Source organism: Myotis lucifugus, unplaced genomic scaffold (assembly GCF_000147115.1).
Source record: "Myotis lucifugus unplaced genomic scaffold, Myoluc2.0 scaffold_52, whole genome shotgun sequence".
NCBI lineage: Eukaryota > Metazoa > Chordata > Mammalia > Chiroptera > Vespertilionidae > Myotis > Myotis lucifugus.
The window spans coordinates 2,215,661-2,359,839 of record NW_005871100.1 but is presented as its reverse complement, the minus strand read 5'-3'; the positions used below and the strand labels follow the sequence as shown (position 1 = coordinate 2,359,839).

The 144,179-nt window shown below is 44.2% G+C and overlaps 2 protein-coding genes and 1 non-coding gene across 4 annotated transcripts in view; 1 reads left to right on the top strand and 2 right to left on the bottom strand.

Moving 5' to 3' along the window:
- Positions 1–22,611, bottom strand: part of TRIL (TLR4 interactor with leucine rich repeats) — a 30,456-nt gene extending 7,845 nt beyond the window's left edge. Inside the window, 1 exon segment of the mRNA XM_014455871.2 lies at positions 22,542–22,611. Within this exon segment, the coding sequence (XP_014311357.2) occupies positions 22,542–22,611 (70 nt within the window).
- Positions 22,612–25,955: 3,344 nt separating this feature from the next.
- CPVL (carboxypeptidase, vitellogenic like) lies at positions 25,956–127,319 on the bottom strand. 2 transcript variants are annotated; one of them, XM_023753827.1, is made up of 13 exons: positions 127,188–127,319; positions 110,782–110,970; positions 104,258–104,379; positions 89,194–89,308; positions 87,487–87,545; positions 86,093–86,172; positions 81,119–81,185; positions 68,580–68,702; positions 67,864–67,995; positions 64,933–65,031; positions 63,230–63,403; positions 47,453–47,635; positions 25,956–26,205 (listed from the first exon to the last, which is right to left on the bottom strand). In XM_023753827.1, the coding sequence occupies exons 2-13, from the start codon at positions 110,945–110,947 to the stop codon at positions 26,101–26,103; spliced, it is 1,425 nt and encodes a 474-aa protein (XP_023609595.1). In that variant the 5' UTR covers positions 110,948–110,970; positions 127,188–127,319; the 3' UTR covers positions 25,956–26,100. The 2 variants fall into 2 exon arrangements, with proteins under 2 accessions (XP_023609595.1, XP_023609596.1); XM_023753828.1 differs by lacking the exon at positions 127,188–127,319 and adding an exon at positions 113,414–113,478.
- On the top strand, positions 110,345–110,417 carry TRNAH-GUG. The gene has a single exon. It is a non-coding gene; the product is annotated as a tRNA-His (tRNA).
- Positions 127,320–144,179: the final 16,860 nt, after the last annotated feature.

The window sequence follows — 144,179 nt, the reverse complement described above, 5'->3', positions numbered from 1 at the left end:
TTTTTGACAGCATCACACAACCTTTGCTCATACAATGACTTCCAAATAAATATTCCCTGGCCCCCTTTGAAGATTTCAGCAAGCAGTTGGCATACTAGTACTTGTACGATAACCTCAAGCGGCATCTCTGCCTACATAAACTAGGTGCTGGACAAACAAAATGTTCTCTATCTAGTTCTTGCCGTCCAGAACCTTGAAACCTGTGACAGTGGTTTGGCGGGACATGTATTCACTCTGTAAAATGTGTTATATATATTGTGTAGAGATACTGTATATATACTAGTATACAGCACCGCTCTTAGAATAGGGCAGCCTGCGTTCCTATCTTGAACCCTGTGCTGTCCAGGCCGTGTTACGGTCCTCCCTGGTTGTGCTCCTCCCCAAAAGACCGGGATTTGGGGCTTCCAAAGGGATGTGCTCACCCAAAGCCCACACACACCCCACTCTTGCTCAGGGTTCCTGGTGAAACCAAAATGTGGGGACCCTGGAATTCCCCACTCAACTGCCTAAGTCTGCGCAGGCCTTTTTCCCATCTGTTCTCCTGGGGGCCAGTCATGTCATAGGTGGATTTACCCCTGGGGCCAAGAGAAGGCCAAAGGGCAGCTGTGCAAAAAGAATCTGAAGGCGTGAGCTGGGGTTTCCACTGGTAACGCTGGAGTCAGGGCTGAGAGGGGGCATCTCAGGCCAGGGGTCTTCTCTCACCCTGGGCTGCTCGAGTATTGGAGACAGCCCTGCCCGTACGTAGCATTTTAGGAGGAGAAAGTTAATGGACTTGTATTTAGAAAGAACAGGGGAAAATTACAGGAGTCCAAAGGAAAACATTTTTGAAAATGTTTAATTCCACTTTATTATAACATAGCCTATACCTAATTTTCTATAAAAAGCAACACTTTTTAGTAAAAGCAAGGATGCAGTTGTCTCTATTTAAATGCCTCTTAACTACATAATGTGTTTATGGATGGATCCAGGCTGGGTCAGGTTCCAGGAGTTAAGGATTAATTACCTTTAAATGTATAATTTGCATAATCACAAGTAGACATCGAGGAAAGAATCAGAGGAGCAAGAGCCTTGTCATCTCACTTTTAGAAGGCTCGCCCTTTCAATCTCAAGTTCCAGAGGTCAGAACACGAGCAAGTTGGGGCTGGTTCCATGGCACACAAATGTGGTGTCAGGGTTCTCGGCGTTCTTGCCCGGGCATGGAAGCTTTGTGGGCTTGCCAGGGATGTGCACTGTCTTCTTCCCAGGCAATCTGGGGTTTCGTTGAACTGCAGCTGGAGAGGCGGGAAGGATTCCAGGCCAGGTCTTCCGCGGCCCCTGGAGCTGGCCTGAGTTGGCCCAGGCTGGCCTGGTGCAGGGCAGGTTAGAGGGAAGAGAGCTGGCCAAGCCCCCACTGTGGGAGAGGTGGGCCTGCCAAGCCCGTGAGCAGCTTCCTGGAGCTCACTCAGGGCAGCCTGCAGACAGCATCTGTTTCCTCACCCCGTGAGCCAACCCCGGACAGGCAGTGTGGACCCTGCCACCGATGAAGTGGGAGCTGAGAGTCCCCCGTGGTCCTTTGGCTGTTATCAAACAGCTCCCACAACTCTCTCTGTCTGAACGGGCTTCATCTTTGCCCCGGTCTGAGAGGCAAGTTTCTTTGCCTTGGGGATTAGGAATGGGAAAAGGAAAAGCCCTGCTTTGCAGTCTTTCTGCGGAGGCTCCATTTCCCCCTTAAGGAAACACAGGCATGCAGATTCCCAGCTACGTACCCATCTTATTAAATCGGCATCTCAGGGGACGAAGCCCCGGCACCTGCATCTAGAAACCCCCAGATGATTTCTATGCACACTTAATTTTAATACCCATAGACAGTATTTCCAAAACGCCTGCTCACCATCATGTTAGAATAACAACAATAATAATGATGGGCACCCATACAGAGCTGAGTGCCCAGCCGAGGTCCAAGCGCTCTACATAAACTAACTCATTCACTTCCACAGCTACCTGGTGAGGTAGGAACTATTGTTACCCCCACTTTACAGAGGAGGAAACTGGAGAGCTTATTAGAAATACAGGACCCCAGCGCCCCCCCCCCCCCCCACCTCTGGAGAGCCTGATAGGGAACCTCCAGAATAGGGCCTAGAAATCTTTCTTTAGCACCTTCCCAGGTCCTATTGTCTCAGGTACTGTCACTGAAGGAGAATTCTTAAGGGTTTATTCAGACAGGCAATGTCTCCTTTGCTAGGAGCCCAGGGACAGGAAGAGGAGTGAGGCAGACTGATCCTGGCCGAGAGTTGAATGTTCCTAAGATGGTAATCTAGGAGGATGGTGCCATCCTGGAGAGATGCGATGAGTACCATTTGCTGAAATAGCAATTATCTTTTGAGAAGAAAATAATAAAGAGCTAAAAACTTTGTGGGAGAATCAGCCCACATCTATGTGCTTAAAGCCATTGGCAAGGTGACTGCTCCTAGCACCTTAGATTTTATGTCCAAGGAAAATCCTTATCCATGAGTGCGAAGATGCCTGGTTATTTGAAACCAATATGTATAAACAGATGGTGTATCTGCAAGAACTACAATGAATTGCAGGCACGCCTGGCAAGCTAAAACAGGAAATGCAGTTGTTGGCGGAGCATAATGGCTTAGGAAATAAGGCAAATCTGGTCACAGGATCCAGTTTGTCTTTGTGTAACTGACATTTTATAGCAGTTATACAATGACATCTTCCCTTAGAATAGAATTGAGTCAGTAGCCTAAGGAAATCCTTTGGGTATCAGTGTCTCTATTTTTCTAAATAAATATTTTAAATTATTTGTCATCTTTAGGAGCCAGACCTGTAATTGTATTTTATGGTACAACTTCCCACTGTTCTTTTATATGGATTTCTTCATGCTACAGTAATAACGTTCATTTTTCTGTTCACATCCCCACCCAGCCGGAAGGACAGCAGCGTGGCTTATCCCATTTCTGTTGTACTCAGCAGCTGTTGTTGAATTGTCAGAGTTTTTATAGGAAGCTGGAAGAAATTGTTAAAAAATATTAACAGTTGTCTTTACGTAGTGAGAACATGAATAATTATTTACACTCTTTTTGGCATTTCCTAAATGATATACAATTATTATGTATTTCTTTGAAATTAATGAAAAACTTTATTCAAAAAAATGCTTTCCTATCTACTATCTGGTTTGAACCTCAACATAAGTCTCATGAGGCAGTTAGGTGAGGGTTAATCACATTTCCAACTTGGAGGAGAAGATACTAAGAACTAGAGAAGTTAGCTGCCTTCTAGAATGATCTGCCGCTGTAATGATAGAGTGTAGACCGGAATCTAAACAGTTGGCTCCTGACCCCAGGTGTTTATAGTTGGACTTTGCTCGACTCCCTGTTGATACTCATCTATATGTACAACCAATGAGGCCAGTTCAGGGTGATGTGCACAATATTCAACAACGGGTACAGTAAGAACACGGGCCAATCAGGCTTGGCACTGCCCGGTCAGGACGGAGGAGGCTGTGAACAACTAGCCCAGGTGTGCCAGTGCCCACCAGCTGAAAGTGGACTCGCCTGTACTGGATTAAACTTTTTGAATGATCCTTCAGATGTCTCTCTCCTTTTTCCGAATAACCACATTATTAAAAACAATTTGTTCAAGGCATGGGTCCCATCATCAGGCACCATGAGATACAACACACAAAGCCTTCCTGGGACCAAGTTTTCCCAAGTTGCAAACTTGCCCGGGACCTGTTTTTCTGGACAGAGGTGCGTTGTAGTTCCTCCAGTTTACCAACAGAGCCTTCATAAGAGGGCAAAGGTGACCAATCCGGACAAAACACGAGTTTTGCTTTTAATTTCTAGTTCAGAAATTGTCTCCCACTCTCTTCGGTGGGCTGACAGATACATCTGAAAGGAATTTAATTCTTAAAAAATTACTATTTTTCTCACAACTTGATCTGAGTTTATTATAATTAATAGTTTGAAAATGTTTGTAGGGGGCACCTCTTTTGATGAGTATCAACTTTAAGGATTAGCAACTCATCCTGTAAATTTCTAATGACATTATCAAAACCTGGATGTACATGTGTCAGCCACCCACCCCCACCTTGTCACCTTTCCCCCTGAGCTGAAGATGTCTCCTTAGTCTAATGCCACTGTATACACTGTATAGGGAGGCAATTCCATACCCATGTCGTTGGAAACTATGGCTCTGCCCTGGCAAGAAACAGTCTGTCCATCACAGTAATGGAAATAATCTCGGACAGTCCAATAATTGACTATATACAGTGTAAATGCCCTCAAAGTGCTTGCAGATTTCATCAAAAGTCCAAATGTTTTTCACTTAAGACCAGGAACCTGGCAGGAAGGAAATTAGAGGAAGGAAGCCTCCATCCCCTTTTCAGAGTCTCTGTAATTTTCTATAAAGATTTGCACTTTGATTATGCTTAGCAGCGCCATATGCTGGAGTGGGATTCAAGATCAAAGGTCCTGGCCACAGCACTGGCTCTGGCTGTGGGCAGGAGCAGATATGTCTGTTGGAGGAGCGCTAATGGATGCGTAAGGACACTCCTCCAGCCCCCTGTGTGTTCCCATTTAATTTCCAAAATACAATTGATATGTCTCACGTGTGAATGCTTTTAGTTTTGTTTTTTTTTGTTGGTGGCTATTGTATGTTGTAGGTTGGAAAAAAGTGGTAATTACCCCTTAAAGATAGTTGGAACTGAAGAATGAACCTCGGGCAGATCTAAAGTCTAAGCCTCCTGAAGGATATCCATGAAATTACCTTTCATTTCTCCCGGTCTCCTCATTGACACCCCAAAGCACACTGTGTTGTTTTGCACCCTCTCAGGGTAATGGGCACATTAGTAGAGTCTCTGGAACAATCTGCTGTGAGGGAAAGCCAGGAGGGTATGAGAGCCCATGAGTGAGCTTCTAGTCCAGGTCAGAACCCTCATTGCTCAGGAGAGTACCATCCATAGCTGCCTGTCCCTATGGTCCTTTGGGAACCTGGGAAGCTGGGGCTGTGTCTGGGAGCACCTTGTTTCACCTCCTGCCTTTGTAAGCGGACAAACAATGGGTCCGTGCTGCCTGTCACAACTTGAGCCAATTAAACAGAGACAGGGTTGAATCATATATGAGTGTTTATTCCGATATTACCTGCAGTATAGGAGAGCAGCAGGTTAGCCACAAAAATCTGCTTTGCAGCCATAAGCCAGCTGCTTGTATAGCAAAGGGGCAGTTTACAGATATGCAATAGGACTAGGGGTCTTCACAGGGCTTAATGATATGCAAGGGCTGGGTTACTTGGGGGAAATTGCCAAAGGGAGTGCCAAAATTAACCCATAAGCAGGCTGGATATTTGAAAAGGCCTGAAGGTGTGCAAAAAGAGCTGGGGGTCTTCAAAGGGCTGGTGATTCTGGTTTCTCTAACAAATCTCTGTTAATCTTTCCATGATAATAGGCAGCTCCAAATGGGGAGGAAGGGCTGCATCCCCAGGACAGCTCCAGCCACAGTAGAAGTGCCTTCTTTAATCAGAATAAAACAATCACGGTTAACAGAACATGATTAATATTTCTTACAATACTAGCTGGTTCCCCAACATTCTACTTCTGCCCCCTTTCACCTTCTCTATGGAGATGTGACCATCTCTGTTTCTACATCATTTGCCATGTACATTGAACATGCAGGTTTTAGAATTCAATGACAAAGCAACCTGCTTTGTATTTCCCAGTATTTTTTAGAATCCACTCCATGGGAAATTCCTTCACCATCACCTGAACGGGAACTCAGGCAGACACCTGAGTTCTCTGGTCACTCTTAACTATTACAGAGGAACCTCCAGTAACTATTACAGATGGACCTCTAATCATAAAACACACTCTGATTTTAGTAATTAAAATGCATGTAATAACCAAAGCATTGCTTTGCAGATAAGCCTCCTTCTAGTCTCCTAAGCAGGTGAGAAGCCTGCAGTAGGGGTGAGGTTGTGATCAGCTTCTTCTCTCTTTGCCCACTCAGTCTACTCATATTACCCTGTCATGCTACCCACAATTTCTGTCCCTCCAGGATGGGGATTTGGGGAGACAGAGTAGTAAGAAACATGGGAAGGTCTTTCCTGATTGATATTGTTGTGGTCAGCCTCCTCCAGACCTGGCAGATGTTTCAAGCTAAGTGTCTTATCCGAGAGTTCTTAAGGGACCCACTGATGAAAGAAAAGACACCTTCATTAAAAGAGACTTCTTGATTCCAGCAGATGACAGGCTCCTGGAGGGGCAGAGCCAAGTGGCAGCCCTTCACAGCCAGAAGCACGGTGGATGCAGTGACTGTGATGGGCAGAGTGCCTGGAGCAGCAAGAGGAATATTTTAGCACAATATCTTTTATGTTGGCCAATGGCTCATGGTAGCACCAAAATAGATGGACAGTCTACGAAGAATTACTTGCTTTATGTAATTGAAAATCCCTAGGTCTAGTGAACAGAAACCTTTGTTCGATGGCTGGTGATAGCTAGCCTGTCACCCAAGTCTCAGATCTGAATCGGTTCAAAGACATGGAAATCCTCAGATCAGATTCTCAAACTGTGTCCAGGGAGTAGCAGCAGCAGCATCACCTGAGAATTTGTTAGAAATGCAAATTTTCAGGTCCTCCCCCAGTCCTGCGGGGCACAGACACTCTTAGTTTAAGCAAGCACTTCCGCTGAATCAATGTATGCTAAGGTTTGAGACCACCAACCTTAGATGAAAGAACCCTATAACATTGCTGTACGTGTCTGCCATAAATCTTCCTTTAAGTCTTCCCCGAAAGATCTGTAGCCATTCACCAGGGTGACTGTGCACGGAGGAAAGAGGACCTGGATCTTTTGGAGATCTATGGACATTGATTCTGAGTCCTTATTAATCTCTCAAGCCCCAAATTCCCCCTGGACCACCTGAGTGGGGGAGGGGTGTCATTTGTGGAAATCAGGTGATAAATGAAATGTGGCTCCTGGCCGTCTCATGGAGTCTAATAACAGTGTGTTATTTTCCCGTTCTTGAACAGAGTTGTCATAGGTCATCCTCAACAACTAAAAGAACCCCTCTATTGATTCCCTAACCCGTGTAGTGAGCTGTATTATGGTAGACAGGGCCACACAGTAACTCCCTGGAATCTCCTCTTCCTGTGGGAGAACAAACTGAAAGTAATACCATAGCCCTGGGGGAATTGCAGAGATTCTCATTTCCATCTAACGCTTGCAGAATTCAGGGGTTACTCTTCCATGTCTGCATTTGATTCATCTGTTTGGCATGTGCAGAAGGAAGATAGTTATTGGAGAATGACTGCAGAGTCTTGTAAAATTATTCAGGTATTGGACCAGATGTAGTCTCTTTAGTGGATGACACAACAGAGCTCCAGGCACTTTGTATGCAGCTATTGATCTGGCAGATGCTTTTTTTTTTCTCAATACCAAATTAGGAAAGATCACCAGATGGAGTTTGCTTTCAACTAGAAGGATCGCAAAACACAGTCACTGTCTTAACCTCAGGCCTATGTTGACTCTTCTGCTCTCTGACAAGGGCTTGATCATCTTGATATTCCTCAGAACATCATGCTGATATGTTATGTTATTGACGTGGTGCATAGGAAATGGCCTAGATGCCTAATAAGACATATGTGTGCCAGAGGGAGAGAAACCCCAAGAAAAATCAAAGGCCAACTACCTCAATGAAGATTCTAGGGGTCCAGTAGTCTGGGAAAATACTGGCATTTCCTCTTGAAGGTGAAATGAAATTGGCTGTACTTGGTCCCACCTCCCACTAAGAATGAGCTACAATGTTTTTGACCATCTCTTGATTTGGGGGGTAACATAGACTCTTTTGAGTGTATTCTTCCTGGCACTGTTTTGAGTAATCCACAAGGCTGTCAGTTTTGTGTGAGGACCAGAACAAAAGAAGGCTCACTAGCAGGATTTCTCAGCTTTGGCACTGTTTTCATTCTGGGGACAAATAATTATTCGATGTGGGAGGCTATCCCAAGAACTGTAGGATGTTTAGCAGCATCCCTGGCTTTTACCCACTAGATTCCAGCAGCAGCACTACTCCCCAGGTGTGACAGCTAACATCTCTACAGACATTGCCAAATATCCTCAGGGGAGAAAATTGTGCCCATTTGAGGACCACTGGTCTGCAGCATGTCTACTTAAGCCTCTAGGTGAGTAATGCACTGGCTGACAGCTTGACTGCAACCTTGTGAGAGACGCTGAGCCAGATCCTTCCATCTAAGCTGTTCCCAGATTCCTGACTCTCAGAAACCACATGAGATAATAAATGCTGGTTGCTAAGTTTGGGGATAATTTGTTAAGCAGCCATGGATGACTAATACTGCCGGGGCTGACCAGTAGCCCCTGAATGACAGATGAACAGATTACTCCAACACAGTTTCACTGTGAAAGAGAGGGCTAAGGGACGGCCTGACCAAAGGGACCAGGCAGCCTCTATTGCCTGCCTCCTTAGTCTTTTATTGTAACAGCAGTTTGAGATAAAATTTATCTTTAGATACAATCAGCAGGGTGAGTAATCTTGGGAGGACATATGTGTTTACATTGTCCTCTAGGCAAGGGCATCCAGGGATTAAGCATAGGGATTCCAGTAAACACCCAGGGGTCTGCACATGCACAGGCTTCTTTGGAAAGGTCAAGGAATAATTAGGGGCGCTGCCTTCAACACTCCCCTAAGTCTCCCCTAAGTTGGAATTCCAATAAACAAGGCAGGTAGCCTTCCACATGCTTCCCTTTTCTCAGAATGTCCTCCTTACAAACTTTCCAACCAAGTCTCATGTACTCCCCAACATAATACAGGTTGGGCATACACAGCAACAGTCCATCATCCAGAGTAAACAGTGTATGCAAGAATAGGATTGAGTAGGTCCTGAATACACAAGTAAGTTTCATGAGCAGGTGGCTCTGACTCCCATAGCACCTCCACTGGCTGCATTTTAATTCTACCTCAACCCACACCTATGGTCTTTGGGAATTGACAGTTGACCAGAGGAAAACATCATTTGGGCCAAGTTCACAGATGGTCCTTTATCACTGGAAGACACCAGGTTGATATGGATTGCTGAAACATTGCAGCCCAAATCAGGAATGTGGTAAGGGAAGTTCTCTCAAGGCTGACCAATGAGTAGTTGTCCACTTTGTCTAGATGGAGAGATGGCCAGAGGTAGAGGGATTTATATCAATTCATGGGTAGCTAGTGGTTTGACTGGCATACTAGTGACAAAGGAGTTTGAAGAATAGGTTTGCAGATGGACCACTTTGTATGGGCATTGTCCTATGTGATTGCTTCCCATAGGGCACCCACTGATGCAGGTCTCAATAATTGATTGGAAAGGAAGGGACATTCTGTGAATATCAGTCAACCCTCTTCCCAGCCATCCACATAGAGTGAGTCCATTATGGCAAGGATAGAAGCTATGCATAGGACTTAGCAATAGGGATTTCCCCTCACCAGGGCTGATCTGGCAACTGTCATTGCTGAATGCCTAATCTGCTGACAGCAGAGACCAGCCAGCTGTCACTCCCTGATGTGGCATCATGCCCAGGGGCACCAGCCAACCACCTGATAGCAAATTTATACATTGAACTGGCTCCATTATGAAAAAAGTCATTGAAATAGTCAGAAACGAAGGTTTAAGCCTTCCTCCCAGGAAAGAACCCCAAACCACCAAGATTTTGGTTAAAGGCAAATGGAACATAGAATGGACATGGGAAGAAACTCATTTTCAATTATTGTTCAACTGTTATCATTATCAGTCAGCTAGGTTTTGGTACCAGTTATGAAAACAAGAACTTTAGTAGCTGTGAATATTTTCTTCTTTGCTTGTTATGTATAATACTGAGTGTGGTTGGTGGTTAACTTTACAATTTAGCCTTCAGTTTCCAGAATATCCAAGGTTCAATGGCAACTAAAAGAGAAGAGGAATTATAGTAAATAATATTGTAATAACTATGTATGGTGCCAGGTGGGCACTGGAAATAAAGGGAGGGGGACCACTTTGTAAAAGTATATGATTATCTAACCACTATGCTGTACACCTGAAACTAATACATAATAATATTGAATGCCCACTGCAATTGAAAATAGAATTAAAAGATAAAAAGAGAGAAGAGGAATTGACATCACCCAGAGGTGAACACAATGGCTGAGACAGCGTCCTCATAGTGGTCCCACTGTGTTCCCCACTTTTGGGGAGAGAGTGAGCCTGCATTCCTCTGTGGGAGGAATATAGTTGCACTCTGTTAGTGGGAGGAGGATGCTGATGGATGGGTACAATGGAATGTATCATTGGATCTGAATGGTGAAAGGGTGGATGTACCCGATTGTTTCTCTTGGCTGTTAGATCCAAATTCATCTTTCTAGATTCTCTCCGTCCCCCTTTCTAAACTCAATCATCCAGCCGATTCCATGGTAGATTCTTCCAATGGGAGGCACAGGTGGTAGGTTCCAATGTGGGAGGAGGAGACGAACCATTTCCTGGCTACAGGCACCAGCAGGGACAGACGGGGCAGCTTCCCAACCTTTAGGTAAGACCCCCCACCCCCACCCCCTTTGTGTTCCTCAGCGACTTCCAGCCATTTTTAACTTGCTCCCTACATTGCATTATTCTCTGCTTGAAATATATAGAGTGTTTTTTACTTTCCTGCTTGGACACTGTGTGATACAGAGATCTCTCCATATTCGTGCAAAGTGAGCTTCCTCATTCTCTAGTTTTAAAAAAAGGAATGCATCATGTGTATATACTAGTAAGACCCGGATAATGGATATCTACGTTGCTCTCAATCATCTCTTTTTAGTAAGAGCAATAAGGACACTTCTGTTTTAGGAAAGTATTGTCAACACATACATTTGGCAACACTTGTGTCTTCCCTAGTTTGGAATTACACCTACCAAAACTCTTGTGCAAGGATCTAAATGCCGAAATGGGATTAAACTAGACTCTGGAATCCAGAGCGTGTCCGTCTGCAGCTAGTTATTTATTGCTTACTAGGTTTTCTAAAATATTGCCCTCCCACGTGCTAGTCTTATCTCTTGCAAATGAATGGCAAGCTCCTTAAGGCTTGATATGAGGTCACCTTTTGAATGTGTAAACGTGGTGTGTGGCGGGTGGTCAGTGGGACCGCTCCCCTCCATGCTTACTATCATCTGAATCCATCACCTGCCTGGCGGTTGGGAAGAGCCCATGTTCCTTCATGTGCATGGGGCTCGGGCTTTCTCATGAAGGAGCCGATGACACAGCTCACACTGCCACGTAGGGTAGTGGCTCAGATGGAGGTCCAGTTACTTTTATTATTGGTCTTTTTCCAAGTCCCTTTCATGGAGGCAGTGCTTGTTAAAAAAACGTTTTTCCTTAATTATAAAATATTTTATTGTTATACATTTTATTACTATTATATATTTTTTCCAATTATAGTTTACATTCAATATTATTTTGTATTATTTCAGATGCACAGCATAGTGGTTAGACAACCTAATGGTTGCCTGAAGGGAGAGGGGTTGACAGATTGGGTGAAAAGGGTGAAGGGATTGAGAAGTACAGATTGGAAGTTACACAATAGTCATGGGGATGTAAATTAATGTAATAATAATGCTGTATGTTGTCTAATTGCTATGCTGTACACTCGAAACTAACGCAAAATAATATTGCATGTAAACTGTCATTGAAAATAAATTTTAAAATGAAACAAAATTTGAGCTACTTTAAATGACTTGTGGGCAGTGCTCTTGTTCAGCCTGTGCGGTTAGTCACCTTGGTCCACCTTGGGGCTGGCGAGCTGCCCGGACCAGCACAATGGCCTTGGCCGCGCGAGGCTGCCTCCGTCCCCATCTCAGCCATCTGATATTCTTCTTCCGCTGGACTAAAGAATGAAGGCCTGGCCCGCTCTTTCCTACCACCACCCTACAATTGTTTTCTGATTTTATCTTCTTTAATTAATTAAACAGCACTTTTGCTATCTTCTCATCTTTTAGGCATTCAGACCATTCCGGCATTCTGCTTCCAGCCCCTAGACTTGTTTGAACTTTCTAAAATGGGAAAGGTAGGGTCTTGTTTACAGTTGCCATGCCAACCCCCGGCCAGCCTTTTCCTTAAGAGAATTTTTCTGTGGTGCTCCACACTTTCACGGCAACGTAGGCTGTGACAGGAATCCGCAAGCATTCCCCAGCGTCTCAGCCAGCGGGCAACGGGGCTGCATCCCTGAAGCAACTATCCAGCCGTGTGCCACGAGGGTTCCACTTCTATAATCTCCAACATAATCCCTTTAAGGCACAAAACCCCCCATCCGACCCAAGCTGCGAGGTTATGACAATTCTAAAGAAGAGCAAAAAACAAAGCTGCTTTTGGTACTCATGCTGTTATACTGTAACCTCATTGTCAGCCATATTAACAAAATCCATTTCTAATAACCCAGCTAATGCTGGTAAGACATCAACAGCCAAATCCGGTTAACCCTCAGAAGCATCAATACTAGCCAATCACATTTCCTGTTTGTGGGGCTGAATCCTAGAAGCTATGCATGGGTTATACTTCTAAATACTCAAAAAAAAAAAAATGAGAAGGCATGAAAAGGAATTTTTTTTGCTTCTCGTATTTCAGAAATAATCACACAACATTTATGATAACTTTTACTACAATTAACACACTAGTTTACACTGAACATTTAATACATTAAGCAGCAGTGACCTAAGATAAGTGATGCATTGATTTGCTCATTTTCTAGATAGCCACGGGCATAGGTTCAGCCCACAGCTGGATCATACACACACTTTATGGTCATTGCTTTTATTTATTTATTTATTTTTAAATATATTTTTTATTAATTTCAGAGAGAGAGGGAGAGAGAGATAGAAACATCAATGATGAGAGAGAATCATTGATCGGCTGCCTCCTGCACGCCCCCACGGGTGATGGAGCCCGCAACCCGGGCATGTGCCCTGATGGGGAATTCGAACCCTGACGTCCTGGTCCATAGGTCAGCACTCAACCACTGAGCCACACTGGCCAGGCTGGTCATTGCTTTTAAAAGGATGGAAACAGGATGAACATGGAAAGCCCACATCCTCAATGGCTCCTTGGAGGTTAGTGCTTATGCTCTTCCGTCCCTGGAATTCCACTTGTCAGTTGTGAAGCAGACGCAGGGCTTAGGAGAAGCTCCAGGTCTGACATCGTCACAAATTAGTTTTCCCTCTTGCTGGTGCATATTCCCTGTGCTCCGGTTCAAAGAAAACCCAGACCCCTTAGGTCTCCATCGGACTTGCAGTCTAAGGACTCCTTCTTCCTCTTTCATCCCGGCCCGGTTAGAGGGGGGGAATCACAGGCCGTCTCGTTAGCTGTCAGCACTTTCGGAAACAGACTTGCCTCTCTGGGAAAAGCCGGTACAGCAGTCTGGATTTTAATTTATAATTTCATTATGACTAAGAGAGACTTAAAAAAAAGTCACTCAAGAATCACTGCACGCTTCCTCTGGGATTTGGCCAACAGCTGCTGGAGTTCTATGAACTCAGCTTTTTCTAACTATGAAAAGCAGAGGTTGAAATTTTATATTTTCTCAAATCCTCAGCCACTGGATCAAGTAGCTAAAAATGATGAAAAATAAAACAATATGGAGTATGTTTTAGAATTATACATGCACTTCAGCTTTGCTTGCCCCAAATGAAGAGAAAGGAGAACATTTCTTCGCAGCCTCTCTAATTAGAAGTACATCCCTTTCACTGGGGTCTGGAATCCTCTCGGCATTACGTAGGGGAACAATCTGTTTGTAGTTGCTGGCAGGCTCAGCCACGACCCGAAATGAAATGCAGTTTGTGTCTGGAATGGAAGAAAGGGTTGCCTTTCGAAATCTCTAGTGGTAGTTTGCACATCTAAAGCCAGCTAGATAAAAATCTATTTTAAGAGTCTCACTGCTCCTGAGTAAAACTAGGTCAAATTTTTCCTCTTAACTCTGAGATAGACAACTCTGTTTCGCATCAATCACCACAAAAGATAGCCAGACTCTCGGTTGCCATTAGAAAACATCCCACTCCATTCAACAATAAGTATTAATGAACACTTCGGAAGCGCCGGGTACTCAGGGAGGAGCTGTGGATACGGGGCTGAACACAACAGACCAAGGCCCCTGTCTTCATGCAGCTCCGGTAGCTTCTCTAAGGGCTCGGGAATGAATGGAAACATTAACACAGTGTGGATCTGATGAACAAGGTGCTGTCCTTCACTAACCGGGCGAAGTCACAAATGTGATAAAAGCGTAAGGAAAAAAAGACTCCACAAAGAACTCCTGTGATTGCCTTTCTTCCCGCAGCACCAAGACCCGGAATCCCTCGCTGTGGTGCTGAGGGTGATAAACGGAACTCTCCCTCGTATTTGCCCCGCGGAGAGGGTTGTTTTCTGAAAACCATCTTACCAAGACGGGGGTGGGGGGGGGGCGTATCTTTCTGGGGCGGTTCAGACCTAGCGCTGTGAATGACTCTGGCAGGATGAGTGCTAAAGGGAGAGGATATTAGCAATTAGAAACTGGCTTTGCTGCCAGAGGCTGCATCTGTCTGCATTAGCAGCCACGGAGGGAATTGGACCAGGACATGCGCAGGTCTGGTTAAGCTCAAAGCCTCCATAGGCCGCCGGGAAATGACTGTGGGACCGCCAGCCAGGCAGCCGGTGCACCTTTTACTGTCTCCTGAATGGAGCCCTATTATGAAATGCAGAGTCTGGGGAGAGGGATGAGAAATCGTGCCAACCCGGCTGCAGTCTTGGTCCCCAGCCCCATCACACCAGGCCTTCTCATCTGGAAAAGTTCCAACTAGAAAGTTCCCAGCGCTGCAGGGGAAGAGGGGAAAAGGAGAAGCGGCAGGAGGGGAAAGAGGAAGAAAGGAGCGATTCCGCTGCTTGGCCAGTGATTGGAGGTGTGGACTGTGCTGGCCAAGGGGCACTGCTTCTGTCCGCAGACACGTCCCACCCACCTGGGCACCTGGGCTCCCTGTCCATCTGGCCCTAATTATCTCAGCCAAACTGAGGCTTGTTTGTTGGTGGGGGTGGGTTCCCCCCCTTCAATTTCCCATTCATTTTTTTTCTGCCTCAGGTTTGTTTTCCTTTCAATAACACAAATCTTGAATAAATTTGTGGGCAAAAGCAGCTTCAACAACCAGCCGCAAACATCATCAGGTGATAACAAGGTTAGTTCACTTAGAAAATCTGCATTTACTCCAAAAACACTTAAGGAGGGGCCTTCCCTTTTGGCCATGAACATGCCCTTCTACTTCTTAGGGGGCTAAGCAGACACCTCAGCACAGACTCTTCCAGAAAGAGCCGTCCGCCGTCCCCGAAGCAGATGGAAGGGCAGAGGCTGCCTGGTTTGATTTCTATGAAGTCATTTCTGATTTCTTTAAAAACCCAGGTCCGTATTTATTTTCATAGTTGAAGAGTTTATAAACCTGGACATTGAAAATAAATGTGCTTTCTATTTTCTAACTTGAAGTTGTGCGCTTAGCTGTTTCATTGTTAAAAATGGCCTGGCTCCTTGAAGAAGCCACACGTTGCAGACATTGAATCAAACTGAGTCATCCACCCAGAGAGAGAATGAGGAGGAGCTGGAGCAGCTCCGAGAGCTGAAAGCAGGGGCCCGAGAGGAACACAATGCCTCTCTAGGGAGTGTCCCCACACCTCAAGCCCCCACGGAGAGGCGAGAGTGTCAGAGGCACCATTTGTTACTGAGGACAAACGCCTGGGCACCATGGAACAAGGGCATCTCCCTGTGTTAGAGGATGGACATTGGCCTCCTGGAGCCAGGGGCCAGCAGGGGCGGCTGGGTCAGCATGCTGTTACTCTGTCTCCATCGACAGGGTTTGGTGTCCTGTGAAGCCCTTCTTCATAAAATTCAGGGGCTGCTGGGCACCTCCTGTGGTCCTTGAAGGCATCGATTGCCTTGTGACCACTTTGCTGATGATGCTGAAACCAGTTAGAGATACAGAGCATCTCAGGGAGTCAAGGATGATGTTAAAGATTGCAATGCGGTTAAGTGCAGAAAATAGGACACGGCATTGTCTCAAATGTGGAAAAAAGGAGAATCTGCCAATCATAAAGGGCTAGACACATTTGTACCAAAAGATTAGAATTGGTTGTATCTGTGGGCCACCTTGGCTTCCGGGTCACCTTGTGTTTGAAATATTTATGTTTGTACATGTTAACTCTTATGTCTCAGTGTGGCATAACTATCCAAGTACGGCCCCTCCTTTATTCCAGAAATACTTTCTGAGCACATATTGTGTGTGTGTTACCCTATGAGGAAGCGAAGCTGAGCTGGTCCCCAGGCTGTACCTTGAGATTCTGCCTCCCTTGGCTGGGTCATCACCAGCCCCTCCTCCCTGTCAGATCATGAGCTGGGTCAGGGCCCTTGCTGGGCCTGCAGGTCCTGTATTCTCTCAAGCACAGGCGAGTTTTTCCTCAGACCCTGCTCAGAGGTCAGCCCTCTGGAAGGCCGTCCCTGACCACCTTCCATCAAGCCCTCACCTCCCATCATGCTTGATTCTCCTCACGGCTGTGATTTTCTTTAGGGCACTTGTCCACACGTATTATAACTATTGTTCATTTTGTGGGCGGCAGCAAAGGTTATACTCAGAGACTGATTCTGTCTTTGCCAGCAATTTACTTAGCATAGGTTCACTGTGGGAATGATCATTTCACAAGTCAATAGCATACAGGATAATGTCTCTTAATAAAGCAAATAAAGAAATACTCCAAATAAATGACAGGTTAATCACATTATTGTTCCCATGTAAGGCGAGATGAAGGGATAAAGTCCAAATTTAATACCAGGTGTACCTCTTTATACCAGGAGGCACTCCAAAGAGTCAGCATCCAACCAGAGCTGATTTCCAGCTGCCAGTGCAAAAGTAAAAGTCCCCTGTTGCTACAGCATGTTGCTAGGGAACAAAGCACCAGTGTTAGTGGGAGGACTGAGCTGCTCCTGAGACCACATCACAGTTTAACAGCACTACTGACCAAAGAAACACCTTGGCCACAGTAGGAGCCAATGTCTCAAGATTCTTCAGAGGGTTTTTAAGTTAGTGAAGAGTCACCTCACTCAAAACAAAACTTTCCAATAGTCCTCCCAAACTGCCAGTATTTATAGTCTAAATGTCCCTTATCAGAGTTGCTTCTCTACATGCTCTTATCCATAAGCCCCCATCCCTGCCAGTGGGGTCCCTCAGCAGCTGTGGAATGATGACATCCAGACACAAACTTACTTCATACCTATATCAAAACCATTTTTTTTGTCCTTGTGATAGACAAGTGGATTAAAACAACTTCACTTAAGTCATAAACAAGCGGATTTGCAATCCCAGTAAACCAATACACAAAAGGCACATATGTAGTTGAACACCAACTTTCCATTGGAATGTGGCATCTTGGAGGCAGGGTCTTCAGTCTTGCTCATTGCTGTATCTCTACGATCTAGAACAATGCCTGGCACATAGTAGGCACTCAATGAAAACTGTTGACTTGAAGTCAGGTTTTCTTCCTCCAGGGAAAAGCAATCTGTCTATTTAAATATTTCAAGAATGAATATCAACCCACAAATTCAGATGACAAGAAATATAGTGTCTATTTTCTACAATTGTTTTATTTTTCACGTCACCCTACTGGGCCAGTGAGAGATTTCATCTCAGTTATGCTCTGCGCTCCATCCCCCCACCCAGCCTGGCCAGAGGGCTGTGTCAAGGTTCCAAGAGTCTTATGCAGTGACAGGAGCTTTGGAGAAGGTCCTCTGCTGACCAGCCCATCACATTGTGACTGTCCCCCTGTCCCTTCACTCCTGGTGGCCATCTGTTGCTTCTGAGTAAGGCGGGTATGTCAGTGCTTATGGCCTCAGCTCCCCAGATCTCCACACCAGAGGTCTTCCTCTCTGGGGTCTTACCCCCACATGGCCCCTGTCAGGAAGTGGAACCTGAAGAACTTGCTTCTTCCTCCAAACTGGTGTTTCTCCCCTGTTTTCCCAAGCTACTAAGTAAGCTCTCCTCCAACCCTATTCTTCCCCTGGGCTCTGGCTTTCAGAAAAGAAAAGCCAGACTCCTTCTGCTTCTTATCCTCTCACGTACCTCCCTGTCGCAAGTGATGTGGGGTCAGCTACCTGCTCAGATAGGGAACAAACAAGGAAAACTTCAAATAACTCTGATACGAGGCAGAAATGTGTGCTTTTTTTCTTTTCTGAAAGCCAGAGCCCAAGGGAAGAACGGGGTTTGGAGGAGAGCAGAAGTGAGACAGAACATGCAGATAAGTCAGGGATTCTATTGAGGCAGGGGTGAGAGAGAGAAACCATGGTAGAGGAAGGCTTACGGCATCTTGCATTTTGAATGAGCCTGGAAGGCTAGGCCATCTTTCATTTCATCACGTGAGATGGATGGAAAGAGAGGCAGGAGCAAAGAGAAACTGGAGATGGTATATGACTGAGGGCAAATCATCTCCTCTGACTGGATATATTTGAGCAGTGGGAAAAGAAGTCCCCCCAAAGTAGGTTGGAGTCAGTTTGTGACAAGCCTTCGAAGCCAGCATGTTTAGATGTTAACTTGGCAGCCAGTGCTTCATAGAGTGAATAGATTTGAGTTGTGTATTAGAAAATGAAACAGCAACATGGTCTAGCGTGGATTAATGGTTTGGGATTGGTGATGGGAAGGCTAGAAGCGGGGAGAAGTTTCCGCAGGCCACGCATTGTCTGGAAATAGGAAGGGACAGAAGAGAGATGCGAAAGATATTGCTGAAGCAGAACAAACAGGATCTGACCCCTGGTTGATCATGAGAAGGGCAAGAGAAAGATGAGGGTGGTGAGAATGGGGTGTTCTCAGAAGGCAAGGGAAAACCAAGAGAAGCGGCTGGTTTGGGGGAAAGGTGACCAATCTAGTCACGATGAATTTGAATTTCCATCAGCAAGGTTGGAGCTGTGAGCAGGAGGCTCAGAAGAGAGGTCATAACCTTCCCGTGATAGGAAGAAATATGGGTAATGATGCCGCCTCAGTATATTGGTGTGCAGGAGGAAAACCAAGGAATCTAGTGTCAGATTGCTTTGTCTCAGTAAGTAGGAAACAAGGCCACTTGCTGAGATTAAGGGGAGCAGTCAGTGTGTCCTATTGGAGCTTGCGAGTGGACACAATTTGAAACAGCTGGACTGGGGAACATGAAAAGACTCAATTCCTGGGGAACATGAAAAGAGTCAATTCCCGAGGAACAAAATAGCAGACCCATGCAACCTCAAGTTTTCTCTCCAATAAATACAGAATCCTTTGATGGTGGTTTTCTGAAATCTGTCCAGACAGATGTAAGAAGAAATAGCCTTTACATTATATATCTAGTTTGAGGCATATCTGATTTTATCATTCTCTCTGGTTTCTGCTAGTAAATTCTCTCTTCCTTACCTATTGTTAGGCCATTCATTTGGGATTTTGCTTTTTTGGGAATTTATTAAGAGGCCAGAATCAATTCAACATAGTAAACGTAGGAAAGCAGCAACTTTTCATTGACAACGTTCCCGACTCCCAAGCTGTCTTCCTGATGTTGAACTTCCGTTCCCAGAGAAAGAAGTTCATTACCTGCTCTCTACTCCCAATGTCAAGTGGTTTTTTACTCAGTGGCTTCCGGCACAGGGGGAGAAACAGCTCATCAAACATCTCATCGCAAAGACCTATGGCACCCAGGACTTCAAGGCTGTTGTTGCATCTGCGGCTGGAGCTGGAGAGATGGATGGGCACCTGAAACCCACACACTCTCTGGCGTGGGCACATGACATCCACACACTGTCTGGGATGGGCACCTGAAGTCCACCACACTGTTTGGGGGGTGCACCATGCGCTGCCCTCTGGTGATTCAGGAACCCATCTCTATTTTCCGCCTTTGGGTCTTTTTCAAGTTTCCCCACTCCTCTCCTGTCTCTGGATCTGATCTCTTTATTTGAAAGTACCTCTGTTGGGCACTTAGGGGTTTGTGTGGAGTGAGAAGCAGAGAACACAAACCTCTGCATCCTTAGCCTTCTCTAAAAGACCATTCTGTGGGAATTGTTGGTGCAGGTACTTTTATACCACCTGACATCAGTTTTCATAACTGGCTGTATCCTACTAACACTGGATTCTTAAATTCTTTTTCTTGACCTTGTAATGTTTCTGTATTGAATATGTGACTATCAACTCTTTTTGCTTCACTCCAGCCCAAGGAGAGAAAAGATGTTTTCCACCCAAGAGTTGGAAATCACAGAACACTTGGAATTGGACTTCAGAATCTCGTGCTCCTGGAGTAGTATGTCTTTCCCTTCTCTCTGACCAGCCAGCAAGGGAAGAATATGTTCTAGAAGCAAAGCTACATGGAACTTGGTTACGTTTGAGGCCAAAAGAGAAGTCCATTTCTCATTCGGTAAGAAACTAGAGTTCTTTAAGGCCTGTTCTTAGGCTTTAGACTAATATGTACGAAGGCCTTTTGGGGCCATACGGGGCTCAGTTGCGGGAGCCGTGTCTTGCTAGAGATCCCTTGTCCTCCGTCCCTCACGCCTCTACCAAGGAAAATACATTCAAGTGGAATTTCACCTGAATAAACTACCTCATTTGACTAAACAAAATCCCTCCCCGCTATTCCCTCCATCCTGTCCAAGATCAGCCTCCATTTCCAGTGTACTCACTCCGAGTCTTTTTAAAAAAAATAAATCAACATATTTTTTCACTTTTGTTTGTTTTTGCCCAGAAGCCTTTGACATTTCCCTCCAGTGAGTCATACTATGGAAGCATTTCAAAGTGACCTCCTTAATAAATGTTTCTTTTCTTGGGGCAGATGGGCCATTGGTAAATGACAGCTGTCCCAATATGTCGCTGCATAGGGTGTGGGGAATTTAATAAAGGAACGCCATGGCACGTGCCACCAAAGCCATGTGGCGGATGAACGTACAGAAACATAGCCTTCTGCATCCTTCCCTGACTCCTCTGAGACAAGATGGGAAAACTAAGCATGGTCCTTAGGGGTTTATTCAAATCAGATGGATGTGGGAGTGTTGATCCTCACTACAGAAGTTTCCGGCAATCATTTGAGAATTCAGATTTTGCAACAAAATAATTGAACAGTCAGCGGTAAGAGGAGAGGAGGCAGACGCAGGAGTGCCCAGAGCCTTGCTGTCCCCCCAGCACACTGCCGCTCACGATCCAGGCCTTGGTCATGCTAGTCTTTGCCTCTGCAAAGTCTCCAGCCTTCTTCCCTCCTCCTGGGAGTAACATTCTCAGCTCTCAAATTGCTTTGTCCCTTCCTTCCTGCAAACAGGTGGCACTCTGGGATTACAGTTATCACCGTGGCCACCCACCTTCCCGTCACACAGCCCCCTCCTCCCACTAGACTCCCACCAGAGAGTCTTGGGGGCAGGGAGTGGACTAAATTTGTCTCTGTGTCTTTAGCACCAAGAACAGATCCTGTCACACAGGAGGGTTAATGTAGCCCATCCTCATGGAAGATGGTGACCAGGGGCCAGGGACCCAGGGGACTTTCTGTTCATCTGAGTTTTCTATTCTCTTTACACAACACCCTCCACCCACTCCTCAATTCTTTCAGACGCTTACTTCCTTTATCCCCTTTTATTCATGTAAGAAAACTTAAAGGAGCAGTGAAAATTACTAGATGTACAAGTGAGTTTTGGTTATAAATATTCGTTGGGGAATGAGGGAAGTTACCAATGTGGATTCCTGCTGCACGTCGTCTAAATGTGGAGGCTGCTTTGGTCTTTACTGAGCCTGGACTTCCTCACATGGTGAATGTGTGTTGACTGCCCAGTGGCATCCAGGCCCCCTTTCCTCTAGTCACACACCCTGGGGCACTTACCGGGAGGGTAATTGTCTCTCTCCATTGAGTGCAGTCTTGGTGGTGCTGAGTTCAAAGGTCACCCACCCTCCCTTAGTCTGGCATGAGTTATCAGTGGTCACCACTGGGTACGGTATGGGGTTGGTGGGGGCGGGGGGAAGGTTCACTTAATTTTTGCAATGTACAATTTGCAAATTAAAGATTTAAGAAAAAGATTGAGATTTACCCCAAAGATCTGGCTGGATACAATGAATTTTCCTGTGAAATCCATTTGAACAGCAGCCAGAGGCCGGGCCTCTCCAGTGCACAGAGCCCGGGGGAATGCAGAAGGCCCCACGTCACACTCCCGAACTTGCCAAAAATCCCTTTAAAATGATTGAACAGATGTCTTTCCTTGGGATCAAGCGGATATAAACCATCACGGCCTGCTTTCAATTCCTAGGTTTCGGTGTCTTCGGGGCAACAAAATCCATCACTTTCAGGTTGGCTTTCTGAATGTTTTTTAAATCTTCACAATGATTACAGCAATGACCGCTACAGTGTGCAGGAAAACGTAAGCACATCTGTGCTGGGAGCCGCATTTCATCCCAGGGCACAAACTTCCCGTGAGGCTGAAGTGGAACCAGCCTCCAGTCATCTTTGCAGCCAGCCTGGCCGGCCTGCAGTCAGCCCCCAGAGGCTCCTCATGGAGCATGAACTAGTTTCTGCGCTTAGAACCAGAGGCTTACCTGGCATAAAGACCGACACCGCCATGGCCCACGTGTCAGCAGCAGTACCGGTAGGTGGGGATCCTGCCATTCCCACGAAGAAAGAGAATGCCGGACTTTCCAAAGTAAATTGGGGGCACGTCAAGCCGTTGGTCACCGGACCTCAGGTCTTGGTTTCTGGCCTTGTGGATCAGGTTTTGGGTGGCATGAGAAAAGACAACTTTGGAGCTTCACATCAATCAGTAATTAAATGAAAGCTCTCGGTACTTTCCAGAGAGTCACACTTCCAATTTAAATGAGCTCCTCTGGGGTGGGGCAGATACTGCGTCTAGAAGTTTCTAAGAATCTGCTTTACACAACTTTCAAAATGAAGCACATTTTTCATGATGGTGCACACCCAAGCCCCAGGTGGGGGTCACCGATACTGACCCCTGGATGTCATCAGGTGAGAGAGAGCTTCAGGGTGGGGAGGCAGTGTCCTTCTCCTCCGTGGGAAGAGGATGGGGTTTGAGGAGAGACGCCTGCTTTTGCATGGGAACTGGCTCTGCCATTGGCTGTAGAAACCCAGGCAAGTGTCCTTGTATCTGTGAAGTTCCAGGACCTCATCTGTGAAATGGGGAAACCATCTACCTGGTAATGTTTGGTGGACATGTGGCACGTTTTAGGGAAATTGAAAGGAGAGCTGATATTATTACCTTTGATTTCACAGAATCAGGTATTTATACCTGAAACGAACCCTGAGGGAAGGCTGGTTTCACCCTGTGGGAGCAGCCTCCCAGGTCAAGGCTGAGCCTTCTAGACCTTCCCCAGGGGCCTCCCAGCAGACAGCCCATTGCAGTAGAAGCACTTTTCTGCCTCTTTGCCATTGCGATCCCAAGGTAAGATCAGCTCCCTGGGCCTGGCCTCCACACAATTCAGACAGCATTCAGCTTACTGCCCTGCTTACTGCGTAGTGGCATTGGGAGACCAGTGCTGACCTTGCTTCTAATCCCAGATTCCACAGAATTCTAAATTTCTCTGGTCACAGCCAACATGTGGTCAGACTCTCCCTCTCTTACCTCCTCTAACCCCTCCTTTCCTCAAACTTCTGGCATCCTCACCTCTACTGCTCAGCTGCTCAGGGACCCAAGCACTCTCCTTCGGGCATTCTGCCAAGCAGACAGTCCCTCAGGGCCTGTCCTCAGGGCTCCGCTTCCACACACAGTGAGCCAGAGGGAAGTTCTTTCTCTGAGATTCTGGGGCCAGATTTCATTTAGTTACATATGTATATGTATACATATACTCGTATAAAATATAAACACAAAACTATGAACATCAAAATAGACTTTGCCAATAAAGTCTCCTTTCCACCCATGCCTGTAATACCCAATCCCTTCTCTCTTATTGTTATTAGTTTTTATTTATCTTTCTAAAGACACATTATTCTTGTCCAAGCCGGCATGTCTCAGGACCTGTGAACCAGGAGGACATAGTTCGATTCCATTCCTGATCAGGGCACATGTCCAGGTTGCAGGCTCAATCCCTAGTGTAGGACGTGTAAGGAGGCAGAAGATTAATGATTGTCTCTCATCGCTGATGTTTCTGTCTCTCCCTTTCCCTTCTCTCTCTGAAATAAATAAAAATATATTTTAAAAAAGACACTCTATTCTTTACAAATCCTTTGTGTCTCCCTCCCTCCCTTCCTTCAGCCCTACTTTTCTCCCTTCCTTCTAAATGAAAGCATACTATATTGTTAGCACAAATTTTAAGGCCACTTAAATTCAGCGCTATGCTTAGGAGCCTTTCAAACAGCAAAATCACCAACAAAAAGCAAAAACGTGAAAATGTGGCACTAAATGTACCAAAAAAAAGGCTATGTTCCCAGTAGGAGAGCTGCCATGAGAAGGCAGAGTGTGACCTCACTTGACCTCAGCTGACAACATGCATATGGATGACTCAAAGTTTTTGTCATTCTACACATGTTTCTGGATGACACCAAGTATTGATTTGGGTATTACAAGTACATTTTCAGCGAATAGGTGAGTACACATATGGAATCCATGAATAATGAAGATTGACTATATCATGTCGTGGCATCCTTTTAAAATAGGTCCTATTACAATGGCATGCGAACCCCAGCAATCTCCTCTCCTGGCTACCTTCTCGGGGACTCTGGGAGGCTAGTACTGCAAAGGCCTTATCCAAAAACATCAGTGCATGTGTGACATCAGAGCTAAATCCCAGGTCTCTCAGGCACAGCTGGTACCCTTTCTACCACATATTTGTGGGACCAAATACAACTGTTTTAACTTGCTGATGGGGCTCTATGTAAACGTTTTTGCACACTCCTCCATCCCACTCCAGTGTTTTTTTCCCTTGCAATAATTAAAGCTGCTTTTGATCACAATGTTTGACTTGATGATTTGTAGTAGATGGGACCAATGAAATATGTGTATAAAAAAAAAAACCCAAAGGAAGATCAAAACCTGAATGAAATAAGGCACAAAATGAAATATTAAAACAACTCAATAAAGTATCTGCAGCAAGAACAAGCTTTGACTTTTTAAATTTAGTTCTCCAGAGAGCCAAATCGTAGATGGGTAATATGAGAGGGTAACGATGTGGAAAAAGCTAAACACGCTGTAGAATTTCAAAGATATGAGCACATGCTGCGTAAGTAGGAAAGATGGGCCCAGATGTGATATTTTAGTTGGAAAATTACTAATGTATGCTATTTATAAATATATTGTGATGCCAGATTATCTCAATTTTTTTTGGTATTTCAACAATTATACAAAATTAGGTCATTGTTTATTTGCCTAACAGACATACAGACTTTACCACCCAAATTAGAAATGGCTCATAAGTAACGTGGCTGGCCTGCTGGTAAAGGTGTACACCTCAAACAAATCAACAAATTAAAGAGAAAAAAGGGAAAGGCAAAGATTCAGTATGACCTCTAAGATCCTTTGCTTATCATCAGTTGGTACATCATTACTTTGATATCTGAGATTTCCGTTTCAAGGAATTCCAAGCTACCTTTCATGCTAAGACTTTCTACATTCCAGAATCTCTTCCCCACCACTGTTTTAATTTCACCTGTTCCTTTGGGGTAATAATTCAGCTACTCTTATCCAATAATATTCACCAAACCCCTGCATATGTGTGATCTGAGGAAACTCTATTATTTATAGAACAAGATGTTGTTACAGCTCTATTCATTTATTGTACTTTTAACATACTCTTAGGAGAAATTAAAAACTCCTTTTCAAGGTCCCATCATCCCATTTATACATATGTATCTGAATCAGTGCCTGATTTAAATTTAAAAAGTCAAAGCTTGTTCTTGCTGCAGATTCTTTCCACCTTTTAAGTTAAAAGATATAATTCGCACTCATCCACAGCATTTCCTGAAAGTTAATTTTGTAATGAAACATAACAGAACCTCACTTATCATTTCAAGGGTAATTTTTATTGATGAGAAACATTTTGCAGATAGAAAAAGATAGTTTTCTTATTTGTATGACATTTTCCATTTTGAAAATTTTCTTATTAAAGATTCCAACCCTTGACATACTCTTTGAGAAAAGCAGCTTATCCATCAATAAGGATCCCACCCTTTATCAAAAATGAATCGATTGATCATGTCGAAAGATCTCAGAGGCTGGTCATAGGGTAAAATGTGTCCTCCGCCTCGAACAATGACCTGAAAGGAGAAAAAGAAAAGAAAAATTGAAATATTGAGAAATGCATAGTCTAAGTAAATGGAAAGTTTGATTCAGACTGAAGTATTCTGAAAGCCTACATGAACACAGAACATATTCTAGAAATCCATGCCTTGGGCTATGCCAATGTCTTGCTTTTGACAGCTTCAATAATAGGTACTTTAAGGTGGGAAAGTTTTGAAGTTGTGTAGTTATTTAACTTTACACAAAGTTGGGTTCATCATTACCTTGTATAAAACTGGAAAATTTCTCCTTGTCTTTCTCCACTTGGGAGGGAGCTAAGAGCTGTCTGCTCTCCCCGACCCTCTGCTGTGCTATCATTCTTACCTGGTTAGGCCCTGTCGTGGGGAGACACACCCAGGTCAGCTCTGTCTGCAACTGGGGGAGAAATGTACCCAATTCCACCCTTCAGTTATCTGGTCCGCTTCACCCTCACACTGAGCTGCACCTTCCCATTAGCTTTACCATTAATAAAGGGGACGGTGTCATTATCCAAAAAAAGTAAAGAAAAAGCCTTGCCATCTGAAATTTTAAAAGGCCATTTTTTGAGCAGCATAGAGTTAGAACATTCTTTCCCCCCAACATTTGATTATGAAAAATTTTTTAAACATACACAAATTTGAAAGATTTCCACATATGCACCATTTAGATTCTCTCATTAACATCCACGTTACTCATTTTCTCGCATAAGGATCCCACTATTTATGTATGAATCTACCTTATTTTTTAAAAATATATTTCTTTATTTATTTCAGAGAGGAAGGGAGAAGGAGAGAGAGAAACATCAATGATGAGAGAGAATCATTGATCAGCTGCCTCCTGCACACCCCTACTGGGGATGGAGCCAGCAACCCAGGTATATGCCCTTGGCCGGAATCGAACCTGGGACCCCTCAGTCCGCAGGCTGACACTCTATCCACTGAGCCAAGCCGGCTAGGGCTCTACCTTATTTTCTGACACATTTCAAAGTCAAGTGGAGGTATCAGTACACTTTCTCCCAAATTGTGTGCAATATAAACACACAATAGCATGCACTAGTCTTAAGTGTAGACTTACCAGTTTGGATAACAATGGACATCTGTAAGCCCTCTCAGGATGTAAAAAACATTCTTAAAACATCTAGTTGAGGTGAACTCAGACCCACACATGGACCTACAAAGGATCCACCCTTGTGCTAGGCTCCCCATTGACAAAAGGGGGACCAGTTTCTGCACTCAGAAAGCCTCGAGGTTCAGCAAATGTCCCAAATAGAGGACAGGGAGGCCTTCATGATTCAAGTCCCAACAGGAAAGAGCTGACACTGAGTGTCAGGAGGCCACATGCAGGAGAGACCGACCTGGCCTGTGCTGTCCTATGGCACATGGAGAACACAGGGTTAGTAGTGGAGGGAGGGAGTGAACACACGCAGTACAAGCATCACATTAGTAACTTCTAGCTGTTGAATCACACCCAGGATTAAAAATCACTTTGACAAAGCCCTTCCAAAGATGCCGGGCTCATTTTACCTGCTCCAGCCTGGAGGGAACTGAGGCAGAAAAAGTACACATATATTACATAGTGCATTTATGAGATGAACCCCCAACCCACCACCTACACGCACCCTTGCTGTGAGGTAAGAGGGATCAACGTGGCTGGATGAATTATATGTTGCAGCTCTGCAAGCTGTGCACCCACAAATGATGAGAGTGCATTCACACCGGCATTCACACCGGCTCATTCAAGGTGGCTGAGCTACTTGGAGCTATTAGGTGGTTTGTCCAATTGCAAGTGAGAGAATTAGCTAGAACCCTTGCTTCTGATGCAAACACCAGTGTTTTAAATCAAATCATTGTACTGGTACCATAATTCCTTACTCTTGGGCCAAACTTTACAGCTTAGTCACAGAACATTTCACCTACTTCTCAACAGCCCGCTGAGGCAGGTGAGGGAAGGAGACCACCACTACCGACAGGAGATTGCACCTACTCCTCCTATGCAATTGGAAACACCTGCTTTGTGTTACACTCCATCGGGGGCCCGCTGTGCCCTGCCGCAGCGAAAGCGGGGCTCACCTATCATGTGTGTTCAGGCTTGCGTCTGGAAACCCACCATGCCCCACTCTGTCACAGACGGAAAGTAAACAGATGTGTGACAAGGGCCCCTGCAGATGACTCTAAAGTAAAATTCGCTGTCCCCACACTCTCAGGGTACAATTCTCTTCCTGTACATTCCCCTCCAAATCTCTGGCCTTGGCAGGAATCCGATGAGGGATTTTTATGCAACTTCAGCTCAGCAGAGGACACTTAATGAAGTCATGTTTGTGACAAAACCCAGCTGCTTCAACTGGAAATGAGTTTGGCAGCCGTGGTCCAGAACAGCAATAAACCGACTACCCCAGAGCTAAGGTCATCCTCTGTCCAGGGCCAGCCTGCAGCCAATGGGGACAGCACAGTGTGGTAAGGCCAGGGCTCGGGGGAATGAGGGCATAGGAACGTGACTCCAGGCAGGGCAAGCTGTGACTTTGGCTAAATAACTGACCCCCCCCCCCCCGCAAGCCTCAGTTTCTTTGTACGACAGGGAAAGAAGTATCACCACTGGGGACAGCTGTGAACTGTGTGAGAAATTAATGGAATCATGTCCATGGGACACTGAGCACACTGTGTGACCTGGGGAGATACTCAGGAAATATTAGTCACTGTCATTGTTCTCCTAACAACTATCCTTATTCAAAATGCAGCATCAAAATGCTTGTATCAGCTACCCTCAGATATTGTCTTCCCATGTTAGCATCAACAATCTTGGTTGAAGGAAGTTGTTTCAAACTTGAACGTGCATAAAAACACCTGAGTTGGTTGAGTGGACTTCTTGGCCCTGCCCATCCAATTCTGAAGGGCGGGGGCGAGGCCTAAGTATGTGCATCTCCAACAATTCCAAGGGAATGCTGATGCTGTTGGTCCAGAGACTCCTCTGTGAAGAACCGTGTCTATCCTGTGACAGATCCGGCAATTCTCTATTTACTTCGTGGGAGACTACAAACAGACTACGCATGACCTCACCTTATTTCTTCCTGATGGTCTGCTCTCCTGGTACTAACACACACACACACACACAGTCACACACACCATGTCCATGATAATCATGTGGTCAGGAAGGGACGACACAGCTGGGTATTATAATTCTTATTCTCAGAGACCTGCCTGACCCCAGTCCAATGCTGAGCTGCCACGTGGAATGACCAAACACCATAAAAAAGGGTGTCGTTAAGATGGGAAAGGAAAGCTCTTGCAGGAACAAAGGCTTTTTCACTCGCCACAGGTTCTCAGAGGATGCTCTCCAGCAGACTCACAGCCAGCATGCTGCCGATGTTAGCCTCAGGAATAAATGTATGCGTGCTGACAAATAGCCCCTCTGTTGTTTCCGCCACGCTGCTCCCCCTTACAGATCGAGGGCACAGGCCACGCCACAGTCTTTAAGGTGTGCAATTAGATGTGACAGGACTGCGATCACCTGTTTAAATGTGACAAGATTAATCTCAAGGCTCCCTGGATGGAAAGGGCCTCATCACCAGAAACTGTATGTCTGGGCCGTTTCCACACTGGAGCCAAAACCGCCGGACTCATGTGTTCCAGATGTTCCAGGGGTCACAAACATGTCATGGATTTTAAAAGGGTTCTATAAAACACGTTAAAACCTCAATTCACTTTGTGTTTTAGAGAACTGTACAATTCTGCCTGGAACTGGAAACATGGACTCGGCAGTAAAGGATTTCCCAGTCGTGCCTTTTCAGGGGACAAAATATAGAGGAGAATTCCCATTGGGCGTGTGGATGTGGATGGCCGGGGCGTGCATGGGAGTCTTGGAGGAAACAGGTCACTGGACAGATTGTGGAGGGTGGGTGAGGGGTGGGTCGAATCGCAGACAGAGGAAACTGTGTGTGTGTGAGCATTGGGGCATGGAACTCATGGCACGTGCCCATGCCTTAACCTGCCAATTGGGGCTCAGGAAAGCAGAGGGAGGGTGAACAGGTAACCCTGAGAGACATGCTGCTGAGATGCATCGACCTTATCTGATAGGATGTGTGTGTGTGTTAAAATAAAATGTGTGACATAAAAGAAAATGACCCTTCTAAGCATTTCACAGTGAACAAGTCAGTAGCAGTTAGTGCATTCACAATGCTGTGCAGCCGTCACCACTATCTAGCTGCAGAATGTTTTCATCACAAAGGAGGCCCCATTACCATTAGCCAGCGCTCTCTCTCCCCTCTCCCTGCCAGAACCTGGCAGTCACTGCTCAGCTTTCTGTCTCTATGGGTTTACTCTCCCAGAGGGTGATATATGGTCCAGGTAGGGACATGCTCAGATTTGCATTATAGAAAGATGACTGAGCAGGGGCTGAGGAATGAAATGATACTGGGGCAAGTGAGGCGACTAGATGTTCAGGTGAGCAGTGATGTAGGTTCATAGCACAGGTGCTGAGAAGGAGAAGGAAAAGAGGGATGTTGGGGTGGAAGCAGGGAAGTTAGTGATTAATTATATATAAAGCTGGAGTGAAAGCAGCCCCCCTAAGCCACACACACATGCTCCCCACTGCAGGCTTTCTCGCAAGGGATGTTGCCATTGACCAAGACAGAAGAAAAGAAGCCCCTGGGAGATGCAGGCTGGGGAGGCAGGCGACAGGATAGATTTATAGTTCTTGTTTGTCACAATGGAATGATGGAGACACAAGAGAACCTTGTTTGTTATGGCTTCTGACTTACACTAAATTCTTTTGCTATTTTTTATTCCATTGCATATTTATGAAATCCTACCTGTTAGCTTTCAGAAACTACCTGTATGTAGAAATAAAATAAATATGCACTCAAATAAAAAATATACTAAAATGTAAAGGTACTTGGGAAGGAGAATTAAAAACAAGCCAAAGCTTGTTAGCAGCCACCTGTCAACAAAAAAAGAGGCAAGTCACTTAAAAAAAATACACAAAAAACAAAGCAGAAATCAAGGCTCACAGTTACTCCCATGACACCCAGGGACAACTCCGGAGATTTATAACTCTACACCTCTAGCGTAGCAAGTGATCATTAAATAGGAGGGGGAGGCTGCTTTCGCTCACTTACATGTGGCCCTTGCAGCGGTAGACATTCCTAGAGTAGTCAGTAGTTACGTTTGCTATTGCTTTAAAGTTCCCAAAGGCCTCCCAGAAGCACCGTCTTGCTTAATCGGTTGCAACAATATTGTAATTTAGGATTTCCACTTCTGCCTATGTCACAATAGCGTGTGTCACACCAACCCACCCCAGAAGAGCAAGCCTGCTGGTGAAGACCGTAAGCTCAGGGTCCAGCAGTCTGGGTTTAAGCCCAGCTCTATGACTTTGGCCAGGGACTTAACTGCCTCTACTTTCTCATCTGTAAAATGAAGTTAAAATATGGGTGACCAGTTGTCCCAGTTTGGCTAGGGTTGAGGGGCTTCTGGAAACACAGATGTCTCAGTGCTAAAAACTGAAAAGTGCCAGGCAAGCCAGGATGGTTGGTCATTCTAAGGATATTTAACCTATTGTGGGGATTCAAAGAGAGAATGCATATAGAATGCCACATGGCATTCAGCCCACAGATATGGATTAAGCTTGAATCACGTGCCACATAGACAAATAATAAGCACTCAAGCAGTGGTCATCATGCTACTATTGACTGACTTTTTATGGTCAAAGGAATAGTTTTCCTTTTAAGAGTGGAGGAAGAGCATATGTTACATCTAGAGGCCTGGTGCACGAAATCCGTGCATGGGTAGGGTCCCTAGGCCTGGTTGGTGATCAGGCCCAATCAGGTTCCCCGCCTCTTTGCCTCCCTGCCTTCTCCTTCCCTCACTCCCTCAGCACCCTGCTGCTGCTGGTTGCCCGCCATGTTCCATGCTGCCCCTGGTGGTCAGCACATGTCAACGGGAGCGATTGAACTCCCGTTCTCCCGGTCGAACTCCCAAGGGAACACTTTTGCGTATTAGCCTTTTATATATAGAGATAGTAATAACTACAAAATGCATTACTATACTTTTCAGAAAGAAAGGATTATAAGATATTTTTCAGGAGGGGCATATTTCTCTCCCAGGCTTCTTTCATTTCCATGCAATGAATCCCTCCTTCCCGTGGGCAAGGTCCCAGTGACAGTAAGAAAGCAGCTTGAACACGAGCTCCAGCCTCTGTCAATAGACTTGACTTAACTACTGAGAGTGAGTTTTAGCCCTAAGTCTGCCAACACCAGGATCTGCCCATTCTTTCCCTCCACCCCCTTCCGCCACATTCAATGCCAAACACCCTCTTCTCTCCACACAGAAATGTCAAGCGAGCAAGACCTTACTTGTCTTAGCAGAATGAGAGAAAGCTGTTCTGTCTTTTTTCCCTTTTAAGAACCCACTTAACAACAAAAGGATTTGATGCAATTAAAAAGTAATAGAAACTCCACTTCCTCCATGTCCAGTTTTATATTTGACAGCCACAAGAGGATAAAAAGCACAATCCAGGTCATTAATGACCCTTCCTCAGTATCTGGCTTTACGATCTGCATTTGTAGTTTTCCTTTGAGGACAGACTGAGTGGGAGGGGAGGGTAGAGGGGCGGCAGGGAATGCTCTAACCGGCAGTGTCCTGAGGACCGAGAGCCTGACTCACTCGCTACTTCTGGGGAACATGGAAGCCAGAGCGAGCCAGCCTGCTAATACTGTGTCTCCCGCAAACATTGCAGGCTGGGTTTACAGTGGAGGGCTGGGCTCTTGCACCTGTGCACATCGCTGCTCTGCTCCACATCCAGGACGTCACTTTGGTAGCTTGAACCCGGCCGTGGTGGGAGTATTCCCACCAGAGAAATTGACAACCACTACAGATTGGCATCTCTCCTCCCTCCCAACCCGGTTCACCCTCAGGCCACTGGTTCTCTGACGTTTTGGCTCTACTGGGGAAAGATGATATTTGGGCATTCTTCCTCTTTCTCAAAATCAATCAAAGAAACATCCACCCAAATGGGTAAATTAATGACCCTTCCTCACTATCTAGCTTTACAATCTGCATTCGTAGGCCGAAGTGTCTCTGACACCTTGGCTCAGGAAATCAGACGGGCCGGGTTGCAAATACCCGCAGGAAGGCGAGAAGGCCCTGTCGCCTGTGTCCAACCCTGCAGTGAAATTGGCAAGAGTCATGTTAAAGCCATACCACCGGGTTCTCGGAACCTCCGCTGGTGTTAGAGCCCTTGAGACCCTCCAGAGCGGGTCTGTTTGGGACAACTGACCAGACAGGGCTTCTAGGTTTAACTGTGTTCCTGACCCCCAGCCTAAGGGGACTCCGGACCTGCAAATGTCCCCAGGTTCCAGGAATTTCAGGTACAGAATATGCCAAAGCACACAGCATTTTTATGATGCCATTACTGGTACTTGAAAGAAAACAAGGCACACCGTTTTTACTACCAAAGCAAAGATGGTGCAAAGTAAAATGGGGCCCTTAGTCCAGGGGACAATGGGACAGTCTTAACATAACATTATTTTATTCATCCCCCTGTCCATTTCTCTACCCGACTCCACCCTCCACTTTGTTAACTCTCTGGCTCTGTTTAACATCCCCACAAGCGATTTCGTGACTCTGGCTACACTTCCTTAAATTAAACAACAAAAAAAGGTCACTGTTTAAAAAGCAAACCCAATTCCTTCTTTGTTCCTCAAATAGTATTAATTTTTAAAACCCATCCTCCATGTGTGGATAATACTTTAGATGTGAAACTTCTTCGTATTTATTCACTTCCCATAATGAAATGGTTCTCTGTGAAATTTCAATAGAGTATTAAAAACCACTCAACAGTTAAGAGAAGATTATGCATCATTGCCTAGCAGCTATACCTCAGTAAATAGATCTGCTATCCAATTTATGTTTTAAATAATACAATAAATTAGCTCCCTGAGAATTAGCTAAGTGCATATTTGGGTAGCTTAATTTAGAAGCATTCTTTTTATGCTAATAAGTCCTCTCTATTGAAAAAGAATCACATAAACCAAGAGGACTCTTGGCAAGTAATCAGAGTAAAATTGGGAGTTGCTATTGTTTATTATTTCCTTTGTTTTCAGGAAGCAAGCTGTGTCCTTTTTTAAGGAAAGGAAAATAAATCAAATAGCAAGGATTCAATATTTTAAAAGGAGACGACACTGCAGTCAGCCCCTGAGATAATGAAGCTTTTCCACCACCTTCCATAAACTGGTTTCCCAGGATGCTCCCCTCCCTCCCCCTATGTCACACAGAAAGGAAATAGTCTTCAGCTGACATCAGCAGTGCATCCTTTGGCTCAGAGCGGATTGTTTTGAACTATTCATTATCTCCTCATGTCTAGTCTGTTTCCTAGAAGACATTGTGGTGTGTACAATTGGGGAGTGACAATAGCATTCCTTGAGAATTGTAGTACACACACACACACACACACACACGCACACACACACACACTGTGGGAACCATGCCAGGTCCCCGGATAGTCAAGGCCAGTGGGAGCACAGAGGCCTTGTTATCAATACACCAGAATGGCCAAAGGCCACTCTGGGCATGTGTCTAAGTGGGATGTTCAAGGACTCTGAGCCTGGGATTCCTAATCAGGCCAAGATACCATGAGCGGGTGCAAGGACACACAGTACACTGTGCCCTTCAGTAGCCAATATTATTGATATAACTATTGGCACCAAGCCTTCTTTGTCTAAATAGTGTAAAAGTAGGTAACTGACCAGCTAGTTAGCTGGAGCAGGCTGGAGTCAGCTGAGGATGGAGTGAGAAGAAGTCTGCTAGAGAGAGCAGCTGGGCAGGAGAGACCGGGGAAGCTGCTGAGCCGGAGAGCTCAGGTACTGCTATGATGTGAGGCAGTGAGTCCAGGAGGCAGCGTGCGGCTGCTCAGATAATAGCTGTGGGTACAGAGACTGATGCTGCTTTATGGGAAAGATCTATGTTCACCAGCCAGTGTCCGGCTGCCTGCCTCTATGGACTTTGCTGTGAAGACTGTTCTTGTCTGATGGCTATATGGCCACTGGCTTTAGCAATAAAGACTCATTCTTATACACCCACAACCTCTCATGGCTTCTCCGTCTAAGACCCAGGGTCCTAGGAGGGCCAGCCCCAGGCAGAGGGGCTCGGACCCAACACCTGCTGTCTAGTGAGCAGAAGATAAAGGAGGAACTTGGACTAAGTTCCCAAGAGTTAGTACAGTGGGCAAGGTTCAAGCGGGAACCAGCCCTGGCGTAGTCGGATGGGAGAGTTGAGAAGAATACATGGACTCAGAGATACTCACAGCCACTCGGAGCCAGTCAGAGCACCAGAGCGTGTGCAGGGCTTTTGCTACTGGCTCTGACACACACACACACACACACACACACACACACACACACACACACACGAGAAGGGTGTAGGCATGAGGCAGGGGCCAGTTTGATTTTAATTCTAATTCGCTGAACATTTACTGAGTGCCAGGATCTGTGCTAAGGGCTTGCTACCAACAGAAAGCGTACATCATTCCTGTCCTCGAGGAGCTCAGTGTGGAACAGGGGAGGAAGGTGACTACAGAGTTAAAAGGACCCCCAGTGCGGTCCCTGCAATGGGAAAGTGGCCCAGAGAGGACAGGGAGGCGTTCCGGGAGGAGGGCTTCCCACAGGCGATGCTGCAGCTTAGCTTTGAACGGCACATGGAGGCTTCCAGGCAGTGGAGGAGAAAGGGCCTTATGAGGAAGAGGGAGGGCATCCCATGGAAACTGCTGGCTGACGAAACAGCAGGGGGAGTTTGGAAAGTTATAAGGTGTTTTGTTTTCTTTCTCAAAATTCTAATTGGGAAAAAGGGAGAGTGAGCGGTCAGGTTGGGGAAGGAAGCTGAGGCCAGACCAACCATCATCACTATTCCAGTAAAGAGCTTGGACTTGATTCTGCAGATAGCAGAGTCAGTGAGAGGTTTGAAACAAGGGAAAACACGACCAGACTTGCCTTTCGGAAAAAGCACAGAGAGGAGGGGAGATTGGAGAGGAGGGAGACTAGTTAAGAACAGCTATGGAGGCCCTTGTAAAAGGCAAAACATTTAAACAACAACATAAAACACATATTTAGAGAGTCATTCAATAGCAACTCTTAAAACTTCTGCCTTTTCTTAAAACACCACAGGGAGAAACTATTTTATTTTAGAATTTATAATGTGGGGTAGCCATCATTTTTTTCTAGTGTCTCCAAAATGCTGTATAAAATCAGTGTTTTTCTTGTTAAGTAATTCTGTGTGGTTTCTGTGTTGAGCACTGGGAAATGAATCAAGCCATGGCAATGAGAAGGCTATTGGAAGGCAGATGTGAGAAATGCTAGCTAAGGGACTGAGTGAGTAATATTTGCCAATTACAATTTTTCTTAATTTTCTGGTAAGACTCATAGCAAAGCAACTTCTAAATAACTTCCCTTCCTTGTTGTTTTAATGGAAAAATAATGGAAGTGAGGGGCCTCGTGCTGTGTCGGAAAAATATTCAGGTCCTTCTCCCAGACGGTCTGGGGCTTGCCTGCAAATCCACGACGTGAGTTGAAACCTGTCTATTTTATCTAGTTGCTTCTTAGACTGAGCCACTGTGGGCGAGTGGATGTAAAATGATGTCAAAAGAATACATGTCTGATTTTTTTTTGAGCTGGATATTTTGGTAGCCAACCTCAGCTCAGGACATCCTGAATGAAAAATGCCTCTGCAAAACCAAAGCAGCACCAACACTTAGACATGCCATGTTCCCTGCACCGTCACTGTGCGTGGATGCTGGTCTCAGTCTGATGGTAGCCAGGGAAGAAGACGGGAAAGACAGCAAGAGAAGAAGGCAAACCATGAGTGTTAGACATGGGAAGGACATTAATCCCCTCTTCCACTGAAGCCTGAGGGAAAGATGACTAGAGACAAGTCCAAGATTTGATGATACGGTGGAATAACCAGAATTCTTACACATTACTGGCAAGAATAAATAAGTTGGCATTATCTTATGCAGTTGAAGATGCTTGAATCCTGTGAACTCATCAATTCCACCTCTAGGCAATATACTTACAGAAACTCTTACACGCAGGGCACAAGGAGACATGTGCAAGAAAGTTCACAGCAGCAAAATTGGTAGTTGCAGAAAACTGGAAACAACCCAAATGTTCAGTAGCAATGGAATGGACAGAGAATATAAGCATGCAATAGAATACTATGCAGCGATGAAAAAGGATGAGGCACAACTGCACATATCAACATGGGTGAATCTCACAAAGCATTGCATAGCAAAAGTATGTTATTGCAAAACACATACAGAGCAATCACTTTCTCTAAAACTAAACATGAAAAGTAAAATATTGTTTATGAAGATATATCTGTTTATGGAGATGCATATCTGTAGTAAAACTATTAATTTTTAAAAAGGGGAAAAGGATGGTGAAAACAAAATCTAGGACAGTGAGGACGGGATAGGATTGGGGAGGGCAAACTCGCGGTGATGTTGCATTTCTTAAACCAGCTGGCTAAGTCTAAGGGTGTTCATTTACCACTGTCTGTTTACTTTTACACAAATATTATACATATTCTTTGGCTATTATTCAATTTTTAATTTAAGAAAAGAAAAGCCACCTACTGATGCTGCCAACTCACAAAAAAATAAATCTTTAAGAAATTTAACATGTTCTCTGCTCTGCTATTTTCTTCTGCCCAACCCAGAGATGAGGAGATGGGCTGTCAGTCTAAAAACTAAGCAGGAGGAGATAGAGAAGCAACTGAATAGAAACAAAGGCAACCATGGGAAGTGCCCTTCTGGAAAGCAGCTCTAAGGAGACAGAGCTGCTGCCAGAATCTAAACCTCGGGACTCCAGTTGCTGCATAAAAAATAAATAAATGTTAGGAACAAAAACAAACACCCACATCTCCATGCTGGACAGCAGAAGAGCAAGTTGCCAAATATTTTACTGTATTTTTTTCTGGATTGTTTTTTACTCTCTAATCTAAACTCCATATTCCTCTTCTTCTCTGCTTCCATATGTTAGAAGCTAAGTCCAGGTGGAAAAACAAAAACAAAAAGGCTGGGTGCTCCATTTATTGTCAACAGGGATGGTTCAGATTATTGTTCAACTAGAAGAAACTCAGTGCCTTAGAAACATCTCATTACTTGATGCAGCCACTTCTACGTACTATCATTAGACTGCCCTGGAGCAAAATGCAGAATCCCTCACAGCCCTCTCTCTTTCTTCCATTTCTCAGCAAGAGTTTCCTTATTACAGTGAAGCTGAAACTGGATACAATTACAGTAGGGCCAGACCTTTCTGATAAATAATATTTAGCCCATTTCATCATCTGAGCCTTTAAAACCCAGTATCTATTAAGGACCCTCTTAGGGGAAGAGCTGCTTGCTCTGTGAAAACAGATTAATGCTGGACATCAATAAAGGCTGTAGGAATAAATATTACATGCTTACTAGCTGCCAGGTAGAGTGTCAAGTAATGTATAAGCATTCTTTCAGTTAATCCTAATAATCAATCCTTCTGTGAGAGAGGTAGGTGTTAATATTATCCCAACCTCACAGATGAGGAATCTCTTGGAGAGCTTAAGTAATTTGCCCAAGGTCACACAACTAGTAAGTGGTATAACAAGGAGGGAAACCAGGTCTAACATAGTATCTAGCCCTAATCCCTATACTACAAGGTCACTGGAGTATGGTGATAGTAGAAGTAGAGTTGCCATTGAAATACATTAGAAATAAAATTCAAGTCTACTTGATAGCTAAGCTCATAACTTCTCTATCTGAAGTCACCAAAGGTGGTTTGGGGTTTGGTTTGGTGAGGGTCTATAAATTATTTTTAACAATTCAAATAGTCTAATTAAAATATATATAGTAATATGTATATTATATAAATATCTATCTATATAAAAGCCTAAGTGACCATTTAACCATTTGACCAGTAGCTATGATGCTCACTGACCACCAGGGGGGAGACACTCAACGCACAGGCATGGAAACATGGAACAGACAGATGAATCTCAGAGGGAAGGGGGGAGGGGGGGAAGGGATTAACCAAAGATCTTATATGCATACTAGAGGCCCGGTGTATGAATTTGTGCACTGGTGGGGGGTCCCTCGGCCTGGCCTGTGGGGATCAGGCCAAAACTGGCAGTCCGACATCCCCCGAGGGTGCCAGATTTCGAGAGGGTGCAGGCCAGGCCGAGGGACCCCACCAGTGCACGAATTCGTGCACTGGGCCTCTAGTATATAATAAAATAGACCACACATGAAGCCATTACATTGAAATTATCAATCTAATAAGAAACAAATTTGTGATATATTAATATACATATTTCTATATGAACACATTCAATAAGAACTACCAATGAGTCTGATAACTACTATAATTTTAAAGTAGCAATGGCCATAAACATTGTTTCAAGGTATTTGCAACAGCATATGTATTTGATATGGAAATACTTCTGCTTTCTATTGGTGACAAAGTCAAAGGCACTGCCAATGCCGCTGTGGTTTGTTGCCTACACTCATAATGGCAGGAAATGCTAAATTTTAAAATTCATAATGGAAGGAAATGCTGTTTTGGTTAGAGGTTAGTACAAATAAAGCTGTAATTTTTTTTCCCCATCTGAGTTCACTGACCCCTTGAATCCTAAGCACAGGCCTGAACCCAGGTTAAGAACCCTTCTTCAATAACCTGACGATCACCTCCTGGAAGTGCTAAGCTTATTCCTGATAAGGCTTCAGTCTAATTGATGCATTTGAATTCTTGCTTTGACATAGAATTAGTTGTATCCATCCATTATAGCATGTGACCAATAATTAACATCCAGGAACAAAGAATAAGGACATAATATCCAGGAACACGTTCACTGTGACTGGTGGGCCACATGCTGCTGAGAACCCCTGTGGATGGTGTTTACAGTAGACCATGCTTGATCGAATGGTGTCTGTGTTGGAAAGGACCACACATACACTGCTACCTAAAGACACTGCATGCGAGGACCACGTTGTTTCAGTACAGGGCAAAAACTCGGCTGGGTAAAGGAAGCTAATGTTTTGAATGAATGAAATAGTTTTTCTACAAGTCTGAATTACCTACGGTCTGTCAGTGTTTTGAGAGAACAAAGGCCACTTGTAAACCTACAATGCATGGTGGAGACTGTGGTCTGAAATTTGACTTCAGGTCTTGGCTGAAGATTTCAGAGAAAGAGCGTCACACCAGTAGACACTGTGGACTAGGGGGCACTTTGCTAAATGTGATGCTTCTGCTCAATGGCTGGTTTGTTAAGAGTAAAACTATGTTCTCAGGTTTCTGGTTGGCCTGGAAGTAAATATCATAGGTCAGGGTTTAGAAAACACGTTAGGCATCAGAGTGGAAGTTTATCCAAACATAAGCCACACAGGTTTCCTGCAAGATGAAGGCCATTTTAGTACCAATAAAGGGACAAAGCACATACAAAGGACAAAGCTATGTATTAGAATTCCCTAAGACAAATACTGAGGCTCGGGTCCTACCTCAGACTAATAAAGTCAGAATAACTGGAGACAGGGCCTGGGGATCTGTATTTGTAAGGGTTGAGACACACTAATTTAGTTCAACATTCGTTGCTATTCTTCCCATCAAGATGAATCTGGCCTTGCTCTGTGATTTTCTTTGACCCAGAGAATGCAATGGACTTTGGAACCCTGGCTTTACAAGGACTGGCATCTTTTGCTTCTCAATTTGGGGGACCAGCCCTCATGCTGTGAAGGCCAGGCCAGGACACTGCATGGTTAGAGGCCATCTGGAGAGAGCCCTGGAGGAGAGGAGACCATCTTGGATAGCTTAGCTTTCACCAAACTCTCAGCTGAATGCATTCGCATGTATGACCTCAGTCTGCATCTTCTGAATCAGAAGAACCACCTGGCTGAGCCCATTCCCCCCATATCATTGTGAGGAATAATACATTACTGTGTTTAAGTCACTACATTTTGGTGTGACTTCTTATTCCATAATAAACTAAAAAAAAATACTGACAATGCTCTATTCTTTTCTTGAAAGATCTGGTGATCCTATCTTGGAATCTTGACATGAACTGAAAAGCAAGGCTGGACACATCTTTCTAAAGCAGATAGAAGACAGGATTACACTGAGAGTTTAGGTGAAAGCTTACCTAATACAGACAAAGGAAGACCAATATCCCATGTGGTCTTCGGTAAACGCCCTACTCCTGAGAGTTGGGTGGCCATTGTGATAGACATAGAGACCCACCATCAGATCCCCCTACAAAGGTGCACTTGCTGCCCAGCTGCAGGGAGTCCCGTCAACAGAAAGCCTCCAGCTCCCAGCCCCTTCGGGGTCTGCCTCAGCTGCACAGAGCAATCTTCCCTATGATGAGGCCCACATTTGGTGACTGAGTGAGGTGGGGATAGAAAGGCCTGGTCATTTGGGCCTGATGTGGAATACTGATAGAAAAGACTCTCTCTGGAGTTCCCTGCAGGTTGGCCAAGGTTTAGATGGCCTGTGCCATAGCCCGACTTCCCACCCCTTCCTTTCACATGTGTCACTTCCTAATAAACATCTTGTATCCCAAACTTGGCCTCAATGTTTACTTCTGGAGAACTCAACCTGTGACTGCCATGAGATCTAGGAGGTTTTACTTCTGAGGATGTGGGATGTGGGTTGATTGCTATGTTCTGGTTTTTCTGGCCACAGACTGATTCCTATAAAAGGACAGAAGAACTTTCCTAGGTCTAAAAGATGGAGACAAAGAACCCATGAATCTGGACTTCCCTCTTTGTGGAAGGGAACAGGGCTGGGAGAGAGATGAAGATCCTGTTGAACAGTTTCTGTAACAACGCCAAAACATTTTCCCAGGGAATTAGCTGCATTTGGCAATCATTGTCTCAAATCTGTCTAGCAGTTACTTTCCTCCATTACATAGTGTCTTAAATGCTCACTCCCTCTCAACCAGTCACATTTATTGCTCGTTGCTTACTCTGAGTTTGTCAATGCAATCAAGAACGTGGTGAAGACCTGCCTGGAACTGTTATTTCCTTCAGAAATAGTTCATAATGCTCCCAAAGCTGTTTAAAATTATTTAAAAAAATGAACTGTCAGCAGGAAATTCAAGAAAGGCAGGTGGCCAGCTCTCTGTGGATTATCCGAGGAAACCCTCAAATCCTTCCACTCAAAGCACCATGGTTATTCTTTTAATTGTGTGTAGTCAAAGAAGCGCAATAAAGATCATGTTCGTTTTAGGAAAGCACAGCTGGGAAGCTGGAGTTATGCTTTCTGTCTGCACAACATGCTTTCCCCCTCCTCCTCCTCCCTGGAGGCACCCTCTTGCCTGTAGGGGACAAGTGATTCCATGTGGACTGGATGCGCTGCCAAAGACTGTCCATTGCCAACACTCCACCCAACTTTGTGACCACCACCACCTCCTACACACACAGAGCACACATGTGGGCTAGATCTGGCCAACCCGAGTGTTCCACCCCTTCCCACTCCACTGCCCTCTCGGGCTCAAAGGCACAGTGGTGCAGGGGAAAGGTCGGTTTGGGTTGTCAAATCTCAGATATGACTACTATTTGAAGCCTTAAGCGAGTTTCTCGGGTGAAACTTCTGGTTCCTTATTTATAAAGTAGTACATTCTATCACATAAAATCTAGGGGAGCTACCAGAATGTCACAAAAAGGGGTGTGGCAGACCACAGGCCCGAGGGCTTGCACATGCTCCCGTGGCCTTCCTGATACCCTGTGAAGTAACTGATCTCCCTCTGAGTGTACAGAACAAGAAACCAGCCCAAAGCTAGTAAGTGACAAAGCTAACATATAAACCAGGCTTGTCTAACTCCACAGTCTACCTTCCTCTCCTGATACCAGACAACCCGCCATTGATCATGACTCTCCAGAATGACCAAGCTTTGAGGGTGGCGGTTCCTTTGCTCTGGACTCAACCTCTAGCTGAAGGTCTCAGGAAGTACGGGAGCACCTTCTTCCCATAAAGCTCCTAATATATTCCCTGTTTCCCAGGGATTCCCCTACCCTGACCTCTCTCCACCCCGAATCCATCCTCTTGCTGACATTTTAAACTTCCCAAAGAACACGTGCTTACACACCTTCCATGGTGACAAGTGGTGTCTGCTGCCACTTTGAGAGACTTAGAGGAGTCAGATTCATGGAGACAGAAAGTAGAATGGTGGTTCCAGAGCTAGGGAGAGGGTTGGGGTGGGGGATATACTATTCAGTGGGCCAGGGTTTCAGTGTTCCAAGATGAAAAGTGCTACGGAGATGAATGGTGGTGACGGTTGCCCACAAACATATGTAATACCACTGAACTGTACACTTAAAAATGGTTGAGGTGGTAAATTTTATGTTTTGTGTTTTACCACAATAAAAAAAAATTGGGGAAAACCCCAACAACCTTCAATGGCTGCCCAGTGCCTATATAATAAACACCCCTTTGCCTACCACAGAGGCTCCACAATCCCCTTCCACTTTCTCTCCCAGCTTTTATTATCCAGGCTCCAGACTAGAAACTGGGTTAAGCACTCTGCCTGTGCCCTGCCCCAAATACTCTTCCATACTCAAGGTTCTGCCCACCCACCGTGTTTTCTCTGCTCATCTTAGCCAATTTTAGCATCTGTGCTTTTAGCACAAGTTCCCAGATAAAATCACAACTTTTCCTACCAGTGCATGAACCCGGTCTCACCACCTACTAAGCTCTAGTACTTTCTAAAATTCCAGATACTCTGTCTATGGGAGGTGAGCTATGTGACCTCACAGCTAATCCTAGATGTGAAACACATTATTTCTCAGGCCTGCTGTAATTATAACTAACATATGCAGGTTCCTATTTTAAATATATTAGCATATTTCTGCCAATCTGTCATTCCAGAGGTGGGTCCCCTTGAGAAGCTGAAAACCACTGGACTGGAAACCAGAAGGCCTGGGGTCTCAGCTCCGACATGAAATGGGTAGGAGACTTTGGGGCAGTCCCTTAACCTCTGGGCTTTGTTTCTCCATCTGGAACATTAGATCTGAAAGTCGTTTCAGCTGTAAAATGTTACCTCTCTGAGATGTTCCATCCTGAAATCACTGAATAACCTGAACTGATACTGATAATGAAAACAAAATAAAAATACAATGGCTTAAACTACAATCAGGGAATACAGACTTGTTGGATATTTGCTAAAGGCATAATATCAGAAGCTATGCCCAGTAAGGTTGGATAAGAATGAAAACTGACCAGTGCCTTTTCTTTCAATGTTCATATGGAAAATAATTTCAAAAAAATATTTTCAGTAAAATAAAGATAGAAAAACCTGTAATGGTTTCAATGCTTATGCCAGAAAATATTAGCTTAATAAAATTTGTTCTAGGAAAATGTTCTTAAAGAAAGTCATCAGTGTTGCTATTATTCTGATTACAAATTTATATTTCTAAATGTGGAGTCAAAACTTCCTTGGGGTTCAGATGACAATTCAGTGATGTAAGAACAAAATGTCCTGAATTTCAAAGACCATGACAGCATCAAAAGAGACCATGGCAGCAACTCTGACATTCGGAGGACAGAGAAAGACCCCAAAGGAAGCAGCAAAGTGGCCTTGACAGTGATGGCCATGGGTTGTCACCAGCCAAGGAGAAAGAGGATTAGACCTCTGATCTACCTGTAACATTATTAAATCAATATATATTGACTACACACACACACATACACATATATACACACATACACACAGACATATATACTTACATACACACATATATACATATACACACATGCACATATACATTTATATACATATATATACACACACACACATAACACATACCTGAGTCAATACTAGTAGATCTATCTATCTATTTATCTATCTATCTATCTATCCACACACACACTAATATTAGGTGTGTGTGTGTATATCTATACCTATAAATATATACACTGAAGGCCACTATGCTATTCTATATTTCTTGCTAACTGTGCCCCTCTGGGCATTACTAAAAAGTAGATATTTCAGTTATTTCTTAGAAGCTATCTTAGCGATAACTCAGTCCGAACCTGGCATTTTACAGATGAACAAACTGAGGCTCAGAAAAGGCCACTGCCCCAGACGACCAGGCCGTGTCCAATTGTTAGAATGGTACAGATGCCAAAGGCTTGTTCCCTCTCGGCCAGGTCGAGCGCCCACCTTCGCCCTTCACCTGGCCTCTGAGGCTGGCCGCAGCTGCCTGGTTTCCCTGGGCATCGCTTGCCGGGAATACCTGGGGACGCCCGCTCCCTCTCCCAGCACCCTGTTGCTCCCTGCGGGGAGCTGTCACTCCTTTAAGTGGGCATTTTAAGGAACCATCCAAAAATAAGTCTACTTTGGTTTCGATTTTTAAGTTAAGAGCTGTGGAGTTTGGCAGGGAGGGCGGTTTCTATTTTGGCAGACACATATGCATGCTTCTGTGCTGTGTGTCTCATGCTGGAAAGCAAGTCCATGGCTAAGGTCCGCTGTTTTCATTATCAGCCGCTTGACATTTGGACTCTGCTCGGTCCAGCCTGACAGAGGATGCCTTTCTTAACACGGGACCTCTTCCCTCCTCCATTCTGCCCTCATCTCTACCCACCACCCCACCCTCCACCCAGCACTTCGGGCAGGAGCTCTGCCAACATTTGTAAATCACCTACATGACATGCTGCGTGGTGAAACCCTCCCTATCACAAACATATGTGGGCCTTGTTCCTTTGTTGCCCGTTTTTGGCAGCCGGGGGAGTGCCATGGCAGCTCTCAATGTGTTTTGCATTCACGAGAAGGGTCAGCGGGCGCCGTGTGATATTTGCCACAAGTTTCTGAGTGGCAGGCAATCCCTTTGTCTACCTCTGTGGCACATGCAGCCACAATCTGGTCTCCCAAGCGGCTGCTCTATGCACAGAGCTGCACGGGACACGTGTGCAATGCCAAGCACGGCAGCGCTCACAGGCTGGGCTGGGGACACGAATTAACAGGTGGCGGAGGCAGCCATGAAAGGACCCGGAGGACATGCCGAGTGTGCCCGCTGCCACCCTCCTCAAGCAGTGAGCAGATGGGGGACACCTGACGTGTCCATTGCTCCCTGGCCGTTCAACATTCAAGTCTGCCCTTAATGGCCTAACTATTAATATGACAACTTTCCCCAAAGAGTTGATTTTCATTCATTTGCCCTGATATTGATTTTTATCATTTATAATTCTCCTTTTGTTATGTACATTCTTATAAGTAGAGATTCCTCTCACCAGAGCCCAGAAATATGTCTTTCAACGGTTTCTTTTGTTCATCAAGGTAGTTAACATTTTGGGCAATATCTAAATTTCTCACATGCTTTTAATGATTAGAATGACTGGGGTGGGGTAGGCAAATCTATACTTTTTACATTAGAACACCCCTAATTTTACTTGATCTATCAATTCTTCTAATGTAAAAGTAACCCAGTAACCCCTATGAAATTCTTTGTGAACTCTCATTTATTATGTCAAATTGAAGTACTTTCAAGGAAGTATGTGTCTGATTAATTTCTGTTTGGAGCATGGATTTGCCTAATGAAAAACTTGAGCATTTAGAATCCCAAACACCTAGGGAGCCAAAATTGAGGTCCCAATGTTGCTTCAAATAAAAAATTGAGGGAAATAAAAATCAAGTCCAAAACATGTAAATTTCTTCTCTTGACTAAGCAAATGCTTGCTGAGGGGCTTTCTAATTTCTCCAAAAACTTTCTGGAGGCGAACAGTGCAACCGTCAAGTAATCATTGGAGAAGCCTTGTCCTGAGGAGCCGAGATCCGAAAACAAAGGCGGGGTGGACAGGCTTGGCCAGGAGTAATATCTGATCTGATCCCTAAAGGGGAGGTCACACTAGGGGCATCAGATAGAGAGATTTTGTCTTGGGCTCCAGGTATAATATACAAATATGATCATAGATTGGCCAAAGGAGATTACATTGACCTTTCCTCATGAAATTTGTTCAAGCTCCCCTTTTGTTCCCAAATACACTAATTCTCTCATTAATGATTCACCTTTTGGGGGCTGAGTATTCTCTTTTTGACTGCTGAACAATGCCTACACTTTGGTCTTGTGTACTTCAACAGAAAAGCAGACCACTCTTCCCGTGTGGAAAGTAGGACCGCAGAGGCCACATTTTGGCTGGTGTGGGCCTCTGCTTGAGGCCAGCCATGCCTGATCGATGTTTTTAGGCTTTGTTTTCAACCCACTCTCCCATTCCCACAAGCCGAAGGTCCCAAAGCATGTTCCTACCTGATGGAAGTTACCCACTTGCCGCACGTAACCAGCCACTTCCTTATCAGATTTAAAGATCTTCCAAACTTTTCTTTCTGCTTTCTTGTATTCCCGGGATCCTTTCCAATTCATGGCCATCAGGGAGCGCTCTGTCAGGGGGGCTGCCACGATGATGTCCAGTTGGCCATTGTAGATGAGCACCTACATGAAATCGAGCCGGGTACAAATGCAGGAGTCAGCGAGTGAAGCCAGTGACTCTACCTAGGTAGCCAAAGTGCACAGGCACATGCACACGCATGGGAGAAAAGGGACTGTGAGCGTCTCTCCTGTGGCGCTCCCAGAAGCCCGGCTCACAGGCCAGTGGGGTCATTTTCTTCCAGTTGGCCACACACATCAACAACCTGAAATAAACTGGAGCCTTGTCTCAACCGTTGCCTTCTCCCAACATTTGATTCTTCACAGGAATCTACCTAAAGGCCTCTCTTGGTTGCAAACATGTTTGCGCTGTAACACTCGATGCTATTATATGCTCGGAGGTATGGCTATGCTAAAGAGTAGGACTGCACTTACCACATTTTAGTGGAGCTGAGGAATACTACACCCCGGATTTTCACGAGGCCTGCATTTCATTAACTGGGCTTTCAGGCACTGCAGTAGCTGGTGGGCTGGGCCTTCCCTGGGGGTTGTTAACCCATATGGCTCTCCTCTCCACATTGATTGTACAGTGGCCACTATAATGCTTTGAGGCAGACAGACAGATGCAGGTGCCTCAGATTTGTTACTTGTTGGAGGCAACTGTGTCTGCCATGCAACTTCTAAGACCTCCTGTTCTTAAATAAGACAGCTATTTGCCAACAGTGAGCAATGTCCTTCCTTCCCAGAATTCATTTGTATTTTTTGCCAATTTGATGGCTATTATAATAGAAACAACCTTGGGGAAGCTCTTATCTCTTCTTCCCAAACAATGTTCAATTTGCTTGGAAAAGAATCCAGGTAGCACCCAGCGCGGATGAAGCCGTGGAACTCCCCGGCAGGGCAACAGGCGCTCTCCTCTGCAGGGCCACTTAACACAAACCCTTTCAATGTTGAGACTTTCCATCTCAGTAGTCCTGATTTTTTTAATGAATTTTATGAAAATAAGCCCAAAGAAACTATATTCATTAGTCTTATTATAAAGAAAAACTCAAGCACAATCTAAAGGTTCCATGATTAGTAAGTGGTTAAATGAACTGTGGTATGGACATTCTATGGGATAGAGCAAAACCATCGAAAATGTTTGCCTGAACCATGAAGCAAAGTGGAAAACCCTTATCCCATAAGTCTGAGAGCCAAAAGTCAAATATATATATATCACCATTAGGAATGGATAAGATAGGTAGACATATTCTCATGTGTGTAATGAGACTGTTTAAAAAAATGAATACAGCCCATTAATTTCAGTCCTTTTCTCGTTTGTTTTCTACTCTTCTTAGGCTATTTTTATGCAGCTCCCACAGTAGGAATGCTCATACGGCACTGTCCCTCTGTCCCCAGCAAGGGGTGTTCCTCAGCTCCATGCCACCGTTCATCTCTCTGGAAGCTCTGGTTTGGCTCACGTGAAGACCTTTGGTTGAATCCTCACACTGGATAGAAAAGGTCTCACTGCATATGTTTCCATCCCGGCCTCCCTGGTACAGGCTTCTTAAAAGGCTCACACATAATTAAAAAGCCCGGGACTTTGACACACTGCAAATCCTCCGGCAGCCCTGGCCGGGACTCGGAGGAAGATGAAAGAGTCCTGGGCTCTGCCACAAGAACGCGGGTCTTTCATGTCCTTCCCTCGCCATCACCACTTCACTCCCCTCAACAGAAACCCAGAGGGGAAAATCCTGGTCGATTTAAAGCATCTTGAGAAAACTCAACTCCCCCCTGGCAATAAAATTTTGCATTGTTTATTCAAAGACATTGCCTCAAAGACCTTGAGTACTTCTGGCCCAGGCAAAACTCCTACAGCTGTTTCGCCGACAGTATGGAAACAATTATATATGATCTGTACCAGCAAACAAGGCTTAAATGCTCCACCATTCTAGGAAGGCCTGATTATAGCTGATTAACAGAGATAATCATCTCTAAAGTAATTCCTCCGCTAGCCCTCCATGAAAAGATGCCGATTCACTAGGGGATGCGCCAGACTCTCCGGCGTTTTCCTCTCCGTGGCCACAAAATGAAGCTTGCCGAGTGTCTTTCTGAGTGTCTCTTGTAGGGACTTGCTAGCAACAGTATATTTTGAAATTGATTTAAGGGATTTCATCAATCGATGTCATCTTTAAGGGATGAAAACCCACAGATTACAGCAAAAACATGCTAAGATGTACAGCATTAGTGTGCATGGTTGTTGAACTGAATTGAGATGAATCCCAGCCCTGAGCTGCGTCCCTGGTCGCCTCCACTGGTCCTAAACCAGAGCACTAGCTCCCTGGAATGCTGCAGTGAAGGGCTGACCTGCATCACTTTGTGCATGTGACAGGCGGAAGGCCCCCTTGGGGGGGAGAGGGGGATAAATGGAAATCCTTCCTTTACAAAACAAGGAAAACATTTTTAACTTTTAAAGGGCACATAAGTCAAATGCAACCAAAAAAGAAATCAGATTAATGTTCAAGTGAAGTGATTTCAGGGCTGGCCTTTAAGGTCGCCAGCCTTAAATATAAGAATTCCTGAGCTTTTATTTTTATCTAAATGTCACGTTTATTCTCGTCGGACCTCACAGGAATATCCCAGTTGCCTGTGGGGCTGGATGAGTGGGCAAAATATCCCAGGGTGCACTGACAGTGAGCTGAGAAGCCAGGTGGATGAAGTGCATGGGTGGGTGGTCCTGAAGCCCAAGGGCACATGTGGGCGAACCACATCCTAACAGAGAAGTTCAAGGACAAGGCATACGCCCTGACGCGTTGGCCAATTATGCAGGATCTACACACACACATTCGCTTCATTTCTTCCTTGTAGGGTGACCAGCTGTCCCGGTTTGTCCTGGGCTGAGGAGTTTCCCAGGATGCAGGACTTTCAGGCTAAAACTGGGACAGTCTGGGGCAAACCTCCCCCGGAGGCTTGCTGGTATTTTAAGCAACAGGATCTAAAGACAGAGTGGAGACAGAAATGAATGCAGCCTTGAGCTACACTCCCCTTGTCAGCAGTGAGCCTAACAAAACCCGGAGCAGGGACAGGGCTGCTGGGAGCTGGTTTCCCAGGCAGCATCCGAAACACGTGTCCTGGGTGGTCAGCTGTGAGGCCTCCTTTTAGAGAATGTTCTTTTCTGTCAGCACTTAGAGGACTGACTGGTGAGCTTGCTGGAAGTGACGGTTATGTGAAGACATGGAAAATACTTCTTATTAAAAAAAAATCAATGAACAACTATGATTCCACGGTTTGTGCTCTGTAATTACTATAAAAAGATGCTTCCAATTTGGGAGAAGAAAACATCAAATACAGGCAGTTAGGGTAGTCTAAGTATGAGTGATTTGTTTTAACTTGACTGTTTTCTAGGTTTATGTTATAAATGTGTTTAGGATGCTTTTATAATGAAAAACAATTAAAAAAACAAACAAACAATAACATTAAGAGGTTAGGCACCTCCATTTGGCAAAAGATGGGTTTTATCACAGAATAATTTATGAAAACTCCAATATTACCCATTCTCAATTTTTCATGACAACTAAGTAAAAAGCACAACTTCAGTTCGTTCGCAGGTGACCCTAAAGACTCATTCCATAATTCAAGCATTTGCAAGAGACAGCACTAGGTCATCTGGGTTACAAGCATCTTTCTTGAGGAGGTCAAAGGACAGAGATGAGAAAAGCATTTTTATGATGTTCTTTATTTTCTGAAGTGCTTTCGTGTCCACATGGCTTATTCTCATTCTGCTACACGAGGTCGGGATGAAAGTGTTCGCCTCCGCTTTAGGAAACTGTGACACAGCGAGGTGCCAGAAAGCATCCTAGATCCCGACTTGCAAACTTGTACCTGGACCTCCCCAGGGAAAGAGCTAAAGGCCTTCGAACCAACAAGCATGTACTGACTCCCCACAGCGAAATGTTTGGTGCCCCTGGAAACGGAGAGTTGGTTGAGCATGACACAGCTCACATCTCCAGTTCAGAAACAATCTTGGCCTGTGTGCCCAAGTCCGGTGACATAGCTGCGTCATTTCTCGCTTTGGCTCTGTGGGCAAGGATGAGTGCAAGGGCATTGCTCAGCTGGTGGCAGATGCCCCACTTCTGCAGGGAGTGGCCTTGGTGAAGCTGCTGTGGGGCAACATCAGCTCCTGGAGAAGGAAGCTCCCTGAGCATCCGGTCTGTCCGCAGCCCTTGCACAGTGCCTGGCGCCCCATAGAACATATGGACACTTCCAGGGCATAGTCAGTTGCTCTCCTTAGGCGTTCTGCCATGCTGTAGAGTGACTGCTGCTGTGGATGGCCCAGGTCCACTCTTCCTTCTCCTGGTGACTGTCCTCCCAACCCCTAAAGGATACAGCCCTAGTGGAGCTGTCAATCACAGCATCCCGCCTCTTCTGTGCCAGGGATGAGCATGTGACCTAAGCTAGGCCTCCCTGATGAAGCCGCTCAGATTTTTTCCTGGTCCCCATCTTTCCTCTTCACTCCAGCTCTTCAGCTTTTCTGTGAATTCTGTGACCTCTCGTGTCTTCTGATCAAGTCCTTTGATGCTTCAAGTAACCAGAACTGTTTATGTTGCTAAGAGCATGCCATCCAAACGCATGCACCGCCAGACCAGTGGACACAGGCCCCAGCATGCAAAGCAGGGAACCCCTGGACCCGGGGCTTAACCTCCCTGAGCTTCAGTTCCCTTTCCTGGACATGAAGATGGTAAGACCTACATCCCACTGCAGCGAGTATGAATGAGGTGACGTGCATACAGCTCCTAGGACAGGGCCTGATACAAACTGAGAGTCCAGTGACTGTTAGGTCCTCTTCATTTTTAGGCAGGTTGATCATTTGATAATGACTTGACTCAACAAAGCACTTCTTCTAAAATAAACCCCCAGTGTGTATGGATGGTCTTTTTGTGCTCACTACTTGGTTGCCAAGCTCACTCTTTCGGACAAAGGCCTATGGTAGGAGGGAATCCAGCCAGGGTAAACCTGAACTCTATATATTCAAACTCCTGAAATAACACACCTCTCCCTGGGACTTTTACACACGTCGGGTATAGCGTCTCAGAAATACTTTCCTGGTAGTCAGAGCCATAAGTTCACCAAGTACTCTTTTTAAAGGAACTTATAATTTTGAAGCATGGGATTCAAAATCACAAGGAATTTCCCCATATTTAAATGCTAGGAAAGTATGGTAAAAGTATAGCTTTGAAAAGGACATTTTGAATAATAATTGAACACGTTCATCCTTATCATGTTACAGGAAGTGTGCTAACCATTTTATATCCATGATGATTTCCTAACACCCCCAGAAGGCAGGGGATAGTTACCCTTTTTTAGATACAAGGAGACAGAGGTGCAGGGATGTGAGCCAACTGGTGACAGATTCAAGTTCAGATCTGCCTGTGTCCAAAAGGTTGTGATTCTAACCTCTCTTCCACACTGTCTCCCTGCCCAAGTCACTACCCCGAAAGAACACATCCATCAGGCAGTGTATCTGTATTTGTAATTCCACACGCAAGGAGCAAACCTAATGATAAGTGTGCCTCCTTGTAATGAAGGATACATGTTTATAGTTAAGAGCACAGGCCCTGTGTCTGGGTTTTGAATCATAGCCCTGCTACTTACTAATAAGATTACCTTAATTAATTACTCAGCCTGTCTAGAGTTCCGTTTCCTCATCTGTAAAATGGGTATAAGGGAAACATATAGGACAGAGAGTCACTGGGAGAATTACACAACAGATGCATGTAAAGCTCTTTGCGTCCCAGGCACACAGTACATGCTCAATTAATGCTAGCTATTATTATTGTCACCACATTTAAAGAGCTCAACATAGCTATTCAAACAGCTGCATAATTTCCAAAAGAAATGTCACCTGTGGATTACAATTGTGATTTAGGAATAAGGAGTTCGAATTCTAACACAACGGCATGAGGTCATAAATTTGGTAAAACGAACAGCAGAGCCTTAGGAAAGTAGTATTACACTTGCAGACACAAGACTTGAGGCCCAGCCCTGGCTCAGCCCCCAGGGCCTGTGCTTCCGGGGGTGACACTGACATGGCATCTACTCACTCTTAGCCTTAACTTTCTCCTCTAGGAAGTGAAATAGCTACGTAGTAGAGTTGTTATGAGGGCCACATGGGATACGAGATGTAAAAATGTCCTGTCACTTGAAGAGCAGGGTTTCATCAGTGGTTTTGTTTCTCCTTATGAAGATTAATCTGAAAATTACATTGCGATAGTGGAGTGCAGAGGTTTTAAATTGGCTGCCTGAGGCCTTGCAGATCTGTCCACTGAGTCTACGTCGTGGCACAGTTTTTGCAATTAGATGCCAGCATTCAAATACGAGGAGATCTGACCCTGCTGGGCCCGTGTTTCCCCTGGGCCACAGTGACTAACCCTGGACTTGAGCTGTCCCTCTTACACACAGCCCCACCCCTTCCTCAGTGCCTCCCCTCTCCCCTCCACCCCCACAGGTGCAAGGGCAGTTGCCATTTTTTCGGTGCTTATGCTATTATTTTTCTTCAAAGAGAAAAATATTTCTCCGTATCCATGACTTTGTCATGGGCAAAACAGAAAGATCAATAGGTCTCAATCCAACACTGTTCATTGATTTCCTTTCCTTCCTGGATCCTCAGGCAGCTGAAGTCCACTTCCATCCGAAATGGAAGGGAAGTGTGGCCTTTTGTCTGAGTGGGCGAAGAGCCCGTGACTTACATAAGGAATGTGTTGTGTCTGTTTGTTTACTCGGCTCCTATGAAATGTCGACTTACTCAGCAGCAAATATTTATGAAGCGCCTAAGGATTAGGTGCTCGGGGAACAGATAGGGAAACATGTGACCTCTGCCCTGATGATGCTCCAGACTTTTTTTAACTCTTCAAAACAGTGACTAATCAGAAGAGGAAAGGCAAGTTCACCCTTCCATTCTCTAAGCTCTCCTTAAAGGCCACGTGCATCTTCCTAAAATCTAATCATTTAACCACCAACTTTTCAAGTTCTGGACGTATATAAATCAGTAGTTGATTCATACATTTCCCTCTCTCAGCAAGAACACCTTCTCCCCAGTAGAGACCTAATGAGCGGAACCAGAGGATGCTGAACCCTTACTTTGCACAGTGTGTGCCTTTCAAAGGTATTTTCTGGGCAGATAGAAAGCAACCCACTGTTAGAAAAACAATACCTGCTCACCACTTTACCTGCAGACGCAACTGAAAAGATCCCGTGCCCTCAGAACTCAGATATGGACTCCAAGTAAGTTAGGGGGGGCCACATGCTACTCAATGGGGAAAGAGACATCTGGGCTTGCAATGGTCCCACACAACTGGCTTCTTGAAAGAAGGGGCTGGGGGCAGAAATGTACATAAATGTGCATTTTGTTGTAAATGTCATTGCCTCCAGTCTCAAAGCAGAAGGATGGAAATAAATCATGTGCGGGCTACTGTCTGATCGAAACTTTAACTTCTTTGTTAAACCAAATCAAAAGAACACAGAACTGTTCCCTGTGTTTGCCCGTTTGCGCGGCTACTTTTAGGAAAATGACTGAAATGCCGCAGGAGGAGGCTTTGGTCTCTCAGCAGAACGGGAAAGCAACCCATGCTTGTGTGTGAAGGCGAGCTTTTTGTTGTTGCGCTTTTAGACGAAAGATTTATGCTTATATTTTGGCCCATTTACAACCCATCATAATACTTTGCAGACAAAGTTATGCTCTTTTCCCAATGATCTAGTGACCTTAATCTCTAATATTTTGTGGTTTCCTGTTTGGGGAAATGATTGAACAGCAGCCTAAGCTATTCCAGGCGGCCCGGCGTTCCCAGTTGGCCGCTATCTGTCTTGGTTTTGAATGTTCTCCTGTTCACCAATCCAAGAAAGAAAAAAAATTGGTTTAAAGAAGGTTTTCCTACAGATGCTAAATCAATGAAACTCCTACCAAGCAGCCCTCCACACTTCCTCCTCTGGCTGCCTTACTTATCATTCTTCTATTACAAACCCCAGCAGCGCCAGGAGTCCTTTCTGCCTGAAGCAATTAGCATGCTCCACCACTGCCGCTCTCCTGAGCAGAAGGGAATTAATTTCACTAATATCCAACTCGACCCAGGGCCCTTCCCCAGGGCTTCTCACCAGCTCAGCTGCAAAAAAGAAGAGCTGAGCCTCCACTGTGCACAATAAGGTTCAGGAAATGTTCCCGCCTGGAGGCAGGGTTGTTATCTCTTCCCGGACAATGCCTGGCCCCCTGGCCCCAGGTGCCTATGGCTCGCAGGAGTCCCTCTTTCTGGTGATTTTGCAGGAATATCGGGCTGGAAGACTCAGGAAGCCCAATTCCTGTGGTCCATCAGGAGAAGACTATGGCAGAAAACTAATGCCACCATTGAAGGAAACAGCCGTCACTTATGCCACCACGTTGTGCTTCCAAAGGGACATATTTTGCTTCCAAGCTTAAGGAAAAGGGAAGACAATGAAAGAGAGAAAATGAACTTGGCATAAACACCCCCATGTGCCTGCCATCCGCCTACCAGCTAGCTTTGCCAAGACGAGCAAAGAAAAATGAGAATGGAGCAAAACAAGGTTGAGAGTGTGTGCGGCGATTACACAAATAATGTCTTTCAGCCAAAGAAAATTATTCCTGCTTTCTTGCAACTTAACTCTAAATAATTTCGTTGCTTTTAGAGGGGAACAAGGAGCTAAGCCAGCGTGGCAAAGAGCCAGCAAGCCATCACTCCAACCCAGGCATCTCTGAGGAAAAATTAACCACCTAGCATAGCACACTTAAAACGACTTTTAATGATGGCCCAGAGTAATATTTTTCTCTGGTTTGAACAGAAAAGTCCCGGGCTCACTCCAGGGTCTTTCCTCTGCCTTCTCGTTCCAGGGTCTGCTGTCAGAGCCCTTTTCTGATCTTCTCACCTCTCCGGGGTCTCCTCTGATCAATGTCCATCCCTGGGTTTAGGAACTGAAAGTGCCCAGGAGCAGGCCTGCCGCTGCCCACGCAAGTCCTTCTGGAGGTTAAAGTCCTCCCTGGTTGTCAGAATGTCAGTTTCAAGGCCGCAGCAAGGGCCATCTCCAAAGACTGCCACATGCTTGCCACTGTGGTTACCCCGCTGCCATGAAAGGAGGCAAGTACCTGGTCGCACAGCCTACTTTTCCTACTGAATTCAAAAGAGAAACCCAGCTGATGCCCGTGGCCTCTGGGATTTCATCGGCACAGGAAAACCTGCTATCAGCAGGTGCAAGATCCTCTGCCCGCACTCTCAATGGTGCTATTCACCACAGCCGCCCCGTTAGTCTGCGATTAGCCTTTTTCTCCCCCAAACACAACTTCCCCTTGTTTGGTAAGAAAAGCATCCTTTTCCCCGTTCTTTCCCGAGAATGTCAAATAGGCTCAAAAGGATTGTGCGAGCCGCTGTAACAAATGCAGGGACTGTCAGGAGGCCAAAGAAACAGACATGAGTATTCAGAGTGGAAGGAGCACAGGGAGACCGGGAAATCTAGACAGAGGAGGCGGGGGGCTCCCGCCCAGAGCTCTCGCTCCAGAAAGCTTGGTTAGAGGTTTGGGCTTTCACTCAGCCACGTGCTGCTCAGTACAGGAAGCCTGTGCTGTGGTATTGCCTGTTACCCGTGAGAAGATGGGAGTTTCTCACCGGCAGTGAGTGGATGGTACAGACGAGCCACACAGGGGTGTAGCTGGAGGACTTCTACAAGCAGCCAGGCAAGTCAGTGATGAAAAGCCCCCAGGGGGGGCCCTAGAGGTTGCGACTCTGGCTCCCACAGGCACTGGGAAGGGTGGGAACATGCCTTCCCCTTTGGACTAATAGCCAGGGCCCACCGCCCCTGAACTCAGTCCCCTGTGCTCAGGCGGAAGAAGAGGAAACTGCAGTGGAAAGAGCACTGGACCTGGAGTCACATCTCGTGGCAAATGGACTCAAATGGTGATGACCATGACCCGAACCAAAATACCGGCTTTGCATTTTGTCTCTATGTCTCTAATATGTGACTCTCACATACAGACCAACAAGTGCCCCAGTGCCAATCCATGCAGTATCATTAGCAAAGCTTTTTGTCTTGTTTTCTTTTGTGAAATAAAAATTGAGGCTGTACTGTTTTCCTCCCACACCCCCAGGAGCGTGGTGGCGCACACTGCTTTGGAGGCCACTCGTTTCCAATGGTGTGGCATCGGTTTGCACTAGTCCTGCTCCACGATGACACGAGGAATAGACTGAGAGGCGACTACCAATGCTGACATCTATCACACGCAAACTACTCCTCACTGTATCTAGAAGCAATTCTCTCCCTCCCCCCCACCCCCTCCATTTCTCTATTTATCTTTTCAAAGTAAAATCAACTGATATAATAGCCTTTGGTTCAGAGCAGTTGGATTTCACAGCAACTGAATTTAAATACAGCAATTCCTTGGTATTCCTGGGGCATAGGTTACAGGTCCCCTGTAGGTACCAAAATCTGAGGATGCTCAAATCCCTTCTATATATTTGCATACATCCTCCTGTTCAATTCAAATTGCTCTAGGTTAGTTGTAATACCTAATACAAGATAAGTGCTGTGTAAATAGTTATACTGTATTGTTTAGGGAATAATGATATGAAAAATAGTCTGTACATGTTCAGTGCAGATGCAATCATCATTGGCCTAAGTACATATGAGCAACAATATAACAATTTTTCTTTGGAATATTATTGATCCATGGTTGATTGAATCTGTGGCCGCAGAACCTGTGGACATAGTGGGGCAACTATATATGCATTTCTTAACTTAATGATTCTTAGATTCCCTGGAATCTGCATAGCAAATGGTAGTGCCACTTACAATCTTCCTTCTTACACCACCCTCTGCCCTGCCATATTTGGGTGACACCAGAATAAATTCTACTTTTCCTGTTGCCAGAGATCACAAATGTACTTTCTATTGTTTTGAGCATGAGGTCCCTTCAAACAACAAAATAAAGCCCTTGCGAAATGATTGGCATGCTTACCAAGCAAAGCCATTTAAAATAACTGATCCACATGGCAGAATATAATATCAAAGGGTTTTTTGGTGGTTTTTTTTTTAAAATAAGAGAACATAAAAATACATTCTGGTTCTCCTTTGAACATTTCATCCCAACATAAATTTAAAGGACAGACAAGAAAAATTGTCAAAAGCATGGCAAGTTTGGGTGAAATCAAAGTCTGTTTCATAATATATGGCTATTTTCATTTCCCCATAATCATTGAAATGCTTACAAATCAGCAAAGTCCAAAAGTATGTCTCCTAAAAAAAACCCCACAAAAAACATAAAAAGCTAACCCCACTCTGGCACTTGGATTATAACTGAAGCAGGTAAAATGACCTCACCAAGCACCCTGCAGTATAAGGTACACTATTTTATTTGCCTGTAAAGTGGCACTTGCGGATCTATAGGCTATGATTACATACAACAAATGTCCCAGGATTAGCTTCCTCTCTTCCGTTATGCTTCACTAGGAGCCACTTCCTCCCGCCAGACATTTTCATGGAATGGCACTGGCATTCCCTTCATGGCCTTCAAAGGCTTTGGAAGAAAGTGATCACATCAGCTTACAGTCAACAAAGCCAAGCGTTTCCCGTCATGGTTTCATGGACGCTTGGACTCCAACTGAGCCGCTGAGGAACCAGGCCCATGTAAGCGTTAATTTTTCTTGGTATGCTAGACACTTATCCAATCTCATTTCCTGGCCACTTTTGTTATTGACATTTTGCTATCAGGCGATGTTATGAAGGAAAATGCCACCAGCAACGAGAATGACTGCGAAAATGAGTTCGTTTTACTAGAAATATTTATCTCCCAAACGTCTAAGTCGCCTCCTTTAGTCAGGAACTGCCCATTTCTAAATGAAGACCTTTTGCTAGCCCCGGACAAGTAAACAAAACTCCAACAACCTGGGTGTTAAGATTTCAGTCTGGTGGGGAAGCTGAGAAAACAGTAAGATCCTGAATTCTGAAGATGCAATTAGTGGAAACTTAATGAGCTGCAGAATGATAAGTGACAGGGAAATGTAACTTTATATTTACAATTTCCTGACTAGATGAACTTTTAAACACAGCAAACTAAGCCCTACCCCAGGGCAATTTAACCTTTCGAAGCACAGGCATGTATGTGGAGGTTAAGAACCAGCACTTGGAGATGGTACCCCTAAAACTGCAGTGGGCTTCCAGACAACACAGCTACAGGGGTAACCTCAAATCCAAGGCCAGTCTTTGCTTTGAATCCAAATGGCCTCCATGTATGGAGCTGTGGCTCCTATTTGTTAAAATAAAGGTTTCACACACCCCCACCCTCCCACACTGACACTCATTCTCATGTCTTTGAAATTATAGCCCATATATTTTTAGAAAAGAAAGGGAGGCTAAACACATATTCAGAACCTTTAGCAAGAATCTTCACAAGAACAATGTACCTTCTATATCAGAAAGGACTAAGGACCAGGGACCTCTACAAAGAGCAGGGATTTCAAAGCCAACAGTTCTGAGGGAGTATGAGTTGCATGTCTTAGGTTTTAGAGATGCCCTGCAAGTACTATCATTATTCCCATTTCACAGATGGAGAAGCTGAAGTATCCTATGTGTTTAAGTATCCTCCCCAAAGGAACACAGCCAGTGAATGGTGGAGCAGCCAGCATTCAAACTCAGAATATCCAACTTGAGAACCCACGCTCCTAACTACCATGTTCTACGACCCTGCTGAATCCTAAAAATCCTGACAATATTGTGACCCGATTGAATCATGAAGAATCCCAATAGCCCAGCAGAGTATTTCTCATTCTAGTTATTTTGGAAATTATTAATATGATATTGCAATTTACCACCCAAACGTCTGAAATTACTGAGTAGAGAGTGCGTTTGAGTACACATCCCCTAGAGATCATTACAAGAAAAGGGTTATGTTTCATACAGTCTACCCAGAGGTGCCACAGGAGTTCCATTAGTTGCCAGGAGCTGAGGAGGGCCTTCCCCTGTCCACCTGAGATAGTCTGCATTGGCTAAAATGAACCCAGTGCAGGAAAAAGACTTCTAGGTTCCTAGGAATAGAAACATGTGCACTATTTTCTATGACAAATTAGCACTGAGTCTTACATATCACTTTGAGGGTACTAATGTTTCACGCCAGTCTGCGTTGTTCTGATTCCATTGCATATGCATTGAGGTTCACCACCATCACAGACAAGCCAAAGATATTTGCTGCCCGGCGGCTCCGCCAGCGCAGCAATGCGTATGCAGTCTGTCTGAGCAGACGGCCACTTTTTTGGTGGGCACTCAGATTGACTGAATACTTTGTTCTCTTTCTTTATGGAAACACGGTTTATCTGCATCACTGATCTGTTCTCTTTTTTTGACAACTCAGCCAGAGTCTTACTGTTTAGAAAATACTCTGCTTGCATTGGAATTCACATGGACAGAGATGTGTATATATCTTTAGTCAATGTGTTCTTGTCAATCCATTGCACACTCCATGGTGATGAGCCACTCACAGGTGAGCTGTTTATATAGACTCTCCTCATGTGCCTGGGAAAGGAATCATGTTCCAGTTCAGTTTATACAGTGAGAACATGTATCTCCAAAGGGCACAAAAATAATTTGATGGGAACTTCCTTATCTGCTCTCCACTCAAAAATACCACTTTGCATTCCTTAATGTTTATATTGTAGCCCATTATTTAGGTTTTGAAAATGCAAATGCTAAGCTCTTTTGGTTTAATAATTTGATGGGTCATTGACAAGTTTATAAGAGATAATTAAATTTTTAATTTTTTTATTGATGTTTAGAGAGAGGAAAAGAGAGGGAAAGATAGAAACATTGATGGGAGAGGAACATCGATCAACTGCCTCCTGCATGCCCCCTACTAGCAAGTGCACAGTCCCAGCATGTGCCCTGACTGGGAATCAAACCAGTGAGCTCTTGGTGCATGGGAGGACGCTCAATCCACTGAGCCACACTAACAGGGCTAGTAGAGATAATTTTGAAATACCACTGATTTATAGAACTGGTTTTTCATTCATTCGTTCTCTTGTCATCTGCTCCAGGCGAGTGCTGGACTGGCGGTCTATAATGGCAGTCCAGCGAAGTGCGAAGGGTGGCAAGAGCAGCAGAGATGACATGGTCTGAGAGTGAGAGAAGACGACTGTCCTAGAAAGTATTTCATCCATTTCTGCAGTTGTAATAGGGGTGCAGACTCTACCTGTCATTGACACTAGATTATTTTCGAAAAGGGTTGTGTGTCTAGGAACTCAAACTCGGTGCTAGAGGCAGGACCAGAAAATGGGCCTCTTAGGTCTGGCATATTCCAAAAACCCAATTTAGTAATTGTGCATTTAGCCAGAAACTCCCTGGACAGTACTGAAGGTTGTGCACAGAACAATCCTATAGAACCCTATTCCTGACATAGACACTGTAGAAATGTGTATTTCTCATGGTAGAAAATGGCAGAAAAGAGTTTAGTTCAAATAAAGGCAGTATATTCGGATAATTTTTGACAGATGGGAATAAAGTATCTTGAGAGGTTACCTTTTTTTTTCTAATTGATACAAAGGTGTCCTGGCTACTGGCTGCTCTGTGCTTTTTTTAAAATCCCAAACACTAGAGGCCTGGTGCACAAATTTGTGCATGGGTGGGGTCTGGCCGGCCCACTCCAATCAGGGCCAGTTGGGCTGGGCTGGCTGGGGGGAGGGGATGCTTGAGGTTGGCTCGCTGGCCCCACCCCCTGGTTGAACTCCGAGTCGAGGGGACAATTTGCATATTAGCCTTTTATTATATAGGATTATTCTTGCTTCTGCCAGGAAATAGAGAGGAAGTGGACTGCCTCACTCGTGGTCTCTTCTCTCATGTAAGCACACTTATCCTGCACAGATGCCCCATAGACCATGCCTAGGACAGATGACAGCAGCCCTGGAGGACAGAACTGAGAAGAGAAGGGGGAGGGGATGCACAGGGTGACTCTCCTGAAGGCACTTGCTCTTGGTGTCCACCCTTTTGGTGAGAGCCCTAGAGTCCATGGCTCCTTTCCTGAACCCTCAGGGCTTTCTTTCCACGATTTCACTTTCTTTTGGTAGCTCCAGCAGCAAATCAGGCAAAACATCTCAATCAGATAACATACTAGTAGCAGTAGGCTTTCACACCTCCGAACAGAAACCCTTTCTCATTCATTGTTTCAACCTGACAGCCTAGCAGTGTTTGGCTTAATGTGGCTACTGAAAACAAAATAAAACTGCCTTTTGAGCAGCATGAATTAATTCAATTAATAGGCAATATGCATTTTTGGAGTAATCAGTTGATTCTATTTACCCTGACTTCACTGGGATTAATATTATACAGCAAACAATAAGCAAAAATTGGCTTATCCTTTTAGTTCTGTGATGACTTCTTTTCTCAAGAAATGATGAGAGGTGGCATGCGCCAAGGGGAATTTCACTTTAAGAACTATTGGGGTATGTGATTTAATTAGAAGGAAGAAACCACAAAATTTTTCATTTAAAGAAATCAAACAATGAAGGGGTTATTTATATCTGTAAAACATCATAAAAGTAAAAAAAGAAAATGGTAGGAGCCGAATGACAAATCCAAGAAAGTCCCCTCTGCTCTGGGCAATCCGAAAAGTTCCTAAAACAGTAACTGAAGTAACTTTCTCACCTTATAGTTATTCATGATTGCAGTTAACCATGGCTTAACTGACTTCACTGTATCTTCTCGCAAGTACTTTTCAACTATGGATCCATCATTAAAAGTCCGGTTCCCCACGTGGATGGCTCGTCTCACTTGTGTGAGGGACAAGAATTGCTGATAGTAACTTTGGTCCTCGGGTTCCTGGCAGAAGGAGGCATCCAAAAGATATTAGGGAACATGAACAGCCCACATTTGGTCAAAGCTTCACATTTCTCATAACCTATAGTATCTTGTTCCTATACCGTTAGGAACAAGATAAGTCATCACTATTCACTTGCTTCCACCTGAAAATTTTAACTTGGGGATTTTGAGTTAATTTAAATTTCACTAACAAATCTGGACAATCGAATGATACTCTTGGAGCCAATACCCAATTTGTAAATGCTGGATTTCCCTTTATGGAATCTGTGACTCCAATGAGCAATCCCATTGGAGGTAAATACAGGGAAATGGAAGAGGTGAGATTATCCGAATTAATTTGCTCCTTGCTGGAGGACCTATGGGAAGAAGATCAAAGGAGCACATGGGCCCAGGGTGACGGCTAGTGGGTCACAGCTGAGGATTTCTTGCCCATGTTCCCTTTGCTAAAGCCACACGCACCAAATAATCGGCTGACCATAATTTAAGGGGTACACATAGAGTGTAAAAACAGATGATATACTTTGGGAGGCACATAACACTAAAGAAGTTATCCAGGAGCCTTAGTTTTAAAACAATACTGTGCACAAGTCTGATATTCATTATACTAAAACGAAAAGGACTCCATGCTGTTTTAAAAAGTTACAAAAGGATAAAAAAAAACTGTCAGAGTTTGAGATTAACATTTGTGCATCATCAACAGTTTTTGCTAACTGAATTATTACTTTGAAAAAATCAAATTAAAAATTTTATTTCTCCTTTGATACCATATGTTTTTCTCTTGATAAAATCTAAAACCTCAAAGCTGGCAAATCCCATTGATGTTAGCTTTATATTTTATTTACAAAGTAGTTCATGAACAAGGGAATTTCACAAACAGAATGCATTGCTATATACACTAGAGTAGACAAAGAATATACAACCCAAATCCCCACTTTGGCTCACTTTGTCTTATTTGATTAATTCTACCCAGAAGACATCAACTTTGGCCTACTTTAATGAAAGAAACTACTTGAATACTTTGAGAAATACTCCAGAGGGCTCCAAGTGAGGCCCGAATTAAATGCAAGAAACATCTTAAGACAAAGCAAATATTTTCATAAAGGCTTCGGCAGTTTTGGTTATCCAAGCTGTCTTAAGTACAGAGCAAATAATGTGGGCATTTCCAAAAACTCACTGCAGGCTGGAACTCAGGGGCCTGCTGCCCAGAACTGCAGTCCCCGCCTCTGTCCGTCACCAAAGAAATTCTGTATAACAAGCTCTTTGGGGTCATTGGGGGCGGGGGAGAGGATTGTGTTAATCAGAGATTATTCTGAATTAGGTCATTGGGGGCGGGGGAGAGGATTGTGTTAATCAGAGATTATTCTGAATTATCTGGAATGTCACACATTCTCAACGGTCAGATTATAATGTTTACAACATTGAGGGGAGGGAATCTATAGATTAGTAGACCGAAAATTCTTTTAAAAAAAAGTTTGATTTTGCCAAAGGTTTTAAGCAAACACTATCATGGTATTTTTAAATGCCATTACCGTGCACTGTAAAATGTTATAGTAGTTAGAGCATCCTGTAACATTCTGGAAGTAAGAAGGGTCTGTTGTTAAGTCACCATCTAGTAGTTTATCCATCACCTAGATCAGAAGAGAGGGGAGAAAGAAAGAAGAACCACATCAGGGTGGGTAAAAATATACAGGCATTTGTCATTTCTTTTATTGAATGTCTTTTTCACTTGTGCACTGTTTCATCCCACAACCAGTTATTACACATCTCCTCTGGGCTAGACACTGTCCTAGACATTGGGGAAGCAGTGGCCATCAGGACAGATCCAAAGTCCTCCCTTGTGAAGCTTATATTCCAGAATGCATTTGATTTTGAAAAGAGTCAAAAATCATTTGCTGTCAAACCACTCAGGTGGGTGGTCAAGACCTGTGAGATCCAGCTTCTAATCAAAACTGTTTCCCCAAGAGAACATTGTCATGTGAGAAAGACAACACAGGACCAGCGATGGCCTGTGCACATCTTACAGAATCATTATGATGCCCCAGGATTTTTCTAGAAAGCAGGAAAATTACCATGGGAGAAGTCCTGAGTGGGAATTGGGGAGGGGAGGCAATTCTAGCCCCAGACCTCCCACAATCTGTCATGTGGCTTTTGGCAATTGATTGCACCCTCCGGGCCTCAGCAACCTCATCAGTGAATGTGGTGTGTGCGTGTGTGAGGAGAGATGCTCTCCGACCGGGATGCCCTCCAGCTCTGGTGAACGGGATCGTTGTAAAGGAGCAAAGCATCAAACAGGCTTCATTATTTCGGCCTGCGATGCTGACAGAGCTTTTCTCTTGGGTTTCGGGATTTCTTGCAATTTCTATGACCGATGTTGAAACACATTTGACCACTACTTATGGACTTTCCTAAGTATCATTTTATCTATTTCCCTTGAAAAAGCAACGGTCTTTATGTTTTAATTCTTCACTCAAGATATTGGACCATTGGCCAGAGAGACACTGCATTCCTTCCAGGGTTTGGGGTGTTTTTTTTGTTTGTTTCCTGATGAATCTGGGTTGGGAGAGACGCTACTTAACCTCATGCACCAGCTCCTCATTATCTCTGGATATACAAAATACTTGAACTTTTAAACAGGGTCACTGAATTCCGTAACTGCTAGTTCACTTCACGTACAACAAGCGTCTTTCTGCCTTCTTTATCCCTTTGGGCCTATGAAATATGCTTGTTCTTGACACTGCTTAATCCCTGTATGCTTCACCAAAAACACATCAAATGTCTCACTTGCAGATCGGTCTCCCATGAGGTAAACTTTGATAGGAAGTCTAAATTCTAAAGGTTTAGTCCTTTTTGCGCTAGCACAGCTGATAGCCCAAAACCAGCCTTGAAAATTCTGTCATTGTGGCCCTGGCCCATGTGTCCAGTGGTTAGAGTGTTGGCCCACACACCGCAGGGTCCAAGGTTTGATTCCCAGTCAAGGGCATGTACCTCGGTTGCAGGTTCGATCCCTGGCCTGGGTGGGAGTGCATATGGGAGGCAACCAATGGATGTCTCTCTCTCTCTCTCTCTCTCTCTCTCTCTCTCTCTCTCACACACACACACACACACAAATCAATGGAAAAAATATCCTCAAATGAGGATTTTTAAAAAAGAAAAAGAAAATACTGTTGTTATGAGTTGAAGAATGATCCTACATGTCCCCATGACGCTCCCTCTTCCTTCATATTTACAATCGCACAAGAAATTCTGAACCACATTCCGCGGCCATGGCAAGTGTCCTGATACAGAGAAAGGGGAGGTGGCTGGCATCCTGCTAGGGCCTTCCTGAGCCCCTCCGGCTGCACAGCTGGCTGCTATCAGAATTCCTGGCAGGGGCAGGCACTGCCTGGGGGTTCAGGTAGTGCCCTGGCACCCACGTGCAGACTGGAGCGTAACTTCATGTTACTCCCCTTCTCCCTAAGTGTGTCTGCCTCCTGCTTTGATCTGAACCAGCTGACCTGCAGCGCCTAGAAGTCTATTAATAGCAGGCCTGGGTCTTAACAACCACCGTGCCCTTAGCTAAAGATCACAAATAGCTTCTGATAACAAAGATTCAAGTCCTCAGAACTGAACCTGGCCTCATTTACATGATGGCTCCGTCCTAAAGGTGGCAAAACCCCTGAGAAAGGCTGCTTATGCTTCTTCTACACTGGCAAACAACAAAACAAACCCCAACCTCCCATATCCTAACATTTCGTCTAGACCAGTGGTCGGCAAACTGCGGCCCCTTGAGTGTGGCTCTTCCACAAAATACCACGTGCGGGCGTGCACATACAGTGCGATTGAAACTTTGTGGCCACACTCAAGGGGCCAAAGAGCCGCATGTGGCTCCCGAGCCGAAGTTTGCCGACCACTGGTCTAGTCTAACATTTTAAATAACAACAACAAGGGTGAAGAATATAACCCATTATTTGATTCTCAATTTCAATATTAGGGGAGCAATGTGCCAATGTTTACAAATACCAAAGGCTCTTAGTAAAAGTCTCCAACCACTATACTTTATCATCTTTGTCCCTGGCACACAGGAACACATGACATTTGTTACACATGCTGGTCACTTCTTGGGCTGAAACCCTGTGTGTGGCTATCAGGGGGGATAGAGGGTTCAGAACCGATGGTCCACGTTCCAGGCTGCCTGCCTCCATTCCTCACCCAAGGTGTGCCTTCAGGGCCTACGTGGTGTTTAAAGAAATCAAGACAGTCAATGAAAGACAGGATCTCAGGTGGAACATGGAGCCACAGGAAATTCAAAGAAACCCACACCATCCGCTTCTTCATCAGGAGCCCACTGTCTCCCTCCTGAGCTTGGACGGCATAACAGATACACCTTTTCTAACAACAACAAACAGCCTGAGCACCATGGTGCTTCCGGCACCCCCTCAGATGGTTCTCATTGCTCCGGCCACGTGGGCCCCAGGACTCACTTCAAAGGCTTGAAACCACTTCTCCTCCTTGATGTATTTCACGCACGTCTCGCTCAGCTTCTGGAAGTACTTTCTCTGCCTCTCATCCAACAAGCCAATTTGGTACAGGAATGATGCATAGCCCCCTATGATCTGAGGAGAAAAGAGACAAACACAAGAGCCACAGGGCGTGGAAGAAGTTAGGGAAGCCCATGTGCTTAGTGAAATAGCCCTTTGTAATTTGTCCACCTTGGGTTAGAATTAGCCAAGCAAGACAATCTCACACACACACACACACACACACACACACACCACATACCACACATCACACAGTACAAATACAAACACATACCACACATCAAACATATACAAACATACAACACATGCCACACACATACATACTGTACAAACACACACAAACATGCCCACACAATACACAAATACATAACACACAACTTTATAAACACACACCACACATCACACAAACATATATATACAACACACATGTAACACACATACACACACACCACACACACACATACACATACACATACACACACACCCCTACACCTTAAAACATTTGGGGAAATTTAGAGGATTGAAATTATTAGACATCAACTGCACAACTGTATTTCTCTTTATCAGGTTTGATTTCTAAGGTAAGAGGAGCCTCCATCGAATTAAAGGGAGTTTATTCTCCTCAAGGAACAAAACGGAAAGGAAAAGCAGACACCTACTGATTCAGGATCGAAATATGCATCTCCAATAGCGATTCCTTTCAGGTTGATCTTCACCGACAGGATGGGGTTGAGCATGTGGATGTAGTGTGTGATGGCCGGCACGTACTTGCCTGCATAAGACTGAGAAGGGTAGATGTTAAAATGAACCATCAGGAATGTATGCTGATAAAATTACGTGTTTAAGCTCATTCAATAACAATCACAGCAGTGTCTCCACCTGAGACACACCACGAATTTCTTAGCCTCACATTGCAAATTCCACAATAGCTGAGAGCACTGTCTCTTGCTCCTTTTGTCATCCCAAGTTGCACCCAGTACACATAAGTCACAGATTAGGAGCACACAGAGATAATGCACGGACCTGGAATAAGTGAGCATTTTCATTTTCTTCCAAAACAGTAAAGAAAAATGGGCCACTGAACACAATTCTGGTCCATAGGACTTTTCTTACGAGAAAGTTCCATTAAAAGGTTTATTTAAAAAAAAAAAATCTCAAGGCCAGAATTAAGATCTCAACATCTGTATAATGACACAAGTTTTGACATCAGCATGTGCTAAAGGAAGAGGAAAAGGGAAATACTACTTATTGGCCACTGAAATTGTCACTTGAACACTCTTCTATATTCAACCTTTTCCAGTATAAGGTTCTTTTTCAGTTTCAAAATATTTTGTGGACACAAACATAATAATAATGCTGCTTGTAAGAGTATGCTGAAAAGGCTACTATGAGTTTAGTAATAGTTGAAAACCAACTTGTATTTTTTCCCAAACGTTGCCTTCTTGACATTTCCACTTGCATGTTTAATATTAAATTTCATCTGTTCAAAATGCAGCTTCATCCCAAGCCCTCCTTGCAGCCTCCCTTTCCATTCACATGAACTCTGACCTTCTCACTGCTTAGGCCAAAAACTGATGCCATTCTTCAGCTCTCTGATGCCCCACGGAAGTCTATCATTGACATGTCTTCTCACACCCCTACTTCACCGCTTTGTTCCAGGTAGACCATCTCTCACCTGGACTGTTGCAGTAGCCTCCTACCTGGCCCCTGCTCTCACCCTTCCCCTTGTCCAGGCTACTATCAGGACAGTGGTCTGGATAAAGCAGACCATGTCACACCTCTGCTCAAACCCAAAGACTTCCCACTTCCCTCAGAGGAAGAGCAAAGGGTTTTTCCTGAGACATAAGGGCTGACATGATCTGGTCACTTCACTAACATTATCCCCTCTACCCTCGTGCTAATTCCTCTCCAGCCCGTGTGGAACCACAATCATCACTGTGATCCTCACTGCTCCTCCCCCGTGGCCTTTGCAGTAGCAGTTCCCGCCACCAGGAATGGTCTCCCAGATATATCCACATGCTTAACTCCCTTACTTCCTTCAGTGAGGCCTTCTAAGGGATGCCTTCCCTGGCCACCCTATCTAAAATTGTCACACCTCCTTTTTGCCTGGCTAGTGTGGCTCAGTGGTTGAGCATCAAGCTATGAACCAGGTCATGGTTTGATTCTGGCTCATGGCACATGCTGGGGTTGGGGGCTCGATCCCAGTAGGGGGCATGCAGAAGACAGCTGATTGATGATTCTCTCTCATCATTGATGTTTCTCTCTCTCTTTCATTCTCCCTTCCTCTCTGAAATCAATATATCTGTATATATATATATATATATATATATATATATATATATATATATATATAAAATTGTCACACCTTTTTTTTCCTTTTCTAGTCCCCTTCTCTCCTTTTTTATCTTATTCCTTATCACTCGCTAACACTCTTTTACTTATTTATCTTGAATTGTTATTCCCCCACCCAGACTAAATAAAAGATCAGTGAATACAGGGATATCGGTCTGCTTGTTTCTCAGTGTATCCCCTGGGCCTGCTGCTGTTTATTTGTTAGTGCTCAATAAACAGTTGTTGAAAGAATCTTTAATTAACCTAATGCATTTGAAGAACAGCAATGCATATATGTTCACAGTAGACTAGAGGCATTATGTGGGTACATCTGAGTCTGCAGACCCTTCACAACATTTCCAAGGCTCTCTGAGAGACGATAGTTCAAAGACTGGGTGCTCTCATTTATTTCAGACCATAATCATATGCTGGACATAGCACTGTTCCCATTGCAAAATGTGGACACTGAGGCTCAGAGGGGTTGACTGCTGTCCCATTATAAAACCTGGCAATAAAACACCTCTCCTCCTGTATTTTAACTTGTAAACAGGTAGTGATGACAAACGTAGGCTAAAGCAGCCAGAATTTTAGGGCACCTCCCCACTTGTGACCATCATGAGTATCTGGGATACATCCAGGCAGGAAATTAAGAACAAACACCCACTCCATTTCTGAGCATCTATTAAAAACTAGGCTTTTCCACTTACTTTAATTTAAGCCAAATAAGGTTACCCTTATCTTCCTATATTTTAGAATGATGGAAACAAGGGCCTGTTCATTGCCGTCACATCCCTGGCTGGAATTCTATCCAGGCTTGGCTGCCTCCACGCCCCCCATTTCTCACATCAAATCATCTTTCAGGCCACGGGCCTGGAATAGATTATGGGTCTCTGGTCCCCCAAGTGGGGGCTCAACCTTGGGTTTATCCACGACATGCCTGCTAAGCTGGCCACTGCTGGAAAACGAGAAGTGAGGTGGGTAGTTCTGTAACAACGTCCAAAACGGATTCCTCAATGTTCAGTCACATTTGCTAACCTAACCATGATGGTGTCTACCTCGTTTTTCCTTCCTAATGACTATCCCACACTTCCCTGCCCGTGTCAGTGTGACAAATCCTTCACTGCTGTCCCCATTAATCATCCCACTGGCGGAGTGACTCCGGCTGTCACACAGAAGACAATTACAGGATCGTTTTATGGAAAACAGACTGGAACAGTATAGTGAAATTGCAATTATTTTGGCTCTCCTGTTGACACATGTTTCTTCTTTTTATTTATTTTTTTACAAGATAAGACTTGTTTATTCTTCCTCAAATATTTATTTCTCAATTTAACGATTCTCTGATCACCATGAGCCCACAAAAAGGCAACCAGACCGTAAATCCTGTTTTATTTTGCCCAGTGTTCCCTTTTCTGGATATATATATGTTTTAAATAGAACAGAACCCCTTATTTTGGAGGGAGAATTTAGGTATGGCTGTCTGCTGGATCAGAGGCAGGCTAAATAGCCCCTCAGGACTTGTACTTGGGATCCTGTGATTTTATGAACTCTTGCTTCTTTTGTTCTGAGTTCTGCCCGTTACAAGGACAAAGGCAACAAACCGGCACAGCGACCGGCCTGCGGTTTCTCTGATCTCTCGCTGGCGTTCACCAATGTGGGCAGCAGCTGGCCACGGGGGCTCCTGAAGTCTGTGAATTCACACTAACCTTCCACCACTGGGTTAGACCCTGGCCTCATAAAGGCTCAGAACAGCATCAAAGCGATGATAAAAGGAAAGCAGAAAGGCGAGACCTGGGCACATATTAGTGTAGAACTCAGCAGTGACCTTCAGATGGGGAACTCAGCCACAGAAACATATGTACTTGACACAATAATTCAAAGGAGGCTGGCCATCAACACATCAGGATCTTCGTCTGCCCTTTGGATTCTGATATTGAAAGACATCTCAAGGTGTGATTCCCAGCACAGTTCTTGGGGAGCTCATAGAGCTCACCTCTGACAAGGACCAGAGGTACCGGGGCGTGTCTGCATCTGCTGGTATTGGCTGGAACTTAAAGCAGCAGTGAGCTCCCAGTCTCCCTTGTTACATCAGCAGGATCTCAGCATTCAGCTTTGTCTTTTATGTCCCCCAGGAGAGAACAAGGTCTCCACAGCACCGGGGAGCAGTGGTTTTGAATCTTGGTCTGCGATCTTTCTGAGTTCTTAAATGATGTTTGGAACAGCCTAATGGAAATCACATTAAGAGCACATTGTACTTGTAAAAATAGTCTGGGGAGAATGTAATGCTTGGTTAATTATCCAGATGTGTAAAAGCACAATGAAATTGGGCTTTAAAAAACTTGTAACTGTGTATTCCGTCTGAATCTCTCCCTTCTTACATGTTTCAACAATATTCATAGCAGACTTACACTATCCCTGCACCCAGTGACTTTTAAGGGAGGAAAAAATATTTCATATCTAAAATCAAGCTTTAATCAGCTCCTCCTGAAGAAAAAAAATCGTGTCAGAGAATAATACTATAATGGAAACAATGTCCTCTTACAGAAATTTCACATGTGTTAGCAGTTACTATTGTTTAAGCTTCTCTCAGTGGTCTACATTTCTTACTCAAGTTCAGTTGTAAAAAAAAATGCAGTTAATACGTTTTCATTCTCTGCCTTGCTTCTAAGTATGCATTTTATGGTGAAGCATGCAACTTTATGGGTGATAATGAGCAATGGCCTTTGAAATGAGACACACTGCAACCCAGACACACACAGTGTCACTGTCCACAGCCCCTACTTCCTACCCTCTGCTTGGCCAGTGGAAAAGAGGGAGTTGTCAACCTCAGCCCTGGTATGTTGAGGAAGGTCAGGGTCATTCTACACCCTTCTGCCTGTTCCACACCCACACCCCCACACCCCCAGGCACTCCAGCTGAAATGAAAGTCTCTTTGAAGAAGTCCCTTGGGGATGATAAGAACTTCTCCACGTCCCCAGGAGGAGACAAGGTGGGCTGCCCTTCTAGAGAGAGTCACACCAGTGCCGTGTCCTCTAGCTGTCCCCAAACAGACTATGGTGGAGCCACACCCACTCATGGGGACGGTCAGAGGGAATAAGGGAATATGCCTTGAAGAGAATTATATACACAGATTGCAAACCACAAAACCTAATGGAGTAACACAGGAAGCAGTGGCCAAGAGGACAGGATTAAGCAAGGGCGACCTTGACTTCATCCAGCCTTAGGGTAGAATCTAATTTCACGGGACCATTATTTTCTCTGAGGAAAGAAGAGGTGGGGCCTTAAAAGGGCCACTTCAGAAAATTAATGAATGGGGAAAGCTGAAACTTCAGTATTGTGGTAATCTCTACAACTTCCTAGACATTTCTAGACCATGCGTCATCCAATTTCATGACCACACTGCTGCAATTAAAAGAAAAAACATGGCTTCTAACAAGGATATGACTTTATCTAAACATCTATTGCTCTGGAACATGAGCTTGAAAAGGAGCTCAGAATCTATAGGAGTAGGCATAAGACAAACATTTTGATCTGTATCCAACTTTTAGCTACATAAATTTATGCAAAAAGATGTGCTGCCTTCCAAATGATATATTCTTGTTTCATACTTGAGGCCTGATGCACAAAATTCGTGCAAGAGTAGGCCTTTCTTTCCCTGGCTGCCGGCCTCTGGCACCCAGGACCCTTGCTGGCTTCCCTCCAGCCACCGGCAGGCACTCGCAGCCCCGGCTTCATCAGGAAAGACATCCGATCTAATTAGCATATTATGCTTTTATTATTATAGATTGAGAGGATGCTTCTTTTCATTCTGTTTTCTTTTTAAATTGATTTCACAGAGGAAGGGAGAGGGAGAGAGAGAAATATCAATGATAAGAGAGAATCTTTGATTGGCTGCCTCCTACATGCCCCCTCCTGGGGATCCAGCCCACAACCCCAGGCCTGTGCCCTGACCAGGGAATTGAACAGTGACCTCCTGGTTCATAGGTCAAGGCTCAACCACTGAGCCACACTGGCTGGGCAAGAGGATGCTTCTTAAAAAAAAAAATCCCATCAATGACAACAAGCATAGGTGAAAAAGATTCACCTGCCCTCCCCTTCCCCTGCAAGTGATCTTGTGTCGGTTTTGCAGAAACCCAGCTTGCAGCCAGGTGACTCAACCAGATGAATAAATCCTTATGTTTAAAGAGACCACAGATAATTTGACTTTTAAACAAAGAGTATGAACATCAGGCCACAGTCAACAAATTGAGGCCTTTGTTTGCTAAGCACAGATAAAATCAGAAGGTTGAAGCTGCATAATAGATAAAACTTAGCATTTCCTGTCTCCACCATCGAATCAAGCACTATCTGTGTGGCAGCATGGTGGGCAACCTCAAACAAAGCTTATAATGACTTCCGATTTACTCATCTTCTTTTCTATGGAACTAAGGAATCAGTAAACATGCATTGATTCCACTCAGATATGCTGCTATCCAAAAGCCTCAGGCCTAATTTGCAAACAGTTCCATATGTCCCTGTTCAGTTTTTCAGGTTGCAGCTTAAAGTTTAACTTTTCTAATATTAAATGCATTAAATAGTCACCAATCCATTCCCAATTCTAAAAGAAAATATTGGCAAGTCAGATGAACATAACTGAAAAGAGACATTTGTCATGAGCCTCAGAGTTAAAGCAGCTTGAATGTTATCTAATAAAATTTAGCAAGTTCCAAGCTTTTGGAAATAATTGCATTCTGAGGACGTCAAGCCTTTACATTACTTGAAACTTCCATTTACTCCATAAAACTTCGTGATCAAAGCCAAGTCTTTATGAATAAAACTAAGTCTTGGCCAGAAAGACAGACACATCCAAGAAGCTATGCCTCTTCCATTTGTGTTTGGTTGAAAGATTCTGCACAAAATATGGAAAGGATGTTTGACTCCCTTCTACAGAAAGTGGGTCTGTTTTATGGGAAGAGGCAGGTCCCAAAGACAGTGCAGTTTTGGAGAGAGAGCACCCAGGCTCCAGATTGCATCTCCACAAGCAGGGTAACAATCTTTAGCCAGCTCTGGAGTCTGGCTGGGAGACCTTCGTAAGGCCTACCTAACCTCTCTGAGCCTTAGTCATCTCATCTGTAAAATGAAAATGACAATAACAGTGTCAGCTTCATAAGGTAGCTGTGAGGATGAAGCAAGGTAATCCATGAAACAGTGCTTAGCATTATGCCTGTCATATGATCCACTCTCAATAAATATCCTCAAATAATCCTACAAATAAAACAAGTGAACCCTTGAAGGCCCCCTTCTAGCTACCATATTCAAAGATCACAGCCTGAGCTGATGGGAGAATGGTGTAGGCCTACATAGAATGAGGACAGGCCCACTGCTAGAATAGTTCTCCCATCCCACACACATCAGATGTCACCCCACAACTGTATGTCCCTGCTTGAAATTCCCCATTACAAATATCTTTTTATGGCCTAGGCTCTGTACTCTAGTCCAGCGGTCACCAACCGGTGGTCTGCGAACCCCTGGTGGTCCATGAGGTCCGAAAGGTTGGTGACCACTGCTCTAGTCAAATACAAGCCTCTTGGGAATAAGTTTAATTTTTCAGATACTCTCTAATGGATAGTGAGCTGATAACAAGTCAGAATGGAGGAGAGAAACGATAAATCATGATGGAGATGAAGGAAGTGTTAGAAAATAGAATCTGAGCACAATATAGCCAAGGAAAGGAAGGCTGAGAGTGAGTGGGGGCACGGGATAGCCCTGGGAAATAAGGATGTAGGAAGGAGGGCCCCCAGGCCTGGGAAGTACAGGGAGAGAAGGGCCATGAAAGGGTGATGAAAGGAAGCTGGAGAGAAATACCACCGATATTTTCATTTCATCTAGTAACAGCCTTGGAAGAAGCCACTCTCTAACATTCATTAAGTAATGTGCTCAGGCCCGGCCGGTGTGGCTCAGTGGTTGAGCATCGACCTATGGACCAGGAGGTCACGGTTCAATTCCTGTCAGGGCACATGCCCGGGTTGCGGACTTGATCCCCAGTAGGAGTATGCAGGGTGCCACGCCAATCAATATTTCTCTCTCATCATTGATGTTGCCATCTCTCTCTGAAATCAATAAAAATATATTTAAAAAAAGTAATGTGCTCAGTATTATATGAAACAAATTAAACAAACATGGCTTGGGCCTACAGGGAGCCTACCCCTCCTGCTACTCCCAACCCAGTGAACCATGATGCTTTCAATCAAGGTTGTCAGACTCCCTGATGCCAGCAGGACTTCGCTCATGCAAATGAAGATAAAGTATCCTATTAAGCTCACTAATTTTTAAATAGCTTCCAAGTTTTGCCTTTATTGGGCCCTGAAATTAGCCATGGTTGCAAAACGGCTTCTAAGGAGCGGAGGCCCCTTCCGCTGATCGGAAGAGCAGCCAGAGTTTCCACCAGGCGCCCTGTGCCTTTGAAAGAGCTCCCATCCATCCACTCACTGCCACTGCCATCGTAAGTGCTGGATCTTTCATGGGGTCGACAGAAAGCCACATGCTCCGAGGACAATGGAGGGCCGATTTGGTTTAAGGTCTCGCTGGGCCCATGTTGCCTGAAGAGGAGGCTAAGTGGGCCTGCGCCTCAAGAACAAGAGGCACCTCTCCAATAGTCGCTGGCTCAGAAAGAATAACACTTAGAAAGCAAGTTAATGATGTGAATTAAACGCAGCTTGTTTCTCCTCTTTGAAGTCCTTTTTTGTTCATGCCTGGAGGAGGGTGATTTACAGACACATTTTTCTCTCTTTAGAGCAAATTAATTCCAGTTGGTGTTCCGGGCAGACATGGAGAGAAAGCAGTCCTTCCTCATCGCGCTGACTGTGGGCCATGCTGAGCCTCCTGGTCTCGCCATGGTCCACACAAGGAGCCTGGGGTTGCTTCTGACACATCTGCTTTCCAAAATGTCTAGTATCCGCTTCTAGGCTGCACTGTCATCCCTTGATGAAGCAACCACTTCTTTTAAAGATGGTGTCAAGATGACAGGGGAGACAACGCCACATCCCCAACCAGGTGAGCAGAGCTTTCTAAACGCCCAGCTCCTGTCCACGCGCATTAAGCCATGTGCTTTGAAGCCTTAATGTATTATGGCTCCAAATATATATATTAATGCAGCTTTTCAACATGAGTAGTAATAATAGTCATCATGTGTTGGGCACTCACCACAGCCAGTCACTCTGCTAAATATTTGAGGAGGATTATCTAATTAAACGCTCAAAACAACCCTATGCAGTAGGTACTATTATTGCTTCCAGACTTCCTTGCACCAAAGTTGGGGCACAAAACAGCTGCTCCAGACCCTTGGAGCATCAGGCTACCCTCATCCACAGCACACGTAGGTCAAGGACATTTAGGTCCAGAACATTTGCACCGAGAAGCAGAAAACCCTCTCTAAGTTTACCTATTTATTTTTCAAGGACGATTCTACAAATTGAGTGGCATTAATTGTTCAATCTGCCAAAGACTGTGAGGAAATTAAGAGTTCAGAAGGAAAAAGAATTTCCTCTTCTTGAAATTTCTTCTTCTTCTTCTTCTTCTTCTTCTTCTTCTTCTTCTTCTTCTTCTTCTTCTTCTTCTTCATCTTCTTCTTCTTCTTGGTGGTGGAGACAGGAAGGGTGGGTGGTATTATATTAAAACTGCAATGGCCCACAGATGCTTTAAGAGTACATGTGGTAACTACAGTTGGATTTCTGGTAAAGCGAACTACCCCTGGAGGTGATCTAGTTTACAAACCCACCCCTCTGATGGGAAGATGAGAAGCAGAAGGCTGCAGACAGTAAAGAACATGTTTGGAATCATCCAGAGAGAGGCAAGGCCAGCAATGACTCCAGGGGCTCCTGCTTATTTACCAAGTGCCTTCCACTTCTCCATCCTGCCTTGAAACAGAAGACCAGATGGAGCAAACCAGACTGCAGAAACATAGCTTTCTAATGACAATAAACCATCCAGGCTTCATTTAGTGGTCTTCCTTCTAGGAGACGTGCCCCCAGATTTGACGTGTCCCGTGGAGACCTTATGAAGATGCTGCCTGGCACTGCCTCTCTAGCCCAGATGCTGCCTGCCCTGGCTCACATCTCCCTTCATCACTTGGAAGGCACAGGCTTCCTTAAACATATCCATCCTGGCAGCAAAGCGCGTAAAAATAAAATGGCCCTTTCCTACGCACATCGGAAATTACATGCGTGGGAACCACCAGGCGGACATTAAATAGACAAATTTTCCATCCGGAATTTGGCAGCTTTGCTGAAAGTCCAACCTCATAGTTAACAACATCCCCACATCATTGGCTCTTCTGTGGGCGTGGAAGACTGAGCATTCTCCAAGTTTGCTTCCAAGAATGATGGGAGGGTCTCTTCCTGCCCTTTTCCCCAACCTGCCTTTGAAATAGGTTAAAAGGCAAGGAATAGCAAGGAATTATTGGTAGAGATCTCAAATAATCCCAACGGGGTAATTAGCTTATTAGCTTTAAAAAATAAGCAGTCAGAATGTCCTTTCCGAAAGCCTTAGAAGAATGCAGGCTGAAGAGAAGGGAGCTCCCAGTTCCATTAACTAGCGATTCCCTTGGAAAACAAAGACTATTTTTCACGTTGAGTCCCTTGGAGTGGACATCTGTGGTTTGTGCTGGCCCAGAATCCTTCCAGCCCTTCGTCAGGTATCATCACTTGGATCGTCCTGTGGAGACCACTCATCTCCCAGGCCCTGCAGTTCAGAGGGTGAGGGCCCCACTATGATCCCTCCCAGGGCTTTGGGGTGGGCCTCAGGTACCACTCTGGCCAGTTTAATATTTTATCCTCCAACCCCAGTTATTAGTTTTAGAATGGGCATGGGATCCAAATGGCTCATAGGAGATTCAGGAATATGGGTGGAATTATTGGGAAAGAGAAGTTGAGCTGGTAGGCTATACCAGAGCTCTGGAGGGGGTGGAGGGGCAAGGGCACTGGTGGAAAGAACTTACCCGAGAATAAAACCAGTGAAGTGCAAAGCCAAGTGAATAGATCGAGAGAGAATGAAAGACAAGATCCCGATGACTATGTTTGAGCACCCATCTCCAGCCATTCCTGATGTCAATCAACCCAGTCTGCCTTAAGCCACCTTGAATAGGGTTTCTGTCACTTGCAAGCAAAAGGGCCTTGATTAATGTACCCCTATTCATCTTCCAAAATCCAGTTTAACTTTTGGCTCCTCTGTCTGGCCTTTCCTGATGATCCCATATTGAGAGGTAGCTATTTGCACTCTCCTGGGCTACTTGTCCTTATGGCTGCTTCTCTGATTGCACTTTTCATTCTGTGTTGTGCTTAAATTGTTACTTTCAGATATAGGATGGAGTCAATGTCATAGTAATCATTAAATTTCCAACACTTATGCAATACCTCTGATATAGTAGATACTCAATATATGTGTGTTGTATTGCATTTGATTCTAACTACTCTTTCACTGTACCCTGCAATGATTTCCCAATACACTTAGAATGAAATTGAAACTCTACCATGGGCATCAGGGCCCCACATGACCTGCCACCCTTCCCATCTTGGCTCCTTCCTCAGTGGCTCTGTGCTTTCCCTTGAGCACAGCAAGCCTGTCCCCACCTCAGAGTGTTTGCATTTGCTATTCCTCCTTCCAGAAAAGCTTTTCTTCCAGGTACTACAGCCAACCCCACGACATCACTCAGGACTCACTCAATTGTCTCCTTACCAGAGTCTTTCTCTGACCACTTTATCCTAAGTAGTACCTCCATCACTCTCTAACAATAACCTTGTTTTTTCCTCCTCATGACATCTATCATTGCATGACTGCACAGTGCATATTTCTTTTTTATTTATTACTGTCTTCTCTTAGGATGTATAAAGGCAGGGTATTTTTTTTTTCTGTTTTGTTCACAACTAGCACCTAGAAATTTTTGTGGTCTCAAAATACTGGCTGCTACACATTTTTGAAATAACCTTAAATTTAAATGAATGAAAAAAGCAAATCCCAAAATTGAAACCAATATCTGCACGTGAACCTGTATATTCAATTGTAACATATCACCCTAAAAATAGAATCAATTCTTATAACCTTTAAACATAGTACTTTTTTTAAAACCTGTGGCAACCTGTGGTGAAATAATAATCTAATGATAAAAATAATTATAGCAAAAATATTGACAGTAACTTGGAGGTTTCTTGTTGTAGTGGTACTGATGCAGCAGTTGTGAAACCATTTTGCACATGTTGTAGGATTGAGCAAAAGAGTAAATACACTGATGCTGTTGGGAACCCTGGTCTTCAATGTGAAAAAAGGGGCATACAAATACAGGATGGGGGGAGGGAAGAAGCTTGTGATGTTGAATTAGAATGATGGGATGACTTTGTACCATTTTGTCTCCTACCCCTGTCCATAGACCAAGTCTAGAAGAAATTGCATCCCAGTAGTAATAATCACACTTAGTACTCGGGTCTTGGTTTCTAAATACCATTCCCCATTAAAAGGAACCAAGATTCCTTGAAGAAATGACTGGTTCCAGGGCTTGGGCAGGGAAAGCACAAGATAATCCTAGAAATATATTTGTGCCAAAAGCACAGACGTGCTCAAAGACTAATGGGGATCTGTCAAAAGGACATAGGAACCAGACAGAGGGGCTCCCGTTGATCAAATGTGGGACAATGTGAGCATCAAAAGCAATAATGATAGCAAGAAATGTTAAAACATCAAACAGAAATTACAACCTATGAGCCCACAGTGATGTTTTAAAATGTAAAATATTGAAAAGAATAGGAGTGAAAGATCTCTTTAGAAGACTGACAGATGCTATCCGCTAATATATTTCAGTCCTCTTGGAAGACCACAAGAAACCATGACTTCAACTCACCTCTCCAGTGGCATAAAAGTCATTCTCTTGGTATTCAGGAAACAACTGGAAGAACTGGACTAGTGCACTGCAAAAAAAACCCCAAAACAACAAGAAAAATCATTTGGAGTCGGAAAGGCTTCATGCTACCCAATCCAAGCCTTGCACAATAGGTTTCACATTTAAGACAGGATACCATTATGGTGTAAGCTCCTGCAGGCATCGTTTTCAATGTCTCATGTGCATAACACTCCACACTTGATGGTTAGAAAATACTTGTGGTCTTACTTTGTGATACTTAGAAGTTGAGACAAGTGGACGTCCACACTCTGGGCACGTTTGCAAATCTCTGGGTTACCAACTTGGATCATGTACCTTGAGCCAAGTGATCCAGGCTTTCACCTTTTACTTAGCACTTCTTGGAGGCAGTTCTGCAAACCTTGTGACCTCATTAACCCAGGTTTGTGGTGAGGTAATGGGAACCTCTAGCGCTTACCTCCCTCTCCCTGTGGGCAACCCTGAACATTTCTAATGGGCCTCCCAGAATTTCAGTGTTTTTAATAACAAAAACACAGAAAAGATGTGAAATGACGGCACTCTAAAGAAAATCACTGAAAGGCCACAGATATGGAAGGAAATGTCCAATGGCCTCTAGGCTCCAAAAAAGCATATTTACTAAAGAATGCCAAAGCCATATGGGTGAGTTATGCTGCAACAGGCTTAAACAGACTCAAGGAAACAAAACCGTGTGAAACTCAGACGCTCTATGACTGTTTTCACCCAGCTTGCAATGCCTGAGTAGCCAGGCAGGGATTTTGTTCCAGCTTCCTGCTGAGGGACTTAAAGCCATGAACCACCCAGGAAAGATGAAAGGCAGGACGCCCTGCAAAATCAGGAGGAGGAGGAAGTTCCAGGGTTACAGAGAGGCACAACTGGGTCATTACAATCACCATGATCCTGGATATACTTACTTTTCAAAGGCTCCATAAAAATCCACCATTACACACAACCGTAGAGTTTCAGCGTATTTCTCTATTTATTATTTATAGAAACTAAATCTTGGAAGCTGCTTTATACAGCTTCCATGTTAGTGCTGACAATAAGCTGCCTTTAGAGCACAGATAAAAATAGGAGTTGATCCTCCTTTCCCTCTCTAACCTTTAGGCTAAAAGTGACGTCCCTTTCGCTCTTCCTGCTAATTGGGAAAAGGCAATACTAGATAATTTAATTTAGTAATTTCAATTTAGCCATATGCCTTAGGTTAAAGCTTATTTGCCTGGAGAATTTGTTGTTGAGTTGTGAGGGTTGCCAGATTTAGCAAATAAAAATACAAGGTGCCCAATTAAATTAGAATTTTAGATAAGCAACAAATAAGGATTTTGCATAAGTGTGTCCCAAATATTGCATGGGACATACTTAGGTTAAAAAAGTATTAATTGTTTATCTAAAATTCAAATTTAACTGGGCATTCTGCCCTTTATCTGGAAATCTTAGTTGCTTCTAGCTCGAAGGATGCCAGGATTCTGTAGGTGAAGTGTCCAAAGCAAGGCCCCACTTGAGGAAGTTATTATAGAGTTTTAACTTAACAGTAAGATCAGACCAACAACAACAAAAAGGCTAATAATAACAAGCCCTTGGTGGGTCTTTCTTAAATGGGAGTGAAAAATAAAAAAGGTAAATTTAGTGAGTTAGATTTACATATGGCATTTGCTCATTTAACTGTGTTTTACTCAAGGATTCTTCTTGTTACATGATGGTTTGCTTAAAAATATAATCTAGAATTATGGCCACATAAAATTCCAAATTTTAGAAGCGGAATCGCAAAAATATGTAAAATACATAATGTACACACGTGTGTGTGTGTGTGTGTGTGTGTGCACGTGCGCACACTCACTCCATGCACGTGTTTAGGCACCAGGAAACATGCCTCTTCCAGGCAATTCTACTTGGCAACCTTGCTGGCTTTGAGCCAAGACCTTCTCTAATAATTAGAATTTAAGTCAAAAGCTACCAGGTGGCGGAAAGGTGCATTGAAAGACAACAGGAAGAGACAGAGCTTGTAAGAGAGAATGACTAGCAGAAAATACTCCTCGGACCCAAAAAGGGAAGATGAGTTCGGGTCCGAGAAGGTGTGTGAAAATGACAATGCTGGAGAGACCGAAGACAGCACTGGGTCTGGTCAGGTCTGACGGTGTCAGAGGCACAATAAATACAAGACGTTCAGGAGGATTGAGGTCAAAAGAATCTAAGTAAAAGCTCCATAATAGCACACGCCAAACAAGGAGCATCTTTAGTCACTGACGCTTTCACAAAGCAGGCTGAGCAAGAAGAATCCTGGTGGTTTTGTGCTGTTGCCACAGATGGGGCCCACCCTCTGCGTCCATTCCTTCCCCCTCTGGAGCGGCTGGGCCATGATCTCCTCCAACCTGTGAAGACCGGGCCACGTTCTCATTGAACACATGACTATCTCATAGTCACACTGTGTGAGGCTTTGTGTAGCCACAGACATCATTTCCCATGCACTCGGGCATGTGGAGTAGAATGGTAGTACCATGTCCATTTGACTGTGAGTAAGTAGCATGGGGCGCATCACGAGAGCAGGGGCTGTGGGCTTGCTGACTGCAGCCCCAGCACCAGGAACCGGCCATCGGTCAAGAGCGGTAGAAGGAGACGGGCACCAGTTGGTATACTCCCAGTCAAAGGTAGTCAAGTTCTTATTCTTTGGCACATTTATTTTATTTTCTAAACCAGAGAGGCATTGTGGCTCAATAGCACAATTCAAGTCCGAAGAAAAGAAACAAAGGAGAAGAACATTTAAACATCTGGTAGTGAAAACGTTTCATTTCCAAACACACAGAAAAGCAGCCTGAATGTGAATGTCAGATGCCCCTTGAGGAGGCTTCTCCTTACAGCCGGGCACTAGTAATAGTCCAAAGAAATGGGATTTTCAGACGAAAGGTGGTTTTCAAAGGGAGAAGGAGAAAGGTTTACTTTCTAAACCTGCAGTAGCCCACTTACAGGTTTCAAAGTGACCTTTTTATGCCGACAGCCCATCTGGGGAGCAGGAGAGAAGAAACAAATAGTGTAAACTGGGAAGGGAACAGCTGAAGTCAGTTTTCTGCACGACCCTTGATTAGCTATTTTCCAGTTCTAAGAGCCTAAAGCGAAAAGAACTCAAACAGCTATAAACAATGCATACTTTGAAATAGGTTCCCTTTACATGTCATGCAAGAGGAGATGTACCACATGTCCGCAGTAAATATCCACACGGAGGGTCAGCTGGAAGCTGGGACCATCCTGGGGGGAGGGGAAGGAGAGACAGAAAAGGAATGGCAGGGTTGCAACCCCCTGGCTCAGCGGGGATTGATGTGTTTCTTTAATGCAGAACCTCCGCCCTCGGGGTGTTTGCTAGTTAAACAACTAAGCTGGTTTGGATTTAAACCAAAAGAGAGCCCACAGTCAGTACTAAATGAGAAAGACATGGAGCTTGAGCACACTTATAAGGACAGCGGGATTATGTCTGTGCAGGGGGGGGTTGGGGGAATAAATCAGACCAAGGGGGAAGGGGCAGGGACCTCTGCCAGGATCTGCCCAACCTGCTCCCAGGATCCACTGTATCTGGAAACATAAGGGTGGGGTCCTATGCATTCCCCCCAGAAACTGAATGGAAGTGTTTAAATAATGGGACATGTGGCAAATGAAGTGTAGGAGACGACAGCCATATTCTTTTCTGGGTCAGAAAGCAGAGGAGAGAGTGATGTCTTTGGGAGAAAGGCACAAAGTTCCTGTCCCCCCACCCCCACCCCCATCCCACCACTTGCCTGGGCACAAAGAATAGAACGAAAAGCTTTTGTCTGATGAAAAACCTCTGACTCTATTGGATTCATTTTCACTTTTGGACCTGGTTCCCTCACCAAGTAATTAGCAGAGTGAGTGTTTGGGGGAGGTCAGGGTAGAGGAGCTGGTTAACTCTTTCTGGCCACTGGGGTTCTTGGAGTGAATTATTACAAAGAGTGGTGGCCTAGTGATTGGAAAGAACTCAGGACTTGGTCTCTAGTAATAAGTTACAGGCTGGGAAAATGTGCACAAATATGAAAGGTCACTTACTTTTAAAAAAACATATACATACTAAAAATAGCTATAGTCATGTAGGGAAAAGAAAGGAAGAAATTATATGTATACTGTTTGATCAAGCTTGCAACTTTCCATTTTCCTTCAATTTTTTTACTAAAGTAGTAATTTTGTAAGATGAAGGGGAAGGGAAGAGACTAGCTATCGAGCTGAGCTTTTAGCCTGAAGAGTCATGAGAAGAAGCAATAGAATGAAAAACTGCCCTGAAGGCCTCAAAAGGGGGAACCCTGGGCCCTAACCGGTTTGGCTCAGTGGATAGAGCATTGGCCTTCAGACTGGAAGGTCCCAGGTTCATTTCTGGTCAAGGGCATGTACCTTGGTTGTGGGCACATCCCCAGTAGGAGGTGTGCAGGAGGCAGCTGATCGATGTTTCTCTCTCAATGATGTTTCTAACTCTCTATCCCTCTCCCTTCCTCTCTGTAAAAAAATCAATAAAATATATATTTTTTTTAAAAAGCGGGGGGGGGGGAACCCTGGGAGAAAAACAGACATCTGAGATGCTGCTTCCTAGAAGTGCCAAGTGCATCTTACACGGTCAACAGAACCCTCTGAGGCACCTGGCCAAAGGTCTGAAGATCACGTTTGGTTGAATAACCTGCCCTGTTTCCATTGTTTCTTAAAGGATATATTTTACCAAATCATAATTATGTCTTAAGCTTTCCCCCCTCCTTGTTACTTTCTCTGCTGGCCACTTTTACAATTATCAGGGATAACGTAACAAAGTGGAAAGTAGACGGTGTGTGTCTTAAAATGCCTTTGGGAATTACACTAGGAGGACCAATCGGTAATACTTCTACTACTACAAGCACTTTCCTACTGAAAGAGAAAAGTGTTGAGTCTGAAGAGAGAGCCAGGGCCTCTTACCTGAATAAGTCTCGAGCCACATCATCCTCGGTGACTGCATATCCCTGGGGGTCATCAGTAAAGCTGAAACCTGTGCCCACCTGAAGGGGAGATAATGAGCAGGTAGAGTCACAGAGAAATATGTGCTTTGCGCCCCGCAGAGGGAAACACCACATGGGAAGGAAATAGACCTGTTCCAAGAGCCAAGCCTCTGACCTGGGCTTTGTGCCATCGGCCATGTGCACTAGTCATCCTCACAGGAGGATGCGACATTCCACCTACTTCCCTTCCCCCGTCCAAGCCCGAATACAAAGCATCAGCATAAAACTCTGCCCTAGGTCAGTGGTCCAGCTGTCCTGATTCCGCAGTGGGGACCCTGCCAGATGTTGATTTAAGGGCGAGGAATTCACCTTTTCTTGGCCCCTGCTACAGCGTCAAAGACCCAAAGCTGTCTCCTCTCTGAAACCGGGAGGGTGCATTGCTGTCCTGCCAGGAAGGAACTCTCCAGGCTGGAGGTACCAGATCGTGTGAAAAATATGGCCCCTAATCTCTTTCACCTTCAGTAGGCAAGAGGTTTTAAAACAATTAACATTTCGTTTTACACTCATGTTTCCTTCTACCTAGAAGTTCATAGACAACTGACTTGTAACTAAAAGAAGCTACTACTTATTCTGCATAAATAATTTGTCTAAGGAAGGCACCACCCACCAGATATAAATATTTTCTCCCCTGAAACACTCAAGGGAACGAGACATTTAATTCAACATTTATTTAAATATGCAGTTACTGACCAGGAAAGAGAATGGTTGATGGGGAAGAGCAGAGACAAGAATGCTCCTCCCTATTGACCTGTTTTCTCTTTGAACCATCTGGGAAGGGAGAGGGGTTGGAGAAATGAGGGGCACACATCTGCAGAAGCTGGTCCTAAAGTCACTGCTCTGCAGCTTATTGGACTCGGGTTCAGAAGAACTTCCCAAGAAGAAGTGGCTTCCTGTGCTGAGAAGAGGCATTCTGTGACGGTGAAGGAGGCCAGTTTTGACTTTTTGTGTCTAGAATTCCATTGGAAAGATTAGGAGTCCTGCCACCATATAATAACCATGACATCGGGAAGTCGTATTATCAGTGGAAAGAAACGAATCCCTCATCCTGGATGATGTCATTCAATGAACAGGGCAATTCATAAGATTGAAAATGAGGGATGGAGAGAAAGCACCAACCAAAATCCCCAAACTCGGATGTAATCATCCATGAGAAAAACAAAATCTAAAAAAAAAAGTTTTAATAGATTAAATTTTACTTTAAAATGAACAAAACTAAATCTCTATTTCCTTTTCCCCCTATTTCTTAAATGTACGGAATCAAAAGGAGAAAGATGAGAGGCCCACGTTGCCCTGTCACTGGCCGCCTGTACTCACCGGATTATCGATGTACAGCATGGACAGGGTGCTGGTCCAAGGGAAGTCTCGGGCGCGCACTGGGGAAACAGAGACCAAGTTAGTGAAAGGGTCATGAACCGAACACCCTACTGAAGGCCCAGATCTGGTCCAGAGCCCAGCATGCTCACCTATCCCCACCTCTCCCCACCTCTCCCCACCACGTCAACATGGTGTCCCTCTAACTCAGGGGTGGGCAAACTTTTTGACTCGAGGGCCACAATGGGTTCTTAAACTGGACCGGAGGGCCGGAACAAAAGCATGGATGGAGTGTTTGTGTGAACTAATATAAATTCAAAGTAAACATCATTACATAAAAAGGTACGGTCTTTTTTTTTTTTTTTTTTTTTAGTTTTATTCATTTCAAACGGGCCTGATCCGGCCCGAGGGCCATAGTTTGCCCACGGCTGCTCTAACTGCTGTGTCTTCTCACAGTGGGAACAGACACCAGCCCCTTCGCCTCTCCTCTCCTTTACTTGCCCCCGACCCAGAGTGTCTCTACATCTAAGATGCAATTTGGGAACAAAACCCTGTGCAACTGCCCAGCTGGTGTGACGCAGTAGTTGAGCATCAGTCTATGAACCAGGAGGTCACTGTTTGATTCCCAGTCAGGGCACATGATTGGGTTGTGGGCTCAATCCCCAGTAGGGGTCATGGGGGAGGCAGCTGATCAATGATTCTCTGTCATCATTGATGTTTCTCTCTCTCCCTCTCCCTTCCTCTCTGAAATATATATATTTTTAAATAAAACAAACCCCTGTGCTACTTGGTTCATGTAGAACACCCATCAACCAACTATGCAGTACAACAGGGGTCCTCAAACTTTTTAAACAGGGGGCCAGTTCACTGTCCCTCAGACTGTTGGAGGGCCGGACTATAGTTTAAAAAAAAACTATGAACAAATTCCTATGCACACTGCACATATCTTATTTTGAAGTAAAAAAACAAAACGGGAACAAATACAATATTTGTATTTGCATGTGGCCCGCAGGCCGTAGTTTGAGGACCCCTGCAGTACACCCATCTCTCCCACCCAAGGGATCGTCCTCATGTTCCGTCCTCCTGATCCCCTTCCTCCCACCTAATGCCTAAGAGAGCGACCTCAACAGAGTTGGCACACACTTTTCTGCTGAGTCACAAGCTGGGTCACCCTCCAGATTCTAACCCAGGGAAAGTAAACACGCCCCCTCCCCCACCCCAACCCCCAAAATAGATGGAGGTTCACTTGGGTTACAGCCAAAGTGGCTCCTCCTCCACTCCTTCCTTCACTCCAGTCTCCACCCACAGTATCCTGCTTCCAAGATATCTGATCACTTATGTGACTGAACCGGACAGTGTGCAGTTCCTAGGAATAATTAGGGATATAATTCCACCCATTAGGACCATGCAAAAGAGCTTGCCCAAGTGGTAATAAATACCACCTGTTTTCATAGGCCCAGACTGCTTGAGTTAGCAGCAGACTGCAGGAAAATAGCTTAGAACCTTTCACCCAAATTTCAAGGGAGAAAGCAGCCCAGCCGGCAGGCTCACCCTGCTGGCCCCTCCTTCTCGGGCAGACACTGTTTTTATAATCTGGAACTGTTAAGCTCCTCCTAGGGGTTCAGTGCACACTCTAAATTACTTCTAGAGCAGATGTAAGGTTCAGATGAAGAGTTCTCCACAGGAAAGTAGGGTCCAAGCAATACTTACGGGTCAGGTTTTTGGTGACAATGTAAGGTCCGTGTTCTACAAAGAGTCCAAACATGGACGAGCCTCCCGGCCCGCCCTGCAGCCAGAGAACCACTGGCGCGGTCTCCGAATCTACCTGGAGGGACAGAGAGGCAGTGACCACACAGAGCACCGAGGCTGTGCAATACACACAAGCGAATGTAGGCAAATCTTCAGTCTTTCCCAGTCTGGATTACACCTCATGAAGACCTCCCAGACCCCAGTGACCCTCTCCACTATAAGCGAAGTGCTCCCCCTCTTTTGTAGTTTTGAAATAGTATTTGCCTTATATCCTGGGGTCTATCTTACGCCATTGTCTGAATTCTCGCCAATAGTCAGAAATAATCAGAAAATCCATTGAATGCAGAAGCTGTGGCTTTGTATGTCCCTAGGTACCCAGCACACTGCCTGGGACACGGTTACAGTGTTTCAGCTGTTTAAACTTTCGAGGGACTCTTCCATTTGACCAACATATTCCCAAAGAGGCACAAAGAATCCATCATTCTCGGTAACAGTTTGCCCCCTTCACTGGCCTTTCTGATTTTATTCACTCAGAAGGTGTCCCCAAATGGCCTTTCTGATCTTTTTCACTCAGAAGGTGTCCCCAGGGACAAAAGCAACTTCATTCAACACAAGGAAACTGAGAAGCATTCAGCCCATGCAAACAGTAACAAAACCCTAAACATCAGACGGATGCATGTAGGAGATGCCGGAGACGTAAATAAGAAAAGGTCCCTGTCGGGGTTGGGATGCTGCAGTAGTGTCAATGTCATCACTCTCAATGACAGAGGAGTCGTTAGTTCTTTCATTCAGCCACACCTGCTGAGCACCTCCTGTGGGTCGGGAAGTATGCAAGAAGGTACACAGCAGAGAGCGAGGAAAGAAGAAAACTCCTTGTCCTCTTCGAGCTTACATTTTCATGGGGAATATAGACAACGTGTAAGTCAATACAGAAATGTGAGGATTAAGGAGAATGAAAAGGAAGTAATAGTAAGGGTGATGTTCAGAGAGTGATGGCTGAGAAAGAGGGGCTGCCTTTAGACATGGTGATCAGGGAAGGACTCAATGAGAACCTGAATGTTGAGCTAAGTCAGACCTGAAGGCACAGGAGGGTCCAGCCACCCAAGAGCCTGGACACAATGCTAAAGACAAAAGGAAATGCCAGGGAAATGCTCAAGAAAAAGGACTGGGTGTAGGAGCAGTGGGTACAGACGCTGCCTGCACCAGTGGCTCCTCCAGAGCCATCTAGAAGCAGCTCCGGGGCCTCCACCAGACTCAGACCGGGAGGTGACAGTGAGCCCTTCTGTGACGACATGGCTCATTTGATGTCCAGTTGGCCAGGCTGGGCAAACAAAGATCCTGTTGCTTCTGCCCAGAATGAAATGCTGCCTCCTCTTACTTAGCCCAGCCCTAGAGACAAATCGGCACTTGACGAGAAGGTCTGAGAGGATTGGCTCCAAACATGGATGATGTGAGAAGGCTGTGGGCAGAAGGCAAGACTAACTCAAGAGGAGGTGCTCTGGGATGCCTGGTGGAGAACCTGGAGGAAGAGCTGATCATACCGGGTTCTAGCCTTGCGGACAGAGGGTCTAGAGCAGGGGTGGGCAAACTTTTTGACTCGAGGGCCACAATGGGTTTTTAAACTGGACCGGAGGGCCGGAACAAAAGCATGGATGGAGTGTTTGTGTGAACTAATATAAATTCAAAGTAAACATCATTACATAAAAGGGTATGGTCTTTTTTTTTTTTTTTTTAGTTTTATTCATTTCAAACGGGCTGGTTCCGGCCCGAGGGCCGTAGTTTGCCCACGGCTGGTCTAGAGGGATTGCTCTTCTTCAGTCACGAGAAGTTGGGTGCAGAGCTTTGGAAAGTGCCTAAGGAGGCCTTGCTGAAAGAGGGGATAGGAAGAACAGCCGCCCTACCAGGGGTTGCCTCTGGGGTCTCCTCTCTAGCATCAAGGAATTAAATGGGATACTATTTATAAAGCCCTTGGAACAACACCTAACGCATGATAAAGGTACAGTCAGTATAAATGGTGGTTATCACTAGGGAAATAGGTAAAAATGGTAGGAGCCCAGAGTCAGATCGGCAGGCTATCGTTCCAAGAGTCAGCGCAGTATAATGGATAAGTCTGTGAGCTCTGGCCCTAAACTGGATTCAAATCTGGACTTTGCTATCCACAAGCTGCGCGACTTTAGGCAGGTTACCTAAGCTCTCTGGACCTCAGTTTCCCCACCTGTAAAATGGAGATCAATCATAGTACCTATGCCACTTAGTTGTTGGGAGGACTAAATAAATAGATTTTCAGGAAGCCCAGTGGGGGGCATATAGCACGGGTTCTGCAAATGTTAGCTATTGTTATAATAGAGAAATACCAGGAAGTTATAGATGCTTTCAAGGTAAACCATCTCTACAGGGGAGAGTAGAAGTGGGTGGTTTGGTGCTTTTCCTTGCTCCTTTGGCTGACATCTTCTCTAGTCAATTTTTTACTACTTAGTCCTCTTGCCTCAAGTGTCACGAATGTGCATAAAAAATTCAAGAGAACGAGGGACTTATCGTGTATACGTTGAAGAAAGAAAAATTAAAATCAAAGACAGCCTTTCAAAGCTGCTGCAAGGAAGTGGAGTGAGCCCTGGAATTGAGAGCCAGACAGGTGCTGGTCACCTTGACCACATAATAGCTGTGGGGTCCTGGGGGGTCCTGGCCCTCAGTTTCCCCATCCATCAAATGGGAATAAAGCCCACCTCACAGGCTCGCCTGAGGCCCCGATGAAAAAAATACGTCATGGCACAATACTCTAAACTCTCTGGTGCTGAATAAATACAACCAGCTCCAACTGTGCGTCTTTTGTTTGAAGAAGTGATTTTTATCTCCGCTCAGATCCTCTAAGTTGCTATTCAATACCACTCACCAGGACCACCTTCCACTTGTATTCAAGCAGTAGAAATACTAGACGGGGAGAAACAATGGGATCCGAGTGGGATTATTCTAGCCTCCAGGAGGTAAAATACAGTGAGTCCACCCATCCAGTGGACATCCCAGCACCCCCCACCTCAACACACACACACACACACACACACACACACACACACACACTTCCTCCCTAATGGGCACCTGAGCTTCTAGAAGCCACGGTGTGCTACACACGAACTTGTGGTTCTCAACCTTGGCCTCCCATTAAAATAACCTAGAGAGCTTTAAAACACAAACAAACAAACAAACAAAAAAACCTATTGCCTAGGCCCAAATCCCAGAGCTTCCAAATCTATTGGTATGGGGTGGGCAGACATCAGTCTTTTCTAAAGTTCCCAGGTGGTTCAGTGTGCAGGCAGGACAGAGAATCTGGCAGGACCATGGGGGGTTTGCCCTCTTGGATGCCCCGGGCCATCTGGTCTCCACCCTGTCCTCCCTGGCTTTTCATGTCGCTTCCTGTGACCTGGCACAATGAGGGAGCTCCCAGCTCTCAGAAAAACAGCCTGCTCCTGAGAGGCCACACTACAAAGTCAAGCCGAGCACCTCAGTGCCAAACATCTTGATTATGCAACTTTGAAGGCCAGGACACGGCATTCTTGGGATGCTTACACACTCAGAGACCTGCATGTACACCGCTCACCTCAGCTGCCCTTGCTCCTCAAGTTTACTTTCCTAAAGGAGGTGAAGGAGCTCAACCGCCCTTGAACAAGCCCATTTTTTAAAGGAAACTGCATGCACACATCTTTCTTCCCTGACAGGCCAACCAACGTGTGAACTAATATTGACCTTATCCGGAATGACGTGCAAAAGTCAGATGCTGGAAGATAAAGATTTACAAGGTCAATGCTAAAAACCCAAGTTAGGGTTGTCACAGTATGCAGACTTTTGTAATACAATGTGACATTGTAATATAATAACATATAAAATGATTATTCCATAAGAATGGCATAAAATTATTAGGTGACAATTCTAAGATGATATACTTAGCGCTCAATCGGGAGAATGCAGCCCTTCCCCCACTCTCCACCCATCCATTAGGCAAGAACAAAAGTGAATGAAAACATACTGAACAAAGCAACATTGCAGAGCTTGGGACAAATGAAGTAAAAAACTGCTTTAATTCATTTACAGTTTTTCACAAAATTTAAGACTAAAAATATTTACTGTTTGAAGCCACAAATCAAGAGTGTGTGAAGCAAGAGAAATAGGGCATTGGTTTTTTGCCAAAAGTTTTAAAACTTATACTTAAAACATTTTATATTACAAAGAAAGTACCTATTCATAATAATTTTTATTCAAATGGGATATACAAAAGTTCCCCTAGAGATGATCATGAGATGTTTAGTCTTCCAGATTTTTCTCTATACACCCACACACACATAAATATATACGTATCTTGTAGATATTATGTATGCTATATTTTATTCAAAAATAGCATCAGGCTATAAATAATACTCTGTATTTGCTGCATTCACTTATCAACCTTCTATGAAAATTTCTTCATGTCAGTGCATATCATCATTTGGCGGAAGAGTATGACACTGAATTTATGACAATGTATTCATTCATTAAACCTATAACACAGACTACTCATAGGCATTACCCTAGAGCTGGGGACGGAGACCAGTTCCCACTCATGGACAGGTCAGACACTGAATGATTAAGAGCATGGATTTTGGCACCAGACTGCCAAGGTTTGAATTCCAAATACACTATTTTACAGCTGTGTGTCCTTGGGCAAGTTACTTAACTTCTCTGTTTCTCAGTGTCCTCTGCTTAAAAATAAGAAGACAAAGAATGTCTATCTTATATGGTTGTGGTGCAGATTCAAATAGTGAACATATCACAGCACTTACAGCAGTGCCTGGCATACTTATCTAAATGTTAGATCCGATTAATTTTTCTGGTGAGGTGGGATATAAAGAAGTGAATAAATGAGTGCTATTAGAGAGTAATGGAGGGACAGGATAGTGAATACTTAAAGAATGCCTCTAGTGATAGCTTAACACTTGGACTGAAAGATGAGCAATCCCCTACTGATAAGCATTTATATATTAATTAAAAATCAAACCAAATCTCTCTTAAGGACATATAGGTTAGAGTAGTGTAGCAAGTACTGATGATTAAAAGAAGGGACAAATAAGTTCCAAATATAAAAATAATTCTAAATATTTAAGTGAGAAGTCTGTCTTGCAACAGAAGAGTATGGGCATGCAGGTCCCATAAACCAGCATTTTTTTTTGTTGATGAACAATAAAACTATGGCTTTGCCTCAGAAGCCCTTTTCAATTCTCTGATGACCCCTGGTGGCCAATTCATGAACTTATACACTCCCTCAGGGTTTGCTCCAGAATGAACAACCCAGAAGGAGGCAGGTTATCTATTCCGTTTTTATTTTTTTGTTTGTTTGTTTTGTGTGTTTTCCTTTGTTTTTAAAATCCCCAAAGAAGGAAATTTTACAATTTCTCACATCAGCGCATTCCATTATTTGTTCACAATGCTGGTAAAAAATCGACCCTGTGTCTTTATAGGTTGCCATTCGAAGAAAGTAAAACTCATTTATTTGGTTTAACATTCTGTGTATAAAGAGATTCTTAGAAACTGGGTGTTTTTTCCTTTCTCCTTGCCTCTAAGCGAGCATAGTGGAGCTAAACTAGTACTAATCCTCCTGCCCCATTGGACTTGCCGCCTATGGATAGCATCCCCTGATACCCTGAGTCTTCCCTTTCACCCTGCCCCCCATCAAGCCATACCCATCTCCTGATCCATCCTCCCAAGCCCTCTTCTATGTAACATGGTAGAGATAACCTTCTATTCAGACCTTACACATATCACTGAGGCAGTAAGTCCATACACTGGGGAAGGGGAGGGTGTCGACTAAAGACTTGTCAATTTCAGCACTCGCAGGTACCATAATCGTATTTTACACAGAGGACTCATTGGAGTGGCTCTAGGGAATCGTAGGTAACTCGACAAATATTAGGGCAACATGTTCTGCCAATGCCCAGGGCTGGGTACATACTCCAGCCAACCCCTACTTCCCACCCCCAGCAAGGAACACCACACTTTATAAGAGAAAACTAAACCACCAACAGACCAAAATCAATGGTACCGCTTAAGATGAGAAGTACAATTAGTAAATTAATTAAGGCTCCCTTCACACTTCCATATGCGGAGGCGGATCATTTGTTTGGTTTAAGTAACATGCTCTATTGTAATTGAAGTCATTAGTACCCCAAGCAAATGTCTTGAAATTCCCCCAAGTATGTTTGAATGGACTCCCATTTTGCCACAGAGATTCCAGTTCAGATGATACTTCAGCTGCTACACTAATGGTGTTCACCAGGGCAGAGCTTTTTATTTAAAGCAATTGGTTTTGTGACTAGAATCATTAACTAGGTACCTTAATAGCATTTTAATTCTACACACACACACTGCCAGCATATACTAGCCACTTGCTTAAGCTATTCTGTGCTTTTCAGAGGAATTTTACTTGTAGTGGTTGGTGTTAACCACTCACGAAATCTTCCTTTATTATGATTGTTGCCACTGTACCATCAGACGGAAAATGAACTTTTCAAATTTTTTTGTTTTGAGCCTCCTTACATCACTCAAGCGACCACTGGCTCTTGTCAAGTTTTGAATTGTCTCATTTATTTGAGCCAGCTCACACCACACTAGAATCCTTCCTATCTTTCTCCTTCCTAACATTTCTACTCACCTCTCATTCCTTTGTGAGATAGTTATGTCTTCTGTTTGTGCTTCTTGCCAGAAAGTTGGACTTTAGAAGGAATGGGGAAGGGGAAGGGGGAGAGGAGAAAAGGCCTGACTTTCCCTGCTTGATGCAAAGATGCAAAGATGCAAAGATGCAAAGAAAGAAATGGCTGAAAGAGTTAGTTGCTTTCTTCTCTATGTTAGGTTTTGCACACAAAGGTTTCTGCACAGTTCAAATATATTTATGAATGGAAAGAACTACAACATCATTTTAGCTACTTTCTTCCTGTTTTGTCTCACCTACCTTCTATTCTTCCAGATCCCTGATGCCCTACATACATAACAAAAAGAAGATAGTGAAAGTTCAGAGAAAACTAATGTCCGTGACTTCCAAATCTTCGCTGTGTAGCTACTGGACTCATAGCCATCTATGGTTAAGACATATTTTGAGAGATCTGTTCAGCCCACACCCCTTTCTCTAAAGCGTGACTCTGCGTTTACCAGTAGAAAGGGCCCATTGGTGATGTTATGTCACATGACCCAGCTTCCTCAGCCTTAGCTGACTGGCCCAAGAAAGAACACCTGATTCAAACTGGACCAATCACATCATGTTCCTAGGAGAAGTACTAGTTAATTTCTATTGATTGAGACAGGTAAACTTAGAAACTGTAGAGTAGCCATCTTCTGCCAAATACCTGGAAAAGCAACGCATGTTGATCTGCCAAGAGAGAAGAATGAAGCACAAAAAGGTGACCATATGATCTTGGACAGAATAAGGCTGAGACAGAAAGACTGGCTGCCCTGGCTTCTGATTTCAGTTCCTGGATCCTTAGGCCAGACAACACTTTCTGCTTTTGGTGTCTCCAGGCAGGGAAGAAGGATTTAGAATGGGGTGGCTACCTGAATTAGGATTCAACCAAACAATAGAAACCACAGTAACTTTAATTTTAAAATGTTTCTTTTTTTGGCCTGGCCAGCATGGCTCAGTGGTTGAGCATTGACCTATGAACCAGGAGATCATGGTTCAATTCCCTGTCAGGGCGCATGCCCATGTTGAGGGCTTGATCTCCAGTGTGGGTGTGCAGGAGGCAGCCAATCAATGATCCTCTCTCATCATTGATGTTTCTATCTCTCTCTCCATCTCTCCCTTCTTCTCTGAAATATATTTTTTAAAATATTTTCCTTTTTAAAAATTATTATTCATTTTACTTGGAAACGACCTTCAATGTTCCAAGTCTGTTAAAATTTCCAGTGTTTGCTCTGGCCTGCATCAGCCATGAGCAAGCATGAGGAGCTACATTCTGTGTTGGGCAAATGCTGGGGAATAGGAAATATTTAATATAAAACATATTCATCATAACGGGAGGATAACCATAGACATGTAAAGTGAATTCTAAAGAACACCCTGGGTTCAGGAAGAGTACTCATGGATGGACAAACCCATAAAGTATGAATGGGGCCCTTCCCAAGGCTACAGTCTGGACCTCCTTGGAGAAGGGGTGGCTACAGCCCACTGGGTGGCTGAGAAGTTCACTAGGGGGCCTGGCCCAAAGCTGCCAACAATCCTGGACACATAGGAAAAGCCTCCAGAGGCGGTGGGCTGTGGCTGGCGGGGGTGGGGGCGCAAAGGAAGTCAGAATATTGGGAGCCCAGTGGCTTGAAGGGTGACACACCACCAGGAGTGCACGGTATCCATGATGGGAGGGCTGTGGGAAGCCAGAAAGAATGAGGGAGGGGAAGGGTGTAGGTGGTCAAGGCTGGTAAGAGGGCTGCAGAGAGAGCTGGGCTGTAGGAAGCCAACTCACTGGCAAGGCCTGGGATGAATGGTGTCCATGTTGAGGGGGCCATAGCCAGGTGGTCATCCCTGGGACAGAGCCAGGACTGTGTGCCTGCTGAGGGTCTTCATGGTCTGGGTACCCAGCTCAGGCAGAGTGCCACTGAATGTCCCCACACACATACTGCTGACAAACTAGGCAGCAGGGTGAAGGGAAGGCAAAACACGGGACAAGGGAACAGGAAGAGTTGCCAACTTCCTCTTGCAATGTCCCTCCAGCACCCTCTGCTGACAAAGCTTCATATCATGTTCACTGCGTAAGAAAATGTTTCAAGTTCTAATATCACAGAGCAAGTAAGAGAGGGGAATTGAATCTGAGAAGCAAAAAACAAAACAAAAACAAAAACCAGCAACAAAATACTGGCAGTCACCACTCTGGAAGTTCTAGTTGTTCCAAGATGTCACAGTCACAGCCCAAAAGTTCATGACTAGAGGCTGTGTTAACATGTCTGTATAACATGTCTCCAGAATTTAGTGGCTTAAGACAACAATCACTTATCTCTCCTGCTTTCTGTGGGTCAGGAATTTGGACAGCTCTGGCTCAGGGTTTCTCATGAGGTTGCAATCAAGTTATCAGCCAGAGCTGCGGTCGCCTGAAGGCTTGACTTGGGCTAGAAGAACTTCATCCAAGGTTGATGGAGGCCCCACGTCCTCCCACACGGGTTTGTCCATATGGCTGCTTTAGCACCTGGCTTCCCTCGAAGTGAGTGATCCAAGAGACCAAGGCAAAGCAGCTTTGTCCTTTAGAAGCCTTGGAGGTGACACACCATCATTTCTGCTATAACGTATTGGTCACAAAGGCTGGTCTGGGTTCAATGTGGAAGGGGATGAGAGAGGAACATGCAGTCCCAGAGACGAAGATCACTGGAGGCTAGTTAGCACAGAGGCCACGAATTCAAGGGCTCATTCACTCAACCTGGACCATCACGTGGACTTCTTGGATGTTTCTATACCTTAGGTTGCACATTTAGGCATGTCTTACAGGCAAGCCAACTAACACTGTCAACCACAGAAGGTAAGACTGGGAAGGGTCCTGAGAAATCAACCAGGTTCAACATGTTTATTTCTATATGAGAATACGGAGGCTCAGAGAGCATGAATGCCCTGTCCTAAGTGGTACAGCCAGTAACTGCAGTTCCAGAACTAGAATCCCGGGGTCCTGACTCTAGTTCTTTCTTCCCAAATTCAAGCCCACTGCACTGGAATCACTGTGGTGCTCTTAGGAATGTCAATCCCTGGCCCCCTCCAGGCCTACTGGATCGGAATCTGCTGGGAGGGGCTGGACACCCAGCAGGGGAGTTTGTCCTATTTGTAAAGCTCCCCAGGTATTTCTGAGCAGCCACCACCAGTCTGGGAGCCACTGGGCTCCACCACCTTGACTGCTTCTGCCACCCAGAGGAGGGAGTGAACCAGGCACAGGCTGAGGCCTAGCGGAGCCTGATTCCATGTCTTCAAGCCAGAGGGGCTGTCCCGCTGGCTCCTGGGTACTCCTGGGGACACACTCTCCCGCCTGCAGAGAGAATGCCTTGTGCTTTGGCTTGCACTGGATTGTGGACTGTGTTAAATGCACCTGGTCCCGTGCACTTGATTTTCCTGGCGTCTGATGAAGTAAGATGGGCTCCTGCATGATCCTGAAAGGGAGGGAGCACCTCAAATGTTGCCTCCAGGTGCCCCGTGCCTCACTTGTCCCAGCCTTTCTAACTCCTTGATATGAAACAGACCTTTCTCAGTTACCAGATCCTCAGACTCCAGGAATCCCAGCCATTCCCTGTGGCTAGAGGAGCAAGACGGGGCCCTTAGTGGAGGGGCCCAGGCCCAACTCTAAACATCTCAGGTTTCGGCTCCATGACATTTGAGGTAAATAATCTGCAAGTCTAGGCTAAATGCTTCCAGCAAATTGCCTATATTCCTACAAGAAAGTTAAATATTAGATAATTCCCAATGTGAAGGATAGTAATTTTTTAAAAAAAATCAACATGCTTCTTTATATTCTTAAAAGTGGAAAAGCCACAATTCCGCTTTGTAATTTCCTTACCCAGCAGCAGTTCATCCACAGTCTTGCCTGGCATTCAGCTACTTCCATTTTGGAATCTCCCCCAACTTCCTGTCTCCTTTAATTTCCCAAACTGTGCCAATAATGAGAAAAGTAATAATGATAATAATAAAATAGTAACAACAGCAACTGTACTAACTATGTATCAGGCACCAATGTAAGGGCTTTCCAACATTATCTCATTGGTCTCAAAACCATTGTTCACAAGGCATTTTGGTCCTCATTTTAAAACAAACGAAACAACCAATGCTCAAAGAAGTTAAAAAAAAATGTGCCCGAGGTCGCATTTGGTCCAAGGAGCAGAGTCAAGATTCTATGCCTGCTTGACTAAGTCAAGTGTCTTCTGGGTCTAGTTTTCTCCGGATCACCGAGTGGCCATCAAGAGCAAAGATCTCTCTGTCCCAGATCTAGTTTTAAATTCCAGTTCTGCCAATTTCTTGTTGGGCAATTGGAGACTAATTATTTAATCTCTGCAACCTCTTCATCTATAAAATGAGGATAATAATTCCTTCCTCATGTGGTTCTTGAAAGGATTTAATTTAAAAAAATGCAGTGTTCAGCACAGAGTCAATGTTCAATTAACAACAGCCATCATAATTGTACATTTTATTTGCTTCATTATACTTTTTATCCCATGCAAAATGCCTATTCATTTCGCTTGCTGACTGTTTCCCCACTGCACACCAATTTCTAGTTCTAGAATCCATTCTGCCCTGATTTGTATACAATAACAGGGGAGTCTCGCAGAAATAACAGGAAAACAAAACTAATTTGAGAAACAGCAGCCCGAAAAATTACTCAGAGGATATTACAAATGTGGCATCCTTCCTGGCTCTCTTATTTTCTCTACCTCCAGCTTTTCTAAGGGGTCATTTCTCTCCTGATGACAATATCAGCTGCTTCCCCGAGACAGGCAACGGATTAATATTTCTGCCAAATAAAAGGAACTCTTCCCCCATCTGGGTGACCGCTGCTTCTCCTTCACCCAAACTGGCCGGTTCCATAATTTATAACCCAACTGACTGGGCAGGAATGGCTGCTCTGGGGCCTCAGAGACGGGGCTCTGCAGGTGGGCCCCGGTCAGGAGGTCTTGGAACAATCTATCCTGGATGCCTTGAGGTGACAGCTGTCAGTGGCACTGTCTTTTCATTGCTGCCTCTCCACCCTGAAGCTTGGTGTATCGTGTCCAATAGGACACTATGCTTCCGCATCTTCCTTCCCGGCATGGCGGCCTTGAGCTTTTGTCTTCTGGGATCATCTTGAATGTGGTTAGGGCTACATGAATGGTCCCCCAAAACAGAATCTGGTCAGGAGATGCACAGCCAGGTCTTCATTTAATTAAGGGGGGAACCCCAACAGCTCAGCCATTGTGTCATGCAGGGGTTGGGGGTTTCAGAGCTCAGTCTAGCAACCGGGAGAGGGTGCAGATCCTAAGCCCGTGTTGCTAACCAGCTGTCCTGCCCCCTGTGTCACCTACACTGTAGACAAAGCCAGTTGCCCTCAGAGGCAACCTAAGAAAGAGAAGACTAGGCCTTTGTTTTGTTTTCAAAATGAAAGATCACTTCCCTCACCATTAGTTCCTGTTTTCACAAATCTGGATCATTATTAGAGAAGACTCACTATGCAGAAGTCATTGAGGAACTTACTGGTATCAAAAGCAGCCACAAAGCAGAAGAGAAAGTAAGGAATCAGTTTCTGAGGCCAGGGCCGGGGTGGTTGTGGGGGTGAGGGTGGGGGTGGGGGGACAGGGAGTGCAGTGGAGGCTGAGGCCCAGCAGGCCTCAGAGGAAAACCAAGCAGGATTAGGGAAGCTGATCCCCACAGGCTGCACTTGCCTCTTCAGTCCCCCATTCTAGCCCTCATCCCGGGGGCACTCAGGGGACAGTGCCACCTCCATCCGCGTTTGCCTGCTCTAGAAGTTTCTGGAGAAAAGAAGTGTGGGCCACTTTGGGGTGAGGAACACTGAACACAGGGCGGTGGCCCAGAGGCTGGATGATTTCTCAAGCATGTTAATTCTCCCAATTTCAGGTCACAGTCTCTGGGGGGAGTTGGAGATAATTCTCAAATACAATAAAATGTGAGAATCACTGAGAACACATTGAGAACCACTAATCTAGGCAAACTTTTCAAGCATTCATTTTACAAAGAAGTCTGGCCACCAAAGATACCCACATCCTAATCCCCCAAACCTGCGACTGGGTTCACCCCATGGCAAAGGGGAATTACCATTGCAGATAGAATCAAGCTTGTTAGTCAACTGAGCTGCATATAACAGGGAGAGTTTCTGGGATTATCCAGGTGGGCACAGTGTAATCACAAGGGTCCTTCAATGTAGAAGAAGGAAGCAAAAGACAAGAGTCAGAGCAGGCAAACTGGCTATGGTGTCAGCCAGAGCAATGCATGTGCGGACTCAACCTACCAAAGCAGGATTTGAAAACAGAGAAGGGGGCCGCTAGCCAAGGAATGCAGGCAGCTTCCAGAAACTGCAAAAGGCAAGGAAACAGACTCTCCCCCGGAGCCTCCAGAAGCAGCGCAGCCCTGCCAACACCTTGATTTTAGCCCAGTGAGACCTGTCAGACTGCTGGCCTACCGAACTGTGAATCAATGCATGTGTGCTGTGCAAGCCACTACGTTTGTGATCATTTGTACAGCAGCAATAGAAGACAAATAGAAGACATGATAAATGTCTGTACTTAATGCTATTAATAAATATGATATTAAAAACACAATTGTACATTGTGGCTTCCGAAAGGTGTAAAGTTTAAGAGACTTCCAAGAACACAGGGATAATTTCCACCTGTTAGGATTAGGTCATATTTCTAGGCTTACTTTCTATCAATTCTCCCTAAGACAGATGTGCTGGATATTTGCATGTTTTCCTGATTGATTTTGAAGGTCTATTCTTTGCTCTGTGCCCTGGAAGGCAGACCTCTATGGACGAGACTCCCTCACCCTCTGGGTTCCAGTTTGGTCCCACCGATGGGAGGGACCAACAGGAATCTGAAAGACAACTAGGTGCCGAGCTTGTATCTATACAACCCTGAGAGCGAATCCCTCCTTAAACCTTGTGCTCTAGCTTCCTCACCTGCCTCACTCCACAGTAACACCAAGGAAGAGATAAGAAACTCTCTAGGGTCCAGGAAAGACTTTCCAGAGTAGATGACAGCCTAAGGACCACCAAAAAGTGTCTAGAATTCCTCACCATTTCTTACATGCCTCCTCCGACCCACAACTATGTGGTGAATTCCGTCAGAGGCCGTGACTGGGAAAGCAGAAATGAGAAGTTTAGAAAATGCCGGTGTGGCTCAGTGGTTGAGCATTGATCCAGGAACTGAGAGATTGCCGTTCAACTCCCGGTCAGGGCACATGTTGGGGTTGCGGGCTCAATACCCAGAGGAGGGCATGCCAGAGGCAGCTGATGGATGATGTTTCTCTCTCATTGATGTTTCTATCTCTCTATCTCTCCCCCTTCCTCTCTTTTTAAAGATCAGTAAAACATATTTTAAAAATACAACCCAACAGTACCAACAGAAGTAATTTAATTGGAAAACCATCCTGGATTAAGCAATTTACCCAGTTATTAGATATGTAGCACTGCTATATGCAAATCATATGCAAATATAAATAAGATCCTCCATAGGGACTGCTTTTTCACTGTTTTCTCTGGCTTCTAAAGCAAATCCAATTTGGAAAATAAAAATAGAAAATTACCCTGTGGTGGGATAGCATTTGTTTATGCATCTCAGCACTTCTACCAATACCCCCAACAGTGCCCAGAAGCCTAACATGATTTGTTCAGGCTGAAGAACTATGTGACCTTGAAGTAAGCTTATTAGGATTAGTAAAGTACAAGGATATACCTACCTGTGTGTATTATGGACTTGAGAGGGTGAGTGGCCCCCTCGTCCAGGATGCCAACCTAGATCACCTCAATCCCCCATCCCTCCCCCAAAGGTCCAGAGTAGATGGGTTCAGTTTCCTCTCCTGTGTCTTCACAGAGTACTGCTCAATTCATGGTACTGACTTCATGAAGGAGTGAGTGTAGGAAAATTAATCGGCCTAGCAAAATCCACAGAGAGGGCAACCATCCAAGACCAAAATCAACCACCTTTAGCCATGCTTATATGCATTACCTGTGAACTTCAGGAGCCCCCCACTCCTTATCCTCGTTGGTTTCCCACTACCCTGGGTATTTTTTAGAACAAAACAACAAAGAGATAGGAAGAAGGCGGCGGCAGGAAGAGGTGGCAGGATTCATATTCCTAATAAGGCTGCTGGACCTCTCTGCAAACATTTGTTTCCTGCCCATAAACAGGAACACCACACAGAGTCACTTATTTTTAGAAAAAAAAATCTAAAATAAATTTTAAAACCCACAATTCTTCATTGAGTTGTAGGTTAACATTTCCACCCTGGAGGGAGCATAGCCCGCCCTTGAGTGGCAGTTCCGTCAGGGCGCTGGCGCAGGCTTACCAGGGCCGGGAAGAACCAGAAGAAAAGGTTGCTGTTGTAAGTGTTATTCACAGTGAGGAAGCCGGTGTAGCTCTCCATCTGATTCTGTCCTGGGAAGGGAGCCACTGCACTCAATCGTCTCCCTAGTGAGAGAAAAATTCACCCAAGGATTAGAGAGATGATACAGGGTTAGCCACCTCCTCCCAGGGGCCAGGTCTAGGATGCAGTGATCAGAAAGGCTACGAGAGTGGGCAGAAGGATGCTCACTGCAGGGAATCCCAGCATGCTCTGGTCAAGTCCACATCATCTACATACACAATTTAGCCAAGGACAGTGGCATCTTTAAGATTTTTTTTTTTTGGTCCCCAAATATAATTTATAAGTGATGATAAATTTTGTTCTTATTAAAAGAACAAAAACAATCACCTAATCTCAGTTCCACTTGAGAAGGTAAGTAAACCAAGGTGCTCACATTGGGCACCTGGAGGGCCAGGGCAGAGTAAAGCCACCTGACGCCAGAGGAGGGGTTGCAAGAGAAGCAACGTAGCCAAGTAGCCCTCAGCCTTGGGAGGCCTGGATCCTGCACACTCCCCTGATCATGGAGGCCAAAGGCCTGCTCCGTCCATGAAGGGAAATGCACTGAGGCCTGTGGGAGCGGGATGGATAAGGATGGCTGGGGAGGGAGGGGAAAGGCAGACAGTGAGAGAGAGGGTGGCCTCGTGGTGACTCAGAGGGAGCCAAATAAGACGATGGAACAGTTGTAGAGGGCAGAGGTCTTATGGCAGCAAAGGGACGAGGACAGCAGGGGAGGAAGAGGGGGAGGAAATGTTCATACAGCTAAGGCCACCCAGAAGGAGATAATGCTGATAGGAGCTAACACTGAAAAGGTCAATGTACATTAAGTGGCAGGTATAATTATTATCCCCACTGGACAGGTGACAAAACGGAAGCACAGACAGGTTAAGTGACTTGCCCAAGGTCACACAGTTAGTCAAGGGAAGCTGAGGTTTAAACCGCAGAGTCCCTCTCCCACCCTCCCCACGGCCTCTCCCTGGAGAGTTAGTCATAAGGGGTGAGGTGGAAGGGGAAGCAGTGATTAGGAAAGGAGTGGAGAAGGAACAGAAAGTGGGTGACAGGCATCGTGGGGAAGTGGATGGGGAAGTCTGGGTAAAGAAGAGTCCTGTAGTGGTGGCAAAGCAAGGGTCCCCGATAAAAACAAACGACTCAAGAAAAGCCATTTAAGTCTGAGACATACCAGTTGGAGACTGGCTAGTGGACAGGATCGGCGAGGAAGCCTGATCCTTCACACACGCCACTGACTAAAGATGCCTGTGTGGGTCCCAGGGCCCTCAGGCCCCGCAGTGCTGATGGTTCACGTGTCTTCCCAACTGGGCGTCCAGGGACAGCACTGATAGGGCGCAGTAGCCACAGAGCGAACGTGTGCACTCAGGGAATCGGTGCGACCAATCAGGGCCCGACCCCAGAGATGGTTGTTAACTTTCACCAGCACACCACTGCCCTGGGCCACAAGTTCTCTTTTCAAATGATGGGCCTCCCGAAAGGGAAGCTCATCTTCACCAACTACACCACGCTGTTCCTTTTTCTAGTGCTTTGCTGATCCTAGCGCTACTGCTGACCAGCTCTGTGACCCTTTTTTAATTTTTTTGTTAATCCTCGCCCAAGGATATTTTTCCATTGATCTTTAGGGAGAGTAGAAGAGAGAGGGAAAGACAGAGAGAAACATCGATGTGAGAAGAAACACATCGATTGGTTGCCTCCAGCATGAGCCCTGACTAGGGCCTGGGCCAAGGAGGAGCCTGCAACCGAGGTACGTGCCCTTGACTGGAATTGAACCCTGGACCCTTTGGTCCGCAGGCCGATGCTCTATCCACTGAGCCAACCCAACTAGGGCTCTGTGACCCTTTTAACAGGCAGAGGTTTGGCCGGACTGGGCTCCAGCTTCTCACCTAGGAAAGTGGATGGCACTGAGTCTATGCACGCAAAACCTGGAGAAAAGAAGCCGGCTTGCAGGGCGCATCGCTATGGTTGCCTTTGAAATGCGTCCCCTGAATGGGAACAGGGGCGCCTGGGAGCAGAGGCGATGGTGGGGACACAGGGAAGGTGGCAGTTTCCTGAGGGTCCTGCTAGGCCAGCACAGCAGGGAAAACATGGTTTCCCGGTTGGACAGACCTGGGTTGGCGGTTCTGGCCAGGCTTTCAAGCAGGCCCACTCCACCTCTGAGCCTCTTTCCTTTTATGCAAAATGTGGATGCCTCCCCCACCTTGTGAGGGTCAAATGAAAACATGTAGATGAGCCCTCACCATGAGGCTGGGCATAAAATAAGGGCTCAAGCAAAGGGAGGGACGGTCACTGCCCGCCCAGGCCACCCCAGGAGCAGCCTGGAAGACTCTGCCTTTCTCTGCCTCAGCCCAGTTCCCTCCCAGCCAAGATTGCTTAACCCAACCTCGCCAGCTCTGCCCCTCCTCTTGCAATGAGATCTACCTCCCCACCAGAAAAAGACAGAGAAAAAGGGAGACAGATGGATTTGAAGAAAAGGAAAAGGGCGAGAGATGTTTAGTGGGTGCCTTCCTCCCATCCACACCCTTCCCTCCTGCAGACACCGCTTCCCTCTCCCCTTCTTTGCTTTCACTTCAATTAGCGCAAAGAAGGCTCACCCTCCAGGGTTGGGCTGCCGTTAAAACACTTGTTTTGGGGCCATTTTTCAAATGGAAATAGAACATGATATTCGTTTCAGATGTGCAACCAGATGATTGGACATTTGTGTATATTGTGAAATGATCATGACAGTAAGTCTCATTAACATCTGTCACCACACAGCTATACAATGTTTTTCCTTGTGATGAGGACTTTTAAGATCTACTCTCTTAGCAACTGTCAAACATGCACCACAGTACCATTAACTATAGTCGCCATGCTGTACATGACATCCCCAGGATGTATTTTTTTTTTAATAGCTGGAAGTTTGTACCTAAAAAACACTTTTGAAATGTTTCTCACAAAGCTGTTAATATTCTGAAAATCAGAGACCTCTCCCCCCCCAAAGGAGGGCAGAGAACTGAAGATGAGGAGTTGGGAATGAATATTGGTGTGAATTAGGAGGAGTAAGAGAGCAGGAGATGGTTCATGAAAAAAGAAGAGAAAAAATGAGAACCATCAAAGTAGAATGAGAAGAGAAAATATATGATGGACAGGACATGACGGAGTCATCCATCTCTCTGAGAGTGGCCCGGCACCAGGTCCGCTGGCCGGCTCTGAAAAATGACTCGGCTCAGCCAGCCCGCCGTTTCTGAGCACCCCAAGCGGTTTCTCTGCTACCTGTACTTACTCAGGTTCATTTCCTACCTGCCCTTCTAGGTCAGGGACTATCAGAAAGCAAGGAATTTGTCTAGTTTATCTTTGTACCCCTGGGGACATACCATGCTGACTTATACACTTATGGCATTTAATACATATTGTTAATGAATGAATGTGAATGAATGAATGAATGAGCTAAAACAGGCCACACTGATAATGCACTAGAATTAGCTTCCTTCTCCAAAAATCTTTTAGGGCAGGGAGGCCTTATTAAGAGCTTAAGAAATGCAGAGAAAACTTTTCTCTGGCCCACAAAAAAAGTGGTTCACCCTGTTTCAAATATTAAACTTCCTTTAACTAAACCACAGTGAATAATTTAAAAAGTTCTTTTAACTCAAATGATTTTTAAAAATATTTTCAAGTGTTCTGTTCACCCTCCCAAAGTCTATTAATGGAATGTGGAAAATAAACCCCCAAGACATAGTGGTTCCTTTCTTCCTGGAACCGTGACTCAACAATACAAACATTCAAAACCGTTACAGAAAGGGAAAAGGTCTCTTTGAAGCGATTTCACTTCCTCCTTGTTATGTACTGTGGTTGCCAGAGTTTGTAATACCACCACGTTAAAAAAGATTGGAGTCTGACCACAGAAGGGCATGAACCAGCTAATCAGGGCGGACTTCACACTCACCAAGATTCGGGCGATCACCATGATGTACAGAGAGACACAGCCAGACCCTCAGTAATAATAAATGAAGACCTGATAGCAAAATAGTCTTTAAAATTTGTGAAAATGCTAAACATGTGTTTGTGAACACGTTAAAATTTGCCTCTTAGATTCATTGTTTCAGAGAGTTAGGATTTGTTCTAGCTGCAAAGAAAGTAAACATGTAATTACAATTACATAAAATGAAGCCAGCTAGTTGGGGATTAAAAAAATTTCTCTCATTTTTTTTGAATGATTATTCATCCCCAAAATGTTCCGTTGCAGCATTAAGACTCATGTTCCTAAGGTTTTGACAGACTCGATAAACAGAACAGATTTAGGGGAATGAGGTGACCATCTGCCCAGAGTTTCCTGAACTTTCAGTGAAGACGATGAATAAAATTATCCTTAATTAGGTTATCAGGGTTGCATTTGAATACCCAGATGTACCAGATTTTGGATCAGCCATTTAAAATTCCATTTGAGATTTTGAGTGTGTTACAGAACAGTAGAAAGTGACATTACATCAGATTTAATATTTTAAATATCGTCACTCATCCCATGATGATCTCTCAGGGCTGGCACAGAAGGACAGAAGATGAAACGATCTCCCTCAACATCTTTCTTTGCTACTTTGACCATAGCTGAAATGCTCATAGTCAAGAAATTCAGGAATGAGAGGGGTGTGGACAACCCCTCAGGTGGATTTCTCTACAGTCTTCTCACTTGACGCTACCAGATGTCTGATACAGACACCCCATGGTCACTTTCACTTAATGCCTTTGTTTAAGCTGTTTCCTCACTCAGTATGTGCGGGCCCTTTTCTATTTACCCAAATTTTGCCCAATACCCTCAGGTCTGGAGCTGGTCACATGTTCAGTGGTTCCTACTTCACACGCTGGAGTTAGCAGAGATAGGTTTTAATTCCAGCTCTGCCACTTACTAGGTTTAAATAGTCCTGGGTAAGAGATTTAATTTCTCTGGGCCTCATTTTCCTCATCTGTAAAATGGGAACAAAACTATTCATTCTTCCTTAGGGTTGCTCTGGGGATTAAATGAACTGATGTGTGCATAAAGCACAATGCCTGACACACATTTGGGTCTAAAATTGGAATTCTACAAATATCTATCAAGTTCCGATTACATACAGGCACTGTGCTAGGTACTACAGATATAATTACTAACCGATAACTACTTGTTATATTTACGATGGCAACTATTGCTGTTTTCTCCCCGGACTGTGCCAACTGACAGGATGGTTTCTTTCTCAACATCCCCAGCATGTTTAGGTCACATGTACTCCTTTAGGATTCTAATATGTGCTGCCTTATTCCTCAATTGTGTCATGTGTGTGTGTCTGGTCACTCTAGGAGAGCACAAGCTTCTTAAAGAAAAAGAAATTATAGCAGAAGTCAGAAAAGTTGGGTCCTAAACACACCTCTGCTTCTATGACTGCTGCCCCTTGGACAAATCATGCAAACCATGTGAGTCTCATCTGTAGATCGGTAGAGTTGGTTATAAGTAGTTCATTGCTCTTCAATTCTACACTACGTGATTTGCTTTGATTTATTGTTAATGAACATCATCTCTAAGTCATCAGAATCCACTTATGGAAGCCAAAATGAATGAATGCATGTGGTCCAGTTTGGTAGATTTGGATCAATGATATTTTGCCTCTTCATATGTGTCTAGTGATATGAGCCTGCACCAGTAGGCTACCATCATTTCATGCCTTCTCTACATCAACTCAAAAGAATCTTTTAAAAAGAAGAGTGACTACATTATCTAACTACATTATCTGATGACATTATCAAATGTATATTAATGTACACTGACAACATCATTAAAGTTTTTCACCTTTTCTGAGAACAGAGATGGTGAAACATGGAACCATTGTGTATTTCAGAAAAGACATCTGAACAGGACTCAAATGCACCCTTAAGATACGGTTTTAAACCAAACAACAAAAACAATGACATCCTATTGGCTATGAGAAATTTCAAAGGAAGGAAAGTTGCTTTATTATACTTTCCATATAGAGTAGACAGATTTATTGTTGATCTTTAAAACTATCATTTCCCACCGTAGCCTGTTTGGCTCAGTGGATAGAGCGTTGGCCTGTGGACTGAAAGGTCCCAGGTTCGATTCCTGTCAAGGGCATGTACCTTGGTGGCGGGCAACATCCCCAGTAGGGGGTGTGCAGGAGGCAGCTGATCGATGTTTCCCTCTCATCGATGTTTCTAACTCTCTATCCCTCTCCCTTCCTCTCTGTAAAAAAATCAATAAAATATATATTTTTTTAAAAAGAAGTGCAGGAACTCAACCACTAGATAAATAGCCTGACACACTCTCGTTTTAGCTCACAATTCTGATAATAGATGACACTAAAGCATTTGTATTTGAAATAAAACCAGTGAGTAAAAAAATTATCAGAATATATTTTAGATCCTATAGGATAATTGATTTTTTTAAAAAAGGAAAAGAACTGCTGAAAGTACACCAGTGGTTTCCTGATTAGACTTACCTTGTTTGACTTTCCCAGCTTCGATGTAGGGAGTGAGAAATAATGGCTGCCCTGCGTTTCCCTTATACGGCAGGGGAGCCCGGGTATTATTGTATATGGAGCGGAACAGCCCGTCCCCACCGGGGCAGAGCCCCAGCAGGGCCAACAGAACAGTCGCCTTCCACATGGCACCAACTATTCCCTGGAGGCCTAGGATGAAAACAACATTCCACAAATGAATCAAAAGAGTAAATATCTCCCTCACCCTTTTACACGCACCAGAGTCATTCATCCACTCAAAACACAATTGTGTGTAAATGCCCTTTGCTACCACTTAAATAAAACAGACCCAATCCCTGCTCACCCTGAAATTAACTGTCTAATAGGGGGTTACTCAAGGGATTTACTATGTAGCTGGAGAAACAGTTTATATTTCTAAAACTGTGGTCTGGGAAGTAAATGCAATGGAGTTGATTAACGCCTAAAGACAAGGGCTCAGTAACTGATCACCAAATGAGTGGTGGTGAAAGTCCATCCACGACAGAGGGCAGAGGACCTAGAAAAGCCTTGGCAAGGTGGGATGGGTGGAACTCAGGCAGGCAGGAGAAATGGGGAAGCATCACCAGTGGGTGGGTGAGTGTGAGCAAAGGCGAGACCTCAGTTGTCCATGGGCACTTTGCAGGGAAATTTAAAATAAACAAAATGGATCTGGTTCCCTCTACTATAGCTTACAAAATCAGTACACTTTGCATCCAAGAACAAAAAAGATAGAAGGAAGACAGGGAGGGTCCTACAACTATTTTTAGGTCCCTGCCCCCATAGCTCCCTGATAAAGAAACTTAGGAGTTAGGACTTAAGTTTTACTAACACAACGCTTTCCAAGGATATTCGAATCTGATGTTTGCTTAGAGTGTTCATCTGGGTTGATGATAATAGTGGCTTAAAATTGCATGGCGATTTCCCTAGCTTGTAAACAAACATGCAAATTGTATTTACAATGAGCCTTCCCTTGTATTTTCAGCCGATTCCAATCTCTTAATAACTCCACCAGGAAAGCAAGGATTATTATCACCATGGTTAGATAAGATAATTTGACTCAAAGGAGCACTTCATGCAAGGCATGACAGTGGAGAAGTCAGAACTACAACTCAGCCAGAGTCAGGACTAGGGTCAGGTGAGGCAGGTGGAGATGCAGGGTCAAATCTCATCTTTTTATCTAAAGTTTTGACATTTGGTTCACCATGGATTTTTTTGGCATTGATTTTGATTTTTTTCCAAGAGTATATTAAAATACTACTTGATTACTGAGTTTTTGGGGGACTGTTACATGTTACCCAAAGGCAGGTGCCTCACTTGCTTCACCTTAATCCTGATCCTGCTAAGTATTATGATGCCTATATCAGGCTTGGTACATTACTCGGCATCACTGCTATTTAAGCATGGCCCAAGTTCTTAGCTCTAAAGTCTAGGCAAAGTATACGAAATGAATAAATACTCCACTCAGATTATTGGATGCAAAAAGAAATATGCAACTATGCAAATATAACGCCTGCTCTTTGGTGCTTTAAAATACCAAACTATTAAAACATCTTAAAAACACAAAATGGGTAAAAGTCTATTAACCACCTATTTATCACAACCCAATTTGGCATAATATGAAAATACTGGTAGCAAATTTAAAAAGCTTTTGAGCCACGTTTCCCCAACAAGATAAAAATGTATAATTATAACTGGATTGAAAACGTAATCCTTGTAAAGTCTTTCACGGTTAATTTAATAGAATTCCCCATACTTAATGTAAGCAAGCTCAATCATCTATGGTATGTAGCTAAAAAAATGCTTTTGCCTATTATTGACTATAATAAAGAACAAAATGAATTTAGAAACTGAAATTAGGTTCCCAAGAAGCCAAAGGGTAATGACTACTACAGTACTAATAATTTTTTTTAATTATGTGAATTTGTTATGCTGATGTTTTAATCGCAGTTACTTTTAAGGAATGCTTGAAATCAACAATCTTACTCTAACTGGTTCAGGGAAAAAAATCTGTGGTATTAAAACCATAGTGGAAGAAGCTTTTCCAGTAAACGGTTTTTTCCTGGGGGCAGACACAAGAAACTAATGATGCCTTCTAATTTCTCAGTCTTCCTGCTGCAAACCTCCAGGCCCCTTTAATGGAAGCCATTAATATTTAAATAACCAGGCTGGTTACAGAAGTTCCCATGTAAGCAGATGTTGACTCAGAGATGTTCAAGAAAGGCAAAGCTGGTCTTATTTTAACTGACATATTTAATTCATAAAAGTAAGAGTTGGGTCAACTTAGAAGATCACATTAACATTTGATTAAACAACTGTTAGAGTCATGGCTTCTCATGTAGGTGAATGAAAGCAATATTTTTCATTTCACAGTTCTCACTCAACAGTCAGAATTCCTGAATTGTGTGCTAAGCTGTCGTCTCTCCTAATGAAATGAAAGCTATTATCCTGAATGGAAAAGTCTTTTTTTTCCCATGACATCCATCTCAGATGTTTTTGCTTATCCTAAACTAGCCTGAATCTTTTTACTTATTGAACATTATTGAGTACTTTCTAAACTAATAAATCCTGTACCAGAATCTACTACCCATAGAAAGTGAAAGAAAAAGTTACTCACCATACACTTTATCATATGTCTATTTGAAATAATATGAAATATTGGCACTATTTCCAGTTCAAATATATCATATTGAAGGATTCAGACAAACTGTTCCTCTTAAGAACTGTTTAGAAACAGAATAAAATCTAGGCAAATACAAAGAGATATTGGAAGAATCAAATAAGCTCAATGTCAGAAGTTTATGATTTGCTAACACTGTCTTACTAAACCTTAAATATTACAGTTGGAAATTGTGTCCAATGTTCAATATTTAACATAAACAAAGTTATTTATCAGAGTTTTATAGAATAATAAAAGCAGTCAACAATGTAACCAATTAAGTAACTTTCTGTACACCAAAAAGATAAAATTATATACAGCAATGAATATATCTATGACAATGCTTTGAAAATATACTAAAATATTAGGTAAAGTAAAAAGCAAGCTATTAAATTGGATAGGTGGTATTTTCTCCTTATTTAACACTTCTTAAGAATTTCTAAATCTTCTACAATCATTAATCTTATAATCAGAAAAAAAACAATTTTTGGTTTTGAAGACAAAGTGAAGCAACTGAGAGACAAGGCAAAAAAAAAATGCATGTTTCTTATTCCTTATTACTACCTGTTATGACCTCTTGCGTTTCCTGGGAGTCAGGTTCTATTTGTTCTCTTACAATAGGTCCTTCTCTCCCTAACATTCTGAGAAGACGTGTCCTGACCTGCTGAAGCCATAGAACCCCAGAGACTCAGGGTCCATGTCCTCCTTGGTCAATGAGAAGGCTCTGCGTAAATGTGAGAGGTTCTAATAACAGTTACTGTTCTTACATTTGTATTTAATTCTGCCCGAAGTAGAGTCTGTGACAGATGTGCATATAATTGGTTCTAAGCAAATATTTGTTGAACAGATGGATCCAAAAAATGAATCATGATATTTTAGACCTAGATGAGATAATACATGTTCACGTGGCCCAATTCTTTCATCTTACCAACCGGAGAGCGGAAGCCAGAGGATTAAGTAAGTGACTTGCGTAAGATTATTCTGCTAGTGAGTAGTAGGGCCAAGCAATACTCAAAGCAAGGATTTGTTTATGGCGCTAAATCCAATCTGCATTCCACTTTCCTGTCCTTGGTTATAGTTACATTCAGATATTCTGATTCCTGTTGTCTCGATAGATAATAACAGCCTGTAATGGTCCTAGATCCTTTCATAGACCAGCAGAGGCTGTAGTTAAACAAATAAAAAAGAAACATTACTAAGTAAATCTTTCCAGAGAAATTTGGTTTTCGGAAAAAGTTCATACTAATCCTGTCATGACTCAGTAGACCTTGGGCAAGACAGTGACTTCTGTGGATCCAGGTCTGTGTGTTAGAACCAACAACTAGATTTCCAGGAATGGTGAGAGCCAGTTCAACATGGCCATTGTTACAAATTACACTATAAAAGTTTACCATTAAATAAGTTATATTTTAAAAAATGTCATAAATATCAAAACTCACCACTTCTGAATTATCTTACTGCATTTGACTATTATCTGTGTCCTGGAGTTAAGTTTTTCTGTATTTGTCAGGTGGGTGGATTATACAACAGTTTGCTACCAGGCATTTCTTTCCAACTCTGTGTTCAGTGACACCTATGGACGGCTTCCAGTCAGCCACGGTGGGAATATTTACACCATGGCCATCAGCAAACATCACAAATCAGGGTTTTCCTGCCCCTCAGAGAGCCAGTTATTGAATATACACCTGCATGTGTTGGTCTCATGTTTTTTCTTTTAAAAATAAGCTGAGAACCACTTTCTATCAACTCAAATGTTAATTCCAATTGCAATGACCAGCAGAAGAGACAAACGGGAGAATCCTGCCAAGTTGTCATCTGTGTGTGGAAGCAACCGACAACCTTCTTACATAGGCAAGGCCTCTAGGAGAGGAGCCTGCCACTGGAAGGGGTGTGCTCCACCAACAGAGAAGAAGCAAACAGAAACTCCACAATGAGGCCCAAACACAGAGCCAACATTTCAAGCAGCCCTGTGTTCTCTTCATCTCTCCTTCCAACTTCTCCACTTAAAAGTATTCCAATTAAAGGGTAAAAATCATTGATGTAATAATTATTATAGCTGAAATTCAAACAGTTACATGGGTCCCCTCACATGTTTAATTGGCGTTAATAGCTCCCAACACAAAACATTGCCCCAAACAACAAAAACAGGCCAACTAGTAATAGACATTTCCACAAAATCTGTAATTTTTAAAAAAAGCACAAGAAAGTAGTTCCTCTGGTTAAAAAAGAGTCACCTCTCAAGATTATTCATGCATATCCAAAGCATTTGGATCCTGTATTAAAGGACTACTGTGCAACCCTAAATGAAATACCAACCCAGATCCCAAATCTAGCTATTTTGTGAAAAAGATATCCATGCAAACAAATGATAAAAGAAAGCCCTTATTTTGAAGGAACCACTACTCATCTTCCTTATGGCATCATTTCAATTTCTAAAATTGATATTTGAAGCGCTCTGTTCCCAGAGAGGACATAGTACCTGGCACACCTGGTGATGGGCAACCATCTGCACAAGTGGCACTGGGACTATACGCCTATCGCCTTTTCACAGGCCGCCCCTCTGGCAGCCGACAGTGGTGTCTCACCTTGCAAATGAGTTGGGAGTGCCTATCTCTGCCACCATACCCTTGGACTCCCAGGCAAGGGAGACAAACTTGAGTTATGTGGCAGGTAGGGAATGAAAATAATCAGCAACCGGAGAAAATAATATGATCAGACACTGTAGTAGGACACTTTTACCTTGAAATCAAACCAGAAGGAAAATTTGAGTGGGGGTAGAAATAAAAAGTAGACATGGCCCAAAATGTTAATAATAGTTTTGAAATAAAAAAACAGAAAGACCATCCCCATGATGAAAGGCATTGTCATGATAATGATACCAATAACTTCTATCAATTATTGAATGCTCCCTATGTCCTGAACCCATGCTAATGGTTTTATATTTCTATTTCTAACCTTTACCATGCAGGTATTATTACCTCCCATATTACAGATGAGAAACTGATCCTCAGAGAATTTAACTTACTTGCCAAATTCACACAGCTAATAAGTGGCAGAACAAGGAATTCAGGCCAGTCCTTATCTGTCTCCAAAGACCATTCTACAGTCCCAATACCAGCATGTCCCAAAAGGTGCTACATGGGCCAAGATCCTCCTCCTTATCCAGGTAAGTTTGGAAGTACAACATATTATATCCTCCCAGAATTAAATTATTATTTTGCTGAGAAGTTCTGCTGTAAATAAATGTGTTAAAACTTTATCCCAGTACTCTCCAAACCAGTGATGGCGAACCTATGACACGCATGTCAGAGGTGACACGCGAACTCATTTTTTTGGTTGATTTTTCTTTGTTAAATGGCATTTAAATATATAAAATAAATATCAAAAATATAAGTCTTTGTTTTACTATGGTTGCAATTACCAAAAAATTTCTATATGTGACACGGCACCAGAGTTAAGTTAGGGTTTTTCAAAATGCTGGCACGCCGAGCTCAAAAGGTTCGCCATCACTGCCCCAAAACAACAATATTTCATTAAGAAAGCCTTTTTATTCTTGTATAACATCTAAAAATGTAATAGAACACCGTTCTGTGACCTTTGTTTACTCAACAAAATATGTTGGAGGGACACCTTTAGCCTAGGCCCTCACTGTTCCAAATGACCTCAAGAAAGTGTCTGAGCTAACAGTGTTCAGGAAACACTTCTCTGGGCGAAGCCAGCCTTGAGGAAGCAGTGCAAAGGCCCTGAGGTGCAACCAAGCTTTGTTTGTTGGTTGATGGGCGTAGAGTGGATGTAGGAGGAAGTGGCACATGATGAGTTTCGAGGGTAGTCAGGGTCAACACATGTGGAGTCTTATCTGTATTCATAGGCATTCGGATTTTTTTTTTCCTAATTTCAATGGGAGACCATTGGAGGCTTTTAAATAAAGGAGCAATACCAGTCTAATTAGAATTGTGAAATGTGAAATGATCACTCTGGTTGTTACCTTGTATATGGACTTTAAAAGAATAAGGATTAGGAGGCTGATGTAATAATCTAGGAGAGATGACAGAGGCCGGGGTCAGGGAGTAGCTGTGGAGGTGGTGAGAAGTGGTCGGCTACATTTTGAAGGCACGTCCATGAATATTTGTTAATAAACTCAAATATAATGGGGAAAAGCAAAGATGACCCCTAAGTCTATCTTTTGTCCAAAGTGGCTGCATGAATTGTGATGAGTTGAATTGTTTCCCCCCAGAATATATACTGAAGTCCTTCAGAATGTGACCTCATTTGGAAATGCTATCTTTGCAGTTGTCATTATGACCTCATTCTAACTTAACTAATGAGGCTGGGGTCCAGCGAGTGATGGGAGGGTGGTACAAAGTGGGATCGGGTATCAGATTATGGTGGTGTTTGGGGCTCACTTCTTCCCAGCTCCAATGTTTCCATACAGGGTGAGGCTGGCCTCTTGTTACTTCCTTGCTCACTCTACCAGGTCAGGGGGGGAGGTGGAAAAATATCTGATGATAAATTTGGGGAAACTGTTAGTCTCAACTTCCTTGTTGTCGCACAGGAAGCAGTGTCTTTCTCTCTCCGCCAGGTGTGGGCCTGTGAACAGCGGGGCAAGTCTGCTCTGCTCGACTGTGGGCGTTAGTCCTAGGAAGCCCATTGTTCCAGAAGTAAAAGCTCCAACTCAACCCAGCCTCTCTCAGTAATAAAAGTGATCTATTGCTATCCACCTGCCTTGCTCTTTTGCCTTCTCAATTTCTCCAAAACTCAGGCAATGGAGAGAAGTTTGCTATTTTGGGGCTCCCCCAGAGACCTCAAACAGAATGGGATTTGGGTTTTATTCCGAGTGTAACAGGGTGGAATATTTTTTTCCAGTGCACCCCACTGTCTCTATTATGCTGCAAACATTTCATCATACGTGTAACTATACAAAGGCTTGGGTAATAGTATCAGTGTCACCACATATCCAGAATCTGAAGCCCACACAGTATGGCTTGCACACCTTAGCCCTGAAGGTATGAGAGTTGATCCACAGAAATAATTTCTAAAGTCAAATCAGCTAAACTATCTTCACAGGACCGTCAAAAGACAACAAAGTCACACAAGGACGAGTTAGCAAGAACAAAAGGATACCAAACCAAATCCCCTCATTAAATATTTTAAAATCAAGTGGGTAGAGTATCCAAAGTGGAGATGACAGAAAAAGCATGGAAACACCTCTATTATTGCTTCTATCAGCAGTTTCTAAAATCAGAAAAGCTATTTTCACTCTTTGGCTTGCTGCGTTCTGACTTCGGTCCATACCATCTTGCCAAAATCATTAATGATCTCCATATTCCCAAAAACAAAAGTTTCTGCCATTATCTTAATTGATTTATCTGATACAATGATATTACCCTTTAGGACAATTTGTCATTGACTTGCCTTCTGTCATCTGTGCTCTTGTAGATCTTCTAGAATGTTATCCTACAGAGTTCCCTCTTCTTCTGCCTTCCCGTAAACATTGGGATTCCTCAGATTCTCTCCTTGGTCCACAGCTCATCTCTCCCCACTCTCTCTCCAGGGTAATCTCATCACTTTAACTAGCACCTTCTACTGACACCACTCAGAATAATAGCTCTTCTTAAAAGCCTAGCCTCATCTATCCAACTGCCTGCCACACATTTTCGCCCGAGGCCCCGTGGGCATAGTGAACGCAACTTGTCAAAGTGGAACCTAATCCTTGCGCTAAGGCAGAGTGAATTGAACACATTTACTTCTGCCCCCTCATAAAACTGCTAGAGTGCAGTGAAGACATTTTTTAAAAGGTATAAATCCCTTGGCCCACGAGAACAGGAAAAGCAGCAGCACATAAGGCAGGTCAAATTTTGTTGTCGTGAGATGGAAAGGGAACGAATAGTGTGCAGAGCATGAACGCAGAATATAGATGAGACGCCAGCTAATTCACATTACACAACCACAGAAAAGCCCAGACATTCTGAGTGCTGGAGCCTGCAGAAGGCAGAGGTGGGACGGGCTGGAAAGAAGGCTTGGTCCAAGTCTGTAACAGCAGGTAAAGGCTCAGATCCCACCGCCCCCAGCCTGGCTCCTACTTATTCTGTAGAACACTTATTCTTTGAAAAATTAAACCAGGGGAACTCTAGACTTAGGAATAGTAAATACAGTAAAAACTGGGGAAGAGGCACCCAATTTAAAGCTATGTCTCCGCACTGACATACCCTGAACACTCCCCCTTGAACTTGAACGTGTCCTGAACCCAGGCCTTGAACACTCAGCTCTAAGAAAGCTGGCAGCACACACTATGTGCCTCCATCCCTCATCCTGCGCCGGAGCCTGAGGACGCCTCTCTGGGATAACTGCAACCTCTTAGAGAAAGGACCTAGCGACGCTGACCTGTGAGGTCCTCCGTGGAACTTCTTGGTCCTGCCAATCAATTCCATGGCGCCAGGGAGCTGCTGACAAATCCCTTGGACACAGCGAAACTTACAATCAGTGACTTCATTTCTCACATTTAATACACAGCCAGACTGCAAAGAACCACTGCACATTGGGAAGAAAGTCTCTAATTTAAAAGAAAAACCAAAAGAAACTACTTGAAGAAGAAAAACACCTCAAAAGAAACAATAATACATGAAATAGGTAGCCCTTCAAAAACAAAAAAATTATTTACAGGAATAAGAGTAGACGTTGCATTCATTAAGTAATAGAAAGTTGTCTTGAAAAGAAACAAAGAACAAGAACACGCTCCTGAAAATTAAAAGTAGGGTAATAGCGGTTTTAAATTTTTGATAAAAGAAGGGACAAAAAAGTCACAGAAATCTCCCAGAAAATATAAGGGCAAAAATATAAGAGGAAAAAAGGTCATTATGAGATTTGTTCTGGAAGACCAATATCTGAGTAACGGGCATTCTAGAAAAAGAAGGCAGATAAAATTCAGGGGAGGAGATTATTAAAGAATTAGTACAAAAACATTTAGCATAAGTATGGACATGATTTGCAGAATGAAAGGGATGACATTTTTCCCAGATCAAGGCATGAAAAGACATGGAACAGTTTCCAGGAATAAAAAGACTACATAAACTGGGAGCAAGAGAGAGAAAAAAACAAACATTAAAAGAATCAAGAACCAAAATGGCACTAGACGTTTCAAAAGTAGCAACAGCAGCTAAAATACATTGCAGGGAGGGGTGGGCAACAGCTTCAAAATTCTAAGAGGAAAATGAATTTTAAGCTAGAATTGTATACTCAGCCAAACTAGCAAACAAGTGTAATGATAAAGAATGTTCAGGTGTACATGTTTTTAAAAATTGTTTCTCATATAGCACTTCTCAGAAACCTAGCGGCAAACGTGTTCCACCAAATTGAGGAAGTAAAGTAAAAAAGAGAATGAGGTGGCATCCCACTAACAGGGGAACTAACAGGACAGAGGTCCCAGGATGACAGCTCTACCTAAAGGCCACCCATGCAGACTGGAGCAGTAAGACAGAGCAATCCATAGGGAAGGATAAAAAAAAAAAAAAGCGTGTAACTAACTACCTCATGAGTTTTTGTGAAAAACCTTTTTCATAAGGATACTACAGTTCTGTCAGCAGGCTTGGACAGAGTTCTCATAATTACATAGAAAACTAAATAAAAAAAGAGGCAATTACTAACTCAATGAAGAATATCAAACTGTACAAGAAAGGTATTGGAATGAGAGTATACTACTTAGCTCAGCAATGAGCAATACTTACATAATAAAGTCCTCATCAGGAATGAATTTAGCAACAACAACAAATTCTGTAACCATTGGTCAGGGTGGAGGATAGGCAAGTTGAGACATAAGTTAGGAAGGAGTGATAAGTTCTCACCTTAATAGACAAATACCCCAAGTTGATTTTTTAAAGTACAACTCTAAATCAAGAAAGAGTTCAAGAAATCAAGAAATAGATTAGTCAGATCACTGAGAAATTTGGAGTTAAATACTAGAAGAAACAGGTGAAAGCCTGGGATGAGACTCCAGAGAGAAGAGAAGTGTGGAGAGTAGTAGAAAGAGGAATACAATTTTTTGCCATGAGAATTGTACTATGACTTGGATTTTTCACTCATGGATGTGAATTATGTTGACAAAAATCAAAAGTAGTTAACAATAACTCAAAAAAGTAAACTTATTACCTTCTTCCCTAAACAGGTCTCTACTTCCCTGTTTCGTCTTGGTTGGAAATACTCAAGCTCTGAAGCCGGGCATCCCAGACCGATTGACTCCTCCGCCTCCCTCTTGCTGCCTTTCCACAGCCAACCAGCCACCACTGCATGTCTTGGATGTTTGTCAAATTCTTCCTCTCCCCTCTAACTCTACTCCCAGGTCCGAATCCAGGGCCTTACCATTACTTACCTGGACCAACGTGAAGCTCCAAGCTAAGCTCTAACCCTGACTTTAATGCCTACTTGAATGATTTCCCCACTCTCCTCATTTGCTGTTGTCTCTCTATTTTCTTAGGCTGTGGGTGTTATACTTTTCCCAACTTTGTTGCATGGCAATAGATAACCACTCCCTGAGGCAAGATATAAGCGGAGAGTACAAAGTGCTAAAGAGCAGGAAGAAGCTAGAGAAATCATACAGAAGCGATTGCAGGGGATGTTGTTGGAGCGCTCAGTCTTTACCATCCAGTGGTGAGAAACTACCTAGGGCTTCATAATTGTAAAGAATACTATGGCCATGGTGCAAGGATGGACTTCAGCTACAAAGACAGAAGGCAGATAAACTATTAATTGGGCTTTATAATAACCCAGAATAAAGATGATGATGCCGGGCAGGGGATAGTAATAGTGTAAACAGGGAAGATTGAAAATAACCAGAAGGTAAAATTAGCAGGACCTTGGGAGTGATGAAATATTATATGTTGAAATAGAACAGAATCTAGGATGATTCCCAAATCTGACTTAGATGGCTGGGCAGATGGTGGCATCAGTAACTAGATTTCTCACTATGTGATTTTGTTGTGAAACTAATGCATTAGTGCATTCGTGTGTGTGTGTGTGTGTGTGTGTGTGTGTGTGTAAAAGACAGACAGAGAAACAGGGAATACCAGATCCCTGAGAAAGTGAAAATCAGCTCCCTGCTAATCACACTGTGATGTTCCCCACAGAACACTGACAATGCTTCTACACACCCGAGGCCACACTGCCGCTGCCAGATGACTGACAGCCCTTTCTTTTGAGCAGTCACTGGTTTCTTACCAACATGCCCGAGCCCCACTTGTCCCTCCCCCGCCTGAACAAAGACTGCTGAGTGGTCAGCTGCTGAATTGCCATGGCTACTAGACAACAGCCTGTCCAGTGCCCCCTCTTCGCTGGCTCCTCCTTTGACCCAATCAGCACACAGCCAAACCTTCCTGAGTCCCCTCCCTACATCCTTGATCCTTTGACTGGGTGTCTTCCTGTGCTGCAAGTAGGCTAATAACATGAACTGTGTCATTGCACGTGTAGCCCTGGTAGTCTGCACGTGTAGCCCTGGTAGTCTTTCATCAGTGAGCTCCCACATGCCCTTGAAAGGAGTGCTGAGACCACAACATACAGAGAGAAGAGGCAATAAATCCAGAGCATCAGGGCAGCTGCGGGCTCTCTTATTCTGAGACCGGCCTCTGTTCCTGAGCGTACAGAACTCTCTCCCAAGCCAAGTCAATTCTACAAACACTCCAATCCTTGGAGAGAAAAAACATTATTTCCAGTTGATTTGTTGATTGGTAATACTATTCTTCATCAAGAAACCCAGGCAGGAAACTGTTTCATTTTCAGAATTAGCTATGACTGTCACTTTCCCTGTGTGTCAAATATCAACTTTGCACCATGGGGTCCACACAAGCCTCAGAATAGGTTTGTCTTTAACTTCCTACATTTCTTGTTGCTCAACTTTGCCCAGGCACAATCACATTTCCTGGCCCTTTCAAACATAGCGAGTCCCCCACACTCTTTTCCACACAGTTTTCTCTCCTTTCATAGAATTCAATTCCTTAGAGATTTTCTGGGCAACTGATAAACTGTGAGATACTTTGCTAAAATTCATGGAGTCAAAGGTGAAAATAATACAGTACTAGTACTTGCTTTCACAGAGAAGAGACCGGCACAAACCCAGTAACTCTGGCAGACCGGGTATGTGCTAGAATAAGGTGCAAGAAGCTCAGTCTCTAAGCCACTACCAATCAGCACTTCGCTCAATTCAAGTTCTCATGGGTGATGGCCTCACTCCCAATCCGAATCCTATATTGCTCAGTGTGCAACTGGCCCCTTTCGACTTCAGGAAGGAAAATGGAGCATAATCCTTATGTCTACTGAGTCAATAATAATCGATTACAGAGTCAATACAATCTTGCTGGAGGCCCCAGATCCTATTTCCCCCTCTCTCCAAAGTCTCAGAATGGAAGGAAAGTAAGGAAAAAGGAGAAAGTGACCACAGATATGTAAATGAGCAGGACAATGGGAAAAGCAGAAGATGGATGGAATAAAACATACAAGTAAACAAAACTAGAGCTTTCTTCTAGTTCACTCTAAAACAGTGGTTCTCAACCTGTGGGTCGAGACACCTTTGGGGGTCGAACGCCCCTTTCACAGGGGTCGCCTAAGACCATCAGAAAACACATGTATAATTACATATTGTTTTTGTGATTAATCACTATGCTTTAATTATGTTCAATTTGTAACAATGGAAATACATCCTGCATTTCAGATATTTACATTACGATTCATAACAGTAGCAAAATTACAGTTATGAAGTAGCAATGAAAATAATTTTATGGTTGGGGGTCACCAAAACATGAGGAACTATATTAAAGGGTTGCGGCATTAGGAAGGTTGAGAACCACTGCTCTAAAAGAACTCAGCAGAGGACCAAATGTGTGATCTTAAGGAGAACTAATGAAGTGATTGTTAAACTTAGCTATAGGGGTTGGCATTTCTGAGGGAGTTTGACAGAGTTCAAGAAATGGGGTGGAAATAAGACAGGGCCGGAGGGCAGACCACTGATAATAACCAACTGAGGGGCCACACCAGAGGGGCCACAAGAAGGACCCCGTGTGTGCAAACATTTAACATAATACCTGCACACAGTAAGCATGTATGTATTCCATCTCCTGTATCCACTCAGAACAGAAGTACTTTGTCTAAAGGTACATAGCTTTGAGGTATCAGAGCCACACTTGAAGGTAAATAAACATGTTCTCTCTTTCAAGTACACTAGGCTTCCTCTTAAGAATGGGGCATTCCCAGGGGTATTTGGGTGCTAATAAATGGGTATATGCTGTTCTCTGAGGCAGTAACTAAGCTCTCTCTCCCTCACTATCTTAGTTCTGTGCATACCAGAGTAGCATTCAACACTGAGTGTTTCCTCTGACAAATGCTATGCTTCTGGAAACAAAACAAAGTCATTAACAAAATACTGTCATGCTGTTTGCTTCTGTGGGAGGCACTCAGACAGACATGAGCAGAACAAGGAGATGAGCCAGGTATAGTGTCACCAGGGCGGAAAGTCCTGGGTGCCTAGCGAAGGACAGTTGTAGGGTGGGACCGCTCCCCCAGGGTGAATAGCTATGCTCAGGCAGTTTGGACCCCTGACCTTTCCTCCCTAGAGATGACATCTAGGCCTCAGTTGTATTTCAGCTCCAGGCCCAGAAAAGCAGCAACACCAGCCACAGCTGCCCTCAGGACCAGCTGTATTGGAGAGTGACCCCCTGCCCTGGTGCTGGCCAATCAATCAGTGGAGACCACAACCCTGAATGGACACACCTGGAAAGCTACTGGATATTCTATTAAGATCTTCCCCTGGGGCCTCCCCTAAAATCTCCACCCTTAAAACCCTGAGGAGGGAGGACCCAGTGTGATATCCTCCCAGGGGCAGGCCAGTGCCTTTCCCTTTCCTTTTTCCCTTTCCTCTCCATCTCTCCCTCCTCTTCTCTCCCTTTCTCTCCTATGTCCCCCTCCCTGCCCCAGGCATGTTACTATTAGCTTTCTCACTCCCAAGCTCCAAGGACCCTTCCTTTACTTCCATAACTCATTTCCTACACCCATTTCTTCTAGGAATTACTTCTTCTACCTCTGATTTACCAAATAAATGTTCTCTTCCAGTTTGGATCTTGGCTCTGAATTCTTCCCTAGCCAGAACCCAAGTATCAAGGTTGCCAAACCTAGGTTTGGTCTGACTCCCTGGTCAGACACCTGGTGCCATTCCCACGGCCTACAACACTTCTTGTTTTTATTTTTTCAAGGGGAGTGGACTGGTAAGCCCAGTGGACTTGCTTAATACTCTTCTACGTCATTTGAACCTCCTGTCAGTCAAAGCCCACTTATCTCTCAGGCTATAAAATCAGGCCAGTAGAAACCCACGCAAACTGGTTTAGAAGCTAGATTCACATACATTGGGGTCCGCCCCTCCAAACCAGCCAATTCCTTAGGAAAGAGGAATAAAGTGGCTTCTTACAAAGAACACTGGCATTCTAGACAAAGGGTTTCCCCTGGCTTAGGTTAGCCTGGGGTAGAAGTCCAGGAAGCCCACCAGCCCAAGGGGCTTGATAACCGTACAGACTCTCCTATGCCCACAAAGCCAGTGCGGTCTACTTAAAAAGAAAGTGTTCTGGTTCCTATTTAAACAACTTTCTTAAAACTTACTTTTCAAGTTAGTAAAATGCATTCTCATTGGATCTCTTTTTCTCCTAACTCTCTGTTCTTACTCCACACACACACACACACACACACACAGAGTAAAAAATAGTTGTACATTTAAGGGAAGAGTGAAAAACAAGTCTTTTTTTTTTTAAAAAAAATAGATTTTTATTGAGTTCAGACAGGAAGGGAGAGGGAGAGAGAGATAGAAACATCAATGATGAGAGAGAATTATTGATCGGCTGCCTCTTGCACGCCCCCCTACTGGGGATCAAGCCTGCAACCCAGGCATTGGGAATCGAACCTGGGACCCTTCAGTCCCCAGGCCGACGCTCTATCCACCCAGCCAAACCGGGTAGGGAAACAAGTGTCTTTTAAATGTGCAGAGGGTAAGGCTTAGTGCTCAAGGTCACCAATTCGTATAAGGCAGAGCTGGGATTCGGATCCGTAAATATGGCAAAAGCCCATTTTCCCCGTGAGACCAAGTTGACCTTAAAGGTACTGGCGCTTCCATTTCTCTGCACATCCACTGGCTCCTAGGAGTCCCCTGCCAGGCCCGATCCACTGGGCAGGGAGCTGTCGCCTGTCCCACACCCCTGGCTTCCCCCTAACCCTACATTCCAGAAATTAATAGTCTTTCTCATGTGCCTGCCTTCCTTCGCTCCAGCCAACTCTCCTTTTGTGGGGCGCACTCAAATCCAAGGCATTCTCCGCTCCCACGTCTCCACAGCACCCCGGAATCAAAACGTCCCAAAGAGGGACGAGGGACGAAGGAGACAGTGCTCCTGCCTCACCCTGAGAGTAATGGAGGGGCCCCACCGCTCATGCTTCCCAGGAGGGAAGAAGCCCGGGGACCAGCGCCTGGGATCCTGCCTGGCGCCTTGGGGGTGTTTTCAGGGCTGGGCGCGCGCAGGGCAGAGGGTCAAGCCTTCGCGGTACCCCAACCTGGAAATCCTGAGCCTGCCAAGCCCACCCGCCCTCGGTAGCATCCTCCCGAGCTTTCTCCTTCCTTCTGGGGACCCAGGGCTCCAGAGACCCCCCGCCCCGCACTCCCTGCGTTCGGGAACGTGGTGCGGACCCGCCCCGCTGCGCCCGCACCCGGCGCACTTACGCAGGGCAGTGGGCTCTCCTTCCCGCCTCGGTGCGCACAGATCCGAGCCCGCCGGTTCCCCAGTCAGGAGAGGCCAGACAGCCCTTCCCCTCGCACCTCCCCGTCACCAGTGCCCTGCAGGACGCCAGCTTTTAAGGGCCCCTCTCAGCGACGCACGTGACCCTGGTTTCTGGGGCCCCAGGTAGGTCCCCACCCCCCTCCCCCGCGACCTGGCCTCGCCCAGTCGGCACTTCCCATCCTGGGAGCAGCCTGCAGCCCAGCGGGGCCGGAGGGAACTTAAAAATGAAAGGAGGAAGATGGGCAGGGGTCGATTCCGTGGGTTTGTTCCTCTGTGCGTTTTTTCTCTCCTGCGTTTAAAAAGCTGCTGTCTTAGAATTTCAACACTGTATTTCGAAATGATTGCCTCACAGGAGCGTTTGCTTGCAAGCTGAGTGTTTGCATCTGGAAACCCAGTGGTGCTTCATTCCCGCCGTTTAAAAAGCCCACGCGCATTCTGCTGGTGCACGGTCCCATCACTGACACCGAGACAGCGGTGAGTGCGGCACTGAGTGCTGAGAGCTTTCCCTGCGTTACTGCGCAGGAATCCTAGTGCAACCGGATGTGCTATTACCGTAATTACCCCCATTTTGCAGGCCGGAAACTGAGATTGAGAGGTTAGGTGTCCCATTCAGAGTCACATCTCTTGTAAGTGACCTGAGTACTTACTTACTAATGACCATCACTGGGTGCTGGGCACTGAGCCAGACTCTGGGGAAGACAGAATGAAAAGGTATTGCAAGGAGAAAGACAAAACACACAATCCTTCCCATGTCTAAGTCCCCCAGATGCCCCGTGGTTCAGATATGGCACAATTATTCAGAAGTCTAGCCACCTGGCTTTGAATCCTGGCTCTGCTATTTAGCTCTTATCCATTTTTTGGTAAAACAAACAAACAAACAAAAAAAAAAACAAAAAAAAATGTCTCCATGCTCCTTTGCAGAGGTGGGGTCTGTTTTCACTCTTTAAATCAGGGCTGGCTTTGTGACTGGTTTTGACCATTAGAATGTAGACAAGTGCCAGTTCCATGGCAGGAATCAACAGGCTTGGCACCTTCTGCTTGGAGACTGCCACCCTGTGACTCCCCTGCCCACAAGCCAGTGTGGCTCCTGGAGAGAGAGGATCCAGGCAGGAGAACTGAGGCCGCTCGGAGACAGCAGCACCACCTGGGAGAAAGTGAGAGAAGCCCTGGCCACTTCCCAGTTCAGCGGCCCCTCCAGCTGAGCGCTGCTGCCTGGGTGAGCCCAGGTAAAACCACCAGCACTGAGGCTCCACCAACCCACCAATCAGGGGAAGACCCCAATCCCTGCTGCTTTAAGCCACTGGGGTTTGTTATACAACTAAGGCTAACTTTAGCACTGACTTTGTGACCGGAACAAATTACTTAATGTCGCTGACTCTGGTTTTCTCGTAAGTACCTACCTTATGGGGTTGTGGTGAGGACTAAAGGAGGCTCTGCACAAACCACCTGGCCCTGGGATGTGCAGCCGTCACTATTCACCATCCTAGGTTATCCCACTGACCTCTTCATGGAGAAAAATGTGCTGGTGGGGAAAGTATTTTCCTGTAAGACCAACATCAGCACATTTGTATTAAACTGTTAAATAAACTTCCTGCAGCGACAAATACACCTTCATTATGACCAGGAAGGCCAAGTTCAAATTCCTGGGTGATCTGCACCTAAATGGGGTGGCGCACGAGAGCTGGTCTCCTGCCCCTGGTCCGAAGCCACCTCCCCTTTCCCCACTGAGCTCCAGCCCCAGTGGGGAGGCTCAGTCCAGCAGCCTGGCCTTCTCTTGGCCCTGGGACTGGGCACACTAATTGCAGTGTTATCTGCCATGGGAGTATAGATGTTGTAGACATCACAGCTGGTGTGCAGGCCCTTGAAGCAGGCCCAGTGCCATTTGGGGAGGCAATGTGGGGAGCCTAGATTCTCAGAACAAGGTTTGGGGAGGTGTGGATTTGGGGGCAGGGGGAGCAATGGACACAGCCCCATGGATACCTCAGTCTATGGGGAGGAGCACAGCCATCAAGGCCAAGAGAGGTGCCTTCTAAAATGTGGGCCCTGGCAAGGCCCTTTGCTCTAAGCACAAGGACAGCGTCTGGCCCAGGAATACCTGCACCCAAATTGGAGCCACTGACATGAAAACCCAATGAGCTTACAGTACATATACAATGAATCATGCTGCAGTGTACTTACTCAAAGACGGGGTTGCAAAAGTCTTACTCAACTTCTCATGACTTCAGAGATATACATGCTGCAACTTAGAAAAAAAAACATTTGAAAGTTTAACTAAATGTATTTTACACTTATTGAGTGTTGTGAATTTTGAGTAACACATTTTTTTGTTTCAGCTCCCAAGTGAAAAATGGCATACGTTGACTAAAAGAAAAAAAAATTACATTTATTAAAATAATTAAAACCTAGAGTCAAAAGAAGTAAGCTTTCAAATGGCAGTTTTGAAACTTTGTAGCATTTATGCTTATGAAGTAATTAAAGCTTAAAACTGCATTAACATACTTGGGAAACCCAAATATACATAGAGCTCACCTTTATATCAATGTTTAATATTAGAAGCATTTGGGGACTTTATTTAAAAGTTTGGTGATGTTTTTGTGACCAGAAATAGGCTGTAGGAACTTAGTAATTCTTTATACCAATTAGCCTATGGTGAATTTGGTTTTGTTATACTTTATTTCTCTTGAAGTCGCAGTGTCCAAGAACCTATAGACAGCATGAAGTGAGGACTTTGTATAGTCAGAAGAAAAACCATTATTTCTTACTATGAGATGTGGTCAAAGTAGCTTGAAAGCTACTTCACTGGAAGTCTTCTAAATTTTTGAGTAAGATAGACATATGGCTTATTTTTCTTTTGATGAGTATAATAATGATTATTATAGAAATACGGAGATATGCAAAAAGGTCAGGTAAAAACCCCATTGTGACTCCTCAGAGATTACCAAATGATGTATTTCTGTCAAATCTTTTATGTATAGAAACATGTGTTGCAAACAAAATTGGAATATTATTATATGGAATTATTTATCCTGCTTTTAGCAATTAGCATTATATCCCAATTATTTTCACACGTTATTAATTCAAAGCCATGATTTTAATAGCTGCATAATGTTCAATCATAGGAATGTACTGTAATTTATTCAACCATTTTCCAACATCTGATCATTTGGGTTGCTTCCAATTTTCCCTTATTAATTCACTAAGAAATATTCTCATATAAAAATTATGTGCATCTGATTAGTCCCGTAGGAAAGAAACATCTGGAAAGCAGAATCACTGAGTCAGAGGGTCCTTGGAAGGTTATCTAGGTTCAAAGACAAGAACTCTGTTGGTAAAATATTTTACTTTGCAGGGTGCAACACTGCAGGTTCCCATGGGGTGGAGGTGGCACCTATGGAAGGAGCAAAGTTGATATAGTAAAAATAATTCCTGCAAAAGATGGTGAGGGCTTGGCTCAAGTGTGTGGGAGGCCCTCTATTAGTTTCTAGAAGTGCCCTCACAAATGATCACAAACTGGGTGGCTTAACACAGCAGACATGTCTTCTCTCACAGCTCGGGAGAAGCCTGAACTCAAGGTGTTGGCAGGGGTTATGCTGAGGCTCTGGGGGAGAATCCTGCCCAGCCCTTTCCAGCCTTCCTTGCCTGTAACTGCATCACTCCAGTCTCTGTCTCCATCTTTACCTGGCTTTCTTCTCTGTGTGTGTCTCAGAATGTCTTCTCCTTTTTACATAAAGACACCAGTCATTGCATTTAGGGCCTATCCTAACCCAGTCTGACCTTATCTGAACCAGTTACATCTACAAAGACCCGATTTACAAGCCAGGTCATATTGTGAGGTTCTGGTGGGCACAATTTTGAGGGGGACCTATTCAAAATTCACTGACATATACTCAAATGCACTGAGAGGATTTGGGGACAGATAAACATGGGATGGGCAAAGAGGGTGAGTCTATAAATGTTCATTAAATAATACCCTGTCTTTCTTAACATCTGTTCTCCAGGGGACCATGGCTTCTGAAGAAGCCCATCTGGCGAACCCACGGCAGATTCTGTTCAGAAGCCAGGCTACAGTGCAGGAGGTCACCTGCAGGGCATGCTTCCAGCCAGACTGCAGGTACCAGGTACGATCGGCAGCAGCACAGGAGAGATGATTCTGGTCTAGATCTTTCATAAGAAACACTTGTACTGTTGACCCTTGAACAACACAGGGGTTAGGGGTGGCAATCCCCCTTACCATGTGCAATCAACACCCCCCATATAACTTTTGACTTTCCCAAAACTTGCCATCTCTTGGTGTCAGTGGGGCATTGGTTCTAGGAATCCTGCAGATACCAAATCTGTAGGTGCCCAAGTCCCCTATATAAAATGGTATAGAACAATGCATAGAGTTGGCCCTTTGGATCGAAAATACTGTTTTCAACTTGTGGTTGGTTGAATATGTGGATGTGAAGCCCAGGGTTACAGAGGGTTGAGTTTATATATATATTGAAAAAAATCCCCCTATAAATCAACTCATGCAGTTCAAACTTGTGTTGTTCAAGGGTCAAGTATATTCCTTCTCTGTACTATCCAGAAGCCATGTTTTGGTCAAATATTTCTAATACTTTATAGAGCATTTCTTTACATTGCTCTCCAAATGACCATAACTACAATCAACAGTTGAAGAATCAAAGTATATAACTTATGGAAGAGAATCAAACTTCTGGAAATAAAATTTTTAACTCTTTTCTTGTATTGAGAGTACTCAAAGGTAGGCAAAAGAAGGCTTTGCAAAAAGATTGGTTAAGTCGTTCTGATTAGCTTTTCTGCAAACAAAGGTTTAAAATTGTCAGGTTGATCAATCCAGTTGGTTTCAGGGTTCCCCTAAGGCCTTGTGTTCTCTGCACTATGCATTCTGGGAGGTTCCGGTTTAAGCCCTGGTGGTTCAGAGAATGAGCTGGATTCGGGTTCACATCTAGAACCTGCCATCTGGTGACCTCAAGCAAATTGCCTGATTTCACATTTCTCATCCATTCATGGTAAAATAATATTAGTTACCTTGCAGTGTGATTACAGGGTGAAACTAGACAATGGACATAAAGTGCTTGTTGTGTAGCATGGGCTCAATAAACGGCATCCTATATAATAAAGGGCTAATATGCAAATTGTCCCCTCGACTGGGAGTTCGACCTGGAGTTCAACCGGGGGGGGGGGGGCAGCCAGACAACTGCCCTCGGCCCCTCCCCCCCAGCTGGCCTGGCCCGATTGGCCCTGGCCGGACCCCACCCAAGCATGAATTCATGCACTGGGGCTCTACTCTATAATAATGATCATGACAATCTGTGAGATTCCAGGCCAGTGACTGTCATTCTTTTCAATTGCCTCACCCAGGATACTGAATTATATTCTCTTCCCCAGGATTTCCATTGTACTGGACATCACAATACACATGCCCCTCGCTGACCCACGGCCAGAGCTCTGCAGTGTGCCTGATACTCCAGCTAAGACACAGAGAATAGCTGTTTGCACGTCTTGAGCAGGTAAATACAATTCCAGTTGTCTAGGTTTGGAGGTTTCATTTCACATTTGTAGCTGCTGCCACCAAGATAAAGGTGGACCTGGAATGAAAACAAGGGGAATTGGTTAACCTTGTAGACAAACATGCCCCTCATGGAAGTCATTGCTCCTTTTAGGTGTCATTACATGTCTTCAATTTGGTCACCTTGAGGCTTGAAAACACAGCTAGAGGCACATCGAAAAGGAATAATATGTTGAGTAAGAAGTCAGATGTGTTGCATTCCCACACTTGTAAATGGCATTGTGCTATTCAAAGGGGAGAGGAGAGTGGATCCAGCTGAGGAGACCCCACATCTGTTCTGCACTGTGACAGTAGCTTTGAGAAGTGGGCCAAGATGGCGGTGACCCGCTGTCAGTCAGACACCTGCCCTGATAAACTTGTGGAAGGGTCCAGCTCCTTACACATAGCCAGGAAGGGCCACCTCCTAAGGTTAGCTGCAGGCTACAGACTCAGGGAGGTTGTGGATAATTCCCTGGTGATTATTTAGGTAAGTGCTTTCACTCTCAGCATGATTATCCTTCCCTGGGTTGTTTGCCTCCAGGCGCCTGCTTTTTGTTGGGAAACGAAGTCTAAGTTAATCTCAGTCTTTTGTAAGTGAACCCTTCTTCTCTGGTGACCCAGCACCCTTCACAGCGGGTGTTAAGCCTCTCTTACAAAAGGCATGTTTCCAGTTTCCTTTGGCTATTAAGAAAGCCAGACTTTGGTGGATGAAGGATGAATGATGGGATTAATATAGACTTGGCCACGAAGGACAGCAGAGCTAACCCGGTGTAAGACTGTGAGGAATAATCCCAGCAAACCTTTGTCCGGCTTCGTGGTTTGCCGAACACTTTTCATATACATCATCTCTTTAATTTTCATATCAGCCCTACAAGGTGTTAGGATGAACCTGCCAGTGTTCTCTGTACAATATCTAAGTAAGGGAACAGCATGGTTTTAGGAGTAGACTGATGGGGGTTTGAGTCCCAGCTCAGCTACTCATTAGCTGTGTGACCTTTACTATGTTAATTAACCTCGCTAAGCCTTAGCTTTCTCACATATGGAAAGAGGACAGCCCTACAGGACTGATCTGAGAATTGAATGAAATTGTATCTGAAGCTGGTAGCACAGCGCCTGGCCCATAGCAAGCAGATCATTCATTTGTTAAAGGCAGGAAATTTACAAATGATAAACAGGGATCAAAGAAACTAAGTGAAATGGCATGTGGTGTCTCCTCTTTTCTTTTATTTAGGTTTTATTTTTTTCTAATTCAAATGGTGGTTTGCTCAGGTGCTGTACTTACTAATGAAATATTATGCCTACGACTGACTGCATGATTCAAAGCAGAGTTGACCTAGAAAAGTGACTCTACTTTTTTGGTTCTGTACCCTTGAGGGCTTCACGAGCTTCAGGAATTAACCAAATAAGGAATACAATTATAATAGGTGAAGAGCAGTCTTTGCCATTTGTTGCTTTGTATGTGTGGTGGTCCAGGCTCACTGTGGGGAGCTTCCTTCTTGGGTGACTGCTACAGATTGAAGGGACTGCCCTTGCACTTGAGACGGCTACACTAGGAGAACACAAAGGTTGGGAAGAGACGATGTACTGGACCAATCCCAGATGTCTTCATTCTCTATTCTCTTTCTCTTAACTTTGGTTTCCTCACCTGAAAACGGAAGTTGTAACAACTCATCTACTCCACCACATTCCTGGCCTAGAACTCCAAGGAGTCTTAGAATTCGAAATTCAAATCTTGTTTTCCAGGGTTGTCCTAAAGGCATATTTTTCCAAGGAAAGCGTATAGAACTTATTTTACTTCACAGTTTGTTACCTTGGTTTATAATCTTTAAATATTTAGATGTGGTATGTGGACCTTCCTGTATGTTCTTGCCTCCCAGACTTCCCAAGAGAGGCAGGCTTGGGAAGAAATCAGCCTTCGTTGATTTAAGCTACTGGTATTTGGGACCTGTTTGTGACCACATCATCACCTAGTCTATTGTGACTGTTACACCTGGGGAGGGGGATGGTGGAAGTCTCAGTTATAGAACCTCTGTGGTATAGGAATGGCACTGTGGGTGCCAGAAGGGGCTAACTCAACGAGGAGTCCTGGTAGCTGTGAGAACAGTCCTGTGGTCTGTGGTGAGGGCGGTTGGGAGGGTCATCTCTCTGATTGGCCTGGGGCAGGATGCTGACAGGCAGATGAGGCCGACTAGTGAAGTGCATTGAGTAAGTGAAGGAACGATCAGGATGAGGGAGATTGTGAACCTCAAGATCAGGCCCCTTCCCATTTGTATACAAGCAAGTCCCTGGCATGGAGAAGGGACATTCCCCATCCCTCTTCCCTAGAACATGGAACCTCTAAACCAGTGATTTTCAACCTTTTTCATCTGATGACACATAAACGAATTACTAAAATTCTGTGGCACACCAAAAAAGATATTATCTTTTTGCTGATCTGGTAGATTTCTTATAGGATGCAGGGCACCTGGAGAGGACGCTTCTTAGATAACTCTGTCCTTGTACAGACAGTGTTAGGGCATCTGTCAGGGTCTGAAGTTGACAGTCCAGAAGCAGCCACGTGTCTTTCCTACAGAGCAGACCAAGTGTTCACCCTTGGGCAATTGGTTAGGAAACTTCCTTTCACATTCAACCTTGTTGTTTTCCCCTTCAAATCTAAAGAGGGTTGTAGGGTAGGAGTACAAAGAGTGATGAGAGGGAGGAAAGTTTAGATAATGTGTACAGGTTCTTCCTAGACCTCAGAGAGAAGCAATTTGAAAATCACATATTTCCTTTTAGTTTTTTTGACCTAGAGACTTTTTCTATCTTCTCACCCCGGACTAGACCATTTTCCCTCTGTTTGTAAATCTTCACAAGGCATGTCACCTTCCTTGCAAATCTGTTGCAGTTATTACATCTCAGTATTAGGTTCCATGTTCTAAAAATGTCAAAATGAATCTCAGTGATTAAATGCCATGGATTAAGCTTGTTACTTCTCTAAAGTTGACATAGAGGATATCATTTGAATTAGAATATTATCAGTCTAAGCTTCTGTTACACCAAGTCACCTCCAAAATATGTATAAGGCTCTAACTCTGAAAAAAAAGAAGAGTTAAATTCTATTTAAAGACATCTTATTAAATAGCCAACCCCAGCTTATCTTATTTCATTTGGGTTGAAATTTTGCCCTGTGGCATCTGAGGAAGGTCATCTTTGAGGGAACCTTTGAACTTTTTCTCTTTAGATGTCTATAGGCTCTAATTAAATATGCATTTATTGACGTGATTTTGAGTGTAGACGTGACTGGTACTCTCTGGCATACTTACCCAGGGCATCATGTTCAATTTTCAGATTTATCTGTTCTGCATAGCTAAAGACAAAAGCCAAGAGGCCGTACTTCTTTATTAAAACTAACAATTGCTTTATGCGTTTGGGGATTTGTCTAGAGAATGCTGCCCTGTGTTCTCTACGATAAAATCCTGTGACTGCCAGTAGCCAACACCTCGAATTTTAACACAGGAATGGACTTCTAAGAAATATCAAAACCAAAGCTACGCTTAGAGCGGGGTTTTCTTTTTCACACATTTGTGCATTGACACCCTCTTGCTGTTAGCAGCAAGAAATCCCACCTACGCAGAGGAAGCCGGCATCCTAACTGCTAGGAAATTGAAGAAGAGGAATGAAGAGGCTTGATGATTGCTGAATTGTATCCCCCTCTATTTCCCAAAGAAGAGCCATGAAGAGCTTTCTTTTCTCCCACTTCCCATCCTGACCACCCACGTGTGCAATCTGTATTACAGCTACCTACACCTCTGCATGGAAGGAAAAAAAAAGAATGGAATGTGACCCCTCCCTGACCCTGCCACACCCATGGGGACGTGTGGCTAGTGATCCTTAATCTCCCAAATTGCTCTGGGACTGTCCAGTCCTACCCCAGTCAATGCCCCCGCCCTGTGGGTTTATGGAGCTGCAGAGCTTGTAGTGAATGCTATCCATTATTCCTCTATACTTAGAACTACCCTAAGAAATGGTGTTATCTCAGTCACTAAGCTGCCAGCTGCTTCAAGTTAGGTTTTCACTTTATGCACCTTTTAGTCAACTATTGAGGTTGATGCACAACTCCAGAAATGCAAACTATTGAAACATTACCTCCTAGAAAATTGACTATGATTTGCATTTTGCTAATGTCAGAGAAGGTCAAAATGTTATTTTTCTCTCTCTTCTCAATAACGTTTCATTGAAGGTAAACCCTACTCCTTTCCACCAGTGAGAAGCCACTCAGTGACCTGAATCAGATCTGGTGATAGGAAACATATTTTCAGTAGCACTGAACTCATTTTTCTGCCAGAAAAAATTAGTCAGTAGCTATTGAGTATGTCACAGAGGTTTTCAAGAGGCACTTAGGAGGATGCTAGAAAGAAAAATCTTTTTATGTAGATTATTAGAAATGTCATGGTGCTAATGTAAAAACGCTATGGTAATTTTCTGTTTTCCTCTTCCCTGCTAAAATACTGCGATTTTTTTTTCATTAACAATTCTGGTCCTAAGAGAAAAGATGTCTTTTGAAAATGATTCTAAAGAGAAACAAAAAGGAAATTTTATAATTTAATCCAGAAAAGGCAAGATGGAGGGGTAATCAAATAATGGAGGCAAAGACCCATTGGAAGGCTTCTCTGAGTTCCATCTCCATGGAAAACTGAGCAAGAAAGGGGGAGTGGGCTGGATTTATAGGAAGCTTTCCTTAGATTAGTGTATGTTAAAAATAGGAGTTCCTAAATGAATGAGTGGATGGATGATGGATGGATGGATAGATGGATGGATGGATGGATGGATGGATGGATGGATGGATGGACAGATAGATAGATAAATGAATGAATGAGCAAGGACTGCCTTCCTTTAATTTCTTCGGCATTTGAAGGAAAAGCAGTTTATAGCTCACACAAAACCTCTTGGTACCTCAGTTTCTACCAGCATGTAATACAACAAAAATTGCTATTTCTCTGGGCTATTGAGAAGATTAAATAAGATCATGTAAATAAAGAATCTACCAAATTTTACCAGAGAGGGGGGAAAAGCCGCTGTCAGCATCCTCTACGTGACCCATTTCTTCATGTGGAGCGTTGATTGTGTGCTTGCAGGGACCGTTTATGCATTTCCCCCAACGCTCTGTTATAACTTGAGTTATTAGGCATGGCCATGGAGTCAACAGTTTAATATCAAAGTGTTCCCTGGGATTTTGCTCATTTCTTTTGGCTTCTACTCAAACTTCAAGGAGATTATTAGAAGCAGTATATGTGATATCATCCTGTTTTAAATATTTACAGATGCTTAACTCTTAGAAGATCCTTTCAACATTCCAACAGTTCTTAATTCTAAGTATAAACATTCTTTGGGGGGCTTTTATTTTGTTCTGATAATAAAAACTACCAGAGGAACATGACTTACACCTGATTTCCATATGAGATATCCTCCAGGAATCCAAATATCCTGTGCAGTTATTATTCCATTAGAAAGTACACTTTACCGGGGGGAATGTGCTAGAAGAGAAAATGAAAACCTAGCTGCCCACATGAAATTCCATTAATTCATTTGAATCATTAGGTGGCTCTTCAGTATTTGTGAGCTTTCTTGCCCTGCTGGGCTTCAGGGCATAAGGAGCCCTCCCAGAGCAGGTGAGAAGAGCCTCCTGCAGACTCCTGCAAGATGTTTTAAATCCAGGAGTTACAGCATTTAGACCTGAGCTGGACCTTGGGTGTCATTCTCTTTAGATCTCTCAATTTTCAGAAAAGGAAACTGAACATAGAAGAGATTAAATGGTTTTTCCAAGATCTACAACTGGTTCGAGGAACAGTCAAGATTAAGCCCCAGATCTCTATAGCATCCTGACATCACAGATTCCATCTGGTCCTGAAGGTAGAGAGAATTATTCTAGACTGAGGTCTCTGGATGGTGGAATTAGAAAACTACCTGGGTTGATAGTTGGCTTTGGATGGAATAAAAACCTATTCTTTTTTTTTTAAAGTAGAACATTTAAAGTATATTTTATTTTGTAATATGTCATGTACTGTCATTGATCCTGGTTCCATGGTGTTGTTATATGCATTTAGTCTGTATTTTATATAAACAAACTGCCAAAGATCACTACCTTAAGACTAACAATTTAGAAAACAAGATAATTCAAAATTATTAATTTGGCTTTTTTGAAAATAGAGTTTGGCCCACAATAAATGTCTCCCGTAAAGAAGCAGAAAGTGGAATCTGTGAATGGCTTGATGAAACTATTTAGAATTAAAGGATCTTGAAGCTGCAAGGGATCACAGATCAGCCAATCCAGCCCTTTATTTTACAAAAAAAAGGAAACTGAGGCCCATCAAGTTTACCTAAGGCACACAAACCAATAAGTGGCAGAGCTGGGGTGTGTAGGACTCTACAAAAGACTGTCGTCCTTTCCTATTTAAGTGAAGTCTCTCTTAGAGAACATTGGGGTAGAATCACGATGACTTCATCAATTTTTGTAGAATTTCTAACGTATCCAAATCTTGAATACAGTGCATTGATTCACTTATTTGTCAAGCACTGATCATTGCCATGACCTTGTCTATATGACAGTTCTCACAAATCAACATCAACTTAAAATGACATATTAATCTTACCTAATAATAGACAAACATGTAAATTGACTGTCCCTCCACTATGCTCACCAGCCAATCAGGAGAGTATGCAAATTTACCCAACAAAGATGGCGGTTAATTTGCATACATAGGCGCGAAGAAGCTGCGGAACCAAGACTGAAGGCTCTGGCCGGAGCAGTGAAGGCCTGGGTCCTGGGTGCCGGAGAAAAACTGGTGCCAGCAGCTAGGGGAAGGGAAGGCCTAGTGCACGAATCTCTTCGTGCAACAGGCCTCTAGCGTGGTAATAAAAAGCAACAGTAAAATTAAGGGGAATTATCTTTATTACTTAAATATGAGTGCTACATTTTGGTATCAAATGTGAAATGGCAAAGAAAAATGACATCCATATTAATGGGAAAAGTGGAAACGGGCAAAGAGTGGTCCTCAACTTTGAGAGAGAAGCAAAGGATGGCTGCCCTGACACATGGAGATCTAGCTCTCAGGGAAGGTTGGGGGGACCATGGTTCTTTCTCTCATACCTAGTTAGGTAATTTATGCATTGTGTTTTTAGCATTGTTGTTTTTAAGAGTAGATAATTCAAAATATATGGCAGTACTATGGATAAAGGCACTACAGTGATATTACCATTAAAGAAGCATCTGGGAAGAGCATTTCGTCATTCAGTCTTGTTAGATGTATCCTCTTATCAAGTTGGCTTCTTCTAAAGTATTCATATGCAGTGTACTGTGTCTTTCAGAATTTAGCAATGCCATTTACATGGCTCTCTACAATGGTGTTTTTAATTGTTATTTTAAACAACTCTCCCTTCTCCATGAGTGATTCTGTCCTATATTGTTTTTACATAAATGTCTAAGTGCAATGATTTTTTGTCAATTAAAAAATTTTGTTTCGTCGTTCCATTAAGTAGCTGACAATGTATCAAAGAGTAAAGACCAGCACATGGCCACTGGCTTTTTCTGCCTTTTCTTCTTTGGCTCCTGCTGTTTTGTGTGCATGTTGTAGGGCTTTCATTGTTTGCAGCTCTGACTCTGTCCCTCAGGGCCTGCTTGACACATTTGATGCAGAAAAGTTCCTCCCTTCCCCCTGTTGCCATTTGCACAGTGGTTTGCCTGTAGCTCTCCTGGCCCTTATTCCATGGTTGTCTGGCAGGGATGAGAGCTGTTGGTCCCCTTGATCCTTGTATTTGACCTTGACTAATCCAGTGCTCCCAGACTTCCAGCCATAGCCCATTCTCTGGGGTTGTACTGGAGGAGTCTTACGGCATGGAGGTGCTTCTCTGAGCTCTTGAACCTGAGTCTAATGTGCTTTTTAAAAAAATATATATTTTATTGATTTTTTACAGAGTGGAAGTGAGAGGGATAGAGAGTTAGAAACATCGATCAGCTGCCTCCTGCACACCTCCCACTGGGGATGTGACCGCAACCAAGGTACATACCCTTGACCGAAATCGAACCTGGGACCTTTCAGTCAGCAGGCTGACGCTCTATCCACTGAGCCAAACCGGTTAGGGCTCTAATGTGCTTTTTTAGCCACTTCGTTTAATTGTTGCTTGCTGGCCTGGCCAGTGTGGCTCAGCGGTTGAGCATCAACCTATGAACCAGGAGGTTGCGTTTTGATTCCCGGTCAGGGCACATGCCTGGGTTGCTGGCTGGATCCCTAGTGTGGGGTGTGCAAGAGGCAGCTGATCGGTGATTCTCTCTCATCATTGATGTTTCTCTCTTCCTCTCCCTCTTTCTTCCTCTCTGAGATCAATAAAAATATATTTGAAAAAAAGCAAAAAACAGTTGATTGCTGGTGATACCATTGACACTATTTCTTTGTTTTAATATCTGACATACTTCTTTACAATCTTCATTACCAGAGCAACTCTATGGAAAAGCACATTTTCAACCACAAGATTTTTTTAAAATATGTTTTTATTTTTTTTAGAGAGAGAGGAAGGGAGAGGGATAGAGGGATAGAAACTTCTATGAGAGAGAAAAAGCATCAATCAGCTTTCCCCTGAATGCCCCCTACTGGGGATGGAGCCTGCAACCTGGGCTTGTGCCCTGACCAGGAATTGAACCGTGACCTCTTGGTTCCTGGGGCGACATTCAACCGCTGAGCCACACCGGCTGGCAAAACACAAGATTTTAATATGCCTTCTGAATTTGTCACAGAGAGATTATGAGGATGGCTCATGCAATTATGAAGGCTGAGATCCCATGATCTGCATCTGTAAATCTGAGACCCAGGGGAAGCTGTTGGTATAATTTAGTCCAAATCCAAAGGCCTGAGAACCAGGGGAGCCAATGGTGTAAGCCCCAGTCTAAAGGCAGGAGAAGATGAGGTAAGACCCCCCAGCTCAAGTAGTAAGGCAGGGACAAAGGGACAAATTCCTCCACCTTTTGTTCTGTTCAGGATTTCAAGGTGTCATGGGACTAACGGTCCGTTTGCCTGTGCTCATCAAAGCCCCATAAGGCAGGAACAGGAGCTTGCAGCAAGGAAAGCAAGGGTCTATTTTTAAGAAGTGGCCCAGTCCAGAGTCACAGGTGAGCTAATGCACAAAGACCTGGCTCCTCGATGGCTTCCAGGGGATTGATATATAGGGGGAAATCATTAATCATGACGACAAGGGATTTAGGGTTGTGGTCAGGGTCCTGGTCTCTCTTGATTGGTCAGTGCTGGGGTGGGGGTAGCTGATCATTGCATCTGGTCCTGATGTCAGCCATGGGTTTGCTTCATCTGGTTTCACTGTTTTTCTGGGCCTGAAGCTGAAATACAATTGAGGTCTTAATGTCATCTCTAGTTTGACCAAAACTAACACTCTCTCTCTCTCTCTCTCTCTCTCTCTCTCTCTCTCTCTCTCTCTCTCTCGTCAACACACCCACGGCTTTGTTCCTAAGATTATTTGATGCTGATCAGAACCCCATTGTCCTGAGGGCTTAAAGATTAAGGGGGTGGTTGTGTAGGGGAGAAGGAGGCAGGTGAGTCAGGTGTTGGATGAGGCCAGTTGAATCAAAAAGAAAGAAAGCTCATACTTAAAAAATGAATTTTATACACATTTACAAGGGATTGGATGATGCTCAGTCACACCGGGGAGGGCAGTCTGCTAAATCCACCGATTCAAAGGCTAATCTAAATGGGAAACACCTTCACAGATGCGCCCAGAAACAACGTTTCATCTGAGCAGCCCTTGGCCCACTCAGATTGACACCTAAAATGAGCCATCACCCCTTTCTTCAGGCCAAGGTCTCTTTTATATATGTCCCTAATAAAACATTTGTTCTATTTGATGCTGGAGGCTTGTCCTTCCTTTCATTAATTTTGGATACTGAATATGGTAGGCCCCCTCCCCATATTGTCCACATTTTCTCCAGTTGTTCATCTGATGACTCAATTAAATCACTTGTCCCCCAAGTGATATTTATAATGGCTTTTGCATATTTAGTGAATATTTTGAAGACAGACAAACCATTACATGACAAATGTATGTCCTCTAGTATCTTGGTTCCCAAGCTCCGTGGAATGCTTCGGAGCGACTTTCTGAAATGCCTAACCTCAGGCAGAAATGACTTCCACCGCTCTGTGACTCAGCCGACCCATTGCTCTAATGCACACAAGCCCACATTTCTCTTGTTGGAAATGACTGTTTACAAGGTGTGTCAATCAAGATGAAAGGTGCTGAGCTCAGTATGCTGCCTGTTCGGTCCTGGTTCCCAGTTCTGACTACTGATTGCATCGCTCTGTGCTTCCATATGCACTGCTCTAGCTCATGAAATAACTGGTGCTGACACCACCTTATAAGCTTCCTGCTTCTTCTTTCTGCCACACTCTGGGGAAACCAAAACGCCCTTAGGAGCGCCCTGGGGATCTCCCAGGTCTGTAAGAACTACCTGTTAATTGGGCTTGGTTATTCTGTAGGGATGTCATTCAACATAATACATGCGTAATGGAATAACCAACAGCATTAGCCAGTTCAGAGCCCTCGGGCTGAGCTTGGCAGAAGAAAGCATCACACCGGAATAAGCTAATAGGGTGGGGATCCCTGAGGGGGATGAATTTACCCAGAATCCTCCTCAATGCAGCCCTGAGGTTTTTATTGGGGGTCTTCTGTGTCCAGAGTGTAAGGTTAGAGACTTAATATTTATTTCACATGTGGGCAGGGAAGGCAAGCTCTAAAAGCCTCAGAGATGCTATTTAATCAAATTCCACAAACGAAATATTGGCCAAGAGGCAAATGATTCAGAGCATAGAACTTGTTAAAGCCAAATCCAGTCACGTGACATGATTCAGAAAACTACCAGTGTGTCTCTAAAGAATGCATTTTCATTTTCCCACGTAAACACATGCCAGGAAGGACTAGGCCTTAATCCAAGGCAGTAAACGTTAGAATGCTAATATTACTGTTTTAAAGATGGCCGTTTCTTGACTTGGAAAATAAAAATGTGGTTCCTTCTCTCAGATGCCATTGTCTCCAGAGTATGTAGTATAACAGACAGGAACACAAGATGATTCTGTAAACATATAGTGCAGAATAACAAGTGTGTATAAATCCTTTTCCAGTCACATTTATAAGGGTTTTTTTAAGGTACAGATGTGTGATCAGAACCAGTCTTCTGAATGAATAAAGTGATATTCATTTGAAATATAATTTAAGGGGTACCAATAAAAGGGTGCCCGGTCTAAAATGTTGTTTCCATAGCCATATCACGGTGCCTGAAATTCAATATACACTCTTGGGAGCTCGGGTATCTCCCAAGTTTCCATTCTGATAGTTTCCATGAGAAAGG

Excerpts from the sequence above, each read along its gene's own strand:
- CPVL (XM_023753827.1), bottom strand. The coding sequence starts at position 110,947 with ATGTGGAAGGCGACTGTTCTGTTGGCCCTGCTGGGGCTCTGCCCCGGT. Across the intron at positions 104,380-110,781 it reads AGCTGGGAAAGTCAAACAAG|GGAGACGATTGAGTGCAGTG; the intron begins GTAAGTCTAATC and ends TTCTCTCACTAG. Across the intron at positions 47,636-63,229 it reads CAATCATGAATAACTATAAG|GTGCTCATCTACAATGGCCA; the intron begins GTGAGAAAGTTA and ends GATTTCATGTAG.